General features: G+C 39.0%; 2 protein-coding genes across 5 annotated transcripts; one reads left to right on the forward strand and one right to left on the reverse strand.

The window, feature by feature from the left end:
- Positions 1 to 35,631: 35,631 nt before the first annotated feature.
- On the reverse strand, positions 35,632 to 65,186 carry LOC138882732 (uncharacterized). Its single transcript, XM_070163358.1, has 11 exons — positions 65,130 to 65,186; positions 64,476 to 64,649; positions 38,899 to 39,726; positions 38,633 to 38,797; positions 38,278 to 38,409; positions 38,108 to 38,159; positions 37,856 to 37,948; positions 37,682 to 37,771; positions 36,665 to 36,671; positions 35,970 to 36,569; positions 35,632 to 35,878 (listed from the first exon to the last, which is right to left on the reverse strand). Exons 1-11 carry the CDS (start codon positions 65,184 to 65,186, stop codon positions 35,632 to 35,634), a joined length of 2,445 nt encoding a protein of 814 aa, XP_070019459.1.
- Positions 65,187 to 73,348: 8,162 nt separating this feature from the next.
- On the forward strand, positions 73,349 to 81,526 carry LOC104221180 (B3 domain-containing protein REM7-like). Of its 4 annotated transcripts, XM_009772180.2 has the most exons (9): positions 73,352 to 73,654; positions 74,340 to 74,469; positions 74,663 to 74,966; positions 75,078 to 75,175; positions 75,347 to 75,578; positions 76,521 to 76,724; positions 78,796 to 78,920; positions 79,080 to 79,311; positions 80,750 to 81,526. In XM_009772180.2, the coding sequence occupies exons 2-9, from the start codon at positions 74,404 to 74,406 to the stop codon at positions 80,788 to 80,790; spliced, it is 1,302 nt and encodes a 433-aa protein (XP_009770482.1). In that variant the 5' UTR covers positions 73,352 to 73,654; positions 74,340 to 74,403; the 3' UTR covers positions 80,791 to 81,526. The 4 variants fall into 4 exon arrangements, with proteins under 4 accessions (XP_070021303.1, XP_009770482.1, XP_009770481.1 ...); XM_070165202.1 differs by lacking the exon at positions 74,340 to 74,469 and having other exon boundaries at positions 73,349 to 73,654; positions 76,611 to 76,724; XM_009772179.2 differs by lacking the exon at positions 74,340 to 74,469 and having other exon boundaries at positions 73,355 to 73,654.
- The last annotated feature ends 62,653 nt before the right edge of the window (positions 81,527 to 144,179 follow it).

The raw sequence follows: 144,179 nt of genomic DNA on the forward strand, positions 1-144,179 counted from the left end.
AAATTGAATTTGGTCGATTAATTAGTTTTCAGGGCAACCTTTTTGTTTTGGTCAGTACAATTCGAATCACATGTTAATACTGTTGGATTCTGATCATTGGCTTTGATTGTATGTGTTGTGATTCGCGTAGTCGATTCGATATATGTCGTCAATTAGTTTCAGTCTGGAATGATAGTTAATTTGACTCATGCTATTTAATTTGATTTACTGAGGCATTGTTGAATCAGCTGAGAATTGATTGTCAATGTGTGTTAGTCTGTTAAGTTAAATCAGAAAACATTTAAGGATTGATTTATAGCTGCAGTCTAGGATAGATTTCAGACTTTGGTTTAAATTGATAGCATGTTTACTCATTTTAGGCTTTGGGCAGCATGTGTTTTGTCAGCTGTTAATGAATTAGAGTAAATGGACAGCATGTGCTGTCAGGACATACTCATGCTGCCCATATTTGCTAATTTAATAGAGATAGACCACTTTAACAATGAAAAAGGGGCTGTCAGGGGAATCTCATGGGAAATGCTTTTTATTTTAATTTGTTGAGTGGAAAGAACAGGAGGAGAACATGGGAGGGGTTCAGTTGTTTTAACAGGCTGTTGAATGGGCTGATGCTAGGCTATAAAAACAGAAGGTTTCCGTTAGTTTTGGAGACATTAGAAGTTCAGAGAAAAGAGAGGAAAGAGATCAGAAAATAGGGAGGCAGAATAGTTCTAAAAATCAGAAAAGAGAGAGTTCTGAAATCAGAAAGGGAAGAGAGAAAAACTGGAAAGGAAAAGGGGTTTGGGACCAAAAGAGATTTGAGAACAAAAGAAGAAGCTGAAAATTCTACTTTTATTCACTTTTTCTGTTTGAAATCAGCATCAACTACTTTATTCTATCAAAACTTAGGGTCCTTCTTTTGAGTGTTTGAGAATCAGAAACTGTTTTCTATTATTGTTTCGGTTTCACCTATTTATTGCCTGTTGGTTAACATTGGAATTCCCCGGTCTCAACTGAGTTTGTTTGAGTCTTTTGCTTGGATATTGGGTACTGTTTTATTGAGCTACTTCTGGTTCGTTCACTGGGGTTTACTCTTCTTTTGCTGCTGCTGCCGCCATTCCTTTTACTGCTGCTGATTCTTCTACTTTCTTCCCGTGGTTGTTTCAACATCCAGGTACACAGTTTAAGCTCACCCTGATGTAACCTTGAACTTGAATGAAATGAAGCCACGTTCCTGATTTGAGCATATTCCACACGCTTGTAGTTATGGGCATTCGACTGATTTGTAGTTGTTCAATATTTAGTTGGTTAGGAGGTGTTTTGCTGTGAACTTTTGGTATCAGTAACCTATTACGGACTGAAAATTGATTTTTAGTTTGAATTCATGTTAGATGTTGTAGTTAAACTTAGAAGAGGAAATCAACATTCATCTACTTGTCTCCACATTTATAGCCCCTATACTTTTAGCTGTTAAACATCAAAGGTTAACCGAAACAGGCAAATGATTTCGGAATCCGTAATTCTGACGTATAATGACGTATCAGTAACGAAGTTGATATATAGCTTCGCTTTGTTAAAATCTCAATGCCAACTTAAAATGATTTTAGTCGTTTTCTTACTCTCAACAACATTACGAAACCCATAACTAAATAATCAGGAAGGAAGCTTTGTACGCGCAGCTAGAAATAAACAATCAGTATTTCTTAATTTGAATAGACACACACTACCCTTTTGGATGATTACTAAATGCATGACATAACTGCTTAACATATCGTCATTTCCCGTAAATTAGAATTCCATTAGGGCTGGGTGTAAAGGTTTGTGACTGACTATCTTTTGTACCTATTTGAGCGCAAATTTCACGCTTACGTCCGTCTGGATCTAAATGACTAAGAAGTTACACCCTTTTTAAACTTGCAATTAAGTAGGATCTCGCCCTGTCTAGAGACAAACATAACTGAAAATGTAGTCATTGTAGGTGTTATCCTTTCAAAAAAAAATGAGACGAGCCTCGCCAGGTACGGATACAAATTGCGGGCCCCTCAGAAATGTATATATTAAATACTTAGAATCCGGGATGGGTCATCTAGCGAATTTCATGACCCTCCCCAAAGATAAAAACGCGTTAGACTCTTTAGGCGCGACTTAATTAAATTACATTCTTAAATTCGGGTGCGCATTTATGTAACCCAAATTCAAATCTCAACGAAGTCGAAATGTGTTAACAACTATAGGTGCATTGATTGTGACGTGGTTCGAGATGCATTTTCACGATGTTGCAATTCTATAAAAAATAAATGATAATAATAAAAGCGGTTTAAACTTAATAAAAGCACATAAGTCACAACATGTATTTAAATCAGATATTTAGCCATTATAACAATTTAAGCGACCGTGCTAGAACCACGGGATTCGAGGGTGCCTAACACCTTCCCTCGGGTCAACAGAATTCCTTACTTAGAATTTCTGGTTCGCAGACTTCATTTGGAAAGTCGAAAATTTCCTCGATTTGGGATTCAAGATAAACCGGTGACTTGGGACACCAAAAGCCAAACCTTTCCCAAGTGGCGACTCTGAATTAAATAAATAATCTCATTTCGAACATTGTCACTTAAATTGGAAAAACTCTCTCGCGCATTTACCCTTCGGGGCGGGCGCGCAAAAAGGAGGTGTGACAGCTCTGGCGACTCCGCTGGGGATTGCAACCCAGAACCTCTAGTTCAGGGTTCAAGAATTCGAGCTTAGAATAATTGTTATATTTGGCTTTATTATCTGATCTTTATTACATCTTTTGGCATAACGTGCTAAATGTTTTTTTACCGCTTTGATATTATCTGAACTGTATATAAACTGTGCCGAAACCTTTCTCTTCTTACCTCCGGGGAGAAGCTCGCTGGTCGAGACTCCCTATTCTGTTAGTGTCAATACCTGAAATAAGAAAGAGGTCGGACAAGTTACAAAGCCGGACGATCTCGCAGGTCCCCGGTACGTAGCCCCCTCCTCGACTCGAGTTATCCGCTCGGGTACACAGTCTAGAACATATACCGAGGTTATAAACCTAGTATAACGAGACCTCATGCCGGATCCCTAGTAGGAACGCTTATTTGCATCATGTTGCATTTGACATAGGGGACTCAACACAGGGGTTGGGTCCATCTAAGACAGGCAACCTGAAATGAAAAGACCATCCTGCTGCATCCCGTTTATTTTGTGCATTTATTTGCTTCGGATCTGCATGTTGACCAATTTCAAAAAAAATTTAAAAAAAAAAGAGAAAAGAAAAAAAAAACGAAAACAAAGTTTGTCTTTTAGTTTGATTTATTAAAAAAAACATATATAAAAAAAATTTCCTTGTAATCACTTTCAAAATCCAAAAAAATATATATTTAAAAGTAAAAAAAAAAGAAGGGAAAATTCAAAATTCAAAAAAAAAATATTGTTTCTTTTGTAGTATCTCTTTTATAAATTCAGACTAATAGTCCAAGTACTTCCTTAAAAGATTTTCGAAATTTCAAAAAAATAAAAATGAAAAGTCTTAAATTCAAAAAAAAAATATTTCTTTCTCTTTTAAAAAAAAAATCCAGAAAAATATTTTCTCCTTTTCTTTAAAAGATAGTATTCAGAAGGGGTTTAGTTTATTTACTCTACGCCTGATCGGCCCGAACTACGCCGGTTTGATTCTCACAGGGTGCGAGATACGTAGGCAATCCTCATCGGGTCCAACCTTCCCTTTTCAAAATAGCCAAATGTTAGAACTTTAATTTCATCATGACTGAGTCGGGTAATGCCGTTTTGTCAAGGATAGCCGAACGTTCCCGAGAGGAACGCCGGAAGGCTGACTTTGCACAAACGGCCATTATTGGTCATTTTTATTTTTTTTGACCAAATTGCCCAACAGCCTTAGGATCCTCGTCCCCGAGGCTCTGTGAGGCCGTGTTCCCCATGTGGTTCATTACTAGAAAGAGGGTTATAAATAAATCAAGTGATTGTTTTTGTCAAAAATAGCCAAATGTTCCCGAAAGGGACGGCGGAAGGCTGATTTTGCATAAACGGCCACTTTCGGTCGTCTTTTAGAGTTTTTGATCGGTTGACCCTCACAACCTTAAAATCTTCATCCCTGAAGTGCTGAAAGGCCGTGTTCGAAAATCGGATCTTCTTTTTAAAAAAAATATAGTCAAAATATTTTTGAGTCAAATCATTTTTGCTTAAAGTCACCTTAATTAATGTGCAGGATGAACACAATGCAAAATGAACGCTTTTCGATAATGACTAAAATCCCTGTCAAGTTACGGCTATGATGGAATGATCTAGGTGCTGAAGGGCAAGATGAGGTCAAGAAATATCTGAAAGGTCTCACGGGTTTATTGGAAATCCAGCCTCGGGGAGATATCATAAGAGCTTTGGTCACCTACTGGGACCCAGCGCACAATGTTTTCCACTTCTCCGATTTTGAACTCACCCCGACTCTGGAGGAAATGGCTAGGTACATCGGAAATGTTGAACTTCCATTAAGGCAAAAATACCTGGTTTCCCCAAGAGCTGTCACGGTGCATCGATTTCTAGACTCACTAAAAATACCCAGGATGGTCCATAACCCAGATCTGACCGCCGGTTTTTGTAATCCATGCTTCATATACGACAAGTATGGTCATGTAGGAGGATTCAACAATCCGATTAACAAGCTATACAACAAAGGTAGTTGTCAGAAGTGGGATAAGCACAGACGGGTGGCTTTCATGATAACATTTTTGGGCCTTCTGGTATTTCCGAGGAAAGATGGAAATATTGATCTGAAAATATCCGGGGTCGTCAATACTTTGCTCACTCAGAATGACAGTACTCTCGTGCCTATGGTGGTAGCAGATATCTTTCGAGCTCTCACAGCCTGCAAAGCCGGGGGAAATTTCTTCGAAGAGTGTAACTTGCTGCTACAAATATGGATGACTGAACATCTCTGTCATCGTTCCGAGCTTTTGAGCCATGGTTCCTCGGAGAAAACTTGCATAAAAGAGTTTTACACGAGAACCAAGGAGGTCAGTCTGCCCAAAGGAGTTATGTCATGGACTTCATTCTTTCAAGCTCTCACTGCCAGCCAAATACAGTGGACACTGGGATGGTTGCCTGTTGATGAGGTCATGTATATGACAACAACTAGAACTCATTTCCTACTGATGGGACTTAAGAGCATTCAACCTTACGCGCCCTGCCGAGTCTTGAGACAACTCGGAAGATGCCAGATAGTACCACACGAGGAAGATCTTAGTGCTCAAACAATTGAGATAAGCCCTGACGGACAATTTCCTGAAGCAAAAATCTGCCAGATCTGGAATGAATGTCAATATTTGAAAGCAGATACTTGTGTGCAGGATCGGGCCAAAAGTGAAATGGCGCCAGGTTACCTTGCATGGTACAGAAGAGAACTCGAACACGAAAGGACGGCTAAAAGACCTCACATCCTGAATTTTGCCGAGTCGTCGCAAAGGGAGTGAGATTGGTTAGCAAAAGAAAGAGGCTATCGAGCCGAAATCAGCAAATTGAAGCAACAAGTTGAAGGTCTGAAATATGAGCACAACGTGCAAGTTGCTACCAATCTGGGAGAAAAGAATAGGTTGACTCAGGAAAACGAGATGCTCAGGGCCCAGATCAAACAAATGAGGATAGATGTTGATAACCAGCAAAGGAGCCGGTCGGATGAACGATTGATAAAAGCTTTAAGGATGGAAATTGGGGAGTGCCGGAGTGAGTCAGAAACTACCATAGTAGGGCTCAAATCACGCTGGGCAAGAAGGGCAGAAAAGCGTAACCGGCACCTGCAGCAGTTGGAAAGGGATCACGAGCGAACCATTGCCAATCTGAAGGGAAAGGTGGACAGAGCGTTTGAACAAACCCGAACCCTTGGAGTTGAAAATAGACATTGCCGCAAGCTTTTAGCCCAGATGGAAGTAGAAATTCAGCAGTGGCAAAATCAATGCCTCCAGAATTCTCAGTTTATGACATCCCGTAAGGATCAAATAGAGCACCTACTCAAAGAAAGAAGGCAAACCAGGGATAAGATTAAGACCATTGCCCATGCCATTATCAAAAGGTGTCTACGATGTGAAAATATGACCAGCATTACCGTTCTCTCGGCAGTGATGATTTATGTCAAGCAGACCATGCATGAGCTGGAACAACTTGAAAGGGACCTCACACCTAAGACCGCGGCAAGGCCGAACGATGCCCCGCGGGCACCAATTCTCGGAACATTAATGTATTCATAGGTCGAGTCGGTCCGTCTTTTGCATCAAGGTGTATTAGTCTGTTGAGTTTGTACTTATTTCAAGGCTTGTTATTTCCTTTTCTCGAAAATGTTAGTTTGTAATAGATTGTTTCAGTAATAAAATGTGTGCTTCTTTTACACTCATCTGTTTTGAATTACGTAATGATCTGATTCACGCGGCTTCGTGATACGTAGGCAATCCTCATCGGATCCGGTCACATTTTTAACTGCAAATAACGAAAACGATAATAATAGGAAATAATAAAATAATAATAAAAATAATAATAAATAAAGGAAAGCCTAAAGAGAAGCCGGAATGACGCATGTCTTCGTTGCAAACATGTAGAAATCCACTTAACTGTATAGGTGCATCACGCCCCAACGTGCGATTACCTATCTATTATTTGTTTCAAACTAACCGTTTGCTTGCTGCTGAGTTATCCAGGTTTTTAGAAAAGGTGGTTTGGTTCGGTGGAGGTCTGGCCTCACATTCATACTTCACGAGGTCTAAAGGAAGTGTTCAGTTACCCGTCGTTAAGTCGAGAGGGAGTATTCACACGTACTTCACAAGATCAAAGGGAAGCATAGAGATGTCTTCAGAAATTCCTTTGCCGACAGTTCCTGTTTCCGAGGAGAGTTCAATCTCGGCCGTCCTGACGCCCGAGTCAGCAACTGCTGAGGAAAACAGAATCCTGCGGTTCCGCATATTGGAAATGTTGGATGACTAGAATAACGGAAAAGAACCACCGAGTGTAATCCCTGGGTTCCCTGAGTTGTTCTCCAGGACAAGTGGGACTTCCAACGTCTCCATAAGCTATCCAGCTACCCCATTCAGGTACCCAGCGATTTCAGCCCTCTCTGCTGGATCGCCCTCTGATTCTTATCCCCGGATGTCAACAACGGACCTAGCTACGAACATATTCACTGCACCTCCCTGTCCAATCGTGGCACAACCTGCTACACACAAGCCAAATTTTGACTCATCCTCACTCACATTCCAAACACCATCCTTCTCACTGGAACCGACTCGGTTCACCACCAACACTCATCCTCAACAACCTCAATACGAGTTTTCTCCTGGGCAGGATCAAAACTCCAAAGCTGTTGAACAAGATGAGATGGCGAAAAGGATGAGGAGCCTCGAGCAGAGTTTGAAAAACATGCAAGGTTTAAGCGGACAGAAGAGTGTCTCCTATACCGATCTATGCATGTTCCCTCACGTGCACCTACCCGTGGGTTTCAAAACCCCAAAGTTTGAGAAGTATGACGGGCACGGCGACCCCATTGCTCATCTCAATAAGTATTGCAACCAGTTGCGAGGAGCCGGCGGCAAAAAAGAGTTGTTGATGGCATACTTCGGAGAAAGTCTGATAGGAATGGCTTCAGAGTGGTATATGGACCAAGACATATCTCGATGGCATATATGGGATGATCTCGCCAGAGATTTTGTGAGACAATTCCAGTATAACATCGACATTGCACCAGACAGAAATTCTCTGTCAAACTTGAAGAAGAAACCTTCAGAAAGCTTCAGAGAATATGCTATCAAATGGCGCGAGCAAGCATCGAGGGTAAAACCTCCCATGGACGAGATAGAAATGGTCACTACTTTTCTCCAGGCTCAAGAATCAGACTATTTCTAGAATATGATGTCAGCCATGGGAAAGCCTTTCGCGGAAGCAATCAAGATCGGAGAGATGGTAGAGAATGGTTTGAAAACGGGTAGAATCTTAAGTCAAGAAGCCATAAGGGCAACCTCCCAAGCCGTCCAAAGCGGGTCCGTAGGAATGGCAAGAGTAAAGAAAAAGGAAGAAACGTCCATGGCAGCATCAGAAGCGAGGGAATATCGTAATCCCAGGCCCCGTTTTCCAGAAAGAACCCCACAACATTACTACCCCCACCAAAATGTGGCTTATGCTCCTCAACCCTACATGGTCATGAATACCCAGCCCTATGTCCATCCACCACAGCAAGCCAATCGAGGCCAAGCTCCACCTCCTAGAAATTAGCCTCCCTACCGGAACCACTATAATCCACATCCCCTCAAAATAACTTCCGCCCTCAGGAACCACCTAGAAGATGGACTTTCACACCCATCGGTGAACCATATTCTACCTTGTTCCCAAAGCTAGTCCAGATGGGTTTCCTGCAGCCAGTCCCTTAGACAAGGCATAATCCGACATCACCTGCTTACAAAGCCGGTGTTCGGTGCGCCTATCATTCAGGAGCAGAAGGGCACGATACAAATGATTGTTGGGCTTTGAGAAGGGTAGTTGAGAATTTAATAGAGCAGGGGAAGATAGTACTAAGGGACGAGGAGGTCCCAAATGTGACTAACAATCCGTTGCCCGCTCACAATAACGGGCCGTTGATTGGAATGATTTGCGAGGACAAAGAATTTGATCCTGCTTTAAAAGCTATAATCGCCATCGTCGATGCAGGGAAAAAGCTTAAAACCACCCCGAAGCTAGAAAAAGGGGAAAAGAAGGACAGTACTGTCAAGGTTGAGCCCAAAAAGAAGGTCGAGGAAAAGACAGTGATGATGGTGCTTGTAAGGAATGAAGTTTTTTACGTTCCACGAGGTCGAGCAGAGAAGCCGCAGAGATTCGAAGTCAAAAGGGCAAAACCAATGTACGTACCAAAAGGGGCATATATGGTCCGGGGGACGATTCAACCACCTCGGCTGAATGAGCCAGTGTTTATCGGACGCGTGCCACAGAAGCCAATGACAGACCCGTCCACAGTACCGTGGAACTATCAAAGAACATTGGTTACGTACAAAGGCAGAGAAGTCATGGGAGAACTTCCGGAGAATACTTTCATTGGAAGGTATTCGAACACTCAAGAGTTAAACAATGCCACACGGAAACGCTTCCCACCCAAGGAGCCTGTAAGCGTTGAGGAAGCGGAAGCTTTCTTCCAAAAGATGAAAATGCTAGACTACAAAGTGGTGGATCAGCTACGCAAGTGCCCCGAGCAAGTGTCCATGATATCTCTGCTGATGTGGTCGGCCGAACACCAAAAGATCTTGCTCAAGACCCTGAACGAAGCGTACATACCAGTTGAAACCTCAGTCGAACAACTGGAGCAAATGACGCAGAGGTTCTTCGCCGTTAACCAGGTTTATTTCAGTAAGAACGACTTACCTCTAGAGGGAGAAGCTCACAACAAAGCCTTACATATAACAGTTAAATGCGAAGACTACTACGTCAAGCAGGTAATGTTGGATGGAGGTTCAGGTGTTGACATTTGTCCGCTCTCCACCCTGCAGAGAATGGAAATTGGGACCGGAAGAATCCGCCCCAATAAATGTCTACGTAAGGGCTTTTGATGGCGTCAAGAGGGACACCCTCGGGGAAATAGACTTGGTGTTAACTATAGGACCAGTGGAGTTTGAAATAACTTTCCAGGTGCTTGACATGGATACGTCTTACAATTTTCTCCTCGGCAGACCTTGGATTCATGCGGCAGGGGTTGTGCCTTCCACTCTTCACCAGATGGTGAAGTTTGAATATGAAGATCGGGAAATTGTGGTCCACGGAGAAGACGAACAGTCTATTTATCGGGACCCATCCATCCCATATCTTGAATCAAGGGAAGGGAGCGAGCACACGGTTTATCAGGATTTCGAAGTTGTGCTAGCAGAGCAGTACGAAGAAGGAAGGCCTTGCCCCCAACCTTTCTTGTCCAACGTCTCAATCATAGTAGCTAAAGAAATGATCCGACATGGATTTAGGCCAGGGAAAGGGCTCGGACGAACATTGCAAGGAATAACGGAACCCATCACCCTGCCTTCCACCAAGAAACTTTTTGGGATAGGTTTTCAACCAACTCCAAAAGATGAAGAGTGGGCAAGGAAGAGGAAAAATGAGGGTTGGAAACTGCCTCGGCCATTTCCAGATTTATACGAGACTTTCGTCGGACCGAAATATATCGAAGAAGAAGACGATGAGGTTTTCATGGCTGAAGAGATCGAGGAGATATGTGGGTAAATGAGAGGAATGCTCTACGAAGCTCACATGGTTCAACCAGGAGAAGGCACAAGCACCGCTGAGATGTTATATGTGGGGCCAAACGCCAAGCTTCGAAACTGGGAGGTCATGCCATTCCCAACTAGACAGGAGTCCGGGTAGACCTTTCCTGCATCACGAGTTATCCCCAGGATGTAACTCGGATGTTTTTCCTTCAGTTTCTTGTTTTTGAATTCCTGAAATATAAACCTTGTTATCTTCCAAATTCCAAGAAATAAAAATCAGTGTTTTCTCATTTTTTCCTTTTATCAGATTTCTGTTATTTTTTCCTTTATCTGTCTTTTCAGTTATAATAATGCAGCTTTAAATAATATGACATGCTTGCGGACTTTACGCCCAGATCACAACGATCTGTTTAATTGTGAAATAATGAACCAAGAATCAGAATATGACGAAGAAGATGCTTTTAGAGAGATAAATCGAGAATTGGAACACTTTGAGAATAAACCTAAGCCGAATATGAATGACACTGAACCGGTTAATTTGGGAAATCCTAGAAATCCGAGAGACCAAAATAAGCATTCACACGGACGAGAAAACACGAGACGCGATAATTTAACTCCTTTTTGAATTTAAGATGTGTTTGCTTGGTCATACGATGACATGCCAGGATTAGGTGTTGATCTAGTGGTGCATAAATTGCCAATTCACCCTGATTGTCCTCCAGTTCAACAAAAGCAGAGAAAGTTCAAAACTGATGTCAGTGACAAGATTAAAGAAGAAATCACCAAGCAGTTGAAAACGGGAGTAATTCGGGTAGTCCAATACACCACGTGGTTGGCGAATGTAGTTCCAGTGCCGAAAAAAGATGGGAAGACTCGAGTATGTGTGGATTATCGATACTTGAACAGGGCGAGTCCCAAAGACAATTTCCCATTGCCTAACATCCACATCCTTGTTGATAATTACGCCAAACATGAGATACAGTCTTTCGTAGATTGTTACGCTGGGTATCATCAGGTGTTGATGGATGAAGAAGACGCCGAGAAGACTGCCTTCACTACACCTTGGGGCACTTACTGTTATCGGGTTATGCCATTTGGTCTGAAGAATGCTGGGGCAACTTACATGAGAGCCATGACAGCCATTTTTCATGACATGATGCATCAAGAAATAGAGGTGTATGTGGACGACGTGATAGTCAAGTCCAGGACTCGGGACAGTCATATCCAAGATTTGAGGAAATTCTTCGAGAGACTGAGAAAGTACGACTTGAAGCTGAACCCGGCCAAATGTGCCTTCGGAGTCCCATCAGGCAAGCTTTTGGATTTCATAGTAAGCAGGAGAGGTATCGAGTTAGATCCAACAAAGACAAAATCTATCCGAGATCTACCTCCCCCAAGAACGAAGAAAGATGTGATGAGTCTATTGGGCAGGTTAAACTATATCAGTCGATTCATTGCCCAGCTGACTAGCACATGTGAGCCCATATTCAAGCTATTGAGGAAAGATGCAGCGATCAAATGGACGGCTGAATGTCAAGAAGCTTTTGACAAGATCAAAGAATATCTTTCAAATCCCCTAGTTTTGGTCCCGCCAGAGCCAGAGAGACCTCTGTTCTTGTATCTGACAGTCTTGAAAAATTCTTTTGGTTGCGTCCTTGGGCAACATGACATAACCGGAAAGAAGGAGCAGGCGATCTATTACTTGAGCAAGAAATTCACCGGCTACGAGGCCAAGTACACTTTGCTGGAAAGAACGTGTTGTGCTTTGACGTGGGTTGCTCAAAAATTGAGACATTATCTCCAAGCTCACACTACTTACCTCATAAGCAGGTTGGATCCTTTGAAGTACATATTTCAGAAACCAATGCCTACTGGAAGACTGGCCAAGTGGCAAATCTTGCTTACTGAATTTGACATAGTCTATGTCGCTCGCACGGCAATGAAAGCCCAGGCGTTAGCAGATTATTTGGCCGAAAACCCGGTTGATGAGGAATACCAACCATTGAGTACTTATTTTACAGATGAAGAAATAAACACCATAGAAGTAGTTTCGGAAAACGCTCATATTTGGAAGATGTTCTTTGATGGGGCCGTAAACGCCATAGGTGTAGGAATTGGGGCAATCTTGATCTCACCCTCTGGTCAGCACTATCCTGCTACAGCTAGACTGCGTTTCTTTTGCACGAACAATACAGCTGAATATGAAGCCTGCATCATGGGCATGCATATGGCGATCGATCAGGATGTTGAAGATTTATTGATTATGGGAGATTCTGACCTGATTATCCGGCAAGCCCAAGGTGAATGGGAAACTCGGGATGTCAAGCTTATTCCTTACCGACAGCACGTGGAGGACCTCGGCAAGCGTTTTAAATCAATAGAGTTCAGGTATATCCCGCGGTGTCACAATGAACTAGCGGATGCACTTGCTACCTTAGCTTCAATGTTACCCTACCCAGGCAACGCCCATGTCGATCCCTTGGAAATCCAAATCAGGGAAAGACACAGTTACTGTAACGTAATCGAGGCAGGATCGTGTACACAGCCATGGTACCATGATATCAAGAGGTTCTTGAAGACACAAGAATAACCCGAACATGCTACTGGAGATCAAAAGAGTACCATTAGGCGGCATGCAAGTGGTTTCTTTTTGAGCGGCGAGTTATTGTATAAAAGGACCCCGGACCTCAATCTGTTAAGATGTGTTGACGCCGAGGAGGCGGGGAGAATCATGCATGAAGTACACGCAGGAGTGTGTGGGCCCCACATGAACGGGTATGTTTTGGCAAAGAAAATCCTTCGAGCAGGTTATTACTGGATGACCATGGAAAAGGACTATTTTAGCTTCGTTCGAAAGTGTCATCAGTGTCAGGTGCACGGTGATTTGATTCATGAACCTCCCACAGAATTGCATCCCATGTCTGCACCGTGGCCATTTGTTTCCTGGGGCATGGACGTCATTGGTCTGATCGAGCCGAAGGCCTCAAATGGACACAGATTCATATTGGTTGCTATCGACTACTTCACGAAATGGGTAGAAGCTGTCACTCTCAAATCAGTTACTAAGAAAGCTGTGGTGGATTTTGTACATTCAAATCTTATCTGTCGTTTCGGTATTCCTGCAACTATCATCACAGATAACACAGCAAACCTGAATAGTCACTTGATGGGAGATATATGCGAACAGTTCAAAATAACGCATATGAACTCCACTCCTTATCGGCCCAAGGCCAATGGCGCTGTTGAAGCAACAAACAAGAACATCAAGAAGATTTTGAGGAAGACGATCCAGAGTTCCCGACAATGGCATGAACAGTTACCCTTTGCATTGTTGGGATACCGTACTATGGTACGCATATCAATAGGGGCAACCCCTTACTTGTTGGTTTATGGGACCGAGACTGTGATACCAGCAGAGGTAGAAATTCCTTCGCTCCGAACCATTGTCGAAGCAGAAATTGAAGATAGCGAGTGGGTTAAGACTCGATTGGAGCAGTTGACTTTGATTGACGAGAAACGAATGGCTGCAGTTTGTCACGGGCAGTTGTACCAACAAAGAATGGCCCGTGCTTACAATAAGAAAGTCCGACCCAAGAATTTTGAAGTGGGTCAACTGGTATTAAGGCGCATTCTGTCACACCACCAGGAAGCGAAAGGAAAATTTGCTCCTAATTGGAAAGGCCCATACATCATCAGGAAGATATTGCCGAGAAGAGCATTGTATCTGGGCGATATTGAAGGAAATGATCCTGAAACAGCAGTGAATGCGGATGCAGTCAAAAGGTACTATGTTTGAGTTTACTTCGGCGATATTGTGGCACATTTGAGATGATGAAGGATTCATCCCCACTGCCCAAACACTATCAACTCTCTCCACAAGCCCTTGAGCCAGTTACGCTTCTTTGGCTACCTTAAAAAAAAGAAAAAAAAATTGATTGAGCCTGAACTACATCTGACTTGATTCCGAAAGGATACGTAGGCAGCCTCTCTCTGGGGTTCAGTCACACCAAAAATAAAATCCAATTTACCCTGAAATTGAAACCGGGGCACACCAAACGGCTTAGAAGTTGTAGTTTCATCTACCATTCTTTTACCAAGCACAAGTCCTTCGGATCAATTGCCAAAGGCAGGGGAAGCCAAGAGATATCATGATTAGAAGCCGGTACATTCAGAATTGAGAGAAATAAAACGAGAGAGTCTTGTCGGTGAAAACCTTCGGGCACTGTGAGGCGACAGGAGTAGAGAAATCAAAAATGAGAGAGCTTGTTTAGTAAAAACTCGCAAAGAGTGCTATCAAGCGACAACAAGAAGAGAAATGAGAGAGGTCGACTAGCGAATCCCCGCAAAGGGCGCTGTCGGCCGAACAGATAATTCCACCTCAAGAAGTCTTGGCAAAGTTTCACCGGTTTGGAAACATAGATCCGTTTTGGTTCATGAGGAAATGCAAGTTCGTTGAAGGTCAGACGTCCAGTCCAAAAAGCATGTCATGTCAATTTAAAGTCAACATGTTTTCCTCAGATAAGTTTTTCTTGTCCCAAAAGAGACATTTCTCTTCTAAAATTTGTTTTCTCCGTTCTTTGTTTTACTTTTCTTCGAATCCCTTTCATTTTTAACCCCAAGTTCCGAATATACTGGAAAGAATAGGTGGCAGGACCGGTTTCGCGGAGCTCCGTTTCGTAAGAAGTAAATACCCCGCTTCAGTGGTATGTTTGTCAAATCCCAATTGATCATGATGTTGGTTGCATTCGAAATAAAGCCACACACACCCACACAAAATATATATATATATATAAAATAAAAAAATAAAAAATAAATAATAAAAAAAAATGACAAATCCCCACAGGGTCTCCCTTTGTAAAAATCCACAAAGAGTCTACCCCAGCTAATCCCCAACGAGTCTGCCTTGTACAAATCCCCACAGAGTCTTCCCAATAAAAATCCCCAAGCAGAATGGGATGGAAGAACCAAAGCCTTACACGGGCAAATCATCACAAATTCGGGAATGCGAGTCTGAGCAGTTTAAAAGGGTTTCGCCTGTGAATCCAATCAATGGCAGAGTTTCTCAACAGGAATTAGGCCAAGACCAAGCAATTGAAATGATCAAGGCCATCGAACCAACCACCATTTCCAAACTGACAATTGTTCTTTGTTTGGAAAATTGAAACAGGTGTGATCCAAAGCAACCGTGCAAGAAGCAGGTGTCGCCCAAAAAGAAAAAGAAATACATGAGTGCAAGAAACAGCTTGACAATAAGGAATCTACTCAAAAGGGAAGTTTCCCCAAAATTCTCTCTTACACTTTACTGAAAGAAGAAAACTCAAAAAAAGAGGGTCAGTTAGAATCCCCGACATTTTCCATTTAGCCAGCATTAGGGCTCCAATCCCTGAATTGAGCGTTTTGTTTTAGCCAGCATTAGGGCTCCAATCCCTGAACTGAGCACTTTTTCATTTAGCCAGCATTAGGGCTCCAATCCCTGAACTGAGCACTTTTTCATTTAGCCAGCATTAGGGCTCCAATCCCTGAACTGAGCGTTTTCCTATTAGCCGACATTAGGGCTCCAAACCCTGAGTTGGGAATTTTGTTTTAGCCAGCATTAGGGCTCCAATCCCTGAACTGAGCACTTTTTTTAGCCAGCATTAGGGCTCCAATCCCTGAACTGAGCGTTTTTCTGTTTAGCCAGCATTAGGGCTCCACTCCCTGAACTGAGCACTTTTCCGTTTAACCAACATTAGGGCTCCAATCCCTGAACTGAGCGTTTTTTCTGTTAGCCAGCATTAGGGCTCCAATCCCTGAACTGAGCGTTTTTCTGTTAGCCAACGTTAGGGCTCCAACCCCTGAACTGAGCATTTTGCTGTTAGCCAGCATTAGGGCTCCAATCCCTGAACTGAGCGTTTTTCTGTTAGCCAGCATTAGGGCTCCAACCCCTGAACTGAGCATTTTCTGTTAGCCAGCATTAGGGCTCCAATCCCTGAACTGAGCGTTGTTCTGTTAGCCAGCATTAGGGCCCCAACCCCTGAACTGAGCATTTTTCTGTTAGCCAGCATTAGGGCTCCAACCCCTGAACTGAGCATTTTTCTGTTAGCCAGCATTAGGGCTCCAACCCCCGAACTGAGCGTTTTTCTGTTAGCCAGCATTAGGGCTCCAACCCCTGAACTAAGCGTTTTTCTATTAGCCGACATTAGGTCTCCAATCCCTGACTGAGCATTTTTCATTTAGCCAGCATTAGGGCTCCAATCGCTGAACTGAGCGTTTTTCCTTTAGCCGACATTAGGGCTCCAATCCCTGAGTTAAGCAACCTTCCTTCAGCCGACATTAGGGCTCCAATCCCTGAGTTGTGCATTTTTACCTTTGACGACATTAGGGCTCCAATCCCTGAGTTACGTTTTGTAGGCTAGAGTTTTTTCTTTTTTCCAATCCCTGCATCAGTGCTGTAGATTATTATGGCGATTGACTAACGAAATTTTCCTGGTGAAACTGGGGCAGAAAAATTTCGTTCGTTTGTTTTGTTTGTCTCAGCAGGTCTGACCTCGAGGCGCATGGATCGAGATGACCTACGGGATGAGACTCAATCTTGAATAAAGAAAAGAAGAAAAGAACAAAAAGAGAAGATGTTCCCAAATACTGGAACAAACAAATGGCGGGTCGCTCCAAAATTTGATCAACGTTTCGAGCTCCGCCAATCCCGTCTCCCTCAATACCGCAGAAATAAACATGCGCCTACAACTTGCAAGCATCAAGATTCGGATCGAAGTTTACAAGCAGAATCAGCTAAGACCCAAGATCAAGTTGCAAAAGAATTATCGATAGGAATCTTGTAACTAGCGGTTGACAGACATAAATAGTTAGTTCAGTTTCAATTTCCTTTGGTTGTAATAAGGAGGTCGGTAAAGCAGTAGTGGCAACAACAACAGCAGTAACAACAAGCATTGCAATCCCATGGTAGTCCCAGCTACCAAGGTTTCCCGAACTACATTGACCTGATTCCTGTTTAGCCCAGGATATGTAGGAAATCCTTGAAGCAAAGATTCGGTCAAATCTTTCAAAAAATGTGCTTCACACGGAATAGTCCAACGGGCAAAAATCGCTCATATCCGCTCACTTTATCTTTGCACGAAAACCTCGTATGTTTTCGAATAAAGAGGGGCAGTTGTGAGCACGTGATTTTTGTCTACACGACAATTGCTCCAAAAGAAATCGAAAAATAAAAAACAAATGGTTTTGTTGTACAACTTTTTGGAATTTACGTGGCATTTTTGGTAGTTATTTGTAGTTTTGTCTCTGATTGTTTTAGTTTTGTCAAATAAAAATATAAAAAGATATATGTCGCGTGTAAATTTAGGATATCGTTCTACTATTAGAAATTAATCAAACCATAATTTGGGTTTAAGGAAAATCACAAAAAATATGTATCTTTTATTCTATTTGTTGTCATTGAGTGATTTTTTATTTTAATTAAATGTTTAATGTGTGTGCTAATTGTTGTTTAAGTAGTAATTAATATTTGTATAAGTTTTATTTTTATTTTACAACTTAGTTAGGATTTTTGCTTAAATTAGAAATTAAAAGAAGGAAAAGAAAAGAGTTCAAAATTGAAGAAAATCTGGAATTGGGCTCAAATTTGAGACCAAGAAATCAGGCCCAATAATGGCCTGACCCAGTCCGGTCCCTGATCCCTACAGCCTCACCAAACGGTGTCGTTTAGTGCCAGTCAAATCTGGACCTTTGATTTAAACAAATCTAACGGTCCAATGCAACCCCTCATTAAACCAAACGACGCCGTGTAGGATATGCAATCAGAACCGTTCATCTCCCTTGATCCCACGGTGTTAAACGCCCCTCATGGCCCGACCCATTCCCATTTCAGACCGACCCAGTCCCACGTTTTAAACCACACGACACCGTTTCCCATTGACGAAAGGATCCTGGCCATTTATCCCACTCGATTCAACGGCCAGGATCAAACAACCACCCCGTATATAATCCCCCATCCCTTACCCCCACGCCCCCTAAGCCAGACCCCCCTTCCTTTAGGTCGTCTCCCTCACCAGACCCAAACCCCACGAAACCCTAGCGCGACTCTCCTTTCCCTTCACCGTAAACCCAGCGGCAACAACGCCGGTGACCCTCAGACTAACACCCCTAGGCCACCTCGACCCCCTGAACACAGATCTACTAACCGTAGGTCTCGAATCTTCCTCCACCGTCTCGAATCTTCATTTGAAGATTCGAGCCGGACCCCAACCCATGCCGCCACCCCCCCAGACCCATGCCAGGCACTCCCCTAACCTCCCTCGTGACCAAACCAGGCTTGGTTTGGTCCGAATCTAAGCAGAAAAATTTGAATCCCAAATCTGCCCTAGGAACCCTAGAAGTCCAGAATCTGAGTTTTTGTCCGTTTAAACAAGAAGTTTGAGGTCTAATAGATTTTAATCGAAGTATTCTCAGTTGAGAACACTTCGATTAAAGTCCGTTCAACCCCAAAAGAGGTTCGAGTCAAAATCCGAGACATGGTCATATGATTTTCAATTCTTTAAGGTATTTTCTTCTTCTTTTCCTTGCCAGTTCATGTTGTTTGTTTTGCTCAATGTTTGTTCATGTGTTTAAATGTCATTTCGATTTGTTTTCATTTTGTGTCGACTTTTCTGTCCACTTTGCCCGGATCTTTCATTTGGTCGAGTTTTTCTTCATTTACTGATTGGGTGTATGGTTGTAAACTATACAATTGACTGAAATTGAATTTGGTCGATTAATTAGTTTTCAGGGCAACCTTTTTGTTTTGGTCAGTACAATTCAAATCACATGTTAATACTGTTGAATTCTGATCATTGGCTTTGATTGTATGTGTTGTGATTCGCGTAGTCGATTCGATATATGTCGTCAATTAGTTTCAGTCTGGAATGATAGTTAATTTGACTCATGCTATTTAATTTGATTTACTGAGGCATTGTTGAATCAGCTGAGAATTGATTGTCAACGTGTGTTAGTCTGTTAAGTTAAATCAGAAAACATTTAAGGATTGATTTATAGCTGCAGTCTAGGATAGATTTCCGACTTTGGTTTAAATTGATAGCATGTTTACTCACTTTAGGCTTTGGGCAGTATGTGTTTTGTCAGCTGTTAATGAATTAGAGTAAAATGGACAGCATGTGCTGTCAGGACATACTCATGCTGCCCATATTTGCTAATTTAATAGAGATAGACCACTTTAACAATGAAAAAAGGGCTGTCAGGGGAATCTCATGGGAAGGCTTTTTATTTTAATCTGTTGAGTGAAAAGAACATGAGGAGAACATGGGAGGGGTTCAGTAGTTTTAACAGGCTGTTGAATGGGCTGATGCTAGGCTATAAAAACAGAAGGTTTCCATTAGTTTTGGGGACATCAGAAGTTTAGAGAAAAGAGAGGAAAGAGATCAGAAAATAGGGAGGCAGAATAATTCTAAAAATCAGAAAAGAGAGAGTTCTGAAATCAGAAAGGGAAGAGAGAAAAACTAGAACGGAAAAGGGGTTTGGGACCAAAAGAGATTTGAGAACAAAAGAAGAAGCTGAAAATTCTACTTTTATTCACTTTTTCTGTTTGAAATCATCATCAACTGCTTTGTTTTGTCAAAACTTAGGGTCCTTATTTTGAGTGTTTGAGAATTAGAAATTGTTTTCTATTATTGTTTCGGTTTCACCTATATATTGCCTGTTGGTTAACATTGGAATTCCCCGGTCTCAACTGAGTTTGTTTGAGTCTTTTGCTTGGATATTGGGTACTGTTTTATTGAGCTACTTCTGGTTCGTTCATTGGGGTTTACTCTGCTTTTGTTGTTGCTGCCGCCATTCCTTTTACTGCTGCTGATTCTTCTACTTTCTTCCTGTGGTTGTTTCAACATCCAGGTACACAGTTTAAGCTCACCCTAATGTAACCTTGAACTTGAATGAAATGAAGCCACATTCCTGATTTGAGCATATTCCACACGCTTGTAGTTATGGGTATTCAACTGATTTGTAGTTGTTCAATATTTAGTTGGTTAGGAGGTGTTTTGCTGTGAACTTTTGGTATCAGTAACCTATTATAGACTGAAAATTGATTTTTAGTTTGAATTCATGTTAGATGTTGTAGTTAAACTTAGAAGAGGAAATCAACATTCATCTACTTGTCTCCACATTTATAGCCACTGTATTTTTAGCTGTTAAACATCAAAGGTTAACCGAAACAGGCAAATGATTTCGGAATCCGTAATTCTGACGTATAATGACGTATCAGTAACAAAGTTGATATATTAGCTTCGCTTTGTTAAAATCTCAATGCCAACTTTAAAATGATTTTAGTCGTTTTCTTACTCTCAACAACATTATGAAACCCATAAGTAAATAATCAGGAAGGAAGCTTTGCATGCGCAGCTAGAAATAAACAATCAGTATTTCTTAATTTGAATAGACACGCACTACCCTTTTGGATGATTACTAAATGCATGACATAATTGCTTAACATATCGTCATTTCCCGTAAATTAGAATTCCATTAGGGCTGGGTGTAAAGGTTTGTGACTGACTATCTTTTGTACCTATTTGAGCGCAAATTTCACGCTTACGTCCGTCTGGATCTAAATGACTAAGAAGTTACACCCTTTTTAAACTTGCAATTAAGTAGGATCTCGCCCTGTCTAGAGACAAACATAACTGAAAATGTAGTCATTGTAGGTGTTATCCTTTCAAAAAAAAATAAGACGAGCCTCGCCAGGTACGGATACAAATTGCGGGGCCCTCACAAATGTATATATTAAATACTTAGAATCCGGGATGGGTCATTTAGCGAATTTCATGACCCTCCCCAAAGATAAAAACGCGTTAAACTCTTTAGGCGCGACTTAATTAAATTACATTCTTAAACTCGGGTGCGTATTTATGTGACCCAAATTCAAATCTCAACGGAGTCGAAATGTGTTAACAACTACGGGTGCATTGATTGTGACGTGGTTCGAGATGCATTTTCACGACGTTGCAATTCTATAAAAAATAAATGATAATAATAAAAGCGGTTTAAACTTAATAAAAGCACATAAGTCACAACATGTATTTAAATCAGATATTTAGCCATTATAACAATTTAAGCGACCGTGCTAGAACCACGGGATTCGAGGGTGCCTAACACCTTCCCTCGGGTCAACAGAATTCCTTACTTAGAATTTCTGGTTCGCAGACTTCATTTGGAAAGTCGAAAATTTCCTCGATTTGGGATTCAAGATAAACCGGTGACTTGGGACACCAAAAGCCAAACCTTTCCCAAGTGGCGACTCTGAATTAAATAAATAATCTCATTTCGAATATTGTCACTTAAATTAGAAAAATTCCCTCGCGCATTTACCCTTCGGGGCCGGCGCGCAAAAAAGGAGGTGTGACAGGAATTAATATTTTTAGATTTTGAAAGATGATAAAGTTGACAAAGGAGTTCTATCTGGAATGAAAAAAGAGTAAAATAATAAGATAAAATGACTTTTAAAGGCAACTGTTAGTAAGTTTTAAAAGGTGATGTTGGCTACCAACAACAATCTATGGAATTGTAAAAATAGTACTTCCAATTAACAACCTATAACGAAAAGATAATTTGGATTAGTTTACTGCTTTTTGCTTGTTTTATTTGGAAATAATAATAATAAAAGAAGAAATAAAAGGTTTTATTTGTTCTATCAAAAAAATACAAAAGAAAGGATAAAAACATACAATGTTGATTGTGCGGACGTGCCACATCACCTTAATATTGACCAATTTTAAATATTTAGTCCGTAAAATACATAGGAAACTGAAGTTTGTCAAAATTTTCCTTAAAAGATATCATTAGATATGTTGTAAAATAGATTATAACATAATGATTCAAATATTTCTTAAATGATTTATATATAATCCATTTTATAATTTTTTTGTTATATTAAAGAAATAGTTGTCATATTCCAATTTTTTACTGAATAAAATTTACTTATACTTTCTATAAATGTGTTTATACCTACCCTAATATCTGATATTTTTTTTACACATTAATTTCGTTTATTTAACCTAATATCTATTTACTGTAAAGGATCAAGTGGTAATAGAAAAAGGGCAAATTAAGTAACTCAAAACTTCCAATGCTTTGAAAATATAGATCATACTGCATTTGAATCATATTTAATTATTTACCAATGCTTCAATCTCGGTCTGACTTTGTAAATGGAACTTTCCTTTTTATATTTCGTTGTTCCTTTTGTTGCGGAAGCCAAATGTATATAGTGTGAATAAGTCATAACTACTATACCAAAATTATGGCAGCCACCAAATAATAAATAAGACAATAAAGCAACAATAAAAGGAACACCAGAATTTACGAGGTTCGGCTAATTTTGGCTACTCCTCGGACACAACCAATATTTTATTCCACTCTAAAAATACAAGTGAAATAATACTAAAGAGAGAAGATACAAATGCCTTAAACAGATGAGAAGGCAAATGAGAGGTGTATTTAAATCCTAAACATTAGGCCTTCTTTTATAGGGAAAATTTCCCAACTAAATGGCTAACCCACCGATGTGGGACTTTGCCAAATTCCACAAATCTCCACCTTGGCAAAATTCCACATCTTTAATCTTCTCTCAATAACAAATTTTGGTTGTGTCTTCATCTTCAATCTTCAGTGTTCAACAATGTTGATCAAATCCAAACAATGTTGAAACTTGACCGCAGTCACCACTTTTGTCAGCATATCAGCAGGATTCTCTGTAGTATGAATTTTCTTCATCGTGACTCCACCTTCTTCTATGATTTCTCGTACAAAATGATACCGAACATCAATGTGCTTCGTCCTTGCATGATAAACTTGGTTCTTCGCTAATTGAATAGCACTTTGACTATCACAAAAAATTGTGATACCTTTTTGTTCAACACCAAGCTCCTTTAGCAATCCTTGAAGCCAAATTGCCTCCTTCACAGCCTCTGTAATAGCCATATACTCTGCCTCTGTTGTAGACAAAGCAACTGTTGACTGCAAAGTAGACTTCCAACTAACTGGTGCCTTTGCAAAAGTAAACACATAACCAGTAGTTGATCTTCGTTTGTCCAGATCACCCGCAAAATCTGAGTCACAATATCCAATTACAGACTGATTATCTTCCTGCTCAAAAACTAACCCGACATCTACAGTATTATGAATAACCGTAGAATCCACTTCACAGCTTGCCAATGCTCCTTTCCTGGATTATGCATATATCTGCTAATAACTCCAACAGCTTGTGAAATGTCAGGTCTCGTACAGACCATTGCATACATCAAGCTACCAACAGCATTTGCGTATGGTACCTTTGACATATACTCTCGTTCAACTTCATCCTTTGGCGACATAGTAGTACTCAGCTTAAAATGGGGAGCAAGTGGAGTACTAACTGGCTTAGTCTTGTCATCTATGCCAAAACGTTGAAGTACTCTCTTCAAATATTCCTTTTGAGATAAACAGAGTTTCTTTGAACGTCTATCTCTTATTATCTCCATGCCAAGAATTTTCTTTGCCTCACCTAGATCCTTCATCTCGAACTCCTTCTTTAGTTGAATCTTCAATTTATCAATTTCTTCTGAATTCTTGGAAGCTATCAACATATCATCAACATATAGGAGAAGATATACAAAGGAACCATCTTTAAGCTTGCGCAAATACACACAATGATCGTATTTGCTTCTCTTGTACCCTTGCCGCAACATAAACTCGTCAAATCGCTTGTACCATTGTCTAGAAGATTGTTTCAATCCGTACAATGATTTTTCAAGTTTGTACACCATATTTTCTTTTCCAGCAACTTTGAATCCTTCTGGCTGAGTCATGTAGATTTCCTCCTCCAAGTTTCCATGTAAAAACGCAGTTTTTACATCCATCTGAACTAGTTCCAAATCCAATTGTGCTACCAAAGCCAACATAATTCTAATGGAGGAATGTTTTACAACTGGAGAAAATACTTCATTGTAATCAATTCCCTCCTTTTGAGCATATCCTTTGGCCACCAATCTTGCTTTGTAGCGAACATCTACTTGGTTAGGAAATCCTTCCTTCTTTGCAAATACCCATTTGCACCCAATTGCTTTCTTTCCCTTCGGGAGATTGGCCAATCTCCATGTATGATTCTGATGAAGGGACTGTATTTCATCATTCATGGCAATCCTCCACTTATCTTCTTCTGAACTTTGGACAACGTCTTTATAAGTAGTAGGAACATCATCAGCTACAATTGAGGTTGCACAAGCAACCGTCTCTATGAGACGAACAGGTTTTGTTATTGTTCTTTTTGGCCTGCTGGTTGCTATTGATTCAAGTTGTTGTTGAGGTTCCTGAGTTGGAATCTCCTCTACTGGCTCTCCTTCCAGAGGGTAATCTTCATTTGTTTCCTCCTCTGCTTCTTGTGTAGGAAAAATAAATTTTCCCTCAAACTCCACCTGCTTAGAAGCACCTTCATTTTGTTTGGTATCTTCTGTTACCTTATTTACCATAGCAGATTCATCAAAGGTAACATCCCTGCTGAATATTACTTTCTTTGTCATAGGACACCATAAGCGATATCCTTTGACTCCAGAAGTAATTCCCATAAAAATAGCCTTCTTTGCCCTTGGATCCAATTTTGACTCTGTCACATGATAATATGCAGTTGAGCCAAACACGTGCAAAGAGTCATAATCTACAGCAGGCTTTCCATACCATTTTTCAAATGGTGTCTTGCCATCAATAGCAGCAGATGGTAAGCGATTAATGAGGTGGCATGCATATGTAACTGCCTCAGCCCAAAATTCTTTGCCCAAGCCAGCATTGGACAACATACACCGTACCTTCTCCAGCAAGGTCCGGTTCATACGTTCTGCCACTCCATTCTGTTGTGGTGTATGTCTAACAGTGAAGTGTCGGACGATGCCATCATTTTCACAGACCTTATTGAAATGATCATTTTTGTATTCACCTCCATTGTCTGTGCGAATACACTTGATCCTCTTGCCTGTTTGATTCTCCACCATCGTCTTCCATTTGAGAAAAATTCCCAACACTTCATCTTTGCTCTTCATTGTATACACCCATACTCTTCGGGAAAAATCATCAACAAAGGTTACAAAATAGTGCTTCCCACCCAATGAAGGTGTTTTGGAAGGACCCCAAACATCAGAGTGTACATAATCCAAAATGCCTTTAGTATTATGGATCGTTGTACCAAATTTAACCCTTGTCTGTTTCCCTTTAACACAATGCTCACAAAACTCCAAGTTGCAAGCCTTGACTCCTTTTAACAATCCTTGATCTGATAGAGTTTTCAAGGATTTTCCTCCAGCATGTCCCAAGCGCATGTGCCATAGCTTGGTTGCTTCTGCCTCTTTGTCGTCACTGGATGTCACTGTCGCTGTCCCAATAATTGTACTGCCACGATAGCGGTACATATTATTATTCTTCCGATTAGCCTTCATTACCACTAGTGCACCGGAGCATACTCTCATCACTCCATTTTCTGCAATGATTTTGAACCCTTTTGATTCAAGGGCTCCCACAGAGATGAGATTCTTCTTCAAATCTGGTACATATCGAACATCTGTTAATGTTCTGATCATTCCATCGTGGTTCCTTAATCGTATTGAACCAATCCCATATGAGGTAAGAGGGCTGTTATCCGTTGTGTGAATAATTCCATATTCTCCTTCTTGAAAATCCACGAACCAGTCCTTGTTGCGACACATATGATAGCTACAAGCCGAGTCCATCAACCATATGTCTGATGATGTTGATGACTCTGTTGTAACTAATGAGAAGTCTGAATCATCACAATCAGCTACATTTGAATCCATAATGGCCTTTCCATTATTATATTTGGCCTTATTCTTCAACTTCGGACAGTCTTTCTTCCAGTGCCCTTTTTCTCGACAAAAGGCACATTCATCTTTGCTGGGTCTGGATCTTGACTTGGATCTTCCCTTCTTTGTCCTCGTTTGATTTTGAGGACGACCCCTCACAAATAGTGCTTCTCCTTCTCCGCCCTTCTGTTTTTCTCGCTTTCTTTGTTCATAGCTGTACAAAGCTGAACAAACTTCTCTGAGAGAAACTTCGTCATTTCCATGGAGTAGAGTAGTTTCAAGGTGCTCGTACTCATCAGGAAGTGACGCCAACAACATCAAGGCCAAGTCACCATCATCATAAGTTGTATCCATATTTTGCAAATCTGTGACCAACTTATTGAAACTGGTGATATGTTCATTCATCGTGGTACCAGGAACATAGGTGAAGTGAAACAGTCTCTTCTTCATGTACAATTTATTTTGACTGTTTTTCTTCAAAAATTTATCCTCCAGTGCTTTCCATAATTTACTTGCAGAAGTTTCCTTTGTGTATGGATATTTCTGCTCTCTAGCAAGGTAGGATCGAATGGTACCGCAAGCAACACGGTTGATAATTCTCCAATCTTCTTCTCCAATAACATCTGGTTTCTTTTCTTCAATGGCCAGATCTAGCCCTTGTTGAAAAAGGACATCTAGAACCTCGCCTTGCCACATCCCAAAATGTCCGGACCCGTCAAAAATTTCTACCGCAAATTTCGCATTTGACACAATTCTTGTCATAAGCGAAGATGCCAATGATGACGTATTGTTGACACTTGATGTAGATTCTTCTTGTTTATTGTCTCCCATATTTGACACAAATATTATTTAATAGCTGACGACACAAATCAAGATTATTTCCTTTCTGATGTAGAAGATCAGACTAAGCTGCAACTACAGAGCATACTCAGACAGAACCTTGACTCAGTTACCAAGATAAATCTTTTCTGATGTGGAAGATCAGACTATGCTGCAACCACAGAGCATACTTAGACAGTACCTTGGCTCTGATACCAATTGTTGCGGAAGCCAAATGTATATAGTGTGAATAAGTCACAACTACTATACCAAAATTATGACAGCCACCAAATAATAAATAAGACAATAAAGCAACAATAAAAGGAACACCAGAATTTACGAGGTTCGGCTAATTTTGGCTACTCCTCGGATACAACCAATATTTTATTCCACTCCAAAAATACAAGTGAAATAATATTAAAGAGAGAAGATACAAATGTCTTAAACAGATGAGAAGACAAATGAGAGGTGTATTTAAATCCTAAACATTAGACCTTCTTTTATAGGGAAAATTTCCCAACCAAATGGCTAACCCACCGACGTGGGACTTTGCCAAATTCCACACCTTTACTCTTTGTTTGTTTTCATTTTCCTTTTCTATACCGATATATATTCCTCCTACAATATTTACTCTTTGTTGCTTGAATGAAAGAATTTCTACAATGCTTCTGACCCCCTGTTTCCTTTCTACTTCGCTTGCTTCTACCCATGATATTAATGGAAGCTGCCTGACTCCTTCTGCCATGGGTCAAGGAAGAGCTTTTTCTATATATATATATAGTATGATATAGTGCGCTGATCCAAGAGGAGTGCCAGATAGTGATGGTGTTGATGCCGTACGTGAAATTAGAAAATGACCTTGGATTGCTAATGGCTTGGTCCCTTGAATTCATCTTATCAATAAACCTATTTTTGCTAAACTTTACTGCACAATGTGTGAATATATATATATATGATGTCTGCTTATATAGTGGTTTTCAAAATATAATGGTGAAGATTCCATTCAAATTCTGTAATTAAGGGATGCATCTATAAAGGTGTAACTGAAAGAATTTGGAGAAATCCATGATCACAAAAGCTGTAACCGAAAGAAAAATCAATTTTATAACTGAAACCTTTTATTAAGGCTTTAACATCACAATGGAAAATGAATAGAAGATCGAGAAAACAGAAAATAATTGTAAATATCTGAGGAAAAAGATAAATAGGAATGATGGCTTAGGAGGCATGCCACATAAGCTTCTTGATTGCCCACATTTATATTAATATATAGATTTTTACTGATGTATAGTTTTTTTCGAATAAACTCATGTAAAATTTTGACAAGAAGTTAGAGCCAAATTTGATATAACTTTTTCCAACATGAAATCTTATGTGAATGTATTTTTTTTTTGTCTTGGTATTCCTCCCTTTTCTCCATTGAAGCCCTTTGAATTTATAAGAGATAATGATAAGGGTACTTTAACGAAAAAACTAATTTTTAGGGATTTTTACATAAAATTAGGAGGAGATATTAAAGGAAAAATATAGGCAAAAAAGGTAACCAATATGTGCAGTAACGGGAGGGAAAAACATATGAAAACAAACAAAATAGAAAAATAAAAATTACAAGAAAAGAAAATTGATATTGTCCGATCTTTGAAAGCAAAACAAAAAATGAGACAACAATTGCAATCCAACAAAATGGAAAAATGACATTATTTAATGGCATAAGATATAATTCTATGAATTAAATCTGTCAACTTAACTGTAACTTACTCTAGGATTTCATCCCGCATGGCTGGTTTTGTTCCAAAAATAATGTATTAACACTGTTGTTTTGCACCTATAAAAAAAGAAGATCGTCATTATATCTGATGGAGCGAACAAAAAATTACATACCGTTGATATTTTTAGAAGAGCAAGCACGTAAATTTAATAATAACAAATTAACAATGAAATTGAAAACATGAAGCCATGAAATCCACTAACATATACAAAGTCAAGGTAAAGGATGAATCTATATATATATATATATATATATATATATATATATATATATATATATATATATATATAGTGGTGTATTGGTGCATTATGTTTAATGCTGAAAAACCTATTGAAATTCCTTAAATGGAGCGTTTTCAGTTTCAAAATTAATTCTGATATGTAATAAAGAACAATTTTAGTGGAAGGTGATTAATTGCATTTAAAGACTTTTTGAACTATTAAAATAAGATAAATGGAGAAATAAAGAGAAAAAAGTCAAAAAAAGGAGAAAAAAGATAATTGAGTTTCTTGGCCAAAGAAAAGTGTCAAGTCAGCATTCTTTTTCCCTCCTTTATATATAGATATATAGATATTAAATTTTGGACGTATATAATATATATTGAATACTCTTTATCAAGAAATATTTTTACTTCTTCCAAGTCTGGACACCATTGGAAAAATTTCTCACTTCGCCATTTACTCCAACAAATGCAAGTTGACACCATCTCCATCCTCCATGTCTTCCGATTGGTTAATTTTAACTTTCCGCTGACACGAATTCTTTTAGGCTTCTCTAATCTGGCCCCAAAAAGGCAAAGGAACATACTCCATATTTCTTTTGAAGTCCTTAAACTTTATTTTCATGACATAGTTCTCGTCCTCTTAATCCTTTTTTATTTATGGCTGAAATGAGCTTAAATAGAACGGCATGGACAGTGAAGATTTATATTGCCGACCACAACCTGCTTGAGTTTGAGCCATAGTTGTTATAAGCCTAAAAATCTTCAAGAAAGTTGTGTATAGGGAGAGCCAGTCCCTTCTAATTTTGAAAGTATTCCGATGGTCTTTTTCCTTTCTCCTAATTGTTACCCTTCACCGTATCTTTTTTCTTTCTTTTATGTCTTTTTCCTTTTTCATATTTTCTTATTTTTCTGTGTACCAAATAAAAGTGTTAACGTATATTACACAACATTGGATATAAATTTCTGGAATTTGCCTATAGTGCCATAATAAGAATTCTATATGTTAGCATAGTGTGATTATATGGTGTTTTTTCACAAGCAAGTTTGTGCTAATTAATACTAAGAGGATGGTAAAGTTTTGGTAAGAAATCTTTTGCTAGACCAGTTTTTCTTCCTACTTGATTCTAACAATTTTATGTTTGACGTCTCATCTCCGATCATAATTGTGTACATTAAAATAGTATTTATTAATTACATGCATAAGGGCTTGAACATTTTGTAACGATTTAAAGAATGTCCACACAATATAGGGAACATTTTAAACTCTTTGGCTTCCTAGCAGATATTACATTGACTTGCATAAACTAATTTATTTTGTAGGCAATATTTCTGGAGAAAATGCAAGCATATTATTCAAGGGGTTGACTGAACAGTGAAGCATTTGGTAGAAAAAGGAAAATTGAAGCAATTGAATCAACATTTGGTGCACCAACCTTAATTGTTATATTTTCTTCCAGAAAACTCCATGTAATGAATCTTTCTCGAGAGGTTTGGAACCTTAAGTACAGTGGTCGGGGAGTGGTCTGTGTACAACGGGAAAAGAGATCGTACGTAAAACAGAAGACGAAAGTGCTATTTCTTGGCCATTGGATCGATAAGGATGTGATATCTTCACGAAGAAGCTACTTTTTGCAGCATCTCAAAAATAGTTTCTACATTTTCTCAATTTTTTTTTTTTACTTTTAAAAGCTTTAACAAAACCCCTTAACTTTGAAAAAAAAGTACTTTGGCAACAAAATTATAATAATAATAATAGTTTTGGCCAAACATGCTATTTATTTACTTGCAAAAATCTATCAAGTGGAATGTTTGGCATGCTGGGCTAGCTCAACCCGACCCGTTATTTAGTAGGATTGGGCTAGGATTTTCTAACCCATTTAAGAATGAGATTTTTTAGCCAAGCCCAAGTAAGCATGTGGCTCGTGAGGTTTGATTGATGCTAGATTTGGTTGGCCTGTGGGCCTAATAAAAACATATAATTAAAAATATAAAAATTAAAGTTTCCTAAGCTTATCATATTAATAGATCAAGTCTTAAAATTTATGTATTGCAAGGATTATTCTAGAAAATATCTCGATCTTTCAGTGATAGCGCGTGATATACTTAGTATTCCTATTACTAATATAGCATCGCAATTAACATTCAATTAGTGGGCATGTTCTCACCAAGTATATAAGTTGCACCCTCATGAAACTGTCCAAACACTTGTTACTACTCGAATTGGTTGCACGACTTTTTTCAAACTCAAATTGGTATTATTTTTATGTGAATTTGAATATTATTAGTTTTTGAAATTTAGTTATGTTTAATATTTAACTAATTATTGACATTATGAATTATAGATATAGATGACAAATGAAGATGTTAAGACAAACCTGTCACAATCGGATTTAAATTTATTTCAAGAAGGTGATGTGTTAGTGTTGAATATGTCATAAGCGCCACAGATATTTTCTTCAATAGTTTATTTTGAGTTTTTACTTTTAATGAATGAAATATTACCATTTCTTTTCTAGTATTTATTATGATATATTAGAACACTATCAAAAGTTATTAAGTTTATAGGATATTTTTGTCTATAAGATATTTTTGACTCGTAAATATTTTTACTTTTGTTTTTTTAGGTTAGAACTTCAATTTAATAATATAAAAATTATATTAAAAATAATAATTGACCAGCCCATGAGGCCCACGATCATTGTATGACTGGGCTAAGATGATTATTTTAACAAAGAGATTTTTTCTTTCTTATACCATATATGAAACTTTATTACCAAAAAAGCATAGTTTCTAATTTACTTCCACATTTTTTCTACAGTTATTATACCAATCATTAAATACGAATTAATAGTAGCTGAATCTTCCTAATTTGTCGAGCTAAAATTCATGAACAGAATCTTCTAAAAAGATTTGGCGTAAATCAGATCAAATCATATCACGGAAATCCTTTATCTTCAATTTATAATTAAATTTTGTTCTTTGATATTCTCACAATCGCTACAAATCAAAATCTCAGTTCGTCGAAATCAGAAGCTCAATTTCAAATTGTAGAAATCAGTTCTGCAAATCTCAGTTTGTCGACTTTTTTCTTCAATCCACTAATAAAAAAAGCGACAAAATATTCAACAAATTCAAGTCAAATTGTAGAAATCAATTCTGCCGATTCTCTGTTCTTCATCTTTTTTTCTTAATCCAAAAAATTAAAAAAACGGCAAAATATTGAACAATACCTCAGTAACGACACGCAATCATGTCCAAAATCCCAATCATGCTACATTTTAATGGCAATTGGGATAGCTATGACAGATTTAGAGATTTTCAAGTTGATGGCATTGTGCTTAATGAGGATGCAAGTTACACTATGTTGATTTCTACAATTGCAGAGCAATTAATGATTGATACTTCGGAAAAAATTATAGAACAAATACATTGTGAATGAGAATTGTCCTCCAATTGAGATTAGGAACAATATGGGGGTTAGTGTGTATATGGAGACAAAAAGGAGAATAAAAACTTAGGATCGTATCCGTCACTCATAAGTGTACGAGATTTCAATATGGAATTGACTATTACAAATGAGAACACAAGTGCAGGTTTGTTATGTTTCAAATTCTATGGAAGTCTGATTTTACGATAATATCTATAAAATTCCTACATTTATCTACAAATCAGTTTTAGGATGTATAAAGCAATATTGTTTTCATACTTATCAACAAAATTACTACATTTATACTACAATTAAGCTACAAATCATGTTGAAAAAAAATTGACTACAAAAATTTCTATTCACCTACGATTTATCTACAAAGATTCTACAAAATTGTATATGACATTGTTTATCTTTATTTTCATGCAGGTTCGTCTGGGACAATACAGTTACTTGATATGCCAGCCTCTCCCGTCATAAAGGAATATCAAAGTGAAATAATAACCGAAGGTACACAAAGTGTTATCGAAGAAGGACAGTGTATCAAGACAAGCAAACAATTGCAACTGCAATGAGGCACTATTCTGTCATGCACAAGTTCCAATTCAGGGTTAAAAGATCTAGCCACAGATGGTATGAAGATATTAATTGTGAAAAGACCTTTATAAACAATATTTTCCTTGTGATATGTGGATGAAAAGTAGTTATATTGTATAGTGTATTACTTTATGTTAAAACAGTCATTTTGTTAAATCTACATTGATAACATGTATTATAAATGTATTTTTTTGTAGCTACTGGCTCATATGCGTTGCAGAAAACTGTAATTGGCACTTCAAGGCAGCATCGATTAATGATTCTGCAATGTTCAAGATCACGAGTTTCAATCGACAACACACATGCACCTTAATGGACGATACATTCATATGGCGCAAACGTACTGCAGTTGTAGTTGGTAGCATGGTCATGCCAAAGTATTGTGATCCTAAGACAGTTTACACACCAAAGGACATACAAACTGACATGTTTTCCCAACACTGAGTGAACCTAAGCTACATGCAAGTATGGAGGGCAAAGGAAAAGGCTTTACAGTTATTGAGAGGTCATCCGGCTGACTCATACAACAAATTACCAAAATATTTTTATATTCTTGAGAAGACGTATCCTGGTTCAGTTGTTAAATTAAAGAAGACAACAGATGAATGCTTATTATACGCATTTGTTGCTCTTTGTACATCAATAAGTAGTTGAGAATATTATAGACCAGTAGTAGTGGTTGATGGGACATTCTTAAAGATAGCCTACAGGGGGATTATGCTGACAGCAAGCACAATGGATGCAACAGGTAAAATTGTAGTTATTTTGTAGGCAGTTTATAAATTGTAGATATATTGTAGATATTTTGTATATGTATATTGTAGTTTATATGTATTTGTGTTTTCATATGCATTTTCAAATCTGCCAGTTAATTATTTTTTTACTAATAATATAGGTACAATATTGCCTTTGGCATATGCTGTGGTTGATTCGGAAAACGACGCATCGTGGAAGTAGTTTTTTGAGCAATTCAAGCAAGCATATGGTGAAAGAACTTCAATGTGTGTTGTTTCAGATAGGAATGAGAGTATCCTGAAGGCAACATCAATTGTCTATCCGGGCGTGCCACACTACTCTTGCGTGTGGCATATTTGGACAAATATAAGGGCAAAGTTCAAGAAGGGTCATCTACAATTAAATGAATTGTACTTTGCTACAGCAGGGTCATACACTTTGGATGAATTTAATGAAAGGATGTCGAAGATTGAAGAGATAGACCCGCGTGTTAAATCATATCTCTATGATATTTGCTATCATAGATGGTCAAGAGTACATGCAACGGTGAATAGAACTTGGACTATGACATCAAACATTGTCGAGTCGTTAAATGTTGTAACAAAAGATGCAAGAGAGCTGCCAATATTTAACCTATTAGAGTATATGAGGACACTTCTTGAACGTTGGACGAAAGAGAAGTTATTGAAGGCAAATGGTACTTTCACATACCTTGGGTACAAATTCAACAAAGAATTAGAGAAAAACAGTACATTATCTCAGAAACTTAGGGTAAGATCTGTTTATTTGGTGCAGAAAATTAAGTAATTAATATACATTATTTCCAGATTGTAGATAAATTGTAGACAAATTGTAGTTAATTTGTAGATTGTAGATAATTTGTAGATATAATTGTAGATAAATTGTAGATAATCTATTTTTATGATTGTAAATATTTTTCTTTCTGTTTGTTATGTAATTGTAGGTGAGGGCTTCAACAAATCATATCCATACTGTGATAGATGGTGTGAAGCGGTACATTGTGTGTCTTGAAAGTAAGAAATGTAGTTGTGGCCAGTTCCAACTTGATGAACTTCCATGTCTGCATGCTTTGGCAGCTCTAAGGCACATGAATGAAACTTATGAAAACTATTGCTCTCCGTATTATACAAGGGAGAGTCTGCTGCGTACATATGAAATACCAGTAAATCCCCTTCCTGATGAAAGTAAATGGAATGTGCCACAACATATATCTAATGAAGTAGTAAATCCACCTACGGGAGAGAAAAAGCAGTCAGAAAGACCACAAAAAGAAAGATACAAAACATATGATGAACTAAAGTCAAAGAAGTACAAGGTGTCATGTGGCAACTGTGGATGTGAAGGGCATAACAAAAGATCTTGCAAGAATGCACTCAAAAAGAAATAAATATCGTGTAGTTAGAATAATATTTCAAACTAATTGTTAGTGTGTTTAAGTTAACAGAATTTTGTGTGTAATCGTTTAAGTTTTGAAAGATCATAATGTAGTTATCTTCAATTTATTTCTGTGTTTGTTAACATATTTTTCTGTATTGTGTCAATCATCTACCTCCATTTTTTACATTTTGTACATAGCAGTTAATATTTATTATCTACAATATAACTACAAGTTAAAAAAAATTAATGTAACTTGAACTGACAATTATATACAGAAAGTAAATACAACTGGAGGTATTCCCTACAAATTATATACATATCAACTATAAAATTATATACAATCTCAACATTCAGTGTTTCTAGATTGTGGATAATTTGAAGTTTTTTTTGTAGATAATTTGTATTCTAACAACATAATAACTACTTTTAATATAATGAAGAACAAGTGCTATAAATATTAAACAATTGGAGATAAAACCACCAAGTTATTTTCAAGTGAACTGCTAAACTGGATAGAAATTAACAAAACAAAAGGTCTGCTACAATAAAAATACAAAAGAAATATTCAGAAAGTTTTGTACTATACTTCTCCTACAAACTAGCATCAACTAAATTACATAGACATGACACTACTTCTTCTTTCTCTGGACTCTTGTTTTCTCATTCAATGAAGGTGCACCCTTCCTCCTTGCTAGTATGCCTGTAACCTCACTTTCACTGATTGACCCATCTTCCTGCTTCTTTGTAGCATAGTCCCATAGGAGCGCTCGATAGCGTCTATGATGTTGGTCAATATCAGAAAGGTCTTCTGCAGGAATTGACAAATCTCCAAGGCTAACATACTCCGCAAATGCAACAACAAATACACCACAATCGCTGCAGAAACACAATTTTTTTTAAATATTTACCAAATAATTAGAAATAAAAAAAGAATTAAATGCATAGAAAGAGAGAATAGATCTTTTACAGTGATCCTTCATTTTGTTGTGGAATCTCTGCAACCATCCACTGAATGTTAAGAGGGTCGGTAACATGTTTCTCGATGTATGCCTTTGTATTCATGAAGTTAATGTCCTTACGCTTCCCATAAAAATCAGTGCATGATAAATGCAAAGGGATAATAACAGAAAACTTTTTGACACGGGATTCAACAACATGATGGTTGTGTGAAGAGACCATGGAATCATACGCATAAAGTTGTCTGTATGCAATGTCGAAAAAGACCAACACCCAATGGATTTTTTCTTTAATATTGACGGGCATGATGACATAGTCAACTTCATCCCATGCAACATTGGCAAGTAGTCTATACCCCAAAATATATTCTGCAACAACATCTTGGGGTTTAACAACCGAATACTTCTCTTGTGGAGGTGAATTTATGAACTTTTCATAAATTTGTTCTATCCAGGTCTTGAACACACAATCCGTTGTGGTAAACCTGGTCTTGTTATTGGGGCCATACTTGCCTCTTTTCCTCAAGTAATACATTATTACATTAATGTGCTGCACCCAAAAATAGTTGGCATATAAACAGCAACTCAACTTCAAATAATCTACATGAAACCTACATTATAACTGCAATTAACTACAAAAACAGAAACAAAAAATATCTACAATGATGTCTAAAAACAGCTCTACAATTTAAACAAATTTACCTACAGTTTACCTACAGTAAATGTACAATTTACCTACAGTTTAAGTACCTAATCTAAAAATAACTACAATTTACCTACAGTTACTGAGCAAACACGTAACACAACATCTACAATCATGTCTACATTATATCTACATTTTAGACTACAATTAATCTTGTAATGTTCTACATAAACTACAAAATAACTACAATTACACTACAAACAGTAAATACAACAATAAAACAATTCTGTCCACAAAATACATATAGAATTTATACTATAAATAATCTTCAAATATGATACATAACATGAAACCTAAATATTAATTACACTACATACAAGAAAGACAACATTTACAATCATGTCTATATCATATCTACACTTTATACTACAAGTCATCTTCATATATTATCTACAAAATAGAAGACAAAATATCTACAAATCATATCTTGGGAATAGACTCCTTGATACTTACCGAGTCATTGAGGACTTGTCCGGGGTGAGCCAGCGAAAAGAATCATTCCTTATTATCAACCTTTTCCACTCCAAGGCTTAATTTGGTTATCCTTTATGGAAAACAGAGCCTTCCTCATGTAACAACAAATAAATGACAAAAACAATTGTAGATTGAATTAGATATGTAAAAGATAAATGCTGAAATGAAAGTGTCAAATTATGCATTCATACCTCTTTGAACCTTTGTCGCTAGACTGGTATAACCACTTGTTGAAGTTTTCTAAAACATCCGGATCTACATTTTCACTAATAATAGCAGTAAAAGAGTGCTTGAGGTAGAAAATTTTAGGTCCAACCGAGCTCCTGCCCCCATAACTATATAGAGGGATAAATGGTGATCGGGCATGCTTTCCCGGATGCCTTGTTCTCCCCGGATGCATAGGTGTTGCATCATCTTGTATGGGCTCGCCAAACATAACCAATTGGGATAAGTTGTCAGGAAACTCAAAATCATCTAGTGTGACCCCATTCTTCTCAACTCCCGATCCTTCTAAATCACCTAGATCTACATACTATGCATCTGTACCTTCATTGTCATGTTCCTCAATGACCTGTTCTGACTGAGATGCTACTGTCACTCCGTGAATTGGGGACTGTGCATTGATATCTTTCGTAACTGTAACACAATTCATATCAATTTTAACAAGAATGTTAAAATTTATAAACAACAAGAAAATATCTCTGAGTGACAGTATGATACCTGCTTTGTCTTCATCAGCTGCAACTTGAAAATATGTATCTAAATCACCATGTGCTGGAAGATTTTCTTGACCAACTGCACCTTCAACATGTTCTGTTTTATAATTAAAAATGGTAAATAATATTGGATAATGGTGGCTTGAAAGGTGTAGCATATGTGTAGCAAAATTGTAGATACTTTGTGGATAAGTGTAGATATGTTAATTATACACTGACACAAATTGTAGATATTTTGTAGGTATTTTGTAGATACCTATTTTGCTGGTGCTTTCCTGCACTTGTTCCCCAATATTGAACTGAAAATGCTGATTGTTCAAGTCTTTTTGTTGAACTGCCAGCAAACTGAATGTTTTATGTTTGTTTGTATATATATTTTTTCATTGTCTAAATTGTTTTGCTATAAAAATAAAAGTCAGATCTTACCTTTGCATCATCTTGCACATTTCTAATGTTTATCATTTGCAAAACAGACTGCACATAATCATTTATAAACACTCGAAAGTTATCGAGTTCTACAAAGACAACTTTCCTAAAATCTTCAAGTTTTGTATCAACCTACAAGTTACAATATAGTAAGTTGTTAACTTCATAATATGTCCTAACATACAATGCAAAAACATATGCAATTATATAAAGATATATATTAGAATTTACAAATTTGTAGATATTTGGTAGACAGTTTATGAAATATAGATATAATGTAGATAAAATGTAGATATATTGTAGTTTATAGTATTAACTGCTCAATTCCTTTTTCTAATTTACTGATTTTCTCAACAATAGACTCCTTGTCCTCTTCTCCATCTGTTTTTTTGGGTTCCAACGTAGGAGGATCAGCATTGGGAACCTCAGATGTTTGTTCACCTTCTTGAACTTTATACTCAAATTTATCGGGCAAAATAAGCACTACAATCTCTTCTCTAAATTCAACTATATTGGTAAACTGAATGAGGAAAAATAAATTAGTTTGATCAAGGCAGAAAATGTAGAATACTTGTAGATATGTTGAAGGTAAATGTATAATCGTAATAAAAGAAACTATACCTTTATCCACTCAGGCTTTATCATCTTCTCTTCAAAGGCAGCTAACCAAATCTGCCCCTTAGCAGCTGACCATCTTAGTATGCGAGGTATTGAGTTAGAACACCTTGTATCTAGATCAGTGATGACAGTTGAGCAACACTCATAAAGCCATACTTGCAATGCTAGTGAGCATCCCCGTATGAGATAAGAATGTACATACGGATTTAGTCTGTGCCTAACAGATTCCATCATCTGGGTGAAAGATTTAATACCCCATGGGTATGACTCATACTGCCTAGATTCTACCAAATAGAACCTAAAGTGATCTACAAAAGAAACATGATCTTTGTCCGAAGGACAAATGAAAAATTCTAAAAGATAAAGGATGCACAACTTCACCGCATCCTCATCGTTTACCCAGGATCTAGTGATTACTATCTGTTTCAAATAAGACTTCTCCCCTCTTAATTTGTTAGGAAAATAACTGCTCATTATTTTGCTAACATAAGTGGGAGTATAACCAAAATCAGTAACCTGGGTAACACATCTTAGACCAGTAATTAATGCAAACTCATGCAATCCAAAATTTAATGTTTCACCCTTTAACTGTACAGAAAAATATGATTCATTGGATTTGGTCAATTCATACTTCATCAGAAGATGAATGACTTGGTTTTGCATGCATATGGTGGGAAGAGACAGTAAGTATCCAAAACACGTCTTTTTGAAAAGATTCAAACCATTTAAGGATAGAAGCTCTTTAATCTGGCTAGGAATACTAGGATCACACAAAGTGTAGAATCTAAGCACCCCATAATCAACATTATGTGGGGCAAAAAACTGTCCATTCTGCACAAATAATAAATTAATTCACATTAATAAAATGCATAAAAAGGATAAATTCATCTACATTATATCTACAACATAACTACAAATGATTACATAATATCTACAATTTAAAGCATTTTCTACAAAAAGGCAGCAACAAAAGATAACTACAATTCTGCTTCAAATATTACAAGTTACCTAACAGTATAACTACAAAAAAACTACAAAATATCTAAAACTATAAAAACAAAACATCACAATTACAAATAATCTTCAAAATTAAGACAATTAATCTACACTTGTCTAAAACACGTAGAACACAGATTTAACCATCCTAAACCAAACAAAAAAATTAGAAACGAAAATAATAAATGTTTACCTTCGCCAATGATTGGTTCCGAACAATTTTAGGGTGTTTTTTTGAATGTTTCTTCATTTTTAGATTTTTCGAACCAGGAGACACCTTGCTTTCTTTCCTGTTCGAAGATTAGGGACCTCTTCTACAAAGTCGTTGTCTACAGAAATTTCTTTTCCTTTTCGTTTGACTTGTTTGACTGGTGTAGAAGTTTCTCCAGCATCTACATCGTGTTATTGTTTGGCTCTCATCTCGGCTCTGATTTTTCGGGGAGAGGAACTATGAGTAGTCTCTACAATTGCATGTGAAGATTTGCCTTGCTTTTTGGGTGATTTTGGGGATAAAACACCCAAATCAAAGGAGGGTATATCAGCTATTGCTGATTTTTTAGGACTCTTTTTCGAAGCTTTGTTGTCCTTCATTGATGAACTTCAACTGGAGTAAAATGGGGAACCAATTTGTTTGAAGGGTTTCTTTAATTTTCTGTGATTTTAGAGGGAGATTAGGTGGTTTCAGAAGATGGAAAATGGTAAAAAAAACGTGGGTACGGGGCTGAAGGGTTAGGAGAGAGAAAGTAAGGGATGAGTGGAGATACTGGAATTAAACGAAAATCCTTTAATTAAGGAGTAAAAAATATCTCATTAATTATACCCTTAATTAATTATGGTATAGAAATGGTAATTTGATATACTAAGTGTAATTAAGTCAAATCTTAAACATTGAGGGTAAAAAGGTTTCCTATGTGGAATAGGAATGTAAAAATTCCTTTAACAAATAACCTGTCATATTTATTGTTTACTTTTTCTAACTAGTATACATAAATTATACATATATTATATATGGATTATACATATTTTATACATATGCTAGCTATATTTAATTTAAGCAGTTGTGTAGGCGACTACTTAAGTTAAATTTTCTTTTAAATAAGGATTAGTTACCCTCCTGTAGCAAAAGGCTGATACCTTATTTATTTTAAATAAATATCCTTTTAAAAAATTATATTCCATAGTTACCTTCTGATTTTTATAGCCATATATCTATTTATGATCACCTCCTACCCTTAAGCTATAAAATAAGCTTTGTATTATTTTTCTCTCTCATATCTGTGAGCACGTGATTTTTGTTTTCGCACGACAATCGCTCCAAAAAGAAATAAAAAATATAATTGGCCCTGCTGTACAATTTCGGATTTCTGTGCGGCACCTTGTTGATTTATTTGTGACTTTGGCCCATTTTTATTTATTTACTTTATTAAAATGAAATTCAAAAAATATATGTGTCCTGCATAATTCAAACCGTAATCCGGTCGTTAAATAGAAAATCATGAATAGGCATTTTCGTCCGTTGATTTTATTTGGTTTGACTTTACCTGTTTTGAAATATTTTAGTGTGTGTGCAAATAATTGTATTGAGTGTGTATTTAATTTTAATTTGATTTTTTGGCTTAGTTTTGTTTTTAAAATAAATAAGAAAAAGGAAATAAATAAAATAAAATATAATAAAAAAAATAAAGAAAACAAAATTGGCCCAAACAAACTCAGCCCAAACCCAGGCCTGCCCGGTCCAACACCAGTGGATGCCCAGGGTGTCTAAACGACACCGTTTTAATCCAGTGTGGTCTGGGCCGTTGATCTCAGATTGATCAACGGCCAAGATCATTTCCCCACAACCCACTGAGGAACCCGACCCGTTTCCACCCGGACCAACCCAAACCCCTTACCCTCGAAACGACACCGTTCCACTTAAGCCATCAGATCCAGACCGTAGATCTAAATTGATCTAACGGTCGAGATCCGCCTACTCATTCCATATATAAGCCCTTAACATACCCTACCCCCCTATCCAATACCCCGACCTCCGTCTTCAACCTCATCCCCCATCAAACCCCTAGAGCCGCCCCTGTATCCTTCACCATGGAAGCCGGCGGCATGAACGCCGGTGACCCTCCCCTTAACACCCTAGAACGCCCTTGCCATCCTGAACCCAAATCTATCAACCATGTAGTTCGAATCCCTCCCCACCTTCTCGAATCTTCATTTGAAGATTCGAGTCAAAACTCGATCTATTCAGTTTAACCCCAGTTTCATACCAGACACTCCCCAGACCCCCCTCGTGACCAAACCATACTTGGTTTGGTCCGAATCTGATCAGGGAAGCATGAATCCCAGATCTGAGTTTTGGAATTTGTTGGTTCTTCGTCACTGGTCCATATCCGTTCGAACCGAAGAGGTTAAGGTCTAATGGACTTTAATCGAAGTGTTTCTCATTTTAAAGTTCGTTCAGCCTTAAGAAAGGTCTGTCCGAGTCCGGTTTGAGGATTTGATTTTTCAAGGTTTAAGGTGAGTTCTTTCTTTTCTTATTTGTGTTGGTTCATCTGATTGTGGTAAAGGTCTGTTCATGTTTTGTTTGTGTCCTTGACTTTTAGCAACTGTGCCTTGACCACTTTGCTTGAACCTCTGCTGTTTGATTGAGTCTTTCCATTTGTTTTGATAATGTGTATGTAAGTGTTGGGCAACTAGCTGATTTTCAAATTTGGACTGACTAATTGATTCCTCGGGTACCACTTTGCTTAGTCAGTGTAATTCAAATCATGTGTCGATACTGTTAAATGTCTGATTTTTGGTTACGATTGTATGTGTTATAACTAGTATAGTCGAGTCGACATATGTCGTCAATTAGTTTCAGTTGTCCGAACGATAACAAATCAATGTACTTTTGATAAGCATGGCTTGAATCACTTAGGAACTGAGTTTAGTGCTTATAATTAGTAATTTGAAATCAGAAGTGTAAAAGAGCAATGTTCTGTTTAGTCACAGTTCTGAAATTGGAGAGCATGTGCACTTATGCACAACATGTGCATTTTGTGCACAGCCTGTGCCCTGCCTAAATGTTTTTGAATTAAATAGTTTGACAGCATGTGCTGTCAGACTACATTCTGCTGCCCATTACCTTACTTTAGTTCAAAAATATTAAACCTTGCCTAAAAGTAAGTCTGCCAGGGAATATCATGGGCTGGTGTTCTTATTTAAATAGTAAGTGGAATCTGAAAATAAGGGAGCACATGGGAGGATGTTCTGATTGATGATGGGAGGCTGATATAAAATGGGGGATTGGGATAAGAGAATGGACAGAGACAGACAAACAAAAAAGGGAGGAGAGGAAAAGGATACCATCTGATAATAGAGGTCAGAGAGAGCATAGATAGAGGAGAGTTGAAGTTCTGGAGATACAGACAGAATTAGAGACAGGATTGAGAGATAGAAATACATACACACACACACAAAAGGATAGACATTGAACCTTAAGAGCTGAATAGGAAAAACACAAACAGAGATAGAGAGAGGTTAAGGGATAGAAGCTATACAACCAACAATCAGAAACCTTCTTCCTCCTATTGTTATTGGGTTTTCAGTTGTTTCAATTTGTTCAAGCCAATTCTGATCCTTTGAAATCTCAGTTGTGTCTATTAGTTGAGTGCTTTCATTGGTTTACTACTATCTGGAGTTCTGATTCTACTCCACTGGGTGTTGCTGTTATTTGGCTATTGCTTTCTAATGGCTATAGTTGCATCTCTGCACTCGAGCTGGGTTCTTGCTGTATTGCTTTGTCTGCTGCTATTCTGCCCTGTTGCTGTTGGTGCTGTTACTGCTGCTGCATTTGTTCATTGTTACTCTACTGATTGCCCTTTTTCTTCAATTGCAAATATTCCCAGGTACACAACCTTTGAACCTTGTATTGTTGAAAGTTTGAAGTTGAAGCAGAAATAAAGGAATGAACGCCAGTTTATGTTATAGCATTGGTGTAAAAAGATAGTTCGAATGTTGTTTGGGCCTGTATTCTTACTGTGAACTGCAAATATTCTGTAGGAACTAGCATACATTTTGTTTAAGATGAACTGTTAGATAGCATGGCTCAATAGTAATGACAGTATGACATGGACAGCATGTTTTGATTTAGTATACATTCAGTTCAAGTATAACACTTGTTTGATTTAGTATGACTGTATAACATAGAGTCATGGTGAGCATTGTATGTATTTTGCCTAGACCACTGAATTGACAAAACTGCGATACTGGGGTCCGGGATAAATGTATCCCCAAACAAACTCCCATACAGTCACACTAAGAGTATGGCTATGAATGCCAGTTCTCTTGTCAGTTCATTCGTTCCAATACAGGTTCGATACTGGGTTTCGTTACAGATTTTTATTTCGAAATGATGTAATGATTGTTGAGAAAAACTGATAATCATTTTTGAGTTCAATTAGTAGTAATTTTTCCTAATAAAACAGCCGATTTCTTTATCAATTTCGAATAGGTTAGAGTGTTAAGAATAGAACTTGGAGGTCGTTAAAACATAACTCAACATATGTTGTTAGTTTGTTTGCAATCTCACTTAGCGAATTAATAAGCATATTCACTTGTTGAAGACAAAGCATGCCGTAGCTCTCACCTCATGAACAATCAATCAAGTAATCAAACAAGTTTAGGTTCGGCAAACATAATAAGGATTCAGTCCGTATTTGTCTAAACCAGCAAAATTCGGCATCATCCTTCCCTTAAAAGATAAATGTAGTAAAATGTAGTTCTTGTAGGGTACCCTTCTAAAATAATGAGACGAGCCTCGCCAAATCAAAAGGCAAATTGCGGGGCCCTCAATAATTGGTCATAATAAATACTTAGAATTTGGGACGGGCTGTTTAGTGAATTCCACTGCCCTCCCCGAAGACAATAACGTGTTAGATTCTTTAGGCGCGACTTAATCAAATCACATTCTTAAATTCGGGTGCGCATTTATGTGACCCAATTTCAAATCTCAACGGAGTCGAAATGTGTTAACAACTACGGGTGCATTGATTGTGACGTGGTTCGAGATACATTTTCACGACGTTGCAATTCTATAAAAGTAAATGATAATAATAAAAGCGGTTAAAACTTAATAAAAGCACATAAGTCACAACATGTATTTAAATCAGATATTTAGCCATTATAACAATTTAAGCGACCGTGCTAGAACCACGGGATTCGAGGGTGCCTAACACCTTCCCTCGGGTCAACAGAATTCCTTACTTAGAATTTCTGGTTCGCAGACTTCATTTGGAAAAGTCAAAAATTTCCTCGATTTGGGATTCAAGATAAACCGGTGACTTGGGACACCAAAAGCCAAACCTTTCCCAAGTGGCGACTCTGAATTAAATAAATAATCCCATTTCGAATATTGTCACTTAAATTGGAAAAACTCCACCCGCGCATCTTACCCCTCGGGGCGGGGCGCGCAAAAAGGAGGTGTGACAGCTCTGGCGACTCCACTGGGGATGTAACCCAGAACCACTGGTTCAGGGTTCAAGAATTCGAGCTTAGAATAATTGTTATATTTGACTTTATTATCTGATCTTTATTACATGTTTTTGCATAACGTGCTAAATGTTGTCTTTTACCGCTTTGATATTATCTGATCTGTATATAAACTGTGCCGAAACCCTTCTTTTCTTACCTCCGGGGAGAAGCTCGCTGGTCGAGACTCCCTATTCTGTTAGTGTCAATACCTGAAATAAGAAAGAGGTCGGACAAGTTACAAAGCCGGACGATCTCGCGGGTCCCCGGTACGTAGCCCCCTCCTCGACTCGAGTTGTCCGCTCGGGTACACAGTCTAGAACAAATACCCAGGTTACGAACCTAGAATAACTTGACTTCATGCCGGATCCCTAGTAGGAACGCTTATTTGCATCATATTGCATTTGACTTAGGGGACTCAACACAGGGGTTGGATCCGTCTAGGACAGGCAACCTGAAATGGAAAGACCATCATGCTGCATTCTTATCTGTGTTATGCATTTATTTGCTTCGGTTCCGCATGTCGACCGGTTCTTAAAAAAAAAAAAGGGAAAATAGCAGCGCAGGGGAGATAATTACTTATTTTTGGAAAATAAAACCAATGTCCAAGTAGTGTCAAAACCTCGCCGGAATTTTTCTAAAAAAACTGTCTTGTTTATTGAGAGTTGTTAAAAAAAATATATACAAAAATTTTTCTTTTATCACTTTCAAAAATCAAAAAAAAAGAAAAGGTATTTATTTTAAAAGTAAAAAAAAATCGAAAATTCATAATTCAAAAAAATGAGTTGTTTCTTTCGTAGTACTCCTTTTATGAATTCAGACTAATAGTCCAAATTTTTCTTTAAAAAAAAATAATATAAAAAAAAATAGTTTCTTTAATCTTTATCTCTTTTCAAAAAAAAAATGTAAAAAATACGCATTCCTGATTTCTAGGTTTATTCGATTTTTTCCTATTTTACGATATCCCGAACTACGCCGATTTGATTCTCACCGGATGTGAGATACGTAGGCAACCCTCGTCGGGTTCAACCCCCATTTTGCTAAAATAGCCAAAATCAAAAAAAATATGTTTCAAATTTTTAAAGAGTCATAAATAAGTCAGGTGTGACGCTGTTTTGACATGAATAGCCGAATGTTCCCGAAAGGGACGCCGGAAGGCTGACTTTGCATAAATAGCCACTTTTGGGTTTTGCTTAGCATTTTTAGACCCACACAGCCTTAAAATCTTCGTCCCCGAAGTGCTTAAAGGCCGTGTTCAAAGCTTGGTCCCCTCTGTAAAATATTTTGAGTCAGTCATTTTTGTTAAAATCACCTTAATAAATGTGCAGGATGAGCACGATGCAAAATGAACATTTTTCAATAATGACCAAAATCCCTGTCAAGTTACGGCTATGGTGGAATGATCTAGGTGTTGAAGGGCAAAATGAGGTTAAGAAATATCTGAAAGGTCTTGTGGGTCTGTTGGAAATCCAGCCTCGGGGAGATATCATAAGAGCTTTGGTTACCTATTGGGACCCGGCGCACAATGTTTTCCATTTCTCTGACTTTGAGCTCACCCCAACTTTGGAAGAAATGGCCGGATACATCGGGAATACTGAACTTCCGTTGAGGGAAAAATACGTGGTCGCCCCAAGAGTCGTCACGGCACATCGATTCCTAGATTCATTGAAGATACCCAGAACAGTCCACAACCCGGATCTAGCAGCCGGATTCTGTACTCCATGCTTCATATATGATAGGTACGGTCATGAGGGGGGATTCAATAATCCAATCAACAAACTGTGCAGCAAAGGAGTTCGGCAGAAGTGGGACGAGCACAGACGGGTAGCATTCATGATGATGTTCCTGGGCCTTCTGGTATTTCCCAGGAAAGATGGAAACATTGATTTGAAGATATCTGGGGTCGTCAGCACTTTACTCACGCAAAGTGACAGTACTCTCGCGCCTATGGTGGTATCCGACATCTTTCGAGCTCTCACAGCTTGTAAAGCTGGGGGAAATTTCTTCGAAGGTTGTAACTTGCTCCTGCAGATATGGATGACCGAGCACCTTTGCCATCATTCCGAGATTTTGAGCCATGGTTCCCCGGAAAAGACCCGCATAGAAGAATCTTACGCGAGAGCCAAAGAGATCAGTTTGCCCGAAGGAGTCCTGGCTTGGACCTCGTTCTTTCAAGCTCTTACTGCCAGCCAAATACAATGGAAGTTGGGATGGTTGCCTGTTGATGAGGTCTTATATATGTCGGCGGCTAAAACTCATTTCTTGCTGATGGGGCTTAAGAGCATTCAACCTTACGCACCCTGCCGAGTTTTAAGACAGTTCGGAAGATGCCAGACAGTACCTCATGAGGAAGATCTAAGCACTCAAGCAATTGAGATAAGTCCTAACGGACAGTTCCCAGAAGCAAAGATTCGCCAAATCTGGAATGAGGGTCAATATTTGAAATCAGATACTTGCGTGCGGGATCAAGCCAAAGGAGAAACGGCGCCAGGTTACCTTGCATGGTACAGAAGGGAACTCGAGCATGAAAGGCCAGCTAAGAGACCCCACATCCGGAATTTTACCGAATCATCACAAAAGCAGTGGGATTGGTTAGCAAAAGAAAGAGGCTATTGCACCGAAATCAGCAGGTTAAAGCAACAAGTGGAAAACTTGAAATATGAACACAACGTGCAAGTTGCTACCGATCTGGGAGAGCGGAACAGGTTAATTCAAGAAAATGAAATGCTCAGAGCCCAGATCAAACAGATAAGGTTGGATGCGGATAGACAACTAAGGCGTCGATCGGACGAGCAGCTGATAAAAGGGCTAAAAGGTGAAATCAGGGAATGGCGAGATGGTTTGGAGAAATCTGAAAACATCATAGCAGAGCTCAAAGCACAGTGGGATACAAGAACAGATAAGCATCGCAGGTACCTGAATCAATTGGAAAGCGACCATGAGAAGACTGTTGCTAAGATAAAGAGAGAGATGGCTGCACTTGAGATCAAAGCAGCTAATCAGGCCAAGGATTTCCAAATTGAGAGCAGATACTGGTATGACTCAATAGCCCAGATGAAGTTGGAAGTACGACGACTGAAGCATCAGCATGTACAAGATGCTCAAGTTTTCAAGATATGCAGCGATCAGACAAAACGCCTGCTCGTAGAGAAGAAGCAAACCAGAGATAGGATCAAGGCCATTGCCCATGCCATCACCAGACGATGCCTACGATGTGAGAACATGTCCAGCGCTACCGTCCTCTCGGCAGTAATGGGTTATGTCAAGCAGACTATGCACGAGCTGGAGCAACTTGAGAGGGATCTCACGCCTAGGACCGCGGCGAGGCCGAACGATGCCCCGCGGAAACCAATTTTTAAAACCATAATGCATTCATAGGTCAAATCTGTATTTTAGCATCTTCTGCCTGTTTTTTCATCAAGGTGATTTTCAGTCTATTTTGAGTCTAGGTTCATTTTCCAAGTTTGCTTTTTCTTTTGCAGAATGTAGCTTGTAATAGAACATTTCAACAATGAAGAGGTTGTTTCTTTTACGTCCATTTGTGTTTTTCGAACTACGTAATGATCTGATTCACGTAGGCATCGTGATACGTAGGCAATCCTCATCGGATCCGGTCGCATTTCTTTTACTACAAAAATAAAAATATATATATATATATAATAAATAAAATAAAAGGAAAACAAAAGAGAAAAGGAAAGAAAAGAAAAAAAAAAGGGGTGGGGAAAAACTAATAAGAGAAAAAATGCCGGAATGACGCATGCTCTCGTAGCAAACATATAGTAATCCACTTAACTGTATAGGTGCATCATGCCCAACGTGAGATTAACTATCTATTATTTGCTGCAGAATTAACCGTGCGTTTGTCATTGAGCATTTTTCCCAGGGTTTTTGAAAAGACGGTTGGTTTGGTGAAAGTCTGGCCTCGCACTCATATTTCACGAGGTCAAGGAGAAGTATTCAACTACCTGTTGTTAGGACCAGAAGCAGTACTCACACTTACTTCACCAGGTCAAAAGGAAGTGTGGAAATGTCTTCGGAAATTCCATTGCAAACAGTCCCCGTCTCTGAGGAGAGCTCAATCTCAGCCGTCCTCACACCTGAATCCGCAACTGCGGAGGAAAATAGGATCCTACGGCTCCGCATGTTGGAAATGCTGGATGACTGGAACAATGGGAAAGAGCCGCCAAGTGTCGTCCCCGGATTCCCTGAACTATTCTCCAGGTCAAGTGGGACTTCTAATGTTCCCATAAATTACCCTGCTACCCCATTTGGGTACCCAGCCACCTCCGCCTTCTCTGCAGGATCACCTTCTGAGCCTCATCCCCGAATGTCGGCCAATGATGCAAGCATGAACATCTTTACTGCATCGCCTTGCCCAGCTACGGCACAGCCTGCCACATACAAGCCAAGCCTTGACTCATCCTCTTTTACATTCCAAGCACCGTCGTTCTCAATGGAACCAAATAGGTTCGCTACCAGTACTAATCCTCTACCGCCTCAGTGCGAGCTTGTACCAGGGCAGGATCAGAACCCCAGAGTTGTAGAACAAAACGAGATGGCCAAAAGGATGAGAAGCCTTGAGCAAAGTCTGAAGAATATGCAAGGATTGAGCGGGCAGAAGAGCGTCTCTTACGCCGACCTATGCATGTTTCCTCACGTGCACCTGCCAACGGGTTTCAAGACCCCCAAGTTTGAGAAATACGATGGGCACGGTGACCCCATTGCACATCTTAAGAAATACTGCAACCAATTGCGGGGAGCCGGCGGAAAAGAAGAACTGCTAATGGCATACTTTGGGGAAAGTTTAGTAGGGATAGCTTCGGAATGGTATATGGATCAGGAAATGTCCCGATGGCATATATGGGATGATCTCGCCAGAGATTTTGTAAAACAATTCCAGTATAACATCGACATTGCGCCAGACCGAAACTCTCTGTCAAATTTAAAGAAGAAGCCTTCGGAAAGCTTTAGAGAGTATGCTATTAAGTGGCGTGAACAGGCATCGAGAGTGAAGCCTCCCATGGATGAAGTGGAAATGGTCACTACCTTTCTCCAGGATCAAGAGTCTGACTATTTCCAGAACATGATGTCAGCCATGGGTAAACCATTCGCGGAAGCGATCAAGATTGGAGAGATGGTGGAGAACGGCTTGAAAACGGGAAGGATTTTGAGTCAAGCAGCCATAAGGGCAACCTCCCAGGCCGTCCAAACTGGGTCTGGAGGAACAACAAGGGGAAAGAAGAAAGAAGAAACGACTATGGCAGCCTCTGAAGCAAGGGAGTATCATCATCCCAGGCCCCATTTTCCGGGAAGAGCCCCACAACACTATTACCCCCATTCAAATTCGGCATATGCTCATCAACCTTATATGGTCATGAATGCCCAACCTTATAACCATCCACCACAACAAGCCAACCGAGGCCCAGCTCCACCTCCCAGAAATCAGCCTCCTTACCGCAACCACTATAACCCACAACCCCCGCAGAATAACTACCGCCCCCAGGAGCCACCTCGACGGCGGACTTTCACGCCCATCGGTGAACAATACTCTACATTGTTCCCTAAGCTAGTCCAGTTGGGTTTCTTGCAACCAATTCCCCAAACGAGGCAAAACCCGACATCTCCTTCTTATAAAGCCGGAGTCAGATGCGCCTATCATTCAGGGGCCGAAGGACATGATACAAACGACTGCTGGTCATTGAAAAGAGTGGTCGAAAATTTGATAGAGCAGGGAAAAATAGTGCTAAGGGACGAAGAGATCCCAAATGTGACTAACAATCCATTGCCCGCTCACAATAATGGGCCGCTGGTCGGCATGATTTGTGAAGACAAAGAGTTCGACCCTGCCTTGAAAGCCATAATTGCCATTGTCGACACGGGGAGGAGGCCTGAAATAGACCAGAAATCAGAAAGGGGGGAGGAGGTTAAGGCTGCAGAAAGCAAGCCTGAAAAGAAGGTGGAGGAGAAAGTGGTACCAGCAAAGGGTGGAGTTCTTTACATACCGCGAGGTCAAGCCAAGAAGACGCAGAACTTCGGGATCAAAAAGACAAAACCTATGTACGTGCCAAAAGGGGCCTATGTGGTCCGGGGGACGATTCAACCACCTCGGCTGAATGAGCCAGTGGTTATCGGACGCGTGCCACAAAAGCCAATGACCAACCCGACCACAGTGCCGTGGAATTATAAAAAGACTTTGGTGATGTACAAAGGGAAAGAGGTCGTGGGAGAACTTCCAGAAAGTACTTTCATTAGAGGGTACTCAAATACCCAAGAACTGAACAACGCCACACAAAGGCGCTTTCCTCCAAAGAAGCCTGTGAGTGTTGAAGAGGCGGAAGTGTTCTTCCAACAAATGAAGATGCCGGATTACGAAGTGATAGATCAGTTGCGCAAGCACCCTGAGCAGGTGTCCATGCTATCATTATTGACAAGGTCGGCCGAGCATCAAAAGATCTTACTGAAGACCCTGAATGAGGCATATGTGCCGGTTGAAACCTCGGTGGAGCAATTAGAGCGGATGACAGAAAGATTCTTCGCCGTCAACCAAATCTCCTTCAGCAAGAACGATCTACCCCCGGAAGGAGCAGCACACAACAAGGCATTGCATTTAACAGTCAAATGTGAGGACTACTATGTCAAGCGGGTAATGCTGGATGGGGGATCAGGTGTTGACATTTGCCCGCTCTCCACGCTGCAAAGAATGGAAATTGAGACCGGAAGAATCCGACCCAACAACGTCTGCGTAAGAGCTTTCGATGGTATCAAGAGAGACACCATGGGAGAAATAGACCTGCTGCTGGTCATAGGACCAGTCGAATTTCGAGTCACTTTCCAAGTGATCGACATGGACACATCTTACAATTTCCTCCTTGGCAGGCCTTGGATCCATGCGGCAGGAGCCGTGCCTTCTACTCTTCACCAGATGGTGAAGTTCGAGTATGAAGACCAAGAGATCGTGGTCCATGGAGAAGACGAACATGCCATTTATCGGGACCCATCTATCCCGTATCTTGAACCAAGAGAAGGGAGCGAGCATACGGTCTATCAAGCTTTCGAGGTGGTATTGGCAGAGCAGCACGAAGAGGGAGTACCTTGCCCCCAGCCTTTCTTGTCTAACGCTTCGGTTATGGTGGCCAAAGAGATGATCCGACACGGATTTAGGCCAGGGAAGGGGCTTGGACGAACCCTTCAGGGAATGACGGAACCCATTACTTTACCAGTCATCAAGAAACCTTTTGGACTAGGTTTCAAACCTACTCCAGCAGACGAAAAATGGGCAAAGAAAAGGAGAAATGAGGGCTGGAAGTTGCCTCAACCACTGCCGGATTTACATGCGACTTTCGTCAGGCCAAGGTACGCTGAAGAAGAAGATGATGAGGTCTTCACAGCTGAGGAAATCGAGGAAATATGTGGGGCAATGAGGGAAATGCTCTACGAGGTCCACATGGTTCAACCAGGCGAAGGCACGAGCACTGCTGAGATGATGTACATGGGGCCAAACGCCAAACTCCAAAACTGGGAGATCACGCCATTCCCAACTAGACGGAAGTCCGGGTAGACCTGTCCTGCCACCTTTCCTGTATCACAAGTTATCTCCGGGACATGACTTGAACGTTTTCTTCTTTTCAATTGTTGTTCCTAGTTGTAAACGTTGTTGTCTTCCAATTTTCCAAGAAAATATACAAAAAAAATCATCATTGCTTTCCTATTCTTTCTTTGTTCTGATTTTTATTAGTTTTCCTTTCATCTTCCTTTTCAGTCCTAATAATGCGGCTTTAAATATGACATGCTTGCGGACTTCACGCCCAGATCACAATGAGCTATTTAACTGCGAATTAATGAACCCAGAACCAGAATATGATGCGGAAGAGGCTTTTAGGGAGATAAACCGAGAGTTGGAATATTTTGAGAATAAACCTAAGCCGAATCTAAATGACACTGAACCGGTAAATTTAGGAACCCCGGAAGAAATCCGGGAGACCAAGATAAGCATTCACACGGACAAGAAAACGAGAGAGGCGATAATTCAACTTCTTTTCGAATTCAAAGACGTGTTTGCTTGGTCATATGATGACATGCCGGGACTAGGTGTCGATCTAGTGGTTCACAAATTGCCGATTCATCCTGATTGTCCTCCGGTTCAACAAAAGCAACGAAAGTTCAAAACCGAGGTCAGTGACAAAATTAAAGAGGAGATCACCAAGCAACTGAAAACAGGAGTGATCCGGGTAGTCCAATATACAACATGGTTGGCGAATGTGGTTCCAGTACCGAAAAAGGACGGGAAAACTCGGGTATGTGTAGATTACCGAGATCTGAACAGAGCAAGTCCCAAAGATAATTTCCCGCTGCCCAACATCCACATCCTCGTTGATAATTGTGCCAAACACGAGATACAGTCTTTTGTAGATTGTTATGCTGGGTATCATCAGGTACTGATGGATGAAGAGGACGCCGAGAAAACCGCTTTCACCACGCCTTGGGGCACCTACTGTTATCGGGTCATGCCATTTGGTCTAAAGAATGCTGGGGCTACTTACATGAGGGCCATGACCGCCATTTTCCATGACATGATGCATCAGGAAATAGAGGTGTACGTGGACGATGTAATAGTCAAGTCCAGGACACAGGATAATCACATCCAAGACTTGAGGAAATTCTTCGAGAGGCTAAGGAAGTATGACTTGAAGCTAAATCCAGCCAAATGCGCTTTCGGAGTTCCGTCAGGTAAACTTTTGGGTTTCATCGTAAGCAGGAGAGGTATCGAGCTAGATCCGACTAAGATAAAATCTATCAAAGATCTACCTCCCCCAAGAACGAAGAAAGACGTGATGAGTCTTTTGGGCAGGCTGAACTACATCAGTCGGTTTATTGCCCAGCTGACAAGCACGTGTGAGCCCATATTCAAGTTGTTAAGAAAAGATGCGGCGATTAAGTGGACAACGGAGTGTCAAGAAGCCTTTGATAAAGTCAAAGAGTACCTTTCGAATCCCCCAGTCTTGGTCCCTCCAGAACCAGGGAGGCCACTTTTCTTGTATCTGACAGTCTTGGAGAACTCTTTTGGCTGCGTCCTCGGGCAACACGACGTAACCGGGAAAAGGGAGCAGGCGATCTACTACCTGAGCAAGAAATTCACCAGCTACGAGGCCAAATACACTCTGTTGGAAAAGACATGCTGCGCTCTCACATGGGTTGCTCAAAAGCTGAGGCATTATCTCCAAGCCCACACTACATTCCTCATAAGCAGGTTGGATCCCTTGAAATATATATTTCAGAAACCAATGCCTACTGGGAGACTGGCTAAATGGCAAATCTTGCTTACGGAATTCGACATAGTTTATGTCACTCGCACGGCAATGAAAGCCCAGGCGTTAGCAGATCATTTGGCCGAAAACCCGGTCGATGAGGAATACCAGCCATTAGATACCTACTTTCCAGATGAAGAGGTAAACACCGTAGAAGTGATCTCGGAGGAAGCTCATGTTTGGAAGATGTTCTTTGACGGAGCCGTAAACGCCAAGGGTATAGGGATCGGGGCAATTTTGATCTCACCTGCCGGTCAGCATTATCCCGCCACAGCTAGACTTCGTTTCTTCTGCACAAATAATACAGCTGAATATGAAGCCTGCATTATGGGCATACATATGGCAATCGATCAGGATGTCAAAGACTTACTGATTATGGGAGATTCTGACCTGATCATCCGGCAAGTTCAAGGCGAGTGGGAAACTCGGGATGTCAAACTTATCCCATACCGACAACATGTGGAGGACCTCAGCAAGCGCTTTACCTCAATAGAGTTCAGGTATATTCCGAGGTGTCACAATGAACTGGCAGATGCACTTGCTACTCTGGCTTCTATGCTACCCTACCCGGGCAACGCCCACGTCGATCCTTTGGAAATCCAAATCAAGGAAAGACACGGTTACTGCAGTGTAATCGAGGCGGGATCAAATACGCAGCCTTGGTACCATGACATCAAGAGGTTCCTGAAGACGCAAGAATACCCAGAGCATGCTACTGGAGATCAGAAGAGGACCATTAGGCGACATGCAAGTGGTTTCTTTCTAAGCGGTGAATTGTTATATAAGAGGACTCCGGACCTCAATCTCTTAAGATGTGTCGATATCGAGGAAGCGAGAAAGATCATGCACGAAGTACACGCAGGTGTGTGCGGACCTCACATGAACGGGTATGTCTTAGCGAAGAAAATCCTCCGAGCAGGTTATTACTGGATGACCATGGAAAAGGATTGCTTTAGTTTCGTTCGGAAGTGTCATCAGTGTCAGGTGCACGGTGATTTGATTCATGCACCTCCCACGGAACTGCATCCCATGTCCGCACCATGGCCATTTGTCGCCTTGGGCATGGACGTCATTGGACCGATTGAACCAAAGGCCTCAAACGGACACAGGTTTATACTAGTTGCCATAGACTACTTTACGAAATGGGTAGAGGCTGTCACTCTCAAGTCGGTCACCAAGAAAGCTGTAGTGGATTTTGTACACTCAAATCTTATCTGTCGCTTCGGTATTCCTGCGACTATCATTACAGATAATGCGGCAAACTTGAACAGTCACTTGATGGGAGATGTGTGCGAGCAATTCAAGATAACACACAGGAATTCCACTCCTTATCGGCCAAAAGCCAATGGTGCTGTGGAAGCTGCAAATAAAAACATCAAGAAGATTTTGAGGAAGACAATACAAAGTTCCCGACAGTGGCATGAGCAGTTACCTTTTGCATTATTGGGGTACCGCACTACGGTACGCACATCGGTGGGAGCGACTCCTTATCTTTTGGTTTATGGGACCGAGGCTGTAATACCGGCAGAAGTAGAAATTCCTTCGCTTCGAATCATTGTCGAAGCAGAAATCGAGGACAGCGAGTGGGTTAAGACTCGGTTAGAGCAATTGACGTTGATTGATGAAAAGCGGATGGCTGCAGTTTGTCACGGACAGTTATACCAACAAAGGATGGCCCGTGCTTACAACAAGAAAGTCCGACCCCGGAATTTCGAAGTAGGTCAGCTGGTACTGAGGCGTATTCTGCCGCATCATGAAGAAGCAAAAGGAAAGTTTGCCCCAAATTGGAAAGGCCCATACATCGTAAGGAAAATATTGCCAAGAGGAGCATTGTATTTAGGTGATCTCGAAGGAAATGACCCCGACACAGCAGTAAATGCAGATGCGGTCAAGAGGTACTACGTCTAAATCATACTCCAATAGTCCTGACACGTTGAAAATGGCGAAGGTGTTTATTCCCCACTACTCCCCAAAAAGAAAAACTACCCAATTCTCTCTACCAACTTTTGAGCCGCTTACAAAACAAAAAAAAAAAACAAAACAAAACAAAACATTGATTGAGGCCTGAACTACGTTTGACTTGATTCCGAAAGGATACGTAGGCAGCCTCTCCCTGAGGTTCAGTCACACCAACAATAAAATCCCATTCACCCTGAAATTGAAAACCGGGGCACGTCGAGCAGTTGAGAAGTTAGTATCACTACCTCTCTTTACCAAGCACAAGCCTTCAAATCAATTACCAAATATGGTGGGGAATCAATAAGCGTCACAAACGAAGACCATCACACTCTGAATTGAGAGAGATAAAATGAGAGAGTCTCGGCGGTGAAAACCTTCGGGCACCACGAGGCGACGGGAGAAGAGAAACCAAAATGAGAGAGCTTGTTTAGTAAAAACTTGTAAAGAGTGCTATCAAGCGATGACAGGAAGAGAAATGAGAGAGGTCAGCCAGCGAAAACCCGCAAAGGGCGCTGTTGGCCGAAAAGAATGACGCCATCCCAAGAAAGTTTCGGCAGAATGCCACCAGTTTGGAATCACAGATCCGTTCTGATTCAGGAAAACGCAAGCTCTTAGAAGGTCAGACGTCCAGTCCAAAAAACATGTCATGTCATTGAAAGCCAGCATTATCTTCCTCAGATAAGTCTTTCTCATCCCGAAAAGGTTACTCCTTTTCTGATTTGTTTTCTCTTTTCTTTGTTTCTTTTCGAATCCCTTTCGCATTTTAACCCCGAGTTCAGGACACACCGGAAAGGACAGGTGGTAGGTTTGTTTGCACGGAATCCCGTCTCATGAAGGAAAGCACCTCATCTCGTTGATATGATTACCCAAGCATGATGAATCATGACGTTTGATGGTGTTCCGGAGTAAAGGAAAAAGAGAGAAATCTTGAAATCTTCCCCAGCAAGTCCACCTTCGGACAAATCCCCACAGAGTCTCCCCCTGTACAAATCCCAACAGAGTCTTGTACAATCTCCCACAGAATCTCCCCAATATATATAAAAAAAATGGAATCTCCCCAGCACATCCCAGCGAGTCCTTTTGTAAACATTCCCCAACAAGCTTACCCCAACAAATCCTAGAAATCCCACTTTGAAATAAATCCCCAGCATGCCCATTGTACAAAAATCCACACAAAGAATCCACTTTGTAAATATTCCCCACAGAGCTTCCCTTTTGTACAAATCCCCACAAAATACCTCCAATAAAATCCCCGTTGAGAACCTCCAAGCAAAACGGGACAAAAAAAAGAAAAAAAAGGGGGGCCTTACGAAGCAAGTCATCACAGAATCCGGAAATACAAGCCTGTGTAGTCTAAAGGTTTCGCCATTCGAATCGAATCAATGGCGGGACTTTGCAACAGAAGTAAAGACGCAACGAAGCAATTGGGAACGATCAAGGTCACCGAACCGACCGTCATTTCCGAACTAACAGCTGTTCTTTGTCTGAGAAGTTGAAACAGGTTTTAATCCAAGACAACCGTGCAAGAAGCAGGTATCGCCCAAAGAAGAAGGTACGCGGATACAAGAAACATTTTGGCAATAAGGAATTCACTCAAAAGGTAAGTTCCCGCAAAACCCCCTTTTATCTTCTATTAAAACAAGAAAACTCAAAAATAGATCGTGTAGTATTCTCGAGCTTTATCCCCAGCCAATCAGCATTAGGGTTTTAAACCCTAAACTGAATTTTCCTTTTTAGTCAGCATTAGGGTTTTAAACCCTAAACTGAATTTTCCTTTTTAGTCAGCATTAAGGTTTTAAACCCTAAACTGAATTTCCCTTTCAGCCAGCATTAGAGTTTTAAACTCTAAACTGAGCTTTTTCATGCAATCAGCATTAGGGTTTTAAACCCTAAACTGAATTTTCCTTTTTAGTCAGCATTAGGGTTTTAAACCCTAAACTGAATTTCCCTTTCAGCCAGCATTAGAGTTTTAAACTCTAAACTGAGCTTTTTCATGCAATCAGCATTAGGGTTTTAAACCCTAAACTGAATTTTCCTTTTTAGTCAGCATTAGGGTTTTAAACCTTAAACTGAATTTCCCTTTCAGCCAGCATTAGAGTTTTAAACTCTAAACTGAGCTTTTTCATGCAATCAGCATTAGGGTTTTAAACCCTAAATTGAATTTTCCTTTTTAGTCAGCATTAGGGTTTTAAACCCTAAACTGAATTTCCCTTTCAGCCAGCATTAGAGTTTTAAACTCTAAACTGAGCTTTTTCATGCAATCAGCATTAGGGTTTTAAACCCTAAACTGAATTTTCCTTTTCAATCAGCATTAGGGTTTTAAACCCTAAACTGAATTTTCCTTTCAGCCAGCATTAGAGTTTTAAACTCTAAACTGAGCTTTTTCATGCAATCAGCATTAGGGTTTTAAACCCTAAACTGAACTTTTTCCTTTCAGCCAGCATTAGAGTTTTAAACTCTAAACTGAGCTTTCCCATGCAATCAGCATTAGGGTTTTAAACCTTAAACTGAATTCTTCCTTTGTTCGGTGTTAGGGTTTTAAACCCCAAACCGAACCTCTCCCCAGCTAGCTGGTGTCAGGGCTCCAGCCTTGAACTGAGCATGCATATCCTCTCTCATCAATTTTATGAACTTCCTGGTGAATAATTAACGAAATTTTCCTAGTGAAACTGGGGCAGAAATTTCGTTCGTTTGTTTGTTTTTTCCCGCAGGTCTAACCTCAAGCCACACGGATCGAAATGACCCACGAGATGAGTCTCAAATCAAAATCAAAGAAGAAAAAGAGGTGTCCCAAGATTCGGATTAAATGGAAGGCGGATTGACTCCAGCATTTAATTAAGGTCCTTAACCCTGCCAGTCGCGCCTCACTCAGTATCCCAGAGATTAAACGGGTCACCACAACTCGCAAGCATCAAGATTCAGATCGGAGTCTGCAAGCAGAATCAGCTAAGACCCAAGATCAAGTCGTAAAAGAATCATAGATAGGAATCTTGTAACTAGCAGTTGACATACACATAAGTAGTTAGCTCAGTTTCAAATTTCCATTTGGTTGTAATAAGGCGGTCAGTAACGTAGCAGTGGCAACAGCAGCAGCAGTAGCAGCAAGCATTGCAATCCCATGGTAGTCCCAGCTACCAAAACCTCCCGAACTACATTGACCTGATTCCTGTTTAGCCCAGGATATGTAGGAAATCTTTGAAGCAAGATTCGGTCAGATCTTTCAAAAAATGCTTCATACGGAGTGTTCTATAGGCAAAAATCGCTCATACACGCTCACTTTATCTTTGCACGAAAACCCTTCGGGTTTCCGAACAAAGAGGGGCAGTTGTGAGCACGTGATTTTTGTTTTCGCACGACAATCACTCCAAAAAGAAATAAAAAATATAATTGGCCCTGCTGTACAATTTCGGATTTCTGTGCGGCACCTTGTTGATTTATTTGTGACTTTGGCCCATTTTTATTTATTTACTTTATTAAAATGAAATTCAAAAAATATATGTGTCCTGCATAATTCAAACCGTAATCCGGTCGTTAAATAGAAAATCATGAATAGGCATTTTCGTCCGTTGATTTTATTTGGTTTGACTTTACCTGTTTTGAAATATTTTAGTGTGTGTGCAAATAATTGTATTGAGTGTGTATTTAATTTTAATTTGATTTTTTGGCTTAGTTTTGTTTTTAAAATAAATAAGAAAAAGGAAATAAATAAAATAAAATATAATATAAAAAAATAAAGAAAAGACCCCTTCCCTTCCGGACTTGGGCCAATTTTAACAAAATTGGCCCAAACAAACTCAGCCCAAACCCAGGCCTGCCCGGTCCAACACCAGTGGATGCCCAGGGTGTCTAAACGACACCGTTTTAATCCAGTGTGGTCTGGGCCGTTGATCTCAGATTGATCAACGGCCAAGATCATTTCCCCACAACCCACTGAGGAACCCGACCCGTTTCCACCCGGACCAACCCAAACCCCTTACCCTCGAAACGACATCGTTCCACTTAAGCCATCAGATCCAGACCGTAGATCTAAATTGATCTAACGGTCGAGATCCGCCTACTCATTCCATATATAATCCCTTAACATACCCTACCCCCTATCCAATACCCCGACCTCCATCTTCAACCTCATCCCCCATCAAACCCTAGAGCCGCCCCTGTATCCTTCACCATGGAAGCCGGCGGCATGAACGCCGGTGACCCTCCCCTTAACACCCTAGAACGCCCTTGCCATCCTGAACCCAAATCTATCAACCATGTAGTTCGAATCCCTCCCCACCTTCTCGAATCTTCATTTGAAGATTCGAGTCAAAACTCGATCTATTCAGTTTAACCCCAGTTTCATACCAGACACTCCCCAGACCCCCTCGTGACCAAACCATACTTGGTTTGGTCCGAATCTGATCAGGGAAGCATGAATCCCAGATCTGAGTTTTGGAATTTGTTGGTTCTTCGTCACTGGTCCATATCCGTTCGAACCGAAGAGGTTAAGGTCTAATGGACTTTAATCAAAGTGTTTCTCATTTGAGAAACACTTCGATTAAAGTTCGTTCAGCCTTAAGAAAGGTCTGTCCGAGTCCGGTTTGAGGATTTGATTTTTCAAGGTTTAAGGTGAGTTCTTTCTTTTCTTATTTGTGTTGGTTCATCTGATTGTGGTAAAGGTCTGTTCATGTTTTGTTTGTGTCCTTGACTTTTAGCAACTGTGCCTTGACCACTTTGCTTGAACCTCTGCTGTTTGATTGAGTCTTTCCATTTGTTTTGATAATGTGTATGTAAGTGTTGGGCAACTAGCTGATTTTCAAATTTGGACTGACTAATTGATTCCTCGGGTACCACTTTGCTTAGTCAGTGTAATTCAAATCATGTGTCGATACTGTTAAATGTCTGATTTTTGGTTACGATTGTATGTGTTATAACTAGTATAGTCGAGTCGACATATGTCGTCAATTAGTTTCAGTTGTCCGAACGATAACAAATCAATGTACTTTTGATAAGCATGGCTTGAATCACTTAGGAACTGAGTTTAGTGCTTATAATTAGTAATTTGAATCAGAAGTGTAAAAGAGCAATGTTCTGTTTAGTCACAGTTCTGAAATTGGAGAGCATGTGCACTTATGCACAACATGTGCATTTTGTGCACATCCTGTGCCCTGCCTAAATGTTTTTGAATTAAATAGTTTGACAGCATGTGCTGTCAGACTACATTCTGCTGCCCATTACCTTACTTTAGTTCAAAAATATTAAACCTTGCCTAAAAGTAAGTCTGCCAGGGAATATCATGGGCTGGTGTTCTTATTTAAATAGTAAGTGGAATCTGAAAATAAGGGAGCACATGGGAGGATGTTCTGATTGATGATGGGAGGCTGATATAAAAGAGGGGATTGGGATAAGAGAATGGACAGAGACAGACAGACAAAAAAGGGAGGAGAGGAAAAGGATACCATCTAGAGGTCAGAGAGAGCATAGATAGAGGAGAGTTGAAGTTCTGGAGATACAGACAGAATTAGAGACAGGATTGAGAGATAGAAATACATACACACACACACAAAAGGATAGACATTGAACCTTAAGAGCTGAATAGGAAAAACACAAACAGAGATAGAGAGAGGTTAAGGGATAGAAGCTATACAACCAACAATCAGAAACCTTCTTCCTCCTATTGTTATTGGGTTTTCAGTTGTTTCAATTTGTTCAAGCCAATTCTGATCCTTTGAAATCTCAGTTGTGTCTATTAGTTGAGTGCTTTCATTGGTTTACTACTATCTGGAGTTCTGATTCTACTCCACTGGGTGTTGCTGTTATTTGGCTATTGCTTTCTATTGGCTATAGTTGCATCTCTGCACTCGAGCTGGGTTCTTGCTGTATTGCTTTGTCTGCTGCTATTCTGCCCTGTTGCTGTTGGTGCTGTTACTGCTGCTGCATTTGTTCATTGTTACTCTACTGATTGCCCTTTTTCTTCAATTGCAAATATTCCCAGGTACACAACCTTTGAACCTTGTATTGTTGAAAGTTTGAAGTTGAAGCAGAAATAAAGGAATGAACGCCAGTTTATGTTATAGCATTGGTGTAAAAAGATAGTTCGAATGTTGTTTGGGCCTGTATTCTTACTGTGAACTGCAAATATTCTGTAGGAACTAGCATACATTTTGTTTAAGATGAACTGTTAGATAGCATGGCTCAATAGTAATGACAGTATGACATGGACAGCATGTTTTGATTTAGTATACATTCAGTTCAAGTATAACACTTGTTTGATTTAGTATGACTGTATAACATAGAGTCATGGTGAGCATTGTATGTATTTTGCCTAGACCACTGAATTGACAAAACTGCGATACTGGGGTCCGGGATAAATGTATCCCCAAACAAACTCCCATACAGTCACACTAAGAGTATGGCTATGAATGCCAGTTCTCTTGTCAGTTCATTCGTTCCAATACAGGTTCGATACTGGGTTTCGTTACAGATTTTTATTTCGAAATGATGTAATGATTGTTGAGAAAAACTGATAATCATTTTTGAGTTCAATTAGTAGTAATTTTTCCTAATAAAACAGCCGATTTCTTTATCAATTTCGAATAGGTTAGAGTGTTAAGAATAGAACTTGGAGGTCGTTAAAACATAACTCAACATATGTTGTTAGTTTGTTTGCAATCTCACTTAGCGAATTAATAAGCATATTCACTTGTTGAAGACAAAGCATGCCGTAGCTCTCACCTCATGAACAATCAATCAAGTAATCAAACAAGTTTAGGTTCGGCAAACATAATAAGGATTCAGTCCGTATTTGTCTAAACCAGCAAAATTCGGCATCATCCTTCCCTTAAAAGATAAATGTAGTAAAATGTAGTTCTTGTAGGGTACCCTTCTAAAATAATGAGACGAGCCTCGCCAAATCAAAAGGCAAATTGCGGGGCCCTCAATAATTGGTCATAATAAATACTTAGAATTTGGGACGGGCTGTTTAGTGAATTCCACTGCCCTCCCCGAAGACAATAACGCGTTAGATTCTTTAGGCGCGACTTAATCAAATCACATTCTTAAATTCGGGTGCGCATTTATGTGACCCAATTTCAAATCTCAACGGAGTCGAAATGTGTTAACAACTACGGGTGCATTGATTGTGACGTGGTTCGAGATACATTTTCACGACGTTGCAATTCTATAAAAGTAAATGATAATAATAAAAGCGGTTAAAACTTAATAAAAGCACATAAGTCACAACATGTATTTAAATCAGATATTTAGCCATTATAACAATTTAAGCGACCGTGCTAGAACCACGGGATTCGAGGGTGCCTAACACCTTCCCTCGGGTCAACAGAATTCCTTACTTAGAATTTCTGGTTCGCAGACTTCATTTGGAAAAGTCGAAAATTTTCCTCGACTAGGGATTCAAGATAAATCGGTGACTTGGGACACCAAAAGCCAAACCTTTCCCAAGTGGCGACTCTGAATTAAATAAATAATCCCATTTCGAATATTGTCACTTAAATTGGAAAAACTCCACCCGCGCATCTTACCCCTCAGGGCGGGGCGCGCAAAAAGGAGGTGTGACAATATCCCCTCAAATTTCTCCCATCCCCTACCCCATATCTATTTTCCCTCTTTCTCTCTCTCTCTCTCTCTCTCTCTCTACTTCCCGATGTCTTCTCCTCCGCCGGATCAAGTCTGAAGATGAACTCTGCTATTTCGCCCAACTCCATCTAACAACTCAATTGCTCTTTTGCGTTTCTTGATTTCACGTCAACCATGGCCGGACCCTATCTGAACGGAGCATATTACAACCCATCAATTATGCCGCCGTCCAAGACCTACCATCGCCCAGGCCATGGCAGCGGGTGCTGTTGCAACCCATTCAGCTGTTGTTGCGGCTGTCTCTTCAACTGCATCTGCACTTGCATCTTCCAGATACTCTGCACTCTTTTGGTCATCGTTGGTGTTGTAGCCTTTGTCCTCTGGTTTATCCTCAGGCCCAACAAAGTCAATTTTCTGTTAATATATTTCAATGTATCTCGTTGTATTTCATTATATTCATTTTCTTTTCTTTTTTCATTTTATTTCAATGTATCTCGCCGTATTCTATGTATTTCATTGTATTCATTTTTTTTCATTGTATTATATGTATTTTATTGTATTCACTGTCTCGCTATATTCCATGAATGTATTCATATGTTTTTTTAATTAATATAATTTATGTATTCAGATGTATTATATAATTTCTCTGAAGATTGCTATGTTTTTGGGATATTTTTCGGTTGAGAATCTTTTTTTATAACTGAAAATACAAATTTTGTGTGTTATAATTGAGTTTGTTGAGTTATATTAGGAGTCTATTATGTTAATTGATTCAATTTCCGTTTAAAAATAGTGTAATCCCCTGTTTCACGCCGTGAATACAGTCGAATACAATAAATTGTCCAGCTGTAATCCCATATTTCACGCCATGAATACAGTCGAATACGGGAATACAAAAATCTGTCTAGCTGTAATCCCATGTTTCTCGTCTAGAAATGCTACTATATTCATGAATACAATAGTTTAAATACATCGAATACACTCTAAAAAAATCTGAAAACATAGCTATAGGAAGTAATATAGTAAATGATAGCTACAACTAGCTAATAACCACTAAAACATAGTGGTTTCTGAAAGTTTCTCTTTAAATAATGTGTCAGTCCAGCCCGACTAGTCAAATGCCAAAGCCCACTTCAGTTGGGCTGCGGGGGAAGTGTACGGTTAGCCACTAATAACACATGTATTTACTTTTAAGCCACTATTTAAAATGTCTTTATCTTTAGCCACAACTTTAATAAACTTTACATGCCCAGACGAAAACACCCTTCTGCTCATAAAAGTTCGGGATCAAGTGTCCTTAACTTTTGAACTTGCAACTCTAAGTTTAGGACTTCAGGACTACATGTCCTTAACTTTTGAACTTGAAACTCGAAGTTCAGGACCAACTGTCCTTAATTTATGTGCTTGTAACTCTAAGTTAAAGACTACTTGTCCTTAACTTTTGAACTTGTAAGTCTAAGTTCATGACCTATTGTCCTTAACTTTGAGCGTGTTAGTCTGAGTTCAGGACCAAGTGTTCTTAACTTTTGAACTTGTAACTGTAAGTTCAGGACGAAGTGTCCTTAACTTTTGAGCTTGTTAGTCTAAGTTCAGGACTTCAGGCCCTATTGTCCTTAACTTTTGAACTTGTAACTGTAAGTTCAGGACCTGTGGTTCTTAATTAAGATCTCTTGTTTACCTTATTTCTTTTTTTAATTGCTACTAATTAAGACTCTACTTTAGAGTCTGTTCTTGTTGTTCCTCTGAACTTGTAAATAATGATTCTGGAAATTAGAACGTTAGCTTATAAACGTAAATATAAATAAAAAAACAGAAATTAATTCGAGCCCACTGAATTCACAGTGTTTCCTTAAGGAATTTAATCCCCTCCTAGTACCCAAGGTTATAGATTATTTCCTCCTAGGATAGAACGAATTACACACTGGTGTAGCGGTACTTCAAACCCCAGTGTTTCAGCGAACACAAAGTTCGGCAACAAATCACATTTATGGATGCTTTGTTTGTAGTTAAAAACAATGCAGAATAAGGAGGACAACTCAGAAGTCGAATGGAAATTCTGAGAGGAAGGAATGCAAAGTATAGCCAATGTTGAATTCTTACTGAAGAGAATATCAAATTGCAATTCGTTTTTCCAGTGTATACGCAGTGTATACAGAGTGTATATCCAGTATATGCAGAGTGTATATCCAGTGTATACAGAGTGTATATTAAGTGTATACAGAGTGTTTCAAGTGTTTTTTCCGATGTGTTCTTCTTTCTCTCCAACTTATGCTCTATTTATAGCAGTTATTTGAGAGAAATCCGCCCCTTCCATGGTGCAACAAGCACTAGATCATGGAGAAAGCACTTACATGGTGGTATATACACTTGCTTGGTGGGAGGAACACTTGCACCATTGTGGGAGGTGCACTAGGCTGCATTGTTGCTTAGTGTTGCAACACAATACACGGATTGGAAAACATCCGTTACAAACACGGATTATATCACGTTAATATTCACTATTAACAAATAAATTTGGTCCAAAAAATTAATCAATCGATCGATCATTTGACCAAATCCGAATCCAAATCCCATTTCCCATTCACTCTAATTCACTCTAATTTTAAGACTATTTCATCTTAAACAAAAACTCAACAATCCCCCACATGAATGGGGAATGGCTATATCACGGAAGTATGCATGAAAAACTTGTGTGATTTGCAAACAAGAATTAATTGCATCTGGATAAGTAGGTTTCCCTTTGAACTTTCCGTAGTGAACTTATGTCGGATATACTCGGTCAATCGGTAGATTTGATATCTTTGAACCGTCGAACTTTAGTGTATACCTAGACAACCATAAGTCACACAATCAATCCCTTAACCGTCTTTGGTTCTCATTGTTGTGTTCGTTTCAGCCATGAACACTGCCTGGTTTCATAAGTGCGTAGAGAATTGGCCTTGCAAAATTCTCTTTGAAGCGGCTAACACTTCACACTTACATAGGTGATTCCTAAACGTGTCATCCCGTAGATACACTATTTGATATACCATGTATCAAATTTAGAAATCATTAAAAAGCCTTAATGTTTTATCCTTGGTACTGAACATTGTCTCATCACGAGAATGGACTAAAACAAATTTTGTTGACAATGTTGAACCGTCATTAATGACTTTGTTTGATCTCCTTGAACCTAGATCTTGGGATCTCCAGTCTTCTAGGTAGAGTTACCGCCACAATGACTTGTTCTCGGCCATAGTCCCATTCCCCTCGATGATTTCTCAACTACCTCTCTAGTTAGGCCTTTTGTAAGTGGATCTGACACATTATCACTTGACTTTACATAGTCAATCGTGATAATTCCTCTAGAGAGAAGTTGCCTAACGGTTTTATGTCTTCGTCGTATATGACGAGATTTACCGTTATACATAACGCTCCCAGCCCTTCCAATTGCCGCTTGGCTATCACAGTGTATGCATATTGGTGCCAACGGTTTGGGCCAAAATGGAATATCTTCCAAGAAATTCCGGAGCCATTCAGCTTCTTCACCGGCTTTATCTAAGGCTATGAACTCAGCCTCCATTGTAGAGCGGGCAATACATGTTTGTTTGGACGACTTCCAAGATACCGCTCCTCCACCAATAGTGAATACATATCCACTTGTGGACTTCGAATCAGTTGAACCGGTGATCCAATTTGCATCACAATATCCTTCAATCACCGCAGGATATTTACTGTAGTGCAAATCAAAGTTTTGGGTATGTTCTAAGTATCCCAAAACTCGTTTCATTGCCATCCAGTGAGATTGGCCTGGATTGCTCGTGTATCGACTTAGTTTACTTATAGCACAAGCTATATCTGGTCGTGTACAATTCATGATGTACATTAAGCATCCCAACACACGAGCATAATCCAATTGTGATATGCTTTGGCCTTTGTTCTTTGCTAGTGCAAGATTCACGTCAATTGGAGTCTTTGCAACTTTAAAGCCCAAGTGCTTGAATTTTTCAAGTACTGTCTTAATATAATGAGATTGTGACAATGCCAGGCCTTGAGGAGTCTTTTGGATCTTAATCCCCAGAATTAAATCCGCAACTCCCAAGTCCTTCATATCAAACTTGCTAGTTAGCATACACTTAGTAGCATTTATGTTGGCAATGTTATTACTCATTATCAGCATATCATCCACATATAGGCAAACAATGACTATGTGATTTGGAACATTTTTAATGTACACACATTTATCACATTCATTTATCTTAAAACCATTTGACAACATTGTTTGGTCAAATTTCGCATGCCATTGTTTGGGTGCTTGTTTTAGTCCGTAAAGGGACTTAACAAGTCTACATACCTTATTTTCTTTACCTGGAACCACAAACCCTTCAGGTTGTTCCATGTAAATTTCTTCCTCCAACTCTCCATTTAAGAAGGCCGTTTTAACATCCATTTGATGAATTTCAAGACCATACACTGCAGCTAATGCTACTAACATCCGTATGGACGTAATCCTTGTAACTGGGGAGTATGTATCAAAGTAGTCAAGACCTTCTCGTTGTCTATACCCTTTGACAACAAGTCTTGCCTTGAATTTATCAATAGTGCCATCATCTTTCATTTTTCTCTTAAAAATCCATTTAGAACCCAAAGGTTTATTTCCAGGAGGAAGATCAACCAATTCCCATGTATGGTTGTTCAATATGGATTCTATTTCACTATTGACTGCCTCTTTCCAGAACAATGATTCCAAAGAAGACATAGCTTCTTTAAATGTTCGAGGCTCATTTTCCAATAAGAAAGTTACAAAATCTGGTCCAAACGAAGTCGACGTTCTTTGACGTTTACTACGTCTTGGATCCCCCTGATTAAATGTACTTTCTTTTGTTTCTTCCCGAGGTCGTTTAGATCCTTCACCAATCGACTCGCATTCCTTTTTATACGGATATATATTTTCAAAGAACTCAGCATTATCTGATTCTATAACCGTATTATTATGAATGTCGGGATTTTCTGATTTATGAACCAGAAATCGATATGCTTTACTATTAGTTGCATATCCTATGAAAACACAATCAACTGTTTTCGGTCCTATTTTTACCCTTTTGGGTTTAGGAACTTGCACCTTTGCCAAACACCCCCACACTTTAAAATAATTCAAGTTGGGCTTCCTTCCTTTCCATATTTCATATGGAATGGATTGTGTTTTACTATGGGGTACTCGATTTAGTATTCGGCTGGCCGTAAGAACGGCTTCCCCCCACAAGTTCTGTGGCAAACCAGAACTTATCAATAATGCGTTCATCATCTCCTTTAATGAACGATTCTTTCTTTCCGCAATCCCATTGGATTGGGGCGTGTAAGGGACTGTTGTTTGATGAATAATTCCATATTCTAAACATATTTGTTCAAAAGGAGATTCATATTCACCACCCCTATCACTTCTTATCATTTTGATTTTCTTGTTAAGTTGCGTTTCAACTTCATTTTTGTATTGCTTGAATGCGTCTATTGCTTCATCTTTACTATTAAGTAAGTAAACATAGCAATATCGAGTACTATCGTCAATAAAAGTTATGAAATACTTCTTTCCACCGCGAGATGGTATTGACTTCATGTCACAAATATCTGTGTGAATTAAGTCTAAAGGATTTGAATTCCTTTCAACCGACTTATAAGGATGTTTAACATACTTAGATTCCACACATATTTGACATTTTGATTTTTCGCATTCAAACTTAGGCAATACTTCCAAGTTTATCATTTTTCGCAAGGTTTTATAATTGACATGACCTAAACGTACATGCCATAAATCATTTGACTCAAGTAAGTAAGAAGAAGCTGAAGTTTTATTATTAGTTTCAACAACTATTACATTCAGCTTGAAAAGGCCCTCAGTAAGGTAACCTTTTCCTACAAACATTTCATTCTTACTAATCACTACCTTGTCAGATACAAAAACGCACTTGAAACCGTGCTTTACAAGAAGTCCAGTAGAGACTAAGTTCTTCCTAATCTCGGGAACATGAAGGACGTTGTTCAAAGTCATGACCTTGCCAGAAGTCATCTTGAGAAATATCTTACCGTATCCTTCAATTTTTGCTGTAGCAGCATTTCCCATAGAGAGCGTCTCTTCGGGTCCAGCAGAAGCATATGTAGAAAATGCTTCCCTCACAGCACAAACATGGCGAGTGGCTCCAGAATCAATCCACCACTCCTTTGGGTTTCCTACCAGGTTGCATTCAGAAAGCATGGCGCACAAGTCATCAACATCATCATGCTTTTCTACCATGTTTGCTTGACCCCTTTGCTTGTCTTTCTTCCGAGCACGACACTCCGTAGATTTGTGTCCGGTTTTCCCACAGTTGTAGCAGTTTCCACTGAACCGCTTCTTGCTTGGGTTGTATTTCGGACCAGAAGCCTTCTTTCTCTTTTTGTTATCTTCAACAATATTTGCTCCCATTATTGTTGAATTTCCACGGCCTCTTCTCTCAGCAGCTTTGTTGTCCTCTTCGATTCTCAATCGAACAATGAGATCTTCAAGGGACATCTCCTTTCGTTTGTGTTTCAAATAATTTTTGAAGTCCTTCCACAATGGAGGCAACTTCTCAATTATTGCTGCTACTTGGAATGCTTCATTGATGACAAGACCTTCAATGAAAATTCCGTTAGTAAAATTACTAAAAAATTTACTTTCAATATCAGTATTTATTTGAAACATACCTTCAGCAAGTAGATCATGAATAATCACTTGCAATTCCTGGACTTGGGTAATAACAGACTTGCTATCTACCATTTTGTAGTCCAAAAATTTTGCGGCGATGAATTTCTTCATCCGGGCATCTTCAGTTTTGTACTTCTTTTCAAGTGCATTCCACAATTCTTTTGACGTCTCCACGCCACTGTATACATTATACAGATTATCCTCCAGTCCGCTAAGAATATAATTCCTGCACAAGAAGTAAGAATGCTTCCACGCCTCAATCACGAGAAAGCTATCATTCTCTGGAGTTTCATCTGGAAGATCAAGAACATCTTCCTTGATGAACTTCTGTAGACATAACGTAGTCAGGTAGAAGAACATCTTTTGCTGCCAGCGCTTGAAATCCATCCCAGAAAATTTTCCGGGTTTCTCTGCCGGTGCCAACGCCGGAGTTCGACTTGTCGATGCGTTGGCAGTCATCATCGGAACAGCTTGATTTCCGTCATTCGCCATTTTTACTGTAAAAATGACACAATCAAACGTTTAATAAACGTTTAAAACTGGAGTGAAAAATCACGTAGATTTTAATCTCCAACAAAATGCCACGAAGGTTTTAAAACTGGAGTAAAAATCACGTAGATTTTAATATCTAACAAACCGCCACGAAGGCTTTACTCTCCAAACGGGAGTACACAAAAAACCACAAAGGTTATAATTTCCAGAATAATAAAAGTAACACAAATACAGAAATTAAATTATTAAATTCTTAAATTCCTTAAGATTGTTGTTCCTCTGTACTTGTAAATAATGATTCTGGAAATTAGAACGTTAGCTTATAAACGTAAATATAAATAAAAAACAGAAATTAATTCGAGCCCACTGAATTCACAGTGTTTCCTTAAGGAATTTAATCCCCTCCTAGTACCCAAGGTTATAGATTATTTCCTCCCAGGATAGAACGAATTACACACTGGTGTAGCGGTACTTCAAACCCCAGTGTTTCAGCGAACACAAAGTTCGGCAACAAATCACACTTATGGATGCTTTGTTTGTAGTTAAAAACAATGCAGAATAAGGAGGACAACTCAGAAGTCGAATGGAAATTCTGAGAGGAAGGAATGCAAAGTATAGCCAATGTTGAATTCTTACTGAAGAGAATATCAAATTGCAATTCGTTTTTCCAGTGTATACGCAGTGTATACAGAGTGTATATCCAGTATATGCAGAGTGTATATCCAGTGTATACAGAGTGTATATTAAGTGTATACAGAGTGTTTCAAGTGTTTTTTCCGATGTGTTCTTCTTTCTCTCCAACTTATGCTCTATTTATAGCAGTTATTTGAGAGAAATCCGCCCCTTCCATGGTGCAACAAGCACTAGATCATGGAGAAAGCACTTACATGGTGGTATATACACTTGCTTGGTGGGAGGAACACTTGCACCATTGTGGGAGGTGCACTAGGCTGCATTGTTGCTTAGTGTTGCAACACAATACACGGATTGGAAAACATCCGTTACAAACACGGATTATATCACGTTAATATTCACTATTAACAAATAAATTTGGTCCAAAAAATTAATCAATCGATCGATCATTTGACCAAATCCGAATCCAAATCTAAATCCCATTTCCCATACACTCTAATTTTAAGACTATTTCATCTTAAACAAAAACTCAACAGTTCTAGACCAAAGAAAACATAAACTACAAACCAAGTAGCAAACAAGATAGAAAAGCTTGAGATTTCTTAAGAGTGCAGTATCTCTCATTTGGTCGATATTGAATTGTATACTCTGTCACCTAATCCCCAAGAAAGAGAGAGAGAGAGAAGGAACTGGGTTGGTTAGTGAGATGAGCTCACCTGGTCGATTTCGAGGAGGAGAAAAGGAACAAAGAGCAGGGACTTTTGACACTGGAACGAAGAAGATGTGCTGGGCCAAGGCGGGGTCAAGAGATAGAAGAAAGGGTAACGCCATCTTTTCATATTAATTTAATAGATCAGTGGCTAATTTTGCTCCACGCAATTTTTAAAAAATGGTTATACACGCAAAATGGTTACTACTTTAAAATGATTAATAAAAAATAAATACTACTTTAAAATATGGTTACTCCACGCAATTTTTACTTGGCTGCCCTAAGTCAGCCCATAACTTTGTTTACTTGGAAAATCTATCAAATGGATTTTCCACACTAGAAGTGGAAAACACAAAGCTGCTTTGTTCAAAGTGGGACTAAACTTTCCACTTATGTTGTACTTTCTCTCCTTCATATTAAATGAGTATTTTTTGTTGTATGTTCTAAAATAAATGACATATTTTTAAATTTAGAAATAATTCAACTTTAAACTCTTTCATTTTATCCATTTATTAAGTTTTTATAGCCACACAAATATTATGGCCCCATAATTTTTAAGACCACAACTTTTAAAAATTTCTTATGCTATTTATAAAGCCTCACACAGGTTGTATTTGTTGTGTTAATCACAAAATAAAATCCTCAGTTCTCTTCAATTTTACTTTGGGATGCTGGAAAATTTCGTCTGTTTTGCCAAATAATTGCATCCCCTGAACTGAATTGAAGCTTCAATCTTTCAATTATATCAATCACAAAGTAGAAAAAAGATACTTTATCTATAGACTATAGTAACTGCAATTTTTACTGCTGGCTATGAAAGAGAAAGTCCGTCCAGCGAAACCTCACTTTTTCAAGCCAATTCAGCCAGGTTTCAAGCACGCTCTGGTGAGTCAAATTAACCCTTTTAGTTATTTTCATTTGTCATTTGTCTGCTATATGTATGCATGTATGTATGACATGGAGGTGAACAATTTTTCCCAGAAAAAAGAAAAACACTAATATTCTGAAATTAACTATTTGGGCTAGCTGATTGTAAGTGCCCATTTGGGCCAGCTGATTGTAAAGAGCCAAAGGCGGAGCTAAGATTTTGAGTTTATGGGATTCTGGATTCTAAAAAGTGGCTTATTGGCGAGTAAATACATATTAAGGGAACTTTTAATATAGATAAAGAGTTGGAACCAAAACTATTGGGTTATGCTTTACCGGTAAGGACAATGCTGGCCCCGCTCTATAAATAGCTGATAAGCATAAAGTTAAAGGTGAATATGTTTTGATAGAATTGCTGAAGCTGATATGTTTGGCAAAAAGTAGTAATGACCAAAATATCCTTAAAGTTTTGTAAAACACTAATAAAAATAAAAGTATCTTTGTCTGTGTATCAATCTCAAAAAACAGAGTTAAACAAGAGATATATACTTTGTTCACTGTGACCATGGCCGAAGTCACATTGTTATAACTTATAAGATGGACCAGCCTTCGTCGAAAAATTACATTGTTTATATAGGTAAAATATTACATTTTAGAGTTATATAGCACATATTGAACACCCTTTGTCGGAATATTTTTTCAGTTCTTTCAAATTTGAACACCCTTGGCTAAATTCATAGCTTCACCACTGACTGTGACTGCTTGCCATGAGAGTCCCTCCAAAGAAACCTCATTTTTTCAAACCTATTCAGCCAGGTTTCAAGAATGGTCTTGTGAGTATGATATCTATTTCTTCTTTCCTTTGTCTACTATATGCATGTATCATATATAGGTGGAAAAATTTATCCTAGAAAAACCATAGTCCATATGAACATTCTTTTAATTGTTTAACCGGTTAGATAGTTAGTACGATTTCCTCTCCTAAGATTTGGAACAAGGCTAATCTAAGTACATAATGCACTGCAGAAAATTCCTACTGGTTTCTTGAAGTATCTGAAAGGATATGACCATATTGAACATGCAATACTTAGAAGGGGTAGTAAGCAGTGGCGGGTGAAGGTGAACGGTTGCCGATTCGAAGTGGGTTGGGCTGATTTTGCACAACAGCATGATTTGCAGTTAGGAGATCTGTTGATTTTCAGACATGAAGGAAACATGGTGTTTGAGGTTATCATATTTGATTCAAGTCATTGTGACAGAGAATATGCAGAGTATCTACTACAAGAAGAAGATATTGTTGAAGAGGCTTGCAAGAAATTTAAATTCAAAGGTAAGATCTTTAGAGTCCATTAGTTTATACTTGATGAATTTGTAAGCTAATTCCCTTAGTCTTTAGACAAACCAAACCCTGCATCTTGTTTGTCATATTTAATTTCTTCAGATGGATTTCCCCTTGCAGAAGCTGCTACTCACAACCCTTTTGGTCAATCTCATTTTGAATGCACTGTTAGATCCTATTACCTTACAAATGGTTACATGGTAAGTCTCAAAACTGATTTCCCCGTCCCCCCCAACCGTTAAGAATCTTCAGGTAAAGGAAACATAAGCACCATTTTCTTTCTTTTTTTTCCTCTTTGTTAATTGGAGTTATTTACGGTGATAACATGATGCCTATGACATGCAATGTGCAAATGTTATAAACAATTTCAGCGTGTTCCGTCACGATTTGCATCGAAAAATGGTCTCATCTACAAGAAATGTGATTTGATTATTAGAGATGAAAGACAAAGGTCATGGAATTTAAAGCTATATACCTCTTGCGATCACGTCTATATTGGGGGCAGATGGGCTAAATTCCATGCTGCAAATGACTTAAAGGTGGGAGATCGAATAAAGTTTGAGGTTGTTACTAATGGAGAAAGACCAATTTGGAAATTTCATGGTAAGGTTTCTTAATTAAGCAACCTCTTATTTTTCTACGATCCTTTTACTAGGTTATATACAACATGAAATTATATTACATCTTCAATAACATTATTCAGTATTTGGTTGCCCATACTGTAAAACATGTTTTCCATAACCAACTACACTTTTCAAATTTACCGAATCTTTGGTAGGCAGTGTTATCCGGTACTTGTGCTGATGGGAGGTAGCAGGTACCCGGCGGAATGGTCGCGGTGTGCGCAAGTTGGCCCCGACACCACTGTCATAAAAAAAGTCAAAATAAAGGGGTAGTTTGCTCTATCTGTTCATCAAATTTAGATGTTGAGTCCTCTTAATGTCACGTTTTTGTTATTTAGAAAGTTGAAAGTAACATCTATGAAAGTTCTTTTACTTGGAAAGGGTGAAATAGCTATCTACAAGATGTACTTGTTTTTGTGAGCATTTGTCTTTGAGTTAATTAAGATGGTCTTCTTTAAGTTCTTACTCAAGCTTTCTACACAGTCATTTTTGTAACTATACAAACATGTTGCTGAAAGAACAAGGGATCCGATGGTCATTTTAACCCGTAAAAGCACTTTTACAAGTCCTACTAAACTCTACTGAAGTATATTATCCTTTCTCTTGTTTGCTTGGCCCTTGAATTTCTTCATTGCTTGTACAAGTTGAGGGAGGGTGGTGATTTTCAATATGTTGTTCTAATGTATGCATTGCTGGAATACAGTCAGATTCAAATTTTATATCATTGAACTTTATTTTCATAACATCGGGAAGCTAAAAGAAATATCAAGAAGGGTCTACTTTGGGGAGTGAATTCCTGCTAATATCGAAAAATAAGCAAAAGTTAGGGTGGATGTTTGGACAATATTCATAAAATTTAAGTTGTATTCTTTTTGTCATACTTAATTTCTTGACATGGGTTTGTGTTATCACCCTATAACAGTCAAACGAAACCCCAGCATCAAGTCATCGAGCAAGGCATTTCCCTATGCTGAAGCTGCTACTCACAAGCCTTTTGGTCCCTCTCATTTAGATTCAGGGCACTGTAACAGAGAATATGCAGAGTATCTGCAAGAAAAAGAGGAAGAAAAAGAAGAAGCTGCCGGCGATGCTGTTGAAGGGACTTCCAAGAAATTTAAATTAAAAGGTAAGATCTTTGGAGTCCATTAGATATGCAGTTTGGTCCTCAAGCCTTTTGGAGATTTGTTGATGACATGAGTATAATGCAGTAGTTTGTGATCTTATTAAGAAAATTAGAACTTTAAAACAGTAGCACAAAATACTGTAATTACTGAAGTGTGCACATTAATTGCATCACAATAATTACCACATGATAATATCCAGTTTCTACGTATTATAGTACAAGTAATTTATACTTGACGAATTTGCAAGTTAAGTCCCTTCCTCCTAAAACAAGTTCCAATTTATTAAAATGAAAAATTAGCCAAAAGATGGGGTGGGTGTTTAGAGGCTATGCATGCTTTAATTGTAATCATTTTGTCTTATCTAATATTCTTGACATGGGTTTGACTACAATTCACAATTTAATAGAAAAAAAAACTCCAGCCTCATGTTATCAAGAAAGGTCAATCTCATTTTGATGATATGTGCAAATGGTTATTAAACTATTTCAGTACCTTCCTACACAATTTTCACTGGCAAATGGTCTCACCAACAAGAATTGTGGTGTGATTATTGGAGATGAAAGACAAAAGGTCATGTAATTTAAGGTTACCTATCTACGGGTTTAAAGTGTATATTGGAGGTAGAAGGGGTGAGTTCTGTGTTGCAACTAACTTAAAGGTGGGAGATCATATAATGTTTGAGGTTGTTACTATGAAGCGATCTTTGTAAAACACCTCCTATATGTGGAATATATTTTGTAGCAAACAATTTAGCTACACCAAAAAAGGGCCCAATATATACACTCCATTTTGTAATTAAATAGTGTATTATCGAGTCATATGTCATTGTCTCTCTTTTATAGAGGTCTTTTTTAATTGCTTTTGCTTGTTATAAGAAGTGTGCTTCGTCTTTCATAGGTTATAGTTCATCCTAAAGGGGCAGTTGCACTATTTATTCACTCAAGTTTATACATTGAGTGCTCTAAAGGCGACCTTGCCGGTCTTTTTACGTAACTTCACCATGAAATTTATTTTTGTGTTTGTATATTCAAAACTGTAATAAATATTATTTATAAACAACTACATATTCTAAAATTTACCCAACCAAACAGTTTTGAAGACGATTTATGAAAGATCTTTGTAAAACATTTCCTATATGTGGAATCTATAGCAAACATTTTAGTTATACCAAAAAGACCCTAATTTATACGCTCCATATCGTAACTAAATAGTGTTTTTGAAGTGTTAATAACATTGTTCTTTCTTTTATAGGGTTCCTTTTTAGTTGCTTTTGCTTGTTATAAGAAGTGTCCTTTGCCTTTCGTGGTTATAATTCATAGTAAAGGGGGCAGTTTGCTCCATTTTCCAATTAAGTTTATATATTGAGTGCTCCAAAGGCCCTGTCCCAGGTTCCATGAGGATAAATTTTCATATGTTATAATTTTAAAAAGTTTGAAGAAAATTCGTATACTTTAAAACGATATTTGAAGAATAATATCAATACAAGTTCTTTTTCTTGAAAAGAGAAATAGTACTGAGACGGCCCTTTTTGTTGAATGTTTCTATTCGAGTAAATTAAGATGGTCTTCTATCAGTTCTTCCTCTACCTTTCTAGACAGTCTTTTTGTGATTCTACAAACATGTTGCTTAAGGAACAATGGATTCAATAGTCATTTTATCACATAAGATCATTTTTACAACTCCTTCCAGATTCTACCGAAGTATATCATCCTTTCTATAATTTGCTTAGCCTTGAATTTCTTACCTAAGTTGAGGGAGGGTGGTGACTTTGAATATAATGTGTTAATGTATGCATGGATAGCATAACCCAGTAAATACTAGTATACTTATTCTTTTTTGTGTTTCTAGAATCTAGTCATATTAAAATATAAATCATTAAACTTTATTTCTGTAACATCATTCTTGTTTCCTTATTATTTGGAAGCCAAAAGAAATTTCAAGAAAGGTTTACTCTGGAGAACGAGCCCTACTCATTTTGTGGTGGTTGTTTATACACTGTTCATACTTTAACTATAATCTCTGTCATACTTAATATCTTGACATGAAATTGTGTATACAATTACCTTGTAACAGAAGAACCAAACCCCAGCGTCAAGTCATCAAGCAAGGCATTTCCCCATGTAGAAGCTGCTATTCACAAGCCTTTTGGTCATTTTGTATGCACCATTCGACCCTATTGCCTTACGTATAGTTACTTGGTAAGTCTAAAAACCCATTTCACACATACCCTTCAAGAATGTTCGGGCTAAAGTGATTCTGCATTACCATTTTCTTCTTTCTTCTTTGTTTTGGCGTAAATCTTGGTGAAAAATATGAAGTTTTTACTGATATGCGCAAATGGTGGTATACCATTTCAGATCCTTCCTACACAATTTGCACTCACAAACGGGCTCATCAACAAGAAATATGATTTGATTATAAGAGATGAATGGCAAAGGTCGTGGAATTTAATGTTACGTCCTTTTGGTACTAGCGTGTGCATTAGAGGTGGATGGAGTAAACTTCGTGATACACATTGCTTAAAGGAGGGAGATCAAATAATGTTTGAGGTGGTTACTGATGGAACAAAACCAGTATGGAAATTTCATGGTAAGTGTCTTTTATTTTTTTTTCATCTTATATACGATACACTATGACTATATTTGGTAAGATCTTGCATAAAGCAGTTTTTAGCTTAATGGAAGAAAGCACTTAGCGTTCTAGGAGAGCGTAATTCATTTTCATTTGTAGCATTTCAGTTCTTATTCTTATCACTGGTTTCTATCAGTATATAAATATTATTTCTGCTCTTTGATACTCATTTTTATCACCTACTTCCCACAAATTACACCTTTTCAAAAGTTTAATCAACCAAAGTGGAAAATGATTTGAGAAGTGTAATATTTCTCACAAAAAAATCTTTTCCACATTTTACGGTCTATTAAAAAGTGCCTCTGAAACAAAATAATTTATATACTCCATGATATTTCTGTATAGAAAATGTACATAGAGTGTTATATAACATTGTCTTTTCATTTCTCTTAGAGTCCTTTTTATCTAATTGCATTTGTTATAAGAATGGTGCTTCATCTTTCATAATGTGATTCACTCCATTTAGTAACTTAAGTTTGACGATCGAGTTTGTTAAGGTGCCCTGGCCCTAAGTTCCATTGAGATAAATTTTCAAAGAGTAGTTGGGAAAATTCACTTGCTTCCGAACAATACTTGATGAATAATATCTAGAAAGTTTTTTCCTGTTAAAGAAAAATAAGCTGTGTGTTTTCTTGTGTTACTTAGGTAGTCTTCCAACAGTTCTTCTTCAACTTTTTCTAGAAAATCATTCTTTGCCACTCTTCAAAGTTCATTAGACTTTTTTTTCGTTACATAGTTCTCATCTCCTTAAGCCTTTTCTTTCAAAATAACTTGGAAGCCTAAAAAGTTTCAAGAGTTTTATGGTTGATGTATTGTCTCTCAAAACTGTAATTATTTTAAGAAAAACTTTAATTAAAAAACCATGTAAATGTTTTACAAGAGCTTGAAGATCATGTAACCCTACAAAGAATGTGTTATGAACCTCAAACAACAATTAATATTGATTAATAGCAACACTTAGTACATGGAAATAGTAAATAACATGATAACCATTAACGACATTAGGATAGGAACAAAAAGAAAGTAGGGGGAGAGACAGATCCACAGAGAGAAATAGACGAGGGAGAGAGAGACCAGAGAGGGGGGAAGTTTCTAACAACATTCAGCCTACTATACTACTGCTACTATTCCCCTATTTAACTATTCATTACAATGTACCTGACCCGTAACCCGGATCCCAGATATAGGCCAAAAGCCTTTGTGGTGATATTTTAGTTCTTCCGCGTCTCCTAATTGGCCCAATTCTTGCATCTGCAGACAGCCCAATATCCTCTTTGAGCCCAAATTCCTCATCCATCATGACAGAATGTCATAGAATGTAGTCAACATTTTAAACACTTGTGCTTTCTAGCAGGTTTGACATTACTAACTTACATAAACTAATGTACTTTTGTAGGCAAAATTTCTGGAGAATGCAAGAATCAATCAAGGGGTTGACTGAACAATGAAGTTTGTTGGTGACAGAAAAGATATGGAACACTGAAACAGAATCTCTGTTTCTCGGTTGACTCAATATACGGTTCACAACCTCAACAATGCATGTCATGTTTTGTTCCAGAAAACACGATGCAAGGAAGTAACTAATGGCTCATCGGAGGTTTCTAACTGTGAATACGGTGTTTCGGTGTAGCAGGAAAAGAGGTTGTAAAGGTGTTTTGGGTGCTATTTCTTGGCCAGGGCGGATGCAACATAGGAATGTCGGGTTCAACTGAACTAAGTGCTTTCGACGTGGAACATATATTTTTGTGAAAAAGTCCACCAAAAATGCAAAAATTAGTATGTATGAACCCATAGCTTTACCAATACAATGAGTTCAATCCTAAGAACATTGGAGGTTGAACCCATAGAATTCAAATCCTAAATCCGCCCTTGAACAAGGGTGTGATATGTTCATGTATTGTGACCAGCTCGAGAATTTCTCATGGATTGCTAACATCCTTCAGACTTTTCTGCTTCATATTCTTGCACCTAAAGGATTGATCTAGTGGTTAATAAAATGGGTGAGAACTTTGGAGATCAGGATTCAAATTCCATCTGAGATAAAATGCTAGGTGACTTGTTTCTGTCTGTTTAAGTCATGGTAGGCAGAATTATTGGTAAGGTGTATTTGTGGGAGGCAAGCTGACATTATTGAAAAATAAGAACACTTTCTGAATGAGCTGTGTTCATGTTATGACTCGATCCACCGTCATCAACTTCCATGAATTCCTTTGAAAGATTTGGGAACTTATCCATTTGTTTAATGATTTGTTCCATTTTTCCTGCCTAAGTTATATATATAGCTGATTGAGCTGGTTTAACCCATTGGGTGTTCATTACAAAACTCTTTCTCCCAACTGTTGCGAGAAACGGAGAAGTGATCCTTCAAATACCTCAAATATGGCCTTTAATCACCCCTTTATTTTTGTTTCGACATTTATCTTTGGGGGACCAATGTTGGAAATTGCTGACTAGTAGTTGTTCGTGTAGCAAATCAACTACAGTAGTTGTGTTTTAGGGGGAAAGAGTCAAATTTGCCCATTTACTATTTAAAATTGATCAATTTTGCGCCTTTTTAAACTTTTGGTCTAATATTAAATTCACTAGTTCAAAAAAGTCTTATCCTGTAAGCTAGGGCTGCTCGGTGGGCCGAGCCTGAACCGGACCGGATCGGGCCCGCGGTCCTAACGGGCTTGGTGGCCCTGGTGGGCCGGTCCTGGGTGGGCCGGTCTTGGTGGGCCTCCTGAGCCCGTCACGGGCTGGTCTTCATGGTTGAGCCCACGAGCCCGGGACCGTTTAGCCCGGGACCGGCAGGCGGGCCTGCGGCGGGCCTGGCGGGCCCAACGGCTATTTTTCAAAAAAAAAAAAAAAAAAAAATCTCCAACGGCCATATTTAAAATCTAGCCGTTTGGGCTGAAAATATGACCGTTTTTTAAGTTAAAAAAAATGGCCATTTGGCCCCCAAACTTTATTTTAACCCCAAACTTTATATAATTACACTTTTCCCCATTTCTCAACTATAAATACCCCCTCATTCTTTCATTTTTATTCACCAATTCATCAATATCTCTCAATATCTCTCAATCTCTCTCAATCTCTCTACTACAATTACTTAATTTATTGTTGAAATTTCGTGAAAAATTGTGAAGTTGTTGAATTGAAGTTTTCAAGTGTTCAACGATTTTCAATTTTCAAGAAGTTGTTCGGCAATCCGGTAAACTCGTTTCAACTCTTACGTTTTTAGAATATATTTTTGTGTGGTTTAGTTTGCATAATTATAATTAATATGGCATTTACTTTGAAAAAAATGTTTGGTAAAGGAAAAGATAAAACCGGTGAAAGTAGTGGCCAACCAACTACCCTTCCCCCGGCTCCCCGACCTAGAAAAGATAAGCAAGTTGAAAGTAGTCGCCAACCTAGACGTCCTCCTCCTTCCGTAATTCTTGATAGTGATCACCCTTGTTTTCAATTTACCGATAGTGAATTTTATCATAATGTTGCACCAGGTGATAGATTAGATGATGAAATTATGAATGCTCTTTATCCTAATGAAACCATCTTAGAAAATAATGAGGAAAATGAGGATGATGATGAAACTCAAGCACCGGATTTAGATGATACACCTACTAGTCCTCTTAATAACCCAAGTGATGCACCGGTCGACCCACCTGTAGAAACTCCTACTTTTAATAGAGAACCTGCTAAACGCCTAGAAACATCATTAGTTTGGAATTTTTTTACTCAAGTAAGAGAAAAAAATAAGGCTAAGTGTAAAACTTGTGGGAAATTAATGTCGCATAAATATGTAGGAGACCGTAGCGGCACAGGTAGTTTGACTAGGCACATAAAAACACACCCTAGAGATAAGGCTAGATTTTTTCAAATGAAAGCGCAGCTAGAGGGGACAAGTGTAGATTCTGCGGTTAACCCTAGTACAGGTTCAAATCTAGTTCAACCAGGAATTAACACTGTCACTGGAGGTATTTTATATTACGATCCAAATAGAGATCGTGAAGAATTAGCAAAGATGATTACTGTTATGTGCTTACCTTATACTTTTGCTTCTAATCCTAATTGGGTTCATTATATTAGAAGAGTGTTTAATCCTACTTATAAAGGTTGGCCTCGCGCAACAGTTAAGAGTGATATTTATAAATTCAAACATGAATATGAACAATATTTGCGGTATTTATTTACTCATATACCTAATCGGATTTCTATTACTACTGATATTGGTAGAAGTGGTAATGATTGTGATTACCTAACTGTTACAAGTCATTGGATAGATGAGGAATGGATAATGCAAAAACGCATAATTGCATATAGAATAATTAATTCGCGTCACACAGGTAAGTTTATAGCTAACACTGTTGCAGATATTTGTAGATATTTTTGCTTTAGCGATAAAATAATGGCAATTTCAATGGATAATGCTTCTAGTAACACCAGTGCTATAGGCATGCTTACAACAACACTAAATCCTGCATTTACTAATATTTTCCATGTTAGATGTATTTGTCATATTTATCATTTAATTGTCGGTGATGGTATGCGAATATTAAACATAGAAATTGAAAAGGTTAGAATGACTCTTAATTGGCTTTTTTATTCAAACCGTAGAAGTAGACTTAGAGAGTATTTTAGGATATTTATGAACTTGCTATAAATGAAATGAAACAAAAGTTTAAAAAATATTTTTTTCCTATCCCTCCTATTTATGGTCTTGCTGCAATGCTAAATCCTACAATGAAATTGGGAGGTCCTCATTTTTGGTATTCAAATATTTATAAGGCTTTAGATCTTTCAAATGAGGAAATTGCGACACTTGCAGATGCAAAAGCTTCAATTAAGATTAACGCTCAAACAGTTTATAATGCTTATCAACTTGCCTTAGAGCATGCTAGGCCAACTATTCCAACCCCTACTTCGTCTAGCTCACAATCCTCTAAAAGAGTTGCGGGCTTAAAAGCTCTTAAATCTTGGACGGAGTTCAGGGGGTCTCAAGGTGAAAATTATGATGAAACTTCACATCTAAATGAGCTTCAAGTTTATTTATCTCAGGGACTTGAAAAGGAGAATCCAGACGGCTCTTTTGATCTTTTGGAATGGTGGAAGGCAAGGGAAAAACATTTTCCTGTTCTTGCAAGGATGGCTCGGGATATTTTATCAATTCAAGCTTCAACTGTTGCATCAGAGAGCGCTTTCAGTCAAGCAAGACTGCAAATAGGTGATCATAGAGCGTCTATGAGGGATAGCTTGGAAAAATCAGTATTGTTTAGAGATTGGATCCGCTCGGAAAGAAGAAACTTTGGAATTGCAGAAGCACAACCGGCGATAGATGAAGCTTATGAAGAAATGATAGCGGAACTTGCGGAGGATTCGGCTTCGCCCGGAAGTGGTGATGAACAAGCTTCTTTTCCACCACCACCAACGCAACCTCCTCCGAACCTTGAAGGATTTATGAGATTTGTTAGAGATAATACATAGAATAATATGTAACTTGTATTTTGGCACATCTTCCTTAGTTTTTTTCCTTCTAATGGTGGTATTAGTACCTTGTTGTGCTCATTCCATTGGGGGAAGGATGACTAAGAAAGATATGTCATTTTTTGGTAATAAAATTTATTGCTTCTACCCATGAGCTTCTTTTCGCAATATTTCTTTGTCTATACTTAGAATTATTTATAAGCTACAATATATACATAATATACAATATATATACTACAAGAAAATATATAAGAGAATATATATACATAAGATACAATATAATATACTACAAGAAAATATATTATGCGAAAATATATACATAATATACAATATATATACTACAAGACAATATATTATGCGAATATATATACATAATATACAATATATATACTAAAAGAAAATATATTATGCGAATATATATACATAAGATACAATATATATTACTACAAGAAAATATATTATGCGAATATATATACATAAGATACAATATATATACTACAAGAAAATATATAAGAGAATATATATACATAAGATACAATATAATATACTACAAGAAAATATATTATGCTACAATATATACATAATATACAATATATATACTACAAGAAAATATATTATGCGAATATATATACATAAGATACAATATATATACTATAAGAAAATATATAAGAGAATATATATACATAAGATACAATATAATATACTAAAAGAAAATATATTATGCTACAATATATACATAATATACAATATATATACTACAAGAAAATATATTATGCGAACATATATACATAAGATACAATATATATACTACAAGAAAATATATTATTATGCGAATATATATACATAAGATACAATACATATACTAAAAGAAAATATATAAGAGAATATATATACATAAGATACAATATAATATACTTCAAGAAGTGATATTTATGCATGACAATTTAGTGTTTTACTATTGTTTTGTTATTTTCTTTTTCGTCACGCACTTTAATAATTAGATATACATATATACTACATATATATTTTTAATATAGCCATGATACTACAAGAAATTGTCTTAAAAAAAAAACCCGCTAGGCCCGCGAAGCCCACGAGCCCGGCCCGTTAAGCACAGGACCATGTGGGCTTAGGCCCGTCACGGGCCGGTTCCACCCATTAAGCCCACGAAGACCGGGACCGCCAGGCCCGGGACCGCCAGAGCCCGGGACCACGAAGCCCGGGACCGCGAGGCCCGGCCCGTTAGGCCCACTAAGGCCCGGGCCCGGGACAAAATACAGCATTACTGTAAGCCCTACTGGAGCTCCAATTTGAGCTGTAGTTTAAATCATAGTAAAAAATTGTGGGTTAAATTTAGATATTTGAGGAATTTGGGCAGACGGAGTCCACTCATTTTACGTTGGAGCTTCACTAACGATAAGGTCATATACAAGATGATTAACAACTTGTTTCGATGGTTGTTATGTATCGTTTCATAATGTATCGTATCATACTGTATTGTATTGTATCGTTTGATAAATACAATGTTTGGATAGACTTATGTTGTTTGTCATTGTTTCATGATATCACACTGTGATGACCCGGCTAGTCATCTCATGAGTTACCGCGCCGTTTCTCCCATTTCTGCTTCTTACTGCTTTGTCTATTGGTTCTATATGTGATCGGGTTGGTTGACTCGGGTTCGGAAAGGATTTGGTAAGGTTTGAGACACTTAGTCTCTTTTGAGGAAACTTAAGTTGGAAAAGTCAACCGGATGTTGACTTCTGTGTTAGAGGGCTCAGATGTGAGTTTTAATGGTTTGGATAGCTTCGGGAGGTGATTTGGGACTTAGGAGCGTGATCGGAATGTGTTTTAGAGGTCCGGAGTAGATTTAGGCTTGAATTGGTGAAATTGAATTTTTGGCGGTTTTCCAGTTGATAGGTGAGATTTTGATATAGGGGTCGAAATAGAATTCTGAGAGTTGCAGTGGTAACGTTGTGTCATTTGGGATGTGTGTACAAAATTTTAGGTCATTCGGGCGTGGTTTGATTGGGTTTTTGATCAAAAGCGTAATTTAGAGGATTTTGGAATTCTTAGGCTTGAATCCAATGCGAATTTGGTGTTTTGAGCATTTCGAAGGTTGGAACAAGTTTGAATGATGTTATGGGATATGTTGGCATGTTTGCTTAAGGTCCCAGGAGCCTCGGGTGAGTTTCGGGTGGTCAATCGGACCATTTCCTGTTGTTGAGAATTGCAGAAAAACTGTTGAGTATTGCAGAGAAATTTGACATTCGCGTTCGCGAACAGGTCCTCGCGTTGGCAAAGGGTTAGTTGGTGAAGGCTGAGATTTTAGCCTTCGCGTTCGCGAGGAAGGCTCCGCGTTCGCGAAGGGCTGGGTGATTATGCATCGCGTTCGCGAGAAGGGGAACACTTTCGCGTAGAGGAAGTTGGGCAGCTGGGTTTCAAAGTGTTTTGTTCATCGCGTTCGCGAGAGGGTGAGCGCATTCGCGAAGGGTTAGGCGGTGGAACCATCGCATTCACGAGTGGCAGGACGCGATCGCGAAGAAGAATTTTTGGTCAAAGTTGGTTTGTGCTTTGTGAACGCGAGGCGTTGACCGTGTTCGCGAAGAATGAATTGAGGCCTGGGCAGAATGTTTAAATAGTCGTCTTGTCCGCGATTTTGGGGTTTATTTTCACCATTTTTGAGCGATTTTGGAGCTTTTTGAAGAGGATTGAAGAGGATTTAAGGGGAAACACTTGGAGGTAAGATTCATGGACTTAATACTCGATTCTAATGTGAATTCTACCTAATTAATAATGGAAATTTAAGCAAAACAATTGAAGAACTAGGGCTTAATGGGATTTGAGGGGTCGTTTGTGGTTGGATTTTGATGCTTTTGGTATGAATAAACTCGGGGAGTCATAAGGAATCCATTGATGTGATTTTTATCGAAATCCGAGACGTGGGCTCGGGGGTCGGGTTTGGCCAATTTCGGGATTTGTGTTATAATTTGATTATTTTCGTGTGGACTTCGATCCTTTAGCGTATTCTAATGTTATAATTCTGATTTTGGGTAGATTCGGCGCGAGTTGAGGCCGATGAGAGAGGCAAAGGTGTCGCGAAGTCGTATTTTCATCCGGTTTGAGGTTAGTAACCATTGTAAATCTGGAACTGAGGGTACAAACCCCGATATTTCGAATTGTGTTGATAAATGAGGTAACACACATGCTAGGTGATGAGCGTGTGGGCATGTACCGGTAGGGATTGTGACTTGGTCCATCCCGTAGCGACTATTACGCCGCGTATTTGATTTGAAATCTTATAATATTCCGTATTTTAGACATTTACAATGTATTATGGGTTGTACGCCATGTTTGGGGCCTTCTGCCGACCTGTTGAGATCCTTAGGGGCATTTTTACTGTGTTTCCTCACTCTATTTGTTTGAAAGCATATCCTCAGTCATGTTTTACCTGTTTATTGTTTAAAAACTGGTTTTATCACTGTACTTCTTAAAATGTGAGAAATGTTCTGACTGAGTTCCCTGATTCCTACTGTTATGCCTGAGCGTCTGTAAGGTTAATGACTGAGAGAGGTTGAGGACCTAATGGTGAGGATATATGTATATATATATATCTGTACGCCACAACGATACTTATATGGATCGGGCTGCACGCTGTAGCAATATATATATTGGATCGGCTTGCACGCCGCAGCGATATGATGCTTGGTCTGTAGGAGCCCCTCCGGAGTCTGTACACCCCCAATGAGCGTAGTCGACTATAAACTATGGATCGGGCTGCACGCCGTAGCGGTTACTATGATTATTACTATTATGAGATATTATTGAGCCTGAGTGCTGAGAGTGAGTACTGAGTGACTGAGAGGCTGCCCGAGAGGCCATATTCTGAGTGATACCTTGCCCGAGGGGCCCATTTATGATATTTTTACTGATTTCACCATTCTTTTAAAATGAAGCCTCTGTTGAAAAATTGTTAAGTAAATGATTTCAAGTATTCCAATTGAAACTGAAGATTTTATGACGAGACTATTTTTTAAACTGTGGAGTTTGATATGTTCTTCTGTTGTTTACTCCTTTATATGATTTTAACTGCTCGTCACTGCTTTTCAGACCTTATTTACTTTAGTTACTTACTGAGTTGGCGTACTCACTTTACTCCCTGCACCTTGTGTGCAAATCCAGGTGCCCGAGCGGCAGGGTGAGGGTCCTCAACATTATTAGAGTTTGCCAGAGATTGCAAGGTAGATGCATGACGTCCGCAACCCTGATTTCCTCCTTCCTATCTTGTTCTTTTCTGCATTTTAGACTTATGATGTATTTGACAGTCGGTTGTATATTTAGAGGCTCTAGACTCGTGACACCAGATGTTTGGGCTGTGTTGTTTTAATGTTTTATTGATTTCTGCACATTTTTAGTTGTTTTAAACACTTCTTATGAAAATTGTTATTTAAACCCGTGTTAGAAAAATGGTTTTATAAAAGGAATTCGTTGTGGTTATATGGTTAGTTTGGCTTGCCTAGTAATGTGATAGGCGCCATTACGATCGGGCATTTGGGGTCGTGACAAGTTGGTATCAGAGCCTAGGTTACATAGGTCTTGCGAGTCATGAGCCGGTTTAGTAGAGTCTCGCAGATCGGTACAGAGACGTCTTTATTTATCCTCGAGAGACTGTAGAACCTTTAGGGAAAACTTCATATTCTTGAAATTCTTGTCGTGCGAATCTGTTGACCCCAGAACTAAACTTCTGTTATTCCATTCTCTCACAGATGGTGAGGACACGTGCTACCAGGCAGGATGGACGACTACCAGTACCACCAGCTAAGGCCACTAGAGGCCGAGGACGTAGTCAAGGCCATGACAGGGGTAGGGGTGTAACCCGCATAGAAGCTAGGGCAGCACTTGCAGATCCACCCGTCGCCCCAGTTCAGTATCATGTCCCAGTTGTGGACGCTGCAGTAGCACCAGCTCAGGCACCAACTGTGCCTATTATATATGATTCCAGGCCTTCAGGAGGCTTTAGCTCAGATTTTATTAGTGTGTACCGGTCTGGCTCAGGCGGTCTCAGTTACTACGGCCGCAGTTACTTCTCGGGCCGGGAGAGGCACCTAGACTCCCGTTGCTCGCACACCTGAGCAGATTGTGCAAGGACTTCAGACACCGGGGGCACCTCCAACCTAGCCGGTTGCACCAGCTTAGGAGTATGTGGTACTATTTATGCCTTACGACGAGCAGCGTCGACTAGAGATGTTTGGTAGACTCCAGCATCCAACTTTCAATAGCGCAGAGGACGAGGATGCCTAGGGTTTCTTGGATAAGTGCAGAGGATGCTTTGTACAACAGGTATTCTAGAGACTAGCGGTGTAGCATTTACTACCTTTTAGTTTTCTGGGGTTGCCTTTACTTGGTGGGAGGCTTATGAGCGGCGTAGGCCTGTTGGTGCAGCGCCCCTTACCTGACAGCAGTTCTCTGTTCTCTTTCTAGAGAAATATGTGCCACAGTCTCACTGAGAGGAGCTACACAGGCAGTTTGAGCAGTTGCGTCAGGGAGAGATGATTGTGACACAATATGAGATGCGGTTCTTTGAGTTAGCTCATCATACGGTCTGGTTGGTTCCGACAGATAGAGAGAGGATTAGGAGGTTTGTTGATGGCCTCACTTATCAGCTTCGTATTCTCAAGACCAGAGAGAGGGTGACTGGTGCTACCTTTGAGGAGGTTGTAGACATTGCTCAGGAGATTGAGTCAGTTCGTCCCCAGGAGCGAGAGTAAAGGGAGGCCAAGAGGCCTCGAGGATCTGGTAGCTTTGGTAGTGCTCCTTCGAGGGGACAATTTCAGCACGGTAGAGGTCGTCCATTCAGGCAGGCTCAGTCAGCTCGCCCAGCTTATCGTGGGGCATCATCGGGTCATGGTTCTCACAGTTCTCATCAGGGCCATTCATCATTCAGTGCCTTTCCAGCCCAGAGTTCGTCCTGTGCTCCATTAGTTCAGGATTATTCCATGTCAAGTCCTTCTACTGGTCATTTCGGTGCCAGAGGTTCCCTCCAGTCCCTATCTCTAGCACTGGGAAGTTGTTATGAGTGTGCAGAGTTTGGACATATGAGGAGGCAGTGTCCTCGTCTTCTTGAGGGTCCGTCTCAATAGAGGGGTCAGCCCTCGACTTCAGCTCCAGTTACTTCACCACCCGCTCAGGCAGCTAGGGTTGGGGGTTAGTCAGCCAGGGGTCGTCCTAGAGGGGGAGGTCGATCAGGTGGTGGTTAGGCTCGTTTCTATGCCCTCCCAGGTAGACCAGATGCTGTTGCTTCAGATGTTGTTATTACATGTATTGTTTTCGTCTGCCACAGAGATGCTTCTGTACTATTTGATCCTAGTTCCACCTTTTCTTATGTGTCATCATACTTTGCCCGTTATTTGGATACGCCCCGTGAGTCACTTGTTTCACCTGTTCATATATCTACTCTGGTGGGCGATACTGTTGTTGTAGACCGTGTGTACTGGTCGTGTGTGGTGACTATTGGGGATTTGGAGACCCAAGTGAATCTATTATTATTATGTATGGTGAATTTCGATGTTATTTTGGGCATGGATTGGCTATCTTCGTGTCATGCTATTCTGGACTATCATGCTAAGACAGTCACATTGGTATACCGGATGCGCCACGAATTGAGTGGCGAGGTTTGACTGATTATGTTCCTAGTAAAGTGATCTCATTCTTGAAGGCCAACATATGGTTGGGAAGGATTGTCTTTCGTTGCTAGCCTTTGTGAGAGATGTCGATGCAATGACTCCCAGTATTGATTCTGTTCCAGTTGTGAGGGATTTTTCCGATGTGTTTCCTGCAGACCTGCCGGGCATGCCACCAGACAGGGATATTGATTTTGGTATTGACATGGTGCCAAACACTCACCCATTTCTATTCCGCCGTATCGTATAGCACCAGCGGAGTTGAAGGAGTTAAAGTCCCAGCTTTAGGAACTCCTTGATAAGGGGTTCATTCGGCCTAGTGTATCGCTTTGGGGTGCGCCGATCCTATTTGTGAAGAAGAAGGATGGCACTATGAGGATGTGCATCGATTATAGGCAATTGAACAAATTAACAATTAAGAACAAGTATTATTTGCCTCGCATTGATGATTTGTTTGCCCAGCTTCAGGGAGCGAGAGTGTTCTCCAAGATTAATTTCCGTTCAGGTTATCACCAATTGAAGATCAGGGACTCAGATATTCTTAAGGCACCTTTCAGGACCCGATATGGTCATTATGAGTTCTTGATGATGTCTTTTGGGCTAACCAATGCCCCAACAACGTTCATGCATTTGATGAACAGCGTGTTCCGGCCTTATCTCGACTAGTTTGTCATAGTCTTCATTGATGATATTCTGGTGTATTCGTGTAGTCACGATGAGCACGCAGAGCATTTGAGAGTTGTGTTGCAGAGATGAGGGAGGAGAAACTTTATGCAAAGTTCTCCAAGTGTGGGTTTTGGCTCAGTTCAGTGGCTTTCTTGGGGCACGTGGTGTCCAATGAGTGTATTCAGGTTGATCCGAAGAAGATAGAGGTGGTTCAGAGTTGGCCCAAATCGTCCTCAGCCATAGAGATTCGCAGCTTTCTTGGTTTGGGGGGTTATTATCACCAGTTTGTTCAGGGATTCTCATCTATCGCATCGCCCTTGACCAAGTTGACTTAGAAGGGTGCTTCTTTTGTATGGTCGAATGAATGTGAGGAGAGCTTTCAGAAGCTCAAGACAGCCTTGACCACAGCTCCAATGTTAGTTTTGCCATTAGCTTCAGGTTCATATACCATGTATTGTGATGCTTCGAGAGTTGGTATTGGTCGTGTATTGATACAGGAGGGTAGAGTTATTTCTTATGCTTCTCGTTAATTGAATCCCCATGAGAAGAACTACCCCGTTCATGATTTGGAGTTGGTTGCCATAGTTCACACGTTGAAGATTTGGAGGCGTTATTTGTATGGTGTGTCTTGTGAGGTATTTACTGATCATCGTAGCCTCCAACACTTGTTCAAACAAAAGGATCTCAATTTGAGGTAGAGAAGGTGGTTGGAGTTGCTTAAGGATTATGATATCACTATATTGTACCATTCGGAAAAGGCTAATGTACTGGCCGATGCTTTGAGCCGAAAGGCGGTGAATATGGGGTGTTTGGCATATATTCCAGTTGGGGAGAGACCTCTTGTAGTTGATGTTCAGGACTTGGCCAATCGGTTCGTGAGGTTGGATATTTTGGAACCCAGTCGGGTATTGGCTTGTGTGGTTTCTCGGTCTTCCTTATATGATCGCATCAGAGAGCACCAGTATGATGATCTGCATTTACTTGTCCTTAAGGACAGAATTCAGCACGATGATGCCAAAGATGTGACCATTGGTGATGATGGGGTGTTGAGAATGCAGGGTCGGATATGTGTGCCCAATGTGGATGGGCTTCTGGAGTTGATTCTGAAGGAGGCCCATAGCTCGCGGTATCCATTCATATGGGTGCCGCAAAGATGTATCAGGATCTGAGACAGCATTATTGGGGGAGAAGAATGAAGAAGGATATTGTGTGATTTGTAGCTCGGTGTCTCAATTGTCAGCAGATGAAATATGAGCATCAGAGACAGGGTGGCTTGCTTCAGCGGATGGATATTCCGGAGTGGAAGTGGGAGCGGATCACCATGGACTTTGTAGTTGGTCTCCCACGGACTTTGAGGAAGTTCAATACTATTTGGGTGATTGTGGATCGACTGACCAAGTCCGCGCACTTCATTCCTGTGTGTACTACCTATTCTTCAGAGCGGTTGTCAGAGATCTATATCCGAGAGATTGTTCGTTTGCATGGTGTCCCAGTTTCCATCATCTCAAATAGGGACACTCAGTTTACTTTGCAGTTTTGGAGGTCTGTGCAGCGGGAGTTGGGTACTCAGGTTGAGTTGAGCACAGCTTTTCACCCTTGTAAGCACGTGATTTTTGCCCTATATGAGAATCACTCCCAAAAAATTCAAATAAAATGATTTTCCTTGGTGTGCAATTTTGTGATATTTTTTGATAATTATTTGTATTTGTCTGTGTTTGTTTATTTGTTAAATTAATAAAAAATACAAAAATATGTCGCATTTGCATGTAGGATTTAATTCTTTAATTGTTACTAATTAAATTTGTTTACAAAAAATGAAAATTACAAAAATAGACATCTTTTGCATTTTTAGCATTTAATGTCCAAATATACAATTTTATGCTTAATTATTTCTTAATTATGCGTTAATTATTATGGGGAGTTAATTTGCGCTTTTATAGCTTAATTTAGTTCTTAATAATAATTTAAGTATTTTTATAATTTAGTTTTAGAAAATAAAAGGAAAAAAGAGAACAAAAATACAAAGAAAAATCGGATTGGGTCACTTTTTCAAATTTCAACCCCAGGCCCAAATAATTGCCCAATCTTCCCCATGACCCGGTCCACTTCAAACCGGGTTGACCCGGTCCGCCCCATAACTAAACCATCCGCCCAACCCCCTCCCATTTTTCATTTTTCTTGTTGAAACCCAAAAAACAAACCCTAAAAACTAAAACACCCGCCCCCATCCATCTTCTTCTCCAAGCTTCCTCACACCCCATCTATGGATGCCCTTGCATCGTCTTCTTCAAACACCCAGATGCGTTGGTGATCCAAACAAAGGCCAACGAACAGGTCGTCGCCACTGCTGCTCCTTCTGCTTCACATCCATCGCGACTTCATCTTCATCGTTCGACGTCAAGCTCGAGTTTGAGCTCGACGTCCATGGCAGCCCTCAACCGCACGTCCAAAAAGACCAGTTGTTCAAGCTTTTCCTTCTCCGACCATGGATGACCCCAGCTGCGTCTTCATCTTCTCCGTTGAGCTCCCAAGGCCGAAAATCTCACGTTGCTGCTTCTGTTTCCGGCGTCGACCAGTTGCTTCTGTTTGCTGCATCGACCAGTCCACTACTTGCTCCACCATCAAGCAAGCAAGATTTCATGGCTACTGCCCGCCATCAACCAAGCAGGCCACGCTGCTGTGGTTGCTTTCATGGCTACTGCCCGCGCCAGCTTCTTCACGTAACCAATCGCACCCCAGCTTCTTCACGTAACTTGATGCTGCGTCGAACCTCCATCGCTTCTGCCGCATCGACTATTGTTGTTGCTTCAGTTGTCGTTTGGTCGAGCTTTGGTCGAGGTTTGTCGAAACAGTCCGTACATATTCGTGTCATTTCCGGTTAGTTTGATTTTGAGTTTTATTTTGTCCGTATTTTGTTTTGATATTCTCGAATCTAAAATCGGCAAATGTTTGTTTTGTTCATGTCTATCGTTTGAATTAATTTTTTAGTTTGTTCATGTGCTTTGTTAAATTAATTTTTCAGATTTCAAATGAAAGATTAATTAGTTGTTTTTCATGTTTGTATTATTGTTTAAATATTTGTTAGTTTGTTAGATTCAAATTGAAATTTAATTAATTATTTCTTCAATTTGTTTCATGTGTTGTTATGTATTTTCCAGAAAATTATTAATGTTGTTTGAATCGTTTTAATCCGTCATGTTTGTTGTTTAAAAAAATAGATTTAGTTCATGTTCATCTTTGCTTAAAGTTCATGTTTAATACAGTGATTTAATGTGAGTTTATGTTTGTTTTTGATTTGTTGATTTAGTTTGAATCATGTATTTTGTTGTTTCTTTGCTCATTCATTTTTGGTCTAAGTTAACCAGGATTGGTTCCCGATATGGTTAATTTACTTCCATTAATTTTGAGTTGTGTTGTTCATCGTGTTCATATGATTTGTTGTTGAAGATTGTTGAGAAATTGGTCATCTTGGCTATATTTTGGTTAAGTTTTGATTAATTGATTGTTTAAAGCTGATGGGGGTAGTTTGGTAAATTGCAGTATCGTTCAGGGGTAAAATGGTAATTGCAATAAGGTCGGAGAGGTAGTTTGGTAATTGAACATTATTATAATTGTTTATGTAGGTATGGGGGACAAAATATAATGGGGTGGTGTTTGATATAATTGTTTAACATAATGGGGGACAAGACAAAACATAATGGGGAGGAATATTGTATTTATTTAATGTAGGCATGGGAGACAAATTATAATGGGATTGGGTGGAGGTATTTATTTAATGTAGGCATGGGGGACAAAGTTTAAAATAAAGAAAACATTAAGTAGTGGGGACAAAGCATGCCTTGGGGGAATAATTTGGGGTTGAGAATTGAAGACTTGTCTTGCTATATATATAGGGTCATTTGACACATTTTAGAGACTTGAAGATTAAGAGGGAAGATGACCCGATTTGAACATTAAAAAAAAACAAATTTTTACACTCGAGAGCGGACAAACCTGAAACATTTTGAGAGTAAAAGAGAAATGCAATTTAAACTTTCACTCGAATAATTTCCGTTTGCTTTTCTCGAGTGTTATTCAAAAATCATTAAACTACTGCATCTTGTGTCATTTGCTCTTCTGCTTTGACTACGATTGCACTTTGGTATTGCTGAGTTTTCAATCTGTTACTGGGTTATTCTACTGGTTGTTACTGGTTTGCGGTGTTGCTGAATCTGCTGTTGCTGTGGTATTATTGTTGCTGACTTCTCCTTCTTTTGTTCTTGTACTGCTGTTTCCAGGTACACATTTGTATACTCTCGGATTGATGAGAAATGAAATATTAATCAGGCGTCGTTCCTGTTGAATTCCTCCTGTTTAGATTTGTGGTTGAATATAATTTTTCTTTCTTTGTATAAAGATGTAGTTGAATGACTAATGAGTAATGAGGTTGCATATGTATAACTTCTTCATCTAATAATATTAGTTTAAATTAATCGAAGAATAGTTAATCTGTTTTTGATATTATTGTGCGTCAATCTCATGTTCCAGTGTTATTAAAAATAGAATATAGAACGGAAACAATCTCTCTTTGTACAAACTCGATTGCAATTTTCCATTTGCATTAGTCGTAAGTTAATAACTAATAAGTTACGTATTTTTCAGCATGTAATTAATTGAGGGATTTTTTTTATTTTTAGAGACAAACTTAATAGAAGAAATGTAGTCATTGTAGGTTTATCCTTTTAAATAAAATGAGACGAGCCTCGACAAACAAAAATGCACAAGCTGTGGGGCCCTCTAAATGTATATATTAAAATACTTAGAATTCGGGACAGGCCGTTTAGCGAATTTTTATGGCCTTCCCAAAATAACAATACGCTAGTTGCTTTAGGACGCGCCTTAATAAACCTTACCTTCTTAAACTTGGGTGCACATTTATGTGACCCAAATCCAAATCTCAACGGAGTCGAAATGTGTCTCTAATCATGGGTACGTTGATTGTGACGTGGTTCGGGATGCGTGTCCATGACATTGTAAATTCCTTTTAAAAAATAAGAATGAGATGAGCCTCGCCGAATAAAAATATAAAATTGTGGGGCCCTCAGTAAATATTTGCTTTAAAATTGCTTAGACTTCGGGATGGATCGTTTAGCAAAATTCCACGGCCCTACCCAAAGTAAATGATACGCTAGTCGCTTTAGGCGCGCCTTTAACAATTTAATTTTCCTAAACTCGGGTGCACATTGATGTGACCCAAATCCAAATCTCAACGGAGTCAAAGTGTGTCGACAACCACGTGTACATTGATTGTAACGCGGTTCGAGATACATTTTCACAACGTTGCAATTTATTGTAAAAATAATAATAATAATAATTATGAAAGCGGTAAAAAGTTAAAATTTGCACATAAGTTCATATTTGTATAAAACCATATAATCAAGCCGAATATAATTGTTAAGCGACCGTGTTAGAACCACGGAACTTGGGAATGCCTAACACCTTCTCCCGGGTTAACAGAATTCCTTATCTGGATTTCTGGTACGCAGACCGTAATATGAAGTCATTCTTTTCCTCGATTCAGGATTAAAATTGGTGACTTGGGACACCCTAAATCTCCCAAGTGGCGACTCTGAAATAAATAAACAAATCCCGTTTCGATTGTCCTTTAATTGGAAAAAACTCCCTTGTACCCTCTCGGGTACGGAAAAAGGAGGTGTGACAGCTCTGGCGACTCTGCTGGGGATAAATGCAGAACCACTGGTTCAGAGTTAGAAATTTGAGCTTAGATAAATTGTTATATTTGGTTTTATATGATTTTGTTACATGTTTGGGCTCAATGTGCTAAATGATGTATTTTATCGCTTTGATATTATTTGGACTGTATATATAAACTGTGCCGAAACCCCTCTCTTCTCTCTCTTGAGGAGTGCACGCTGGTCGTGACTTCTTTCTGTTAGTGTCATATACCAAAATAGAACGAGGATTCGGAGGAGTTGCAAAATCGGATGACCTTTTGGTTACCGGTACACAGCTCCCATCCTCGGCTCGAGTTGTCCGCTCGGGTAAGCCAGGTCTAGAACAAATACCCAGGTTATGAACTTAGTATAACAAAGCCACATGCCGGATCCCTAGTAGGAACGTTTATTTGCATCATGTGCATTTGACTTAGGGGACTCAACACAGGGGTTGGGTCCGTCTAGGACAAGCAACCTGAAAATAATAGACCATCTTTGGCATCCTATGTGCTACATGTTATATTTATTCAAGGGTGAATGAGTCATTTGGCGGACAAATGATATTTGCGGACAAATGATCATCTTAAATAAGAAAGTTGCACGATTTTTTAGATAAACATGCTATTATGTTAATTAAGCACATGGGGAACATTGTGGAATTCAAGAAGCCTTGGTTTTCCACATGTCCCCCACGCTTCATTTTTTGGGAAAAGCACATGGGGAACATTTGTGGAATCCAAGAAGTCTTGGAATCCCCTATGTCCCCCATGCTTCATTTTTGGGAAAAGCACATGGGGACCATTTGTGGAATCCAAGAAGTCTTGGAATTCCCTATGTCCCCCGCGCTTCATTTTTGGGAAAAAGCACATGGGGAACATTTGCGGAATCCAAGAAGTCTTGGAAATCCTTATGCCTCCCATGCCACATTTTTGAAAAATAATAATAAATATAAAAAATAAAAAAATAAATAAATATATATATAAAAAAATATATATATATAAAAAAAGCATGGAAAATTCAAAAAAAGATTTTGTATGTTGTCATCATTTTCCACAAATTAGAAAATCGTGAAAAAGAGGAGAAAATAACAGTGTAGAAATACAACTACTTATTTTTAGAAAAAAAAACCAATGTCCAAGTAGTGTCGAAACTCTGCCAAAATTTTGAAAAAAAAAAGAGAAAAGAAAGGAAGGAATGTTTTATGTTTTTCGTTAATTTGTTCGTTTGTTATGAATGAAAAATAATAGTCTATTTGATTGTTATAAAAAAAATAGAAAATGGAAAATGGTCTTCTCAAAAATAGTTTATTTGCCCGAACTACGCGGGTTTGATTCTCACCGGATGTGAGATACGTAGGCAACCCTCATCGGGTCCAACCCCACCTTTTGCTAAAATTGCCAAAAACAAATAAATAAAAAAAATATGTCAAAATTTTAATTTTGTCGTAAATAAGTCGGGTGATGCTGTTTTGTTAAAAATAGCCGAACGTTCCCAAAGGGACGCCAGAAGGCTGACCTTGCATAAACAGCCACTCTTTGGGTCATTTTTAAGATTTGGTCCAGTTGACCCACACAACCTTAAAAATCCTCGTCCCCGAGACAAGGAAAGACCGTGTTTGCAATATTGACTTTTCTAAATTCAAAAAACGGTAAAAAGAGTCATAAATAAGTTAGGTGATGTTGTTTTGTCATAAATAGCCGAATGTTCCCGAAAGGGACGCCGGAAGGCTGACTTTGCATAAACAGCCACCTTTTGGGTCATGTTTAGGATTTTTGGTCTAGTTGACCCACACAGCCTTATAAATCTTCGTCCCCGAGGCGCTGAAGGGCCGTGTTTGCAACACCAGGTTTTTATTGTAATTTGGAAGAGAAAAAAAACAACAAAGAGTCAGCGGTAAGGTGAATACCGTTTGGATTTTTAGTCCAAAAATAAGCCGAGCCAGCTTCGACCGTGTCTTAAACCGTTCTTGCCGAAATAGCCTTAGAGTGTCTTTCAATTGTCGAAAGGTTATTTTCGTAAAAGAATGGACAAGTTTGTAAAGTGTCATAAAATAATCCTCCCCGGCCTCAAAATTCATGTGAAATTTGTAAGGGGCCACATTTGCAAAAAATAACCGTTCGGTTGCATTTGTCAAAGGAAGAAAGGGAGCTGGTCGTTTGTTTTTGGAGTTTGTAAATCTTTTAATTAGAATAGGTGGGTTGTTTGATTTTTTCCAGTTTGTAGGTCATCTTCAAACCTTTGAAACCCAGTTTGTTTTAATATGAAAATTGAAAAAAAAATGTTTAGTATTGTTTATCTTTTATTGGTCCGAACTACGCAAGGTCTGATTCATGCGGGGTCATGATACGTAGGCAATCTCCATAAGATTCGACCACGACAAAAAAAAGAAAAATGAAAAAAGAGAAAAAAAATGAAAAGGAAAAATGGAAAAAAGAAAAAAAAAGAAGAACATCGAAAAAAAAAGAAAAAAGATGTTGTTAATAATGAGGACCGACTGAGTCCATTCTAACCTGTTTGTTTCGCAAATAAAGTTAAGGTGGTTGGTTTGTGGTAAGCCGGGCAATGACACTCAGAATCCTTTACTTGCACCTCATGATACACACTCTGCGGGGATCAGGCCTAATAACAGAAGCACTTGAATCCTATTGGGAACTTGTTGATGGAGGTTGATGATATTGAAGCTGGTAATGGTCTTGGCAGTATTGATGCGAAGCTCAGTGGCTAAGATGCCAGTTTTGATAAAGTGGGAGGACGCTCCGTTCCTTGGTTAGCAAGGGAGAAGCTTGTGGTGGCTTATTTTGTTGTCATTTCTGTTGTTCGGATTATTAGGATTGTAATTCGGATATTGTTTTGTGTCAATATCTTTCCGCTTATCTTTCCGTTTTGTCATAGCGGTTTGTTTAGGATTTTATTCCGGTTTGTTTTTGTTTTTTCAAACCATTTCACCGGTAATCTAATGCAAAATCCGGTCTTCTATTATTTCCAGTTTTCTTTTGTTTAGTCCTTTTATCATTTTTATTCAACGCCGATTCTAGTGACATGACATGCGCACACACTTTGGGCCTAATCTTAAAAGTTAATCATAAAACCTCGGAAAATAAGGACGGTTTGAGAATATTCGGAGCTCGAGTCATGTGTAACTAGGGCAAGTTAAACACAAAGAAAAACCGTTAAAAGCAAGATTCGCCAAATTGGCAGGAGGGTCGTTCAAGATAATGAGAGTGTCGCCCAACGGTGCTTTAGAAATGTCAAAGGAAAAATAAAATGTTTAACATAATTGTCAAGTCCAGCACCATCAGAAGAGGCTACAAATCTTTGTTTAATTGTGTTGTTTGCACTTGGCATATTTTGGAGACTGGAATGACGAAGGCATTTTGTTCTGCTACCTAAACACTTTATCCTTCGTTACCCCTTTTAAGCCTTATTTATTTTCTTTCATACCCCTCGTTCGAAATCAGTAGCAACGACTAGAAAACGCAAGCATGGCAGGTAAACAAAAAAGAAAAAAAAAAGAAAACAACAAAACGAAAAAAAAGCGAAAAAAAGAAAAGAAAAATGATAACAAAAACAAAAGAAATTCAGAAGAAAAAGAGGAATTGGGAACTACGTTTGACCTGATTCCTCAAAGAGGATACGTAGGCGCTTCACGGCTCGGTCATAGTTTTGAAAAATGAAAAAAAAATCAATTAAGATATCCCCAAACAAGAAACTGGGGCAAAGGTTGCGTTTGTTGTAAATAAATCTAGTTCCGAAGGTTGTAATTAATAACCCAAAATCGATGCATTTTTTAGCCTTTAATACCCTTTCTTTCTAGCCCTATCCAAAACCCACATTACGGTCCAAAGAAAGACCTTCTGATCAGTCTTCAAAAGATGCCAAGTCAGACAAATGAGAGTCTTACCGGCGAACATAACATTCTGTTCCACAGCAGAAAGGACTCTAATCTCCAACAGAAAGAGTCATACCGGCGACACTCCAAATCCCCAGCTGGAAAGTGATACAAATGAGAGAGTCTTATCGGTGAAAACCTTCACAGGCACCATAAGGCGATGAAAGTTGAGAGAAAAACCAAAAATGAGAGAGACTTGATAGTGAAAACCCTTCGGGCACTACAAGTCGAATAGGATTGAGAATCAGATGGGGAATTGCCAATTGAAGATCTTGAAAGATGATTGGCGGTAGAAGATAGGCCACATGCGCATGTCATGACCATTAGAGTCGGTATCTGCATTTGATAGGTTTTTATTTATAGTTTCTTTGTTCAAGAGTCATTTTTTTCCTTTGTCTTTTTATTATGTTCCCTTTTATCTATTTCCTTTCATAGAAAAATCCCCAATAGAGTCTGTTTTGTCAGAACAAGTGTGAATTGACTTCAAAATATGCCATCAGCTTTCCAATTATGCAAGATGAGATCTGACTAGTACATCCAAGCGGTATAGTCAGCAAGGAACAAGCGCGAGGCCAGTGTCAAGAAAAAATATCCCCAACAAAAGGGAATTGACAAAAGGATTGACTAGAGGGATATCCTTGCCAAAACCAAGGTTACAAACCTCAAGGCCAAGGCCCGTGAACAAATCAAGGAGAGCAGTGAGCATGATTTGGGAAATTCATGCGAGACTAAAAGGTCGGAAAAATGCAAGTTTCTGAGCTGTGTCACAAAAGAAGAGGGATATCCCCAGCAGGAAGGGATTATCCCCAGCAAATAATATCATCCCCAACAAATTGTGGAACGTAGAGCAAGGAAGGGAAAAGGGAAAAGCCATCCCAGTGGGAGTATCACAACCAACCACCATGTTTTAAATTAACAAATTTTGTTTGATTTGAAACAGGTAAAGGAAATGACATTGATGCCAAAATGCATGCCGCAAGGGATATTATCAAACTGGGGCAGAAAATTTTCCTTTCATTTAGAAAATTTTCTGGAAGTCAGGTACCCATTTGGGGAAAAATAAAGATAACACCAGTCTAAAGGGAAGTGGTCTTTAAACCAGTGTGCCCCCAACATAATAAGTTACAATGGAGGAAGTTGTTCCCCAACAAAGGAATCAGAATCCCCCAGCAGTGTTATCCACGACAGCGTTATCCCCAGTTGATAACATTTTACCCCCCAACAGGTAAGTAAATAATTCCCCAACAGTGTTATCCCTAGCAGTTTCGAGGAGTCCAACACAAGTTTGGTGAAAATCGGTATCCTCAGCGGTTCCTTTCGAGGAAAGGCAAAATGAGTCTCAAGGGAGGTAGTCTTCGAAGGAAGAAGCTATACAAAAAAAAGGAATAAAAAAGAATAAAAAAAAAGAGAGAAAAAAGGGGAAGCAATTTGCAGAGAAATGAAACATCCTACTCAAAAGGAAGTAGTTCTGGAAAGAGTAAGATAACATATTTACTCAGCAGAGTTATCTTCATCAGTGTTATCCCCAGCGAATCATCAAGATGTAGAAGCATCATCGACAGATTTTCGACCAAGTTTCAAGAGAGTCATAATGGGGAAGGAAGAAAGGGAAAATTCATCCCCAGCAAAATAATCCCCAACAAGTTTTCGAGGTAGGACATTTTTAAGTTTATAGGATATGTCGGGTTCATCCGCCCTCAAATAGGATATGTCGGGTTCATCCGCCCTCGAATAGGATATGTCGGGTTCATCCGCCCTCGAATAGGATATGCCGGGTTCGTCCGCCCTCGAATAGGATATGCCGGGTTCATCCACCATCGAATATGATATGCCAGGTTCATCCGCCCTCGAATAGGATATGTCGGGTTCATCCGCCCTCGAATAGGATATGTCGGGTTCATCCGCCCTCGAATAGGATATGCCAGGTTCGTCCGCCCTCGAATAGGATATGCCAGGTTCGTCCGCCCTCGAATAGGATATGCCGGGTTCGTCCGCCCTCGAATAGGATATGTCGGGTTCGTCCGCCCTCGAATAGGATATGTCGGGTTCATCCGCCCTCGAATAGGATATGTCGGGTTCATCCGCCCTCAAATAGGATATGTCGGGTTCATCCGCCCTCGAATAGGATATGTCGGGTTCATCCGCCCTCGAATAGGATATGTCGGGTTCATCCGCCCTCGAATAGAATATGTCGGGTTCATCCGCCCTCGAATAGGATATGTCGGATTCATCCGCCCTCGAATAGGATATGCCGGGTTCATCCGCCCTCGAATAGGATATGTCGGGTTCATCCGCCCTCGAATAGGATATGTTGGGCTCATCCGCCCTCGAATAGGATATGTTGGGTTCATCCGCCCTCAAACAGGATAGTTTGGGTTCATCCGCCCTCGAATAGGATATGTTGGGCTCATCCGCCCTCGAATAGGATATGTTGGGCTCATCCGCCCTCGAATAGGATATGTCGGGTTCATCCGCCCTCGAATAGGATATGTCGGGTTCATCCGCCCTCGAATAGGATATGTCGGGTTCATCTGCCCTCGAATAGGATATGTCGGGTTCATCCGCCCTCGAATAGGATATGTCGGGTTCATCCGCCCTCGAATAGGATATGTCGGGTTCATCCGCCCTCGAATAGGATATGTCGGGCTCATCCGCCCTCGAATAGGATATGTCGGGTTCATCCGCCCTCGAATAGGATATGTCGGGTTCATCTGCCCTCGAATAGGATATGTTGGGCTCATCCGCCCTCGAATGGGATATGTTGGGTTCATCCGCCCTCAAACAGGATAGTTTGGGTTCATCCGCCCTCAAATAGGATAGTTTGGGTTCATCTGCCCTCGAACAGGATATGTTGGGTTCAACCGCCCTCAAACAGGATATGTCGGGGTTCATCCACCCTCGAATAGGATATGTCGGGTTCATCCACCCTCGAATAGGATATGTCGGGTTCATCCGCCCTCGAATAGGATATGTCGGGTTCATCCGCCCTCGAATAGGATATGCCGGGTTCATCCGCCCTCGAATAGGATATGTCGGGTTCATCCGCCCTCGAATAGGATATGTTGGGCTCATCCGCCCTCGAATAGGATATGTTGGGTTCATCCGCCCTCAAACAGGATAGTTTGGGTTCATCCGCCCTCAAATAGGATAGTTCGGGTTCATCTGCCCTCGAACAGGATATGTTGGGTTCATCCGCCCTCAAACAGGATATGTCGGGTTCATCCGCCCTCGAATAGGATATGTCGGGTTCATCTGCCCTCCAATAGGATATGTCGGGTTCATCCACCCTCGAATAGGATATTTTGGGTTCATCCGCCCTCAAATAGGATAGTTTGGGTTCATCCGCCCAAAACAGGATATTTTGGGTTCATCCGCCCTCAAATAGGATAGTTTGGGTTCATCCGCCCTCCAACAGGATATTTTGGGTTCATCCGCCCTCGAATAGGATATGTTGGGTTCATCCACCCTCAAACAGGATAGTTTGGGTTCATCCGCCCTCAAATAGGATAGTTCGGGTTCATCCGCCCTCGAACAGGATATGTTGGGTTCAACCGCCCTCAAACAGGATATGTCGGGTTCATCCGCCCTCGAATAGGATATGTTGGGTTCGTCCGCCCTCAAACAGGATAGTTTGGGTTCATCCGCCCTCAAATAGGATAGCTTGGGTTCTTCCGCCCTCAAATAGGATAGTTTGGGTTCATCCGCCCTCAAACAGGATAGTTTGGGTTCATCCGCCCTCAAATAGGATAGCTTGGGTTCATCCGCCCTCAACAGGATAGTTTGGGTTCATCCGCCCTCAAACATGATAGTTTGGGTTCATCCTCCCTCCAACATGATAGTTTGGGTTCATTCGCCCTCAAATAGGATATGTTGGGTTCATCCGCCCTCAAATAGGATTTTATTTTCAAAGTTATGGTTGAAAAAACACATTTTTGTCTTTACATTTCTGTTCTAGGTCGCCCACCAGTATAATGCGGGAATACATTTCTGTTCTAGGTCGCCCACCAGTATAATGCGGGAATACTTTTTGTTCTAGGTCGCCCACCAGTATAATACGGGAATACTTTACATTGTTCTAGGTCGCCCACCAGTATAATGCGGGAATACTTTACATTGTTCTAGGTCGCCCACCAGTATAATGCGAGAATACTTTTCTGTTCTAGGCCGCCCACCAGTATAATGCGGGAATACTTTTCTGTTCTAGGTCGCCCACCAGTATAATGCGGGAATACTTTCTGTCTTTTCTTTTCTGTTCTAGGTCGCCCACCAGTATAATGCGGGAATACTTTTCTGTTCTAGGTCGCCCACCAGTATAATGCGGGAATACTTTTCTGTTCTAGGTCGCCCACCAGTATAATGCGGGAATACTTTTCTGTTCTAGGTCGCCCACCAGTATAATGCGGGAATACTTTACATTGTTCTAGGTCGCCCACCAGTATAATGCGGGAATACTTTTCTGTTCTAGGTCGCCCACCAGTATAATGCGGGAATACTTTTCTTTTCTAGGTCGCCCACCAGTATAATGCGGGAATACATTCATGTTCTAGGTCGCCCACCAGTATAATGCGGGAATACATTTCTGTTTTAGGTCGCCCACCAGTATAATGCGTGAATACATTTTCTGTTCTAGGTCGCCCACCAGTATAATGCGGGAATACATTTTTGTTCTAGGTCGCCCACCAGTATAATGCGGGAATACATTTTCTGTTCTAGGTCGCCCACCAGTATAATGCGGGAATACATTCATGTTCTAGGTCGCCCACCAGTATAATGCGGGAATACATCTCATGTTCTAGGTCGCCCACTAGTATAATGCGGGAATACATTTTTGTTCTAGGTCGCCCACCAGTATAATGCGGGAATACATTTTCTGTTCTAGGTCGCCCACCAGTATAATGCGGGAATACATTCATATTCTAGGTCGCCCACCAGTATAATGCGGGAATACATCCATGTTCTAGGTCGCCCACCAGTATAATGCGGGAATACATTTCATGTTCTAGGTCGCCCACCAGTATAATGCGGGAATACATTCATGTTCTAGGTCGCCCACTAGTATAATGCGGGAATACATCTCTGTCTTTTCATTTCATGTTCTAGGTCGCCCACCAGTATAATGCGGGAATACATTCAGTCTTTTCATTTCAAGTGTTGAAGTTGGGAGCCCGCCCATATAACAGAGGCATACATTCAGTCTTTTCATTTCAAGCGTTGAAGTTGGGAGCCCGCCCATATAACAGAGGCATACATTACAAGATCAAGTCAGAAGACAATAAAACAGAGAAGAATCCCCAGCAGGAAACAATAAAATCCCCCGCACGGGAAACAGAAGGTTGCAACAAGAGGTCCCAGCACAAATTCAGGCGCATGAGTCAAAAGGAAGAAAAGACACGTCTTGAAAGAAGCAGCTGGTGAACATTAAATCATGCCCAGCATAACAAGTCTGATGAAGAGAGTCGTACCCACCAGAGGAACCGCCGAAAAGCTTGATGAAGAAAGCCATGTCCCTAGCGGACCAAGCAAAATGATGAAAACTGGTGTGAGCACGTGATTTTTGCCTTACGAAAAACTACTCCAAAATAAATCAAAAGATAAAATAAATTTCTTTTACTGTGTAATTTTTTTTGAATTTGCGTGGTGTTAAATACTTGTGTTATGTCCGTAAGTGTTTATATTGTCATAATAAAATGAAAAATATAAAATAAAATACATATTGCATGCATATAGGATTTAATTATGCATTTGAAAGATAATTTAAATAAAATCACAAAAATATGCAATCGTTCTATTTTAAATATTCCACTGTGTGATTGATGTTTTGTCTATGTGTTAAATAATTGTTATAGAATAATTAATATATTTTTGTGAAGTTAAAATTATTTTATAGTTAATATTAAAAATTTAAATTAGAAAAAATGAAAAAATATATATATATATATATATACAAAATCGGACCTGGATTAAAATCCAGGCCCAAAACATTTTAACCCCCCACAGCCCAATCCTTTAACCCAGGTCCGGTCCAAACCAGACGAACCAAAACGACAGCGTTTGGTCGTGGCTTCTCAGAAACCGTTGGATCAAATCCAACCAACGGTCAAGATCTCACCCCCTTTACCCGTAACCCGTAACCCGATCCAGTGACCCGACTCAGCCGACCCTGACATTAAACCAAACGACATCGTTTGGTTTAATGAATTGATCCTGGCCCTTCATCTTACTTGATCGGACGGACGATATCAATCCACCCCACCCCTATATAAGTCCCAAGCCCTTACCCCGGCCCCTAACTGAACACCCCCCTCCTACACTGTTCATCATTGTCCCCCAAACCCCCACTCCTAACCCTAGCCGCCCTAGGATCCCACCGCCTGAAACCCGGCGGCATCAACGCCGCCGGTCACCAAAATAACACCATAGAATCCCCTGAACATCCTCTACACAAATCTAACATTGGTTTCCTTCGAATCAGGTCCCAACTCTTCGAATCTTAAATCGAAGGTTGGCCTGAAAACCTTACCTTCTCCGATGGCTTCCAAAATAACACCACAACTTCCCCTAGATACCCTCATCACGGATCTGTTAGTTGCATGGTTCGAATCATACTGGAACTACTCGAATCTTCATTTGAAGATTCGAGTACAACCTGACCTTATCCCAACCTACTTCAAACTCACACCAGTTACCCCCCTAGGCCTCCCTCACCCTTGTGTCATCTTTGGTTCCCTTCGAATCTCCCCAAAAGTGTTCGGATTTAAGATCCAGGAATTTGAAACCCTAAAAATTTTCCAATCTTGGAATTTTTCCGATTCGAGTGAAGGACTGAGGTCTAAGAGACTTTAATCGAGGTATTCTCAACTGAGAATACTTCGAGTAAAGTCTGTTCAGCCTCAAAAATGTCCGAATCCAAGTTGAGTTGAGTCCGGATGAATTGAAGGTTCAGAGGTAATTTTCTGTTGCTTATGTGTATTCTACGTGTATTCTATGTTCGTTCATTAGTTTGTTTGATTTTCTATATAATTTTCTAGTCAATTTTGTTATACTGTCCCCTACCCGTCTACTTGATTCCAAATGTGAATTATTTCTGTTGGTTGTGATTGTTTACAATGTGTGTAATCGACTCGATTAAGTTCGTCGATTAGTTATATTACGAATTTTCATTTCTGAAAATGCTGACTGAAACAGCCTGCTTCTATTGTTTTAGACTGATTATGGACAAATGTTGTAAATAGTCAACTGATTAATACTCGTCAATTAAATCATGTTTGTTTGTGAATCAGTGAATTCAAATGTATGTTGTATATGTTGTTTTCTGAACAGGGCATTGTCAGTATATTGACAATGCTCCTGTGTATGTTTGATCTTAGTTCAATTTGAAGATCAGTTTGAATTATTATGCTGAACTCAGTGTAATATTGTTGTAATGTCAAGTTTGAATTCAAGTTTACAAATGTTGATTGGATATAATTGTGTTAGGGGGTTACATTCTTAGTCAGGATTCAGTCCAAACTTTAGGATTGGTTTGTAGCTGTTGTAAATCAGATTAATAATCAGGCTTATACAGATTTTAAAATCTGTATTGTTAAGATGCTGAATTTAAGGCAGTAATACCAGTAGAAAACAGTAAATCTGGACATTTCTGGGATAAAACAATGAGGATAATATGTTAATAGCAATGTGCTGAAAGTGAAAAGGTAGTGGCTATTATTTAAAGTGATAATGGGAAACAAAGAGCAATGGGGCTGCTGAAAATCAGGATAAGGGCACTTAGATTTAAAATATTCAAAAGTAGTTTTAATGGAACTTTTCTGATTTTTAAAAAAGAGAAAGGGTCCAGGCAGCACTAAAAGAAAGGGGGCATACCTGTATAAATACAGGGACAGATTTAAAAGGAAGGGGATCAGTTTTCAGAGAAAGAGAGTTTGTAGAGACTCAGTTTTTTTGAAAGAGAGAAAAAAAAAATAAGGAGAGATTAAGAGAAAAGTCAGATTTTTGAATACAGAGTTTAAAGAAAAACTTAGGAGATATGGGGAGATTTTAAAAGGAGGTTTAAGATCAGATTTTAAGAGGGAATTGGGAGAGAGAAGTGAGATTTTGAACACAGATTTTGGAAGAAAAATCTGATTTGAAGGATAGAGATTTTACTTCTTTAAATTCTGAAAGGCAGTTTTTTTTCCCAGAGAGTTTAGAAGAGAGGCTGATTTTAAGGCATTAGAGATATACACAGAAAAACATATACAGAGAGAGAAATCTGGATAGAAGAAGAAAAGAAAAACTGAAACAGAAAAATCAGAAATAAGAATCAGAAACAGGAAGAAAAATGAAATCTGAAAAAATGTCATTCTTCTAGAATGTGTCCATTGTTTGTTTTTGCGGATATTGTTCATTTTGAATTTGAAATCTTTCTCTCAAGTTTCTGTCGCTGTTCATCTGGGTTGACGGGTCTTGTTATTGCTCAAATCTGTGGAAATACTGATATTCTGCCAGTATTTTGTTACTGCTGCTACTGCTGAAATTTACTCATTCTACCTTCATTTTCAGGTACATGTCTTTTAAATTTTAAGTTGGAAAGAGATTCAACATGACTCATCAATGAAGCTTGAATTGAAATTCTGTTTTCCATTTGTCCAAGTTCATCAGTTTAAATTTCATTTTTGTTTCATGTTAGTTAACTAGTAGTGAATTCAATTTGATAGCTATGAGCTAATTGTCTCACTTTGAAAGTTCGTATAAAACTTTGTAATAATGTTAGCCCTTCATCTCATTAGTTTAGTCATATTTGAACTGTCAAGGTAGGAAACATGGCATAAAGATTGGCCATTAACTAGGCCTTGTGGCGTTGTTAGAATAGAGTGAAAATGTCAAAACCATATTGCTAGTTTATTCTGATACTTGATTTAGTTATGGATGGAATGATATAAGTTGTACGTTCTTATGTGGTATGATAACAGGTATCTATAGAACCATTAGTGGATGGTGAGTTGAGTTGTTATGGCTCATTATGATGTTAAAATGCTATGAATGTTTCAAGACATACAAATACGTTGCATGTAAGGCAATGTTGTCAATCAATTTGTATAATAATTCTTTTCTTATCAACTTGATGCCTATTCACCCTCATAAATAAATTAACCAAACAATTAGGCCAATTAGATCAAAAGCAAGTATATGAGAATAAAATGAGGTGTACAAGCATAAATTGCAATACTTATATCAATGGTAAGTAGAAATAGAATTTGCACTAAATAAGAAATAAATAAAAATTGTTCAAAAATACTTCTTCCCTTCATAAATTATTTTGTGAGTTTCATATGTCCCTCATTCTTTGGTATATGTATATATGTTGTATTTGTGAAGAATAGTATTAATCATGTTCTTATTCTTTATTTTGAATTTGAATAGTCTTAGGATGAACATAATTAATACTCGGAAATTATAGTCAACGGGCAATATTTAAAAATTGTGAATTTCTTTTAAAAGAATTTAAAGACATCCCTTGAATATGAATTTCTCAGTATTTTCATATAAAATGTGTAGATACAACAAACAATTTGTGAAAAAATCCCTAATATCATTACAAATATTTTGCGCAATTAGGGATACGTTCGCGTACCCTGATTATATTTTTAAAAGCAAAATTCGGATTATGCGTACGCGCAATTTCGAGCGAATATTTAATAAAAGGATTTTTTCAAAGGCGTTAAATTAATTTCATAAAAAAAACCCGCGATGTGTGGTTCAATATTTAAGAAAAACAAATATTCTTGATTCAGCACAATCTCGAAAAAAAAATGATTGCTTAATAAATATATTATCAAAAGTTATTGTGTACACGTACGCGTGACACAATTCCGCATTTTTAAATTTATAACACGAATATACGTACGCGTAATTCGATTCAAAGAAGGGTCCTTAATCACAATAAGTAAAAGCGGTAGAAAAATCACGTAACAAAAAGTATTTAATAAAAATCAAGATAATTAAGCCAATAATAAAAACAGTTAAGCGACCGTGCTAGAACCACGGAATTCGGAAATGCCTAACACCTTCTTCCGGATTAACAGAATTCCTTACTCAGGATTTCTGGTTCGCAGAATAATAAACAGAGTCATATTCTCCTCGATTCAGGGATTAAAATTGGTGACTTGGGACGCCTTAAAATTCCCAGGTGGCGACTCTGAAATAATTAAATAAATCCCGTTTCGACTGTCCTTCAATTGGAGAAAACTCCCCACGCGCCCCGCGGGCGCGGAAAAAGGAGGTGCGACAGCTCTGGCGACTCTGCTGGGCGACTCTGCTGGGGAACGAACCCAGAACCATTGGTTCAGGGTTTAAAGAATTCGAGCTTAAAATATCTGTTTTTATTGGCTTTACTTACTATATAATTTTCAACTGTTTATATGCTAATATGCTAAATGTTTTTTTTACCGCTTTAATATTATTTGAATTGTGAATATATACAACTGCTACGAAACCCCCTTCTTTCTGAGTCTTCTGAATTTATGGTGTACACGTGCGCGTGACCCACCTTTCTGTTAAAGTCATACCAAATAAGACGGAGTTGGGACAAGTAACTAGGCCGGGCAGACTTTCGTGCTCCCGGTACGTTGCCCCCGCTTCGGCTCAAACTGTCCGTTTGGGTAAGCCAGGTTTAGAACAATCAACCTAAGGTTTTACACTTAGAATAACTCAGCCATGTACCGGATCCCTAGTAGGAACGAATATTTGCATCATATGCATTTGGCCTTGGAGACTCAACACAGGGGTTGGGTCTGTCTAGGACAGGTGAACCCAAAATAAAAAGACCATCATGATGCATCCTACTTGTTACTTGTGCATTCATTTGCCTCGAACATGCTTGTTGACCAGCTTAAATAAAATCATGGTAAGAAGAAAGAAATAAAATGGGTTGTTTTAAAAATTTCGAAAAAAAAAATATAGTTTTAAATTTTGAAATAAAGGTATTTAATAAATAAAAAAATTTCGAAAATGATTTTTTTAGTATAAATTTTCAAATGAATTTTGACTTTATCAAAATTAAATTTTAGATACAAAATGAGCACTACACAAAGCCCCTCATCCACAAGTACGGAAGAATTTCTATGTCAGCTTCAAATGTGGTGGTATGATTTAGGCGAAGATGGTCAAAAATGAGTCGTCAAGCATTTGGGAAATCTCACGGACATTATGAAAGTTAAACCCCGTGATGATCTGATTACGGCGTTAGTAACTTTCTGGGATCCTGTTCACAATGTTTTTCGTTTCTCTGACTTCGAGCTTACTCCTACATTAGAGGAGATAGCTGGCTATGTTGGTTTTGACGGAAGTTTAAGAAATCAAAGCTTGATATTCACAAAGGCTCCTTCGGTACATCGATTCTTCGGTCTTCTGAACATCAGCAGTCAAATCAGGAAAAGCAATGTCATCAATGGATGTTGTTCCTTCAACTTTTTGTATTCAAGGTTCGGAAAGTCAGATGGGTTCGAAATTCATGAGAAAGGCCTTACTAATAAGCAAAACAAAGACACTTGGCAGATGCACCGTCGATTTGCTTTCATGGTGGCTTTTCTAGGAGTCATGGTCTTCCCAAATAAAGAGCGAACAATTGATATTCGCACCGCAAAAGTTGTGCAAATCCTCACCACTAAAGAAAATCACACCCTTGTCCCCATCATTCTATCAGATATTTATCGGGCTTTGACTTTATGCAAATCAGGAGCAAAAGTCTTCGAAGGATGCAAAATTTTGTTGCAAATGTGGGTGATTGAACATCTCCAACAACAGCCCAAGATCATACAGTATGGGTCAAACAATGATAATTGCATCGAAAGCTATGAGGAAAGAACAAAAAATTATCAGGTTCCAGAAGGGATAGAAGCATGGGTATCTCATCTAAAGGCTTTAACGGCAAATCAAATTGAATGGACCCTGGGATGGCTCCCGATGAGGGAAGTAATACATATGTCAACCTCAAATAGTTATCTACTACTATTGGGATTAAGAAGCATTCAGCCGTATGCACCACTAAGAGTCCTAAGGCAACTAGGGAGATATCAAATAGTTCCTGATGATGAAGATTTGAGTATGCAAGTAATCGAATTACACCCAGAAGCCACTATTCCCGAAGCTCTACTTCAGCAGATGTGGAATGGGTGCCGATACTTGAAAAGTGATACTCAAGTCCTAGACGCTACAAAGGGTGAGATAAATCCTGGATATGCAAGGTGGTTCGAAAAACGGTCTCGCGTGGATGATGTACCAGAACCTGAGCTAAAAAGGCCAACAAAAAGACCCCATGTTCAAAACTTCAATGATAAAATCCAAGAGCGGTTGATCTGGGGAGAAAAAGAAAAAGGGTACAAAGCAACTATCCATGCCCTAAAAGAAAATCTAAGAAGCCTCAGTTTGGAGAAAGATTTGCAAGAACAAGAAGCCGAAGGCGAGAAAAAGAGTCTAGCTTGTGAGAATGAAAATCTTCATGCTCGATTCCAAAAAATGAAAAGAGTTTCTGAAACGCCAAAGAGGAGCTGGAAGGATCAAAAAACCATCGCCAATCTCTTTGAAAAAATGCAAGATTATGATTCCATTCTTGCGGAAAACGAAAGGGCATTGAGCAAAGCAAAAGAAAGGATCCAACAATTAAACGAAGAAGCCAGATCTAACAAAGAACGCCAAGATAGGCAATCCGAAAAAGACAAGGCCCAATTCAAGAAGGAAAAAGACTATTGGATGCGATCAGAAGACCAGCTTCGTGCACAACTAGAAGAGGCAAGAAGATGCAACAGAGAATATCAACAAGCAGACCTCGACAGGGAAAGATCGCAAGCAAGATTAGAGCAGGCCAGACTCCGAGCTCTATTAGAATCAGCTCTAGATCGTGAAAACCGTGTCAGAGATATAGCCACCACTCGTCAGCAGCAATTGCAAGACCAAGACCAACGTCTCCAAGGTTTTAGGGCACAAATCCACGACCTGGCAGTCTTAACATCTCAAAGTTATGTAAACTGCCAAGGAATGGATTATGAAAGGTTTATAGAGCATGCGCCCACTTTTGCTCGTCATCTAGCAATGGAGTTGGAAAGGATGTATCGTACGCTGGGAGGCCATCCGGGTCAAGCCCCACATTGAGCAGATAATCCAATATTTGACAAACAAAAGTGGAAAGTGGGGCACGTTGTGAGATGTTAAGAATTGTATCTTTTATTTTGATTTAAGTGTGTGTTTTCAAGCCATTTTCTTAAAGTTTTCAAATGTAATTCCATCTTTGTGTAATGAATAAAAGTGATTGCCTTTGGTCCGAACTACGCAAGGTCTGATTCATGTGAGGCATGATACGTAGGCAATCTCTAAGATTCGACCACCACGATAAAAGATATATAATAAATAAAAGTGTATAACAATAAAAATTTCAAGAAAGCTGGGACGACACAAGCAGCCGAGCAAATGCATAATAGAAAGGGATTATTTGTCTAGGAGCATTGCATCTCAACGTGTGATTATATATGTGTTAAACTCTCAAAACTAACAAGTTTGTTCATTTTCAGAATTCAAGCAGTTAGTTTCTCTAAAGAGTATACTGGCATATTATCACTATCACACAAGATCAAAAGGACCAATACCCGAAAGTATGTCTATCCCAGATGTTGACACAGGTATGGAACTAGAGGAGATGGATGTCGGGAAAATGAAAGAAGAGATGTTTAAGCTCAAGCAGCAAATGGCTGAGATGTACCAAGCATGGTCTACAGGACAGCTACCCCCATCTTACCCAAATAACCCTGCTCCATCAATGACCCAAACTCAGGATAATATCACCACTGAATTATCCCCAAACTTCCCCATTTACCAGCACTACCGAGGCACCACCTCTCAGACACCGCAGTCTCCACCTCCAAAACCTGTTCCATATTTTCCTCCACCTATGACTCCTGTTTTCGTAGCACCTCCCCCTGCTACATTCCACAAATCTCCTAGTGAGCCTACATTCCAGGCCCAGGACAACCAATATTACCCCCGGAGCCCACCCTCAAAGCCTCCGAAATTCATTCAACCACTCCTCGTTTTGATCTCCCAACCGAAATTGACAAGCCAGCCAAAAATGCTGAGCAAGAAGAGATGTTCAGGAAGGTCAAGAGTCTAGAACAATCGTTCAGAGACATGCGAGGATTAGGTGGGCAAGTCAGTGTAGCCTACAAAGATTTGTGCTTGTTCCCAAACGTACAATTACCAGTTGGCTTCAAGATGCCCAAATTTGACTTATACAACGGGCACGGCGACCCAGTAGCCCACTTAAGGGGTTTCTGTAGCAAGATGCGAGGAGCTGGGGGAAAGGATGAATTATTGATGGCTTACTTCAGTCAAAGTTTAAGCGGATCAGCTTTGGAGTGGTATACACGCCAGGACCATGGGAGATGGTACACCTGGGATGACCTGGCACAGGCATTCGCATACCATTTCCAATACAATCTGGAAATCATCCCAGATCGATTATCTTTGACAAAATTTGAGAAGAAACATAATGAAAGTTTCAGAGAGTATGGTTTTCGGTGGAGAGAACAGGCAGCAAGAGTGGATCCTCCTATGAAGGAGAGCGAAATGGTAGACTACTTCCTCCAAGCCTTGGAACCGACTTACTATGCCCATTTGGTTTCAGCAGTTGGGAAATCATTCAACGAAGTAGTGAAGATGGGAGGTATGGTGGAAGAAGGCCTCAAGACAAATAAAATCATGAGCTATTCAGCAATCAAGGCAACTACTCAAGCTATTCAAGGCGGGGTAGGAGGAATCAGAAGAAAGAAGAGGGATGAAGCAGCAGTAGTTGATTCAGGAATTTGGCCGGGACCCAGAGGTTCACCGCTTTACTATAATCAACAACGACCTCGCCAATCAGCTTACCACCATGATTCATCCCAACACTACTATCACCCTTCAGAGCCTCATTTTTCCATTAACCATGCTCAAGCATACAATCAGCCACCTGTTCACACCAATTGGCGTGCTCCTGTCACACCAAATACTTACCCACGAGCCTATCCCGGACCAGGTTTCAGGCCTAGGCCAGCATTCAGGGGAGAAAGGGAACAGAAAAAGAAAACTTACACTCCATTGGGAGAGTCTTACACTAGTCTGTTCCACAGGCTGAGACAGCTAGACATGCTGAGACCAATACAATCCAAGCTACCCAATCCTCCTCCAAAGAATTTGGATTACACCATTAGCTGTGAATATTGCTCCGGTGCACCAGGCCATGATACGGAGAAGTGCTGGCATTTGAAAAATGCAATACAAGAGCTGATTGATACTAATAAAATCGAGGTTCAAACCCCCGAAGCCCCAAATATCAATAGAAATCCAATGCCAGCCCATCAAGAGGCTAATATGATAGAAATCATACAAGCTGATGGGGAGACAAAGAAGCCGTCACAAACTGTCATGATGATCAAATCTCATGAAACCAAGCCAGATAAACAGTTAACAGAGGAGAAGCCGGTATTCAAGCAGAACAGAAATGGTAATGGACCATCTATGATAATCGAGGAGGAATCATCGAGCAAAGTTGCCGCAAAACAAGAAAAGCCGAAAGTGATAGTACCAGGGGTTGCTAACAAACCCATTATATTCGTGGAAGGGGCCCGTACAGATCGGGTTATTATTGCACCTGTAATTCAGCTGCCAGTCATCAACAACAAAGCCATCCCATGGAACTATGAACGGGTGACTGTAATGTACAAGGGCAAAGAAATCAAGGAAGAAGTGTGTGAGGTGCAAGGCTTGACACGTTCGGGAAGATGTTTTACTCCCGAAGAGTTGAGAAAAACTAAAAACAATCCAACGCCAACAAAGAGAGCTGTGACGGAAGAAGAGGCGGAGGAGTTTTTAAGAAAAATGAAACTCCATGATTATTCTGTTGTGGATCAATTAAAGAAAACCCCCGCTCAAATTTCATTGTTGTCATTACTGATCCATTCAGAGGAACACCGTCTGGCGTTGATGAAAATCCTGAATGAAGCTCATGTTCCTGAAAAGATCTCTGTAAATCATTTGGGAAAAATAGCCAACAGAATCTTTGAGACAAACAGAATTACATTTGCTGATGATGAATTACCTGTGGAAGGTACCGAGCACAACAGAGCTCTTTACCTCACCGTGAAATGTGAAAACTCCATAGTAACCCGGGTATTGGTTGACAATGGGTCAAGTGCAAACATATGCCCTCTCTCCACTTTAAACAAATTAAAAATTAAAGAGGAGAGGATCCAGAAGAATAGTATCTGCGTACGGGGGTTCGACGGTGGAAGCAGAGATTCATTTGGCGACATAGTGTTGGAACTAACAATAGGGCCAATTGAATTCACAATGGAATTCCAAGTGTTGGACATAACTGTTTCTTACAACTTGTTGTTGGGACGACCATGGATCCATGCTACTAAAGCAGTCCCGTCAACACTACATCAGGCTGTCAAGTTTGAATGGGATCATCAAGAAGTAGTCATGTATGGAGAAGAAAGTTTAAATGCTCACAGCAGTACCATTGTACCGGTCGAGGGAACAGAAAATGACCAGGGACCATGGGTATACCAAGTGACCGACACAGTGTCAATAGAGAAAATTCCAGAGGGGAAATATCTTCCAAATCCAAAGATATCCTCTGCATCAGTCATGGTAGCTTATGAAATGTTAAAAAATGGCTTTATACCCGGCAAAGGTCTGGGTTTATCTTTGCAAGGAATTATACAACCAGTATCTCTCCCCGAGAACTGGGGAACATTCGGTTTGGGGTTCATACCCACTGCCAATGACGTGATAAGGGCTAGGAAGCTGAAACACCAAGCATGGGTTCTTCAAAAACCAGTCCCACATCTGTCAAAGTCTTTTGTCAAGACCGGTGCTAAACATCGCCCGATAACAACAATTCCTAAATCCCGGGTCAATCTTGAGAAGGAATTAATTGAAAGGTTCGAGAAATTGTTTAGTGATGTGAATATGTTGGAAAGCGGAGAAGGGTGTAGCAACGCAGAAGTTCAATTCGTTGGGCCAGAAACAAAGCTCAATAATTGGAAAGCCACTCCTCTCCCAATTCGAAAGGAGTCTTGGTAGTTTATTTTGATTTTCTTTCAGTTTGTTTGGGTTACTTCAGGGTTGTAATCCCAAAGCTTATCTTACAGTTTGTTTGAAGTGTGCAAACCTTGTTATCTTTCATCATCCAATAAAAAGCAGTTTCCTTTTTATTATCATTCCTAATAGCTTTCTTTTCTTTTTCTTCTTTCCTGTACAGTTCCTTTTACGCTGGCTCTAGTGATATGGCATGCATGAGGAATCCTCAGCCCAGTCTTAAAAATCAATCTGGTTCCGAAATATTAATTCAAGAAATATATTGTGATTATGAATCAGAATATGATGAAGATGAGGTTTTTGAAGAGATTAGTAAAGAGTTAATTCACTTTGAGGAAAAAATCAAACCTAACTTGAGTGATACCGAGGACATCAATATAGGGGACACGAGTAATATCCGAGAAACTAAAATAAGTGTCCATCTCGAACCAAAGATCCGAGAAGAGTTAATTAAAGCACTCATAGAATTCAAAGATGTTTTTGCATGGTCGTATGACGACATGCCGGGCCTGAGCACTGATTTAGTGGTTCACAAATTGCCCACCGATCCAACGGTGCCTCCTGTCAAGCAGAGGCTGAGAAAATTCAAGCCTGACATGAGTGTGAGAATTAAGGAAGAAATCACCAAACAATTGGAAGCAAAGGTCATTCGAGTCACTCGATATCCTGTTTGGTTGGCTAATATCGTTCCTGTACCAAAGAAAGACGGCAAAATTAGAGTATGCGTCGACTATCGCAATCTCAACAAAGCAAGTCCAAAGGATAATTTCCCATTACCCAATATCCATATTTTGATCGACAATTGTGCCAAGCATGATATAGGGTCTTTCGTGGATTGTTATGCCGGGTATCATCAAATTCTAATGGATGAAGAAGATGCAGAAAAGACGGCATTCATCACACCATGGGGAACTTATTGCTACCGGGTAATGCCATTCGGTTTAAAGAACGCCGGAGCAACCTATATGAGAGCAATGACCACAGTGTTTCATGATATGATACACAAGGAGATTGAGGTATACGTGGACGATGTGATCATAAAATCAAAGCATCAGGCCGACCACGTTGGGGATTTGAGGAAGTTCTTCTTAAGACTTCGCAGGTACAACCTCAAGCTTAACCCTGCCAAGTGCGCATTTGGAGTTCCATCTGGAAAGTTGCTGGGATTCATAGTCAGTCGACGAGGCATCGAGCTAGACCCATCAAAGATCAAAGCCATCCAAGAACTGCCACCTCCAAGAAACAAAACTGAAGTAATGAGTTTGTTGGGAAGGTTAAATTACATCAGCAGGTTTATTGCTCAGCTCACAATAACTTGTGAGCCAATTTTCAAATTGTTGAAAAAGGATGCTGCGGTCAAATGGACCGATGAGTGTCAAGAAGCGTTCGATAAAATAAAAGGGTACTTGTCAAACCCACCCGTGTTGGTCCCGCCGGAGCCAGGAAGGCCTTTGATTCTTTACTTGACGGTTTTGGAAAATTCATTTGGTTGTGTATTGGGGCAACATGACCTCACTGGCAGAAAAGAACAGGCCATCTACTACCTTAGCAAGAAGTTCACAGCTTATGAGGTTAAGTATACTCATCTGGAAAAGACATGTTGCGCCCTAACATGGGTAGCTCAAAAATTGAAACACTATTTGTCATCCTACACTACTTACCTCATTTCTCGGTTGGATCCATTGAAATACATTTTTCAAAAGCCTATGCCAACAGGAAGACTTGCAAAGTGGCAGATATTGCTCACAGAGTTTGACATCATCTATGTAACTCGAACTGCGATGAAAGCCCAAGCACTGGCCGATCATTTGGCCGAAAACCCGGTTGATGAGGAATATGAGCCTTTGAAAACTTATTTTCCTGATGAAGAAACAATGCATATCGACGAGGTGGAGCGAATTGAAAAGCCTGGCTGGAAACTTTTCTTTGACGGAGCCGCTAACATGAAAGGAGTCGGAATAGGAGCTGTAATCATTTCTGAAACAGGGCATCACTATCCTGTTACGGCTCAATTGTGATTTCATTGCACCAATAATATGGCTGAATATGAAGCTTGTATTTTGGGGTTAAGGCTAGCCGCAGACATGGGTATCCGAGAAATCTTAGTCATGGGAGATTCGGATCTTTTGGTACATCAAATTCAAGGAGAATGGGAAACCCGAGACTTGAAGCTCATACCATACCGACAATGTCTACATGATCTTTGTCAGCGGTTTCAATCAGTGGAATTCCAACATATTCCAAGAATCCATAATGAGGTTGCCGATGCATTGGCTACCCTGGCATCGATGTTGCACCATCCGGACAAAGCTTATGTAGATCCAATACATATTCAGGTCCACGATCAGCACGCCTATTGCAATATGGTTGAAGAAGAATTTGATGGTGAACCATGGTTCCACGACATCAAGGAGTATATCAGGATGGGGATATATCCCGCACAAGCCATAGGAGATCAAAAGAGGACCATTAGGCGATTGGCAAATGGATTCTTCTTAAGCGGAGGAGTTTTGTATAAAAGAACACCAGATCTTGGATTATTAAGATGCATAGATGCCAGACAAGCTACAACTGTCATGTCTGAAGTACATTCGGGAGTTTGCGGACCCCACATGAGTGGATATGTGTTGGCAAAGAAAATCCTCCGAGCTGGTTACTATTGGCTTACCATGGAGCGAGATTGTATCAGTTTTGTGCGCAAGTGTCATCAATGCCAAATACACGGAGATTTGATTCATTCTCCACCATCCGAGTTGCACACAATGTCGGCACCATGGCCCTTCGTTGCCTGGGGCATGGATGTGATTGGACCAATTGAGCCGGCAGCATCCAATGGGCACAGGTTCATTCTGGTAGCTATTGATTATTTTACCAAATGGGTTGAGGCCAAGACATTCAAATCAGTGACCAAGAAAGCTGTGGTCGATTTTGTCCACTCAAATATCATATGTCGATTCGGAATCCCGAAGGTGATCATCACAGATAACGGTGCTAATCTTAACAGCAACTTAATGAAGGAAGTATGTCAACAGTTTAAGATTACACATCGTAACTCTACCCCATATCGGCCCAAGGCGAATGGAGCAGTAGAAGCAGCCAACAAAAACATAAAGAAGATACTTCGGAAAATGGTAGAAGGTTCAAAACAATGGCATGAAAAATTACCATTTGCATTATTGGGATACCGCACTACTGTTCGCACTTCAGTAGGAGCAACTCCTTATTTGTTGGTATATGGCACTGAAGCAGTAATTCCTGCAGAAGTTGAGATTCCTTCCCTTCGGATCATCGCCGAAGCAAAGATTGATGATGATGAATGGGTCAAAACCCGTCTAGAACAGTTAAACTTGATTGATGAAAAACGATTGACCGCAGTATGCCATGGTCAATTATATCAAAGAAGAATAGAAAGAGCATACAACAAAAAGGTGCGTCCCCGGAAGTTTGAAGTAGGTCAGCATGTGCTGAAACGTATTCTTCCACATCAGGTTGAAGCAAAAGGCAAATTTGCCCCGAATTGGCAAGGACCATTCATTGTGACCAGAGTATTATCGAATGGTGCACTATGTTTAACAGATATTGAAGGCAAATGCATAGATATGGCGATCAATTCTGACGCGGTAAAGAGATATTATGCATAACTTTTTGAATGTTTGTATTTAGCACTATTTCGAAGATTGAAATGACAAAGGCAATTTATTCTGCTATACAAACACTATACCATTTGCTTTCCCTTTGAGCCATACTTGTTTCTTTCCTACCCCCCCTCTTGGAAGCAATGAAATTCAAAAAAAAAAATCACTATTATTAGGTGAACTACGTTTGTCCTGATTCCTCAAAGAAGGATACGTAGGCGCCTCACGGCTCGGTCATAGGGTGCACGATATACATAATGTGCACAAAAAGTGATGTCAAGCGACCCCAATCAAGAAACTGGGGCAAGAATTGTATTAAAGAAAAAGATTCCAAGAGTTGTAATTCTAAACCCATACCAAAGCTATTTAACTTTTAATACCTTTTCCATTTCTAACCCCATACCAAAAAGACCTTTCGATCAATCTTAGAAAAATGCTGAGTCAAGCAAATGAAGATGATTCATAACACTCGGGTACAAACAAGAAAAGAAAGTTAAAAATGAGAGAGTCTTATAGGTGAAAATCCACACGGGCACCATAAGGCGACGGAAGTTGAGAGAAAAGTAAAATGAGAGAGTCTTATTAGTGAAAACCTTCGTGGGCACCATAAGGCGAAAAGGAAGTGAGAAATGAACAAATGAGGAAAGTTTATCGGTGAAAACTCTTTGAGACGTTGCAAGTCCAACAGGTCTGTGAAATGAAAAATGAAGTTGGGTTATGGAAATTTTGGCAAAAACAAAAATGAGACAATTGAAAGGAGATTGATTAAAAGACTGGGTTGATTAATCCGAAATGCATACCCTGATCATTGGTGCCAGTAACTCCAATCAGATAAGTTTTATTCTTTCTCCAACAGTCATCCAAACTTGGATTTTTCTTTTCATTCTATAAATTGTCGAAATCAGCGTATTTCGTTACTAATAATCTTACTTTTCTAAAAGGTTTTGAGATAAGTTTTATTCCAAACAAATAAGAAGGAATGTCAAGGTATACTACCAAGATTCAAGGTTACAAAATACAGCCACGAAAGGTGGGAGATAAAAGATATGGGTATAAGAAAGGTGAAGTCGAAAGTGGATCAGCAAAGTCAGAAGGGACATATGATTACAGTTAAAAGGGTTTGAAGGAAAACATACAGAGGGAAATCCTATAGTCAAGGATCAATTACAAGGACAAAACAGTCTTTTCAACCATTCCAAGGCAACAAAGAGATGAGGAGAAGCCTCACCATCGGCAAGAATGCCCCAGTTAACCACCCTGCTTTAAACTGACGAAGTTTTCTTTGATTTAAAACAGGGGCAAATACAATATTTGTGTCAGGAAATACCTGGTAGAGAATTAAAGAAGTCAGGCGTCCACCTGGAGAATGAGGATGAAGAATTTAAAAAGAAGTCAGGCGTCCACCTGGAGAATAAGGATGAGAAAGAAGAAGTCAGGCGTCCACCTGGAGAATGAGGATGAGAAAAAGAAGAAGTCAGGCGTCCACCTGGAGAATGAGGATGAGAATTGAAGAAGTCAGGCATCCACCTGGAGAATGAGGATGAGAATTAAAGAAGTCAGGCGTCCACCTGGAGAATGAGGATGAAGAATTGAAGAAGTCAGGCGTCCACCTGGAGAATGAGGATGAGAAAAGAAGAAGTCAGGCGTCCACCTGGAGAATGAGGATGAAGAAAAGAAGAAGTCAGGTGTCCACCTGGAGAATGAGGATGAAGAATTGAAGAAGTCAGGCGTCCACCTGGAGAATGAGGCTGAGAATTAAAGAAGTCAGGCGTCCACCCGGAGAATGAGGATGAGAAAAGAAGAAGTCAGGCGTCCACCTGGAGAATGAGGATGAAGAAAAGAAGAAGTCAGGCGTCCACCTGTAGAATGAGGATGAAGAATTGAAGAAGTCAGGCGTCCACCTGGAGAATGAGGATGAGAATTAAAGAAGTCAGGCGTCCACCTGGAGAATGAGGATGAGAAAAGAAGAAGTCAGGCGTCCACCTGGAGAATGAGGATGAAGAAAAGAAGAAGTCAGGCGTCCACCTGGAGAATGAGGATGAGAATTGAAGAAGTCAAGCGTCCACCTGGAGAATGAGGATGAGAATTAAAGAAGTCAGGCGTCCACCTGGAGAATGAGGATGAAGAATTAAAGAAGTCAGGCGTCCACCTGGAGAATGAGGATGAAGAATTAAAGAAGTCAGGCGTCCACCTGGAGAATGAGGATGAGAATTAAAGAAGTCAGGCGTCCACCTGGAGAATGAGGATGAGAATTAAAGAAGTCAGGCGTCCACCTGGAGAATGAGGATGAAGAATTAAAGAAGTCAGGAGTCCACCTGGAGAAAGAGGATGAAGAATTGAAGAAGTCAGGCGTCCACCTGGAGAATGAGGATGAGAAAAGAAGAAGTCAGGCGTCCACCTGGAGAATGAGGATAAGAAGAATTGAAGAAGTCAGGTGTCCACCTGGAGAATAAGGATGAAGAAGTTAAAAAGAAGTCAGGCGTCCACCTGGAGAATGAGGATAAGAAGAATTGAAGAAGTCAGGCGTCCACCTGGAGAATGAGGATGAAGAAATTGAAGAAGTCAGGCGTCCACCTGGAAAATGAGGATGAAGAAGTTAAAAAGAAGTCAGGCGTCCACCTGGAGAATGAGGATGAAGAAGTTAAAAAGAAGTCAGGCATCCACCTGGAGAATGAGGATGAAGAATTGAAGAAGTCAGGCGTCCACCTGGAGAATGAGGATGAGAATTGAAGAAGTCAGGAGTCCACCTGGAATGAGGATGAAGAAGTTAAAAAGAAGTCAGGCGTCCACCTGGAGAATGAGGATGAAGAAGAAAAGAAGAAGTCAGGCGTCCACCTGGAGAATGAGGATGAGAAAAGAAGAAGTCAGGCGTCCACCTGGAGAATGAGGATGAAGAATTAAAGAAGTCAGGCGTCCACCTGGAGAATGAGGATGAAGAAAAAAGAAGTCAGGCGTCCACCTGGAGAATGAGGATGAAGAAAGAAAAGAAGCAGTCAAGGCACCCACTTGAAGAACGAGAGAATGAAATTGCGGATACCTAAATCAAAAGCCCGCTCATATGAAAAAGGAGCACACTTAGAATCAATAAAGCAGAGGAGTCCAACAGAATCCCCAGCAAGAAACAACAAGAGTTCCAAAAGGAATACGGAATAAGCCAAATGCCCAAGAGTCACCAAGATATCAAGACAACAAGAAACGCAAGGGCATGATCTAGATAAGATTTTTATAATTCATGTACCATAGTCTAGTTTAGCTTTTTGTATTTCCTTTAAAGTAAGGTGTAATAAGGAGGTCAGCAAGCAGTAAAAACAGCACGAAGCAGCAGTAACATCACAGTCCCACGGTAGTCCCAGCTACCCCAAAATTCCTGAACTACATTGACCTGATTCCTTTATAGCCAAGGATATGCAGGAAACCTTTGAAGCAGAGGTTCGGTCAAATCTTTCTAAAAATGCTTCCCACGGAGTATTCGAACGGGCAAAAAATCGCTCTTATCCGCTCACTTTATCTTTGCACGAAAACTCTTCGAGTTTCCGCACAAAGAAGGGCAGCTGTGAGCACGTGATTTTTGCCTTACGAAAAACTACTCCAAAATAAATCAAAAGATAAAATAAATTTCTTTTACTGTGTAATTTTTTTTGAATTTGCGTGGTGTTAAATACTTGTGTTATGTCCGTAAGTGTTTACATTGTCATAATAAAATGAAAAAATATAAAATAAAATACATATTGCATGCATATAGGATTTAATTATGCATTTGAAATATAATTTAAATAAAATCACAAAAAATATGCAATCGTTCTATTTTAAATATTCCACTGTGTGATTGATGTTTTGTCTATGTGTTAAATAATTGTTATAGAGTAATTAATATATTTTTGTGAAGTTAAAATTATTTTATAGTTAATATTAAAAATTTAAATTAGAAAAAATGAAAATATATATATATACAAAATCGGACCTGGATTAAAATCCAGGCCCAAAACATTTTAACCCACCACAGCCCAATCCTTTAACCCAGGTCCGGTCCAAACCAGACGAACCAAAACGACAGCGTTTGGTCGTGGCTTCTCAGAAACCGTTGGATCAAATACAACCAACGGTCAAGATCTCACCCCCTTTACCCGTAACCCGTAACCCGATCCAGTGACCTGACTCAGCCGACCCTGGCATTAAACCAAACGACATCATTTGGTTTAATGAATTGATCCTGGCCCTTCATCTTACTTGATCGGACGGACGATATCAATCCACCCCACCCTTATATAAGTCCCAAGCCCTTACCCCGGCCCCTAACTGAACACCCCCTCCTACACTGTTCATCATCGTCCCCCAAACCCCCACTCCTAACCCTAGCCGCCCTAGGATCCCACCGCCTGAAACCCGGCGGCATCAACGCCGCCGGTCACCAAAATAACACCATAGAATCCCCTGAACATCCTCTACACAAATCTAACATTGGTTTCCTTCGAATCAGTTCCCAACTCTTCGAATCTTAAATCGAAGGTTGGCCTGAAAACCTTACCTTCTCCGATGGCTTCCAAAATAACACCACAACTTCCCCTAGATACCCTCATCACGGATCTGTTAGTTGCATGGTTCGAATCATACTGGAACTACTCGAATCTTCATTTGAAGATTCGAGTACAACCTGACCTTATCCCAACCTACTTCAAACTCACACCAGTTACCCCCCTAGGCCTTCCTCACCCTTGTGTCATCTTTGGTTCCCTTCGAATCTCCCCAAAAGTGTTCGGATTTAAGATCCAGGAATTTGAAACCCTAAAAATTTTCCAATCTTGGAATTTTTCCGATTCGAGTGAAGGACTGAGGTCTAAGAGACTTTAATCGAGGTATTCTCAACTGAGAATACTTCGAGTAAAGTCTGTTCAGCCTCAAAAATGTCCGAATCCAAGTTGAGTTGAGTCCGGATGAATTGAAGGTTCAGAGGTAATTTTCTGTTGCTTATGTGTATTCTACGTGTATTCTATGTTCGTTCATTAGTTTGTTTGATTTTCTATATAATTTTCTAGTCAATTTTGTTATACTGTCCCCTACCCGTCTACTTGATCCCAAATGTGAATTATTTCTGTTGGTTGTGATTGTTTACAATGTGTGTAATCGACTCGATTAAGTTCGTCGATTAGTTATATTACGAATTTTCATTTCTGAAAATGCTGACTGAAACAGTCTGCTTCTATTGTTTTAGACTGATTATGGACAAATGTTGTAAATAGTCAACTGATTAATACTCGTCAATTAAATCATGTTTGTTTGTGAATCAGTGAATTCAAATGTATGCTGTATATGTTGTTTTCTGAACAGGGCATTGTCAGTATATTGACAATGCTCCTGTGTATGTTTGATCTTAGTTCAATTTGAAGATCAGTTTGAATTATTATGCTGAACTCAGTGTAATATTGTTGTAATGTCAAGTTTGAATTCAAGTTTACAAATGTTGATTGGATATAATTGTGTTAGGGGGTTACATTCTTAGTCAGGATTCAGTCCAAACTTTAGGATTGGTTTGTAGCTGTTGTAAATCAGATTAATAATCAGGCTTATACAGATTTTAAAATCTGTATTGTTAAGATGCTGAATTTAAGGCAGTAATACCAGTAGAAAACAGTAAATCTGGACATTTCTGGGATAAAACAATGAGGATAATATGTTAATAGCAATGTGCTGAAAGTGAAAAGTTAGTGGCTATTATTTAAAGTGATAATGGGAAACAAAGAGCAATGGGGCTGCTGAAAATCAGGATAAGGGCACTTAGATTTAAAATATTCAAAAGTAGTTTTAATGGAACTTTTCTGATTTTTAAAAAAGAGAAAGGGTCCAGGCAGCACTAAAAGAAAGGGGGCATACCTGTATAAATACAGGGACAGATTTAAAAGGAAGGGGATCAGTTTTCAGAGAAAGAGAGTTTGTAGAGACTCAGTTTTTTTGAAAGAGAAAAAAAAATAAGGAGAGATTAAGAGAAAAGTCAGATTTTTGAATACAGAGTTTAAAGAAAAACTTAGGAGATATGGGGAGATTTTAAAAGGAGGTTTAAGATCAGATTTTAAGAGGGAATTGGGAGAGAGAAGTGAGATTTTGAACACAGATTTTGGAAGAAAAATCTGATTTGAAGGACAGAGATTTTACTTCTTTAAATTCTGAAAGGCAGTTTTTTTTTCCAGAGAGTTTAGAAGAGAGGCTGATTTTAAGGCATTAGAGATATACACAGAAAAACATATACAGAGAGAGAAATCTGGATAGAAGAAGAAAAGAAAAACTGAAACAGAAAAATCAGAAATAAGAATCAGAAACAGGAAGAAAAATGAAATCTGAAAAAATGTCATTCTTCTAGAATGTGTCCATTGTTTGTTTTTGCGGATATTGTTCATTTTGAATTTGAAATCTTTCTCTCAAGTTTCTGTCGCTGTTCATCTGGGTTGACGGGTCTTGTTATTGTCAAATCTGTGGAAATACTGATATTCTACCAGTGTTTTGTTACTGCTGCTACTGCTGAAATTTACTCATTCTACCTTCATTTTCAGGTACATGTCTTTTAAATTTTAAGTTGGAAAGAGATTCAACATGACTCATCAATGAAGCTTGAATTGAAATTTTGTTTTCCATTTGTCCAAGTTCATCAGTTTAAATTTCATTTTTGTTTCATGTTAGTTAATTAGTAGTGAATTCAATTTGATAGCTATGAGCTAATTGTCTTACTTTGAAAGTTCGTATAAAGCTTTGTAATAATGTTAGCCCTTCATCTCATTAGTTTAATCATATTTGAACTGTCAAGGTAGGAAACATGACATAAAGATTGGCCATTAACTAGGCCTTGTGGCGTTGTTAGAATAGAGTGAAAATGTCAAAACCATATTGCTAGTTTATTCTGATACTTGATTTAGTTATGGATGGAATGATATAAGTTGTACGTTCTTATGTGGTATGATAACAGGTATCTATAGAACCATTAGTGGATGGTGAGTTGAGTTGTTATGGCTCATTATGATGTTAAAATGCTATGAATGTTTCAAGACATACAAATACGTTGCATGTAAGGCAATGTTGTCAATCAATTTGTATAATAATTCTTTTCTTATCAACTTGATGCCTATTCACCCTCATAAATAAATTAACCAAACAATTAGGCCAATTAGATCAAAAGCAAGTATATGAGAATAAAATGAGGTGTACAAGCATAAATTGCAATACTTATATCAATGGTAAGTAGAAATAGAATTTGCACTAAATAAGAAATAAATAAAAATTGTTCAAAAATACTTCTTCCCTTCATAAATTATTTTGTGAGTTTCATATGTCCCTCATTCTTTGGTATATGTATATATGTTGTATTTGTGAAGAATAGTATTAATCATGTTCTTATTCTTTATTTTGAATTTGAATAGTCTTAGGATGAACATAATTAATACTCAGAAATTATAGTCAACGGGCAATATTTAAAAATTGTGAATTTCTTTTAAAAGAATTTAAAGACATCCCTTGAATATAAATTTCTCAGTATTTTCATATAAAATGTGTAGATACAACAAACAATTTGTGTAAAAATCCCTAATATCATTACAAATATTTTGCGCAATTAGGGATACGTTCGCGTACCCTGATTATATTTTTAAAAGCAAAATTCGGATTATGCGTACGCGCAATTTCGAGCGAATATTTAATAAAAGGATTTTTTCAAAGGCGTTAAATTAATTTCATAAAAAAAAACCGCGATGTGTGGTTCAATATTTAAGAAAAACAAATATTCTTGATTCAACACAATTTCGAAAAAATGATTGCTTAATAAATATATTATCAAAAGTTATTGTGTACACGTACGCGTGACACAATTCCACATTTTTAAATTTATAACACGAATATACGTACGCGTAATTCGATTCAAAGAAGGGTCCTTAATCACAATAAGTAAAAGCGGTAGAAAAATCACGTAACAAAAAGTATTTAATAAAAATCAAGATAATTAAGCCAATAATAAAAACAGTTAAGCGACCGTGCTAGAACCACGGAATTCGGAAATGCCTAACACCTTCTTCCGGATTAACAGAATTCCTTACTCAGGATTTCTGGTTCGCAGAATAATAAACAGAGTCATATTCTCCTCGATTCAGGGATTAAAATTGGTGACTTGGGACGCCTTAAAATTCCCAGGTGGCGACTCTGAAACAAATAAACAAATCCCGTTTCGACTGTCCTTCAATTGGAGAAAACTCCCCACGCGCCACGCGGGCGCGGAAAAAGGAGGTGCGACAACTCTGGCGACTCTGCTGGGGAAATTTAACCAGTGTTATTGTAACCCAGAACCATTGGTTCAGGGTTTAAAGAATTCGAGCTTAAAATATCTGTGTTAATTGACTTTATTTACTATATGATTTTCAACTGTTTATATGCTAATATGCTAAATATTTTTTTTTTACCGCTTTAATATTATTTTAATTGTGAATATATACAACTGCTACGAAACCCCCTTCTTTCTGAGTCTTCTGAATTTATGGTGTACACGTGCGCGTGACCCACCTTTCTGTTAAAGTCATACCAAATAAGATGGAGTTGGGACAAGTAACTAGGCCGGGCAGACTTTCGTGCTCCCGGTACGTTGCCCCCGCTTCGGCTCAAACTGTCCGTTTGGGTAAGCCAGGTTTAGAACAATCAACCTAAGGTTTTACACTTAGAATAACTCAGCCATGTACCGGATCCCTAGTAGGAACGAATATTTGCATCATATGCATTTGGCCTTGGAGACTCAACACAGGGGTTGGGTCTGTCTAGGACAGGTGAACCCAAAATAAAAAGACCATCATGATGCATCCTACTTGTTACTTGTGCATTCATTTGCCTCGAACATGCTTGTTGACCAGCTTAAATAAAATCATGGTAAGAAGAAAGAAATAAAATGGGTTGTTTTAAAAATTTCGAAAAAAAAATATAGTTTTAAATTTTGAAATAAAGGTATTTAATAAATAAAAAAAAATTTCGAAAATGATTTTTTTTAATATAAATTTTCAAATGAATTTTGACTTTATCAAAATTAAATTTCAGATACAAAATGAGCACTACACAAAGCCCCTCATCCACAAGTACGGAAGAATTTCTATGTCAGCTTTAAATGTGGTGGTATGATTTAGGCGAAGATGGTCAAAAATGGGTCGTCAAGCATTTGGGAAATCTCACGGACATTATGAAAGTTAAACCCCGTGATGATCTGATTACGGCGTTAGTAACTTTCTGGGATCCTGTTCACAATGTTTTTTGTCCGTATATATTCGTGTCATTTCCGGTTAGTTTGATTTTGAGTTTGATTTTGTCCGTATTTTGTTTTGATATTCTCGAATCTAAAATCGGCAAATGTTTGTTTTGTTCATGTCTATCGTTTGAATTAATTTTTTAGTTTGTTCATGTGCTTTGTTAAATTAATTTTTCAGATTTCAAATGAAAGATTAATTAGTTGTTTTTCATGTTTGTATTATTGTTTAAATATTTGTTAGTTTGTTAGATTCAAATTGAAATTTAATTAATTATTTCTTCAATTTGTTTCATGTGTTGTTATGTATTTTCCAGAAATTATTAATGTTGTTTGAATCGTTTTAATCCGTCATGTTTGTTGTTTAAAAAAATAGATTTAGTTCATGTTCATCTTTGCTTAAAGTTCATGTTTAATACAGTGATTTAATGTGAGTTTATGTTTGTTTTTGATTTGTTGATTTAGTTTGAATCATGTATTTTGTTGTTTGTTTGCTCATTCATTTTTGGTCTAAGTTAATCTGGATTGGTTCCCGATATGGTTAATTTACTTCCATTAATTTTGAGTTGTGTTGTTCATCGTGTTCATATGATTTGTTGTTGAAGATTGTTGAGAAATTGGTCATCTTGGCTATATTTTGGTTAAGTTTTGATTAATTGATTGTTTAAAGCTGATGGGGGTAGTTTGGTAAATTGCAGTATCGTTCAGGGGTAAAATGGTAATTGCAATAAGGTCGGAGGGGTAGTTTGGTAATTGAACATTATTATAATTGTTTATGTAGGCATTGGGGACAAAATATAATGGGGTGATGTTTGATATAATTGTTTAACATAATGGGGGACAAGACAAAACATAATGGGGAAGAATATTGTATTTATTTAATGTAGGCATGGGAGACAAATTATAATGGGATTGGGTGGAGGTATTTATTTAATGTAGGCATGGGGGACAAAGTTTAAAATAAAGAAAACATTAAATAGTGGGGACAAAGCATGCCTTGGGAGAATAATTTAGGGTTGGGAATTGAAGACTTGTCTTGCTATATATATAGGGTCATTTGACACATTTTAGAGACTTGAAGATTAAGAGGGAAGAGGACCCGATTTGAACATTAAAAAAAAACAAATTTTTACACTCGAGAGCGGATAGACCTGAAACATTTTGAGAGTAAAAGAGAAATGCAATTTGAACTTTCACTCGAATAATTTCCGTTTGCTTTTCTCGAGTGTTATTCAAAAATCATTAAACTACTGCATCTTGTGTCGTTTGCTCTTCTGCTTTGACTACGATTGCACTTTGGTATTGCTGAGTTTTCAATCTGTTACTGGGTTATTCTACTGGTTGTTACTGGTTTGCGGTGTTGCTGTGGTATTATTGTTGCTGACTTCTCCTTCTTTTGTTCTTGTACTGCTGTTTCCAGGTACACATTTGTATACTCTCGGATTGATGAGAAATGAAATATTAATCAGGCGTCGTTCCTGTTGAATTCCTCCTGTTTAGATTTGTGGTTGAATATAATTTTTCTTTCTTTGTATAAAGATGTAGTTGAATGACTAATGAGTAATGAGGTTGCATATGTATAACTTCTTCATCTAATAATGTTAGTTTAAATTAATCGAAGAATAGTTAATCTGTTTTTGATATTATTGTGCGTCAATCTCATGTTCCAGTGTTATTAAAAATAGAATATAGAACGGAAGCAATCTCTCTTTGTACAAACTCGATTGCAATTTTCCATTTGCATTAGCCGTAAGTTAATAACTAATAAGTTACGTATTTTTCAGCATGTAATTAATTGAGGGATTTTTTTTATTTTTAGAGACAAACTTAATAGAAGAAATGTAGTCACTATAGGTTTATCCTTTTAAATAAAATGAGACGAGCCTCGACAAACAAAAATGCACAAGCTGTGGGGCCCTCTAAATGTATATATTAAAATACTTAGAATTCGGGACAGGCCGTTTAGCGAATTTTTATGGCCTTCCCAAAATAACAATACGCTAGTTGCTTTAGGACGCGCCTTAATAAACCTTACCTTCTTAAACTTGGGTGCACATTTATGTGACCCAAATCCAAATCTCAACGGAGTCTAAATGTGTCTCTAATCACGGGTACGTTGATTGTGACGTGGTTCGGGATGCGTGTCCATGACGTTGCAAATTCCTTTTAAAAAATAAGAATGAGATGAGCCTCGCCGAATAAAAATACAAAATTGCGGGGCCCTCAGTAAATATTTGCTTTAAAATTGCTTAGACTTCGGGATGGATCGTTTAGCAAAATTCCACGGCCCTACCCAAAGTAAATGATACGCTAGTCGCTTTAGGCGCGCCTTTAATAATTTAATTTTCCTAATCTCGGGTGCACATTGATGTGACCCAAATTCAAATCTCAACGGAGTCAAAGTGTGTCGACAACCACGTGTACATTGATTGTAACGCGGTTCGAGATACATTTTCACAACGTTGCAATTTCTTGTAAAAATAATAATAATAATAATTATGAAAGCGGTAAAAAGTTAAAATTTGCACATAAGTTCATATTTGTATAAAACCAGATAATCAAGCCGAATATAACAGTTGAGCGACCGTGCTAGAACCACGGAACTCGGGAATGCCTAACACCTTCTCCCGGGTTAACAGAATTCCTTATCCGGATTTCTGGTACGCAGACCGTAATATGGAGTCATTCTTTTCCTCTATTGGGGATTAAAATTGGTGACTTGGGACACCCTAAATCTCCCAAGTGGCGACTCTGAAATAAATAAACAAATCTCATTTCGATTGTCCTTTAATTGGAAAAAACTCCCTTGTACCCTCTCGGGTACGGAAAAAGGAGGTGTGACAAGCCTCAGACGGACGGACAGTCCGAGCGCACTATTCAGATATTGGAAGACATGTTGCGTGTGCGTGTCATTGATTTCGGAGGGTCGTGGGATCAGTTTCTACCGCTTGCAGAGTCTGCTTATAATAACAACTACTAGTCGAGTATTCAGATGGCTCCATATGAGGCTTTGTATGAGAGGCGGTGTAAATCTCTAGTTGGTTGGTTTGAGCCGGGTGAGGCTAGGCTATTGGGTACAGACTTGGTGTAGGATGCTTTATACAATGTGAATGTGATTCAGGAGAGGCTTCGTACAGTGCAGTCGATACAGAAGAGTTATGCTGACAGGAAGGCTTGAGATGTGTCCTACATGGTTGACGAGAAGGTTCTGTTGAATGTTTCACCCATGAAGGGTGTTATGAGATTTTGGAAGAAAGGGAAATTGAATCCTCGGTTCATTGGGCATTTTGAGGTGCTTCGGAGGATTGGGGAGGTAGCTTATGAGCTTGCCTTTCCACCCAGCTTGTCGAGTGTGCACCCGATATTTCATGTTTCTATGCTCCGGAAGTATATTGGGGATCCGTCTCATGTTCTAGATTTTAGCACGGTTCAGTTAGATGATGATTTGACTTATGATGTGGAGCCAGTAGCTATTTTGGGTAGTAAGGTTCGAAAGTTGAGATCAAAGGATATAGCTTCAGTGAAAGTGCGGTGGAGAGTTTGGCCCATGGAGGAGGCTACCTGGGAGACCGAGCGGGAGATGCGTAGCAGATATCCTCACCCATTTGAGGCTTCAGATATGTTTCTTGACTCGTTCGAGGACGAACGTTTGTTTAAGAGGGGGAGGATGTGACGACCCAACCAGTCGTCTCATGAGTTACCGCGTCGTTTTCCCCATTTCTGCTTCTTACTGCTTTGTCTATCGATTTTATATATGATCGGGCTGGTTGGCTCGGGTTCAGAAAGGATTTGGTAAGGTTTGAGACACTTAGTCTCTTTTGAGGAAGCTTAAGTTGGAAAAGTCCACTGGACATTGACTTCTGTGTTAGAGAGCTCGGATGTGAGTTCTGATGGTTCGGATAGCTTTGGAAGGTGATTTGGGACTTAGGAGCGTGATTGGAATGTGTTTTGGAGGTCCGGAGTAGATTTAGGCTTGAGTTGGTGAAATTGGATTTTTGACATTTTCCGGTTGATAGATGAAATTTTGATTTAGGGGCCGGAATGGAATTCCGAGAGTTGCAGTGGTAACGTTGTGTTATTTGGGATGTGTGTGCAAAATTTCAGGTCATTCGGGCGTGGTTTGGTTGGGTTTTTGATCAAAAGCTTAATTTAGAAGATTTTGGAATTCTTAGGCTTGAATCTGATGCGAATTTGGTGTTTTGATGTTGTTTTAAGTGTTCCGAAGGTTGGAACAAGTTTAAATGATGTTATGGGATATGTTGGCATGTTTGGTTAAGGTCCTGGGGGCCTCGGGTGACTTTTGGGTGGTCAATCAGACCATTTCATATTGTTGAGAATTGCAGAAAAACTGTTGAGTGTTGCAGAGAAATTTGACCTTCGCGTTCGCGAGCAGGTCCTCGCGTTCGCGAAGGATTAGCTGGTGAAGGCTGAAATTTTAGCCTTCACGTTCGCGAGGAAGGCTCCGCGTTCGCGAAGGGCTGGGTGATTATGCATCGCATTCGCGGGAAGAAGGAATTGAGGCCTGGCCAGAATGTTTAAATAGTCGTCCTGTATGCGATTTTGGGGTTTATTTTCACCATTTTTGAGCGATTTTGGAGTTTTTTGAAGAGGATTGAAGAGGTATTCAAGGGGAAACACTTGGAGGTAAGATTCATGGACTTAATACTCGATTTTAATGTGAAATTCTACCTAATTAATCATGGAAATTTAAGCCAAAAAATTGAAGAACCAGGGCTTGAAATTGAATACCTAGAATTTGGAATTTGAGGGGTCGTTTGTGGTTGGATTTTGATGCTTTTGCTATGAATGAACTCGGGGAGTGAAAAGGAATCCATTGATGCAATTTTTATCGGAATCCAAGACGTGGGCTCGGGGGTCGGGTTTGGCCAATTTCGGGATTTGTGTTATAATTTGATTATTTTCGCTTGGACTTCAATCCTTTAGCGTATTCTAATGTTATGATTTTGATTTTGGGTAGATTCGGCACGAGTTGAGGCCGAGGAGAGAGGCAAAGGGATCGCGGAGCAGTATTTTCATCCAATTTGAGGTAAGTAACCATTATAAATCTAGAAATGAGGGTACAAACCCCGGCATTTCGAATTATTTTGATAAATGAGTGACGCACATGCTAGGTGATGAGCGTGTGGGCGTGTACCGGTAGGGATTGTATCTTGGTCCGTCCCGTAGCGACTATTATGCCACGTATTTGATTTAAAATCTTATAATATTCTGTATTTTAGACATTTACACTGTATTATGGGTTGTATGCCATGTTTGGGGCCTTGTGCCAACTTGTTGAGATCCTTAGGGGCATTTTTACTGTGTTTCCTCACTTTATTTGTTTTAAAGCATATCCTCAGTCATGTTTTACCTGTTTATTGTTTAAAAACTAGTTTTATCACTGTACTTCTTAAAATGTGAGAAATGTTCGGATTGAGTTCCCTGATTTCTACTGTTATGCCCGAGCGGCTGTGAGGTTAATAACTGAGAGAGGTTGAGGACCTAATGGTGAGGATATATATATATATATATATATATATATATATATATATATATATATATATATGTATATGTATATGTATATGCCTTGAGATAGAAACTTTTAAGTGCTTGGCGTATAATTAGTAACAGATCAACATGCTTAATTGCTTGATATACAAGTACTTGGTATAACATAGTAAATTAGAACGATGGGGTGACAAAACATGTTACTTTAGGTCCTGTAGATATATTATGGATTGGGCTGCCTGTTGAGACCCTTAGGGGCGATTTTAGAGCTTTTTGAAGAGGATTGAAGAGGGATTCAAGGGAAAACACTTGGAGGTAAGATTCATGGACTTAGTACTCGATTCTAATGTGAATTCTACCTAATTAATCATGGAAATTTAAGCCGAAAAATTGAAGAACTAGGGCTTGAAATTGGAGACCTAGAATTTGGGATTTGAGGGGTCGTTTGTGGTTGGATTTTGATGCTTTTGGTATGAATAAACTCGGGAAGTGATAAGGAATTCATTGATGTGATTTTTATTGGAATCCAAGACGCGGGCCCGGGGGTCGGGTTTGGCTAATTTCGGGATTTGTGTTATAATTTGATTATTTTCGTTTGGACTTCGATCCTTTAGCGTATTCTAATGTTATGATTCTAATTTTGGGTAGATTCGGCGCGAGTTGAGGCCGAGGAGAGAGGCAAAGACATCGCGGAGTAGTATTTTCATCCGGTTTGAGGTAAGTAACCATTGTAAATCTAGAACTGAGGGTACAAACCCCAGTATTTCGAATTATTTTGATAAATGAGGTGACGCACATGCTAGGTGACGAGCGTATGGGCTGCACCAGTAGGGATTGTGACTTGGTCCGTCCCGTAGCGACTATTACGCCGCGTATTTGATTTGAAATCTTATAATATTTCGTATTTTAGTTTACACTGTATTGTGGGATGTATGCCATGCTTGGGGCCTTGTGCCGACCTGTTGAGACCCTTAGAGACATTTTTACTGTGTTTCCTCACTCTATTTGTTTGAAAGCATATCCTCAGTCATGTTTTACCTATTTATTATTTAAAAACTAGTTTTATCACTGTACTTCTTAAAATGTGAGAAATGTTCGGACTGAGTTCCCTGATTCCTACTGTTATGCTCGAGCGGCTGTGAGGTTAATGACTGAGAGAGATTGAGGACCTAATGGTGAGGATATATATATATTGGATCAGGCTATGCGCCACAGCGATATGATGCTTGGGCTGTAGGAGCCCCTCCGAAGTTTGTACACCCCCAATGAGCGTAGTCGACTATAAACTATGGATCAGGCTGCACGCCGTAGCGGTTACTATGATTATTAATATTATGAGATATTAGTGAGCCTGAGTGCCGAGAGTGAGTATTGAGTGACTGAGAGGCTGCCCGAGAGGCCATATTCTGAGTGATACCTTGCCCGAGGGGCCTATTTATGATATTTCACTCTTCTTTTAAAATGAAGCCTCTGTTAAAAAATTGCTAAGTAAATGATTTCAAGTATTCCAATTGAAACTGAAGATTTTATGACGAGACTAGTTTTAAACTGTGGAGCTTGATCTGTTCTTCTGTTGTTTCCTCCTTTATATGATTTTAACTGCTCGTCACTACTTTCAAACCTTATTTACTTTAGTTACTTACTAAGTTGGCGCACTCACGTTACTCCCTGCACCTTGTGTGCAGGTCCAGGTGCCCGAGCGGCAGCGTGAGGGTCCTCAGCATTATCAGAGTTTGCCGGAGATTGCAAGGTAGCTGCATGACGTCCGCAGCCTTGGTTTCCTCCTTCCTATCTTGTTCTTTTCTGCATTTTAGACTTATGATGTATTAGACAGTTAGTTGTATATTTAGAGGCTCTAGACTCGTGACACCAGATGTTTGGGTCTTGTTGTTTTAATATTTTATTGATTTCCGCATATTTTTAGCTGTTTTAAGCACTTCTTATGAAAATTGGTATTTAAACCCGTGTTAGAAAAATGGTTTTATAAAAGGAATTCGTTGTGGTTATATGGTTAGGTTGGCTTGCCTAGTAATGTGATAGGCGCCATCACGACTAGGCATTTGGGGTCGTGACATACACACCAGCAATATGAAGAATAAACTTGCAATAATATAAAGGAAAATTATGATACATGATTAAATTATTATATAAAAAGGTAGGATAAATGATAAAATAAAATTATTTAATAATAATGAAGGGTGAGATCGAGAGAAAAAGATAAGGTAACAACGCGTTCCCACCAAATCGGTCGTTACATAAAGTGTCACATTTTGTTGTTATGTAATGACGAATTTAACGATACGATATAGTAAAATTTAAGTAACAATCAAAACAAATATCGTATTTAATGTAACAATATGATACAATACAATGGGTAACGACCATCCAAACAAACGGTAGTTAAAAAATCTAGCAACTCAGAAGTACGGGTCTACAAAGGCGAATTTGAATCTTTTTCCTTTTGTTTTTATAAAAGGGAATAGGGGAGAAAATAACGACTAGTATATATATCTTTCATCATACTTTGGAGTCATCTATATTCTTGCCATTACCAATCGTCTTGTATTTGTCAATAGAGGGTAATATTAAATCATTGTGAAAAGCAGAGGGATAAATTTAGATCCTTTTCTCAAGTATTTTGACACATGGAATCTACTCTGTCCAGAGCTCTATTAAAGTTAGAGGCAAATACATGATTTGCTAAAAGCAAGGGTTTCAATCGTAACAAAGGATAAAATTTAAGATATTTCCTATAGCACATCATACATGACTAAGATTAGATAATGAGGCAGTTGGTGATGAGCAAGATAACGATCACTGAAGCATGTGAATGTATTTTTGGATCTAGTAAATATTCTAATACATGGAAATCCATATATAATAAGTGTTGGATTTTGTTGTTTAATAACAAAAGAAGTGTGAATGGAAAATAGTGGGAAAAGAAATGGAGTAAAGTAAAATTTTGAATGAGTTCATTTCACTAATGCAATTTGTCCCTCATTGATAGAAGGAAAGAAAATATTTGTGTATATATAGAGAAGCTCATCTTTTAGCTCTTAAAGAGTTAAGAAGAAGGCAAGCCTCGCGTCGTCGTCGCTCGCTTCAGATTCGGATTTGGTCATTGATTGATTAATCTTTTTGGACAAAATTCTTTTCAAATATTTAATTAATTAGTTAAATTAATTAACAAAAATTCAATCCGAAATAACCCATGACCCGCTACCCTGTCCGGTTTAGCCCGTTTTTCTTTCCCGGATTATTTTAAATCCGTTTTACATTTCCCGCAATATTTTCAACAGTTATGGCTGTTCTGAAACAGCATCACACCTGTTCCAACAGCTATGGCTGTTTTGAAAGGTTGCAAACCTTTTCAGAAACAGTAACAAATTGGCTATAAATATTCCTTTAAATCCCAGAATATTTACTTACGAAATATATGTCCTTAGTATCTAAGAGCCAAGTAAGGCATAAAGCAGTATATCACGGAATTCTACAAACACAAATATAACATAATTCACCCCCGAGCATGATTAACCCTGGCACATACATATACGCTCGTTGCCTCATATATGTATTACCTCTGCATGTAGCAAACAATGATAAATAGGAGAAAAAATTTCCTCAACAAAGCTAGGCAAAATACTTATCTCGAACAAGAAAATTACAATACCGAGCAAGCCAAGCGATGTTTCAAAAATTCCATCACGCATGTAGTGACCTCTGAACAACTCAAAACTAGCCAAAAGCAACTCAAATACATCAAATAAAGCTCAAGGAAACAACTCCGAATGATAAAGATCGAATCCTGAATCAAATCCCAAATCCGGCAAAAAATCACACCCGAGACCATGCCTCGGAACCCGACAAAAACTCATAATATCCGACAACCCATTCAATTACGAGTCCAACCATACTAGTTTCACTCAATTCTGATTCCAAATAGATGTTCAAAACTCAAAAATTCATATTATAAAACTTTAGGCCAAAATCCCCAATTTCCTCTTTAAAATTAATCAACCAAAAGTTAAAATCGAAGATAGATTCATGGAATATTACCAAAATCGAATAAAACCCAAGCTCCCCAACTCAAAATATGTTAAATAAACAAAATCCACGTTTTAATATTGTTCTGCCTCGTTTCTTGTGTCAAATGATCTCGAAACTCACTTTTGATGCCTCCAATGGATTCCTTGTAAAGGTTTAGTCAAGTTAGGCTCTTGAATCACTCCATTTGACCTTATATTGAAGGAGATATGTTGGTTTCAATATTTGAAAATAGTGCAGATTTTTAAATACGAAGTCACTGGTAATTTCGTAATTAATCTGAAAAATTTGGCAACCCAATTCTTAATAAAATGACATAAACTCCTCATACGATGTCCAAATTCGACGATTCTTTTTGCTATGGATCCAAAATTACGATACAGATCTAATGCTTCAATAAAAACGGAAATTGGAGATCATTTAATGGTGAATTCTTTGAAAGCATCTATCCGTATAAAACTGAATGCTAGTCTTTAAGTGAAAGACCTAAACGACCTCGGGAAGAACCAAAGGAAAATACTCCAAGTATAGAAGATCCAAGGCATAGCAAACGTCAAAGAATATCTACTTCCTTTGGACCAGATTTTGTGACATTCTTGCTTGAAAATGAGCCTCAAACTTTTAAAGCAGCTATATCGTCTTCTGATTCAGCATTTTGGAAAGAGGTAGTCAATAGTGAGATTCAATCAATTTTGGATAACCATACATGGGAATTGGTTGATCTTCCTCCAGGAAATAAGCCTTTAGGTTCGAAATGGATCTTTAAACGAAAAATTAAAGTTGATGGCACTATTGACAAATATAAGGCAAGACTTGTTGTCAAAGGTTATAGACAAAAGGAAGGCCTTGATTACTTTGACACTTACTCGCCAGTAACAACGATAACATCTATTAGGGTGTTATTGGAACTAGCGGCCGTGTATGGTCTTGAAATCCATCAAATGGATGTTAAAACAACTTTCTTAAATGGAGAATTGGAGGAAGAGATTTACATGGAACAACAAAGAAAGTGTGCAAACTTGTTAAGTCGCTTTATGGACTTAAACAAGCACCCAAACAATGGCATGCAAAATTTGACCAAACAATATTGGCAAATGGAATTAAAATCACCGAGTTTGACAAATGTATTTACATTAAAAATACTCCAGGTCATGAAGTCATTGTTTGTTTATATGTTGATGACATGTTGATAATGAGCAAAAGTATGACAGATATAAATGCTACAAAACGCATGTTGGCTAGCAAATTCGACATGAAAGGCTTAGGAGTTACTGATGTGATCTTAGGAATCAGAATTCACAAGACTTCACAAGGTCTAGCTAGCATTATCACAGTCTCACTACATTGAAAAGGTACTTGACAAGTTCAAGTATTTGGATTACAAAATTGTCAAAACTCCAATTGACGTGAGTTATGCACTTCAAAAGAATGAAGGTGAAAGTGACTCACAACTGGACTATGCAAGAGTATTGGGAAGTTTGATGTATATCATGAATTGTACGCGACCAGATATAGCATGTGCTATTAGCAAACTGAGTCGGTTTACAAGTAATCCTAATCAAATACATTGGATGGCAATGAAACGAGTTTTGGGATATCTGAAACATACCCAAAATTATGCTTTGCATTATAACAAATATCCTTCCGTGATCGAGGGATATAGTGATGCAAATTGGATCACCGGATCATCTGAAGTTAAATCCACGAGTGGATATATTTTCAAAATTGGGGGTGGAGCAGTGTCTTGGAAATCATCCAAACAAACGTGCATCACCCGTTCTACAATGGAATCTGAATTCATAGCTTTAGATAAGGCCGGTGAAGAAGCTGAATGGCTCCGAAATTTCTTGGATGATATTTCATTTTGGCCCAAACCTTTAGCACCTATTTGTATGCATTGTGATAGTCAAGCGGCAGTAGGTAGGGCAGGGAGCGTTATGTATAACGAAAAATCTTGTCATATTCGACGGAGACACAATACCATTAGACAACTACTCTCTAGTGGTGTTATCACAATTGACCACGTAAAGTCAAGAGATAACGTGTCAGATCCACTTACAAAAGGCCTATCTAGAGAGGCAATTGAAAGATCATCAAAGGGAATGGGGTTAAAGGCCTAGGATAAGTTATCATGGCGGTAACTTTACCTAGCAGACTGGAGATCCCAAGAGCTAGGTTCAAAAAGATCAAACAAAGTTATAAATGACGGTTCAACATTGTCAACTAACTCAACCCATTCTTGTGATAAAGACAATGTTCAAAAACGAGGTAAATCATTAAGGTTTTTTGATGAGTCAATAAAACTTAAAGCTTTTTAATGATTTGCTAAGTCTGGCAGGATATGACTAGATAGCGTGTCTTTAGGATTACACGTTTAGGAATCACCTATGTGAGTGTGAAGTGTAAGCCGCTTCAAGGAGAATGAAAGTAAAGGCCCATTCTCTAAGCACTCATGAAACCAGGCGGTATTCATGGTTGAAACGAACACAATCGTGAGAACCATGGATGGTTAAGGATTGATTGTGTGACTTATGTTGTGTAGGTATACAACAAAGCTCGATTTCAAAGATATCAAATCCACCGATTGACCGAGTATATCCGATATAAGTTCACTACGGAAAGTTCAAAGGGAAACTTACTTATCCAGATGTAATTAATTCTTGCATGTGAAACACACACACCCCGTGCATTCCTTTAAGTTTATAACCATTCCCCATTCATGTGGGGGATTGTTGGATTTTGTTGTTTAATAACAAAAGAAGTGTGAATGAAAAATGGTGGGAAAAGAAATGGAGGGAAGTGAAATTTGAATGAGTTTATTTCACTCATGCACTTTGTCCCTCATTGGCAGAAGGA

Source organism: Nicotiana sylvestris, chromosome 12 (genome assembly GCF_000393655.2).
Source record: "Nicotiana sylvestris chromosome 12, ASM39365v2, whole genome shotgun sequence".
Classification (NCBI taxonomy): Eukaryota; Viridiplantae; Streptophyta; class Magnoliopsida; order Solanales; family Solanaceae; genus Nicotiana; species Nicotiana sylvestris.

Excerpts from the sequence above, each read along its gene's own strand:
- LOC138882732 (XM_070163358.1), bottom strand. The coding sequence starts at position 65,186 with ATGAATATAGTAGCATTTCTAGACGAGAAACATGGGATTACAGCTAGA. Across the intron at positions 38,410-38,632 it reads AAGAGGACAAGGAGTCTATT|GTTGATACAAAACTTGAAGA; the intron begins GTTGAGAAAATC and ends TGTAACTTGTAG. Across the intron at positions 38,160-38,277 it reads ATGTGCAAGATGATGCAAAG|CATTTTCAGTTCAATATTGG; the intron begins GTAAGATCTGAC and ends TTGAACAATCAG.
- LOC104221180 (XM_009772179.2), top strand. The coding sequence starts at position 73,583 with ATGAAAGAGAAAGTCCGTCCAGCGAAACCTCACTTTTTCAAGCCAATT. Across the intron at positions 74,967-75,077 it reads CAAGAAATTTAAATTCAAAG|ATGGATTTCCCCTTGCAGAA; the intron begins GTAAGATCTTTA and ends TAATTTCTTCAG. Across the intron at positions 78,921-79,079 it reads GCCTTACGTATAGTTACTTG|ATCCTTCCTACACAATTTGC; the intron begins GTAAGTCTAAAA and ends ATACCATTTCAG.